Source organism: Ahaetulla prasina, chromosome 7, assembly GCF_028640845.1.
Source record: "Ahaetulla prasina isolate Xishuangbanna chromosome 7, ASM2864084v1, whole genome shotgun sequence".
Classification (NCBI taxonomy): Eukaryota; Metazoa; Chordata; class Lepidosauria; order Squamata; family Colubridae; genus Ahaetulla; species Ahaetulla prasina.
In genome coordinates, this window is record NC_080545.1 from 77,267,534 (window position 1) to 77,411,712 (window position 144,179).

Consider the following 144,179-nt stretch of genomic DNA (forward strand, 5'->3'; position numbering starts at 1 on the left):
GTAAAAAGTTTAAGTGCTTCACCAATTTATTTATATATATATCAGTATCTATATGAGATGGTGAACAAAGTGCAGCTTAGAAGCAGACAGAAGATATAAAAGGCAGACTCAAGAAAACTTGCAAGAGTTTGATGGCTATCTAGTTCAAAGGGATAGGTAGCTAATGGGAAGCTATCATGAGTAGACGGATAAGGAAAAGAGGATGAAATAGTCCACTTAGTTAGAAAGAGAGGGGAAAGTAATTTGCCAACTTTCAACGAATGCAAAACATTTTTTAGCACAGTATCTCTGATGAGGGCCTTCAACCTCTGCTTGAAAATCTCTCATGCATATCACACAGCACGTAAATATAATCACTTATTGTTCGGCTTCTCAGGAGGCTGAATGTGTACAAATATTGCAAATTAGCGTATCTACTTATCCTGAAGATGAAACCGAAATACTTTGGCCACCTAATGAGAAGGAAGGACTCATTGGAGAAGAGCCTAATGCTGGGAAAGATTGAGGGCAAAAGAAGAACGGGACATCAGAGAATGAGGTGGCTGGAAGGAGTCACTGAAGCAGTTGGCATGAACTTAAATGAACTCCAGAGGATGGTAGAGGACAGGAAGGCCTGGAGGAACGTTGTCTATGGGGTCGCGATGGGTTGGACACAACTTCACAACTAACAGCAACAACAACTATAAGGGCGAGGTCATAAATCTAACAGTTTTTTAAATTCCGTTTTTCTCTTTTTTGGTATTTTATTTCTTATTAAATGTGTGCCATTCTTCTATTGTTTCTTTTCATTAACACACAAACACAAAAGAGATTTTAATATTAAATAATTGCTGTAGTTTAAGAATAAAACCTTTTTAAGTCACAGCATTCTTTTTGTTGTTGCTGTTATTTTATGCTCAACTTTGAATGAAAAAGCCAAATGGATTTAATGCTTGTAATAGTGCTATCTTAAATTGTAATTAATATTGATAAAATATATATTTTTCTCTTATTTCTATTTTCAGTACTCTATGGTATCCAAGTAATAGAACTTCAATAATATTCACTGTATTGAAATAAGGCCAGGTATTAAAATAACAACATAATGTGAGATTTAAAACCCAAATTTGATACTCACAACTCCAAGACAAGTCTGATTAACAAAATCAAAGATTTATTGTAAAAAAATATGAAAATAAAATAAAATAAAAAAGCGGTTGCAAGCGCGGCCTCTTAGACTCTTCCCAATTGGATTGAGTTCAAAGAGCGCAAGAAGCAGTTTTCAAGCTACACATTTTATACTCCTACACAATGCACGCCACGCCTAAGAAATTCCCCCCTTACCCACTTTGTCCTTTTAGTTGTTTTACACCTTTAAGGGTCATCTTGGCAATTTCCGTCCATTCTCTGATATCTTTTCTTATTTACTTATAATTTTCACCTTGGGCCGATGTTCCTGTCTCCTGATAGGATTTTTGGCTCAGGCGTAAGTTTCTGTCTCTGGGGAGCTCTTATCAAGTCGTAATACATTGTTTCCACAATTGATTACATTACCAATTGTAGTCACTTTGCATAGTCAGAAAACAGCAAACAGATAGTCTCACACTTTGGTATTATATTTGTTACAATTTATAAAAGAATAACCTTTATTTATTTCCTTTAATAATTAAAAGAAAGAAAAAAAAACAAAACCCTATTTTGGGGCCTACATAGAAGTGTGGAAGGACAGGTCCACTGCTTTTCATCCATGGCTGTTTTTATTTTGTGATTTAATATTTCTTGATGAGGTCATTGAGAATTCTCTTGTTCTGGTTGTCTAGTTTCTGTATTGGGTTGGTGTTTACTGTTCTCTGTTCTCCAGTAACTCTTTAGATTTCTGTACGTCTTGTGCTTTATTCAAGGAGACATTTTCTGACAATGAGAACAATTAATCAATGGAACAGCTTGCCTCCTAGAGTTATGGGTACTCCATTGCTGGAGGTTTTCAAAAATACACTGGACAACCCCTGACTGGGATGATAAAGTCTCCTGCAGGAAGTTGGAATAGAAGACCTACAAGGTCCCTTCTAGCCCTATGATTCTATGACTCTAGAGTGAAATTATTGTTAGCCCTTTGAGACAGGCCAGCTCAGGAAAGGGACAGCACAAGGATTCCATGACTCCATGGGTCACTAAAGCCACCTGGAGGTTTATGTCTGTCATCAGAGTTACCTGAGTGATGCAAATGGGTGTGGAGCCAGAAAACTGCTGGTTTGAAACAGGGGTGAAAGACACTATCTATGTCAAAACTGAACAACCCTCTCACAACAGAAGGGGAGAGATATGACATCATCTATCTCTAGTGTACAACACAGTCCTTTCAACAGTTCCAAGAAGGCTCCACACCCATTCTCACCCCTCAGGCGATTGTGATGACACAGATAAACCTCCAAATGACCTTAACGATCCTGATGACACAGATAAACCTCCAAATGACCTAAACGACCTGCTAAAAGAATGCCAAAGACCAGCTGTCTGCAAGGAGCATAATCTTTCCATTCCCCTCCATCCAGGCAGAGCTGAAGAAGCTTCTTGGATGAGAAGTGAAATGTCCTCAAAGAAAAACCAGAAAGTTCAGTTGCCAGACATACAGTAAATAATCGACCAATCAGAATAGAGCTGGAAGTTAAAGTTAAAGTTAAGTTAAAAAAATTGATTTATTTGCTTGTTCTTACCCTACTTTTATTAAGGTAGGGTAAATAACTGAAGGTGACAGACATATCTTAATATTCTTTCCTCCTTCTCTTTTCCCCACAACAACCCTGTGAGGTGAGTTGAGCTGAGAGAGTGACTGGCCCAAAGTCACCTGGTCAACTTTCACGCCTGAGGTGGGACAAGAACTTACATTTTTCCAGTTTCTAACCCTAGCCCTTCCCTTCAATTACTTTATATTTTCTGATAAGATCTGAGTGCAAAGAAAGACATGGGAAGTAACAAGGGGAAGATGGAAGAAAAGGGGCACTCCTAATCTCTGATTCAGCAAAGGAGAAGGGAAAAGTTGGTCTGTAATTTGTATTGCTACATATAGCAATAACAATAGCACTTAGACTTATATACCACTTCATAATGCTTTTACAGTCCTCTTTAAGCCATTTACAGAGTCAGCATATTGTCCCCAAAAATCTGGGTCCTCATTTTACCTACCTTGGAAGGATGGAAGGCTGAGTCAGCCTTGAGCAGGTGAGATTTGAACTGCCGAACTGCAGCTAGCAGTCAGCTGAAGTAGCCTGCAGTACTGCACTCTAACCACTGTGCCACCTCAGCTCTATATGGTTATTTGCAAAGCTTATGATTTTGTGTCACCATCTGACCTACCTACATCTCAAAAGTAATACAGATTTGGTTGACTGCCACTGTTATCTGCTATTTTCATATTATTTATTTTTCAAAATTTTATCTTATGCTTACTTTTTAGTTTTAGTAATTATAGGTTTATCATATTGTATGTTTTTATGTATTTTTATTTTTTATTGTTTACGTATTTATGCATTTTTATTTTCTAGTTTAAAGGCTGAATGAAAGTTTTGATTTGATTGTAGATTTGTATATGTATGTGTGTGTACATACATACATACATACATACATACATACATACATACATACCTGGTAATTCTTTTTCTACTTAACAGATTTTGTTAAAAGTTGCTTTAGTGTCCTAAAATTTACCTGAAACTAGATTCCTCCTGATTTTTTCCACCAGGGATTAACATGGTATATTGTAGATCTTTATAAAATCTCAAGTTTATTTCTGCTTTGTTTTGTATTGCTTATTGTTTGCTTTCTTTTTGAGTTCAGTTTTGATGTTTTGTTTATTTTATAGAAAAATAATTAAACATTGCAATTCATTTTGTCCCTGTGAACTCTACCCAAATTTTTCAGACACCATATGGAGCTTCAGCCTGATTTATTTTCTTTTATATTCAGTGGTACTTTTGTACTTATAGTTAATTGGTTCCTGGAGGCAGGATGAGTACCAAAAACAATGAGTACCAAACAAATTTTTCCCATAAGGAATAATTTATTTATTTTATTTTATTTATTTTGTCAATCATATATAAGATAACAGGTAAAAGTATAAACATAATTTGGATACATGAAAAGAGTAAGTAAAAAGGAATATTAGGACAGGGACGGTAGGCACGCAGGTGCGCTTATGCATGCCCCTTACAGACCTCTTAGGAATGGGGTGAAGGTGGAACCCAAGAAAGACATGGTTATTCATTCTCAGCCCTAATGTTGCTCCTTCAGGTGCTGATCATCCCAGTCATTCACTTGCCAATCTTTTATGATATTTTATGGAACATCAATAAAGGGAAATATCACATGCATACAACATCCAGTTTAGCAGAGTGTTCTATGGCAGCTCTAAGCCACAGAGTGGAAACAACCTTCACAGAGCCTTCACATATGTACTAATAATAATAAAAAATTCAAACCTTTGAAGAGTCAACTACTAATCTAATCACTGTCAATATATAGACTGGGGGGCAGTGGTAGTTCCCCTCCTTTCTGCTCCTTGGAGGGAAACTGACTCCACTACCAATAGCATTTTAGTTGGGGATCTCTTGATTTGGCAATAGCCTCTGTTGACAAAGAACCTCAGTTGTCATTGCACAGAATAGAACAGAACAGAACAGAACAGAACAGAACAGAACAGAACAGAACAGAACAGAATAGAATAGAATAGAATAGAATTTTTTATTGGCCTAGTGTGATTGGACACACAAGGAATTTGTCTTGGTGCATACGATCTCAGTGTACATAAAAGAAAAGATACATTCGTCAAGAATCATAAGGTACAACATTTAATGATAGTCATAGGGAACAAATAAGGAATTAGGAAACAATATCAATGTAAATCGTAAGGATACCAGCAACAAGATTACAGTCATACAGTCATAAGTGGGAGGAGATGGGTGATAGGAACGATGAGAAGATAAATAGTAATGCAGACTTAATAACTAGTTTGACAGTGTTGAGGGAATTATTTGTTTAGCAGAGTGATGGCCTTCGGGAAAAACTTGTTCTTGTGTCTAGTTGTTCTGGTGTGCAGTGCTCTATAGCGTCGTTTTGAGGGTAGGAGTTGAAACAGTTTATATCCAGGATGCGAGGGGTCTGTAAATATTTTCACAGCCCTCTTTTTGACTCGTGCAGTATACAGGTCCTCATTGGAAGGCAGGTTGCTAGCGATTGTTTTTTCTGCAGTTCTAATTATCCTCTGAATTGAATGTCATTTGAGTGAATTGTACTTAGTATGAGAACATCAAGTACTTTGATAGGCAGCTGATAAGGTGACTGTATGGGCCATCATTAAGAGAAGCACTGATTTTTCCCTTGAGTCTGTCTGTTTTCTAGTGTGTGCTTAGGCACAAGAAAGCTTGCAATTATACTAGTACACATATATCAGGCTCTCTTAAGTTAGACTTGAGCCTAACTGATTTGGTTATATCAGACAGGGGGAGGCTGATAGAGTTCATTGTAGCACTGGATAACTAAAAAAAGGCTTCCTGAGGATAATCCTGAATTTCCCAAGCAATGCAAACAATTGAAGGTGAAGGTTCGGTCTCCGAGTTTTGGGTTGATTTCTGAATGTTTTATTACCAGCCGAGTTTAAACTCCTAGCCTGGTAACGAAACTGTAATGTATCTTTAAAAGTTTTGGCGGGAAAATAGCACGTTGCTGATTGGTTGAAGCCTCCGGCTAAACTGTATATAAAGAGAGGTTTTTCTCAGCACTGGCGGCTGGGTTCACCATATAGTAAAGAGCTGTTGTCACTATCCTGGTCTCCTGCCTCGTTATTGCCCGAATCTAACAGAAACCTTCACCCTCATCCTCCACCAGAGCTACAGATATTCACCACTATTGCAATGCAAACACTTGTATTATAAAACTGTTTGCAAAATAACTGATCTCGGCAATGGTTGTAAATTATTATGGTATGTGGCACAATACCCACAGATTTCAGAATACAATAGATTTAAGCTTAATGTTAACCGCTCCAATCTTGATTGCAGAAAATATGACTTCAGTAACAGAGTTGTTAATGCTTGGAATAAACTACCTGACTCTGTGGTCTCTTCCCAAAATCCCCAAAGCTTCAACCAAAAACTGTCTACTATTGACCTCACCCCATTCCTAAGAGGTCTGTAAGGAGAGTGCATAAGAGCACAAGCATGCCTAACGTTCCTGTCCTATTGTTTCCTTTCATTATATCCAATTAATATAGTTATTACATACTTATACTTACATATATGCTTATATATCGTATGTTATTTCACGCTTATGTTTATATATACTATGTGACAAAATAAATAAATAAATAATAAATAAATAAATAAAAAAGTACCGAAAACCTTGTTTCCATCGCCATGATTCAATTCACACCCAAAAAGTGCCTTTTGCAGCTAAATGACAGGAATACGATCCAGGTGATAGAACATGGGACTAATGCAAATGTCACAATGGTAAAATGACCTTCTGTTTACCGTTTTTCATATTCCTGAATTCTACGCAGTGCATCATTGGTAAGTTTGGGCTTCTCTGCAATCAATTTTCCATCCTAGTTTTAATTTTCAGTTTAATTCTGTATTGTTGTTGGTTTTTCTTTTGGTTGTTGTATCTTTCAAGTCATTTCATTCTCCAATAAATTAGATACATTAAGCTTGTTGGAGGCTTTACAAACTCTTAGGACATATTTGCTTGTTGAAAGAAGCATAAACAAATGTGACATTATAATTGAGCGGGTTGCCAATTTTGACAGCATAATCTTAGGGAAGGAGTCAGGGTGCAGAAGAAGAGCTGAAGGGCCACAGGCTAGCAATGTATATTATAACAAATGGATTGAGAGAAAAGACCCTGTTCTGACCCTTATTGGATGCTGAATCGTTTTCACCTAATGAATCATATTCACCACTATTGCAATGCAAACAATTGAAGGTGAAGGTTCGGTCTCCGAGTTTTGGGTTGGTTTCTGAATGTTTTGTTACCAGCCAAGTTTAAACTCCTAGCCTGGTAACGAAACTGTAATGTATCTTTAAAAGTTTTGGCGGGAAAATAGCACGTTGCTGATTGGGTTGAAGCCTCCGGCTAAACTGTATATAAAGAGAGGTTTTCTCAGCACTGGCGGCTGGGTTCACCATATAGTAAAGAGCTGTTGTCACTATCCTGGTCTCCTGCCTCGTTATTGCCCGAATCTAACAGAAACCTTCACCTCATCCTCCACCAGAGCTACAGATATTCACCACTATTGCAATGCAAACAATTGAAGGTGAAGGTTCGGTCTCCGAGTTTTGGGTTGGTTTCTGAATGTTTTGTTACCAGCCAAGTTTAAACTCCTAGCCTGGTAACGAAACTGTAATGTATCTTTAAAAGTTTTGGCGGGAAAATAGCACGTTGCTGATTGGGTTGAAGCCTCCGGCTAAACTGTATATAAAGAGAGGTTTTCTCAGCACTGGCGGCTGGGTTCACCATATAGTAAAGAGCTGTTGTCACTATCCTGGTCTCCTGCCTCGTTATTGCCCGAATCTAACAGAAACCTTCACCTCATCCTCCACCAGAGCTACAGATATTCACCACTATTGCAATGCAAACAATTGAAGGTGAAGGTTCGGTCTCCGAGTTTTGGGTTGGTTTCTGAATGTTTTGTTACCAGCCAAGTTTAAACTCCTAGCCTGGTAACGAAACTGTAATGTATCTTTAAAAGTTTTGGCGGGAAAATAGCACGTTGCTGATTGGGTTGAAGCCTCCGGCTAAACTGTATATAAAGAGAGGTTTTCTCAGCACTGGCGGCTGGGTTCACCATATAGTAAAGAGCTGTTGTCACTATCCTGGTCTCCTGCCTCGTTATTGCCCGAATCTAACAGAAACCTTCACCTCATCCTCCACCAGAGCTACAGATATTCACCACTATTGCAATGCAAACAATTGAAGGTGAAGGTTCGGTCTCCGAGTTTTGGGTTGGTTTCTGAATGTTTTGTTACCAGCCAAGTTTAAACTCCTAGCCTGGTAACGAAACTGTAATGTATCTTTAAAAGTTTTGGCGGGAAAATAGCACGTTGCTGATTGGGTTGAAGCCTCCGGCTAAACTGTATATAAAGAGAGGTTTTCTCAGCACTGGCGGCTGGGTTCACCATATAGTAAAGAGCTGTTGTCACTATCCTGGTCTCCTGCCTCGTTATTGCCCGAATCTAACAGAAACCTTCACCTCATCCTCCACCAGAGCTACAGATATTCACCACTATTGCAATGCAAACAATTGAAGGTGAAGGTTCGGTCTCCGAGTTTTGGGTTGGTTTCTGAATGTTTTGTTACCAGCCAAGTTTAAACTCCTAGCCTGGTAACGAAACTGTAATGTATCTTTAAAAGTTTTGGCGGGAAAATAGCACGTTGCTGATTGGGTTGAAGCCTCCGGCTAAACTGTATATAAAGAGAGGTTTTCTCAGCACTGGCGGCTGGGTTCACCATATAGTAAAGAGCTGTTGTCACTATCCTGGTCTCCTGCCTCGTTATTGCCCGAATCTAACAGAAACCTTCACCTCATCCTCCACCAGAGCTACAGATATTCACCACTATTGCAATGCAAACAATTGAAGGTGAAGGTTCGGTCTCCGAGTTTTGGGTTGGTTTCTGAATGTTTTGTTACCAGCCAAGTTTAAACTCCTAGCCTGGTAACGAAACTGTAATGTATCTTTAAAAGTTTTGGCGGGAAAATAGCACGTTGCTGATTGGGTTGAAGCCTCCGGCTAAACTGTATATAAAGAGAGGTTTTCTCAGCACTGGCGGCTGGGTTCACCATATAGTAAAGAGCTGTTGTCACTATCCTGGTCTCCTGCCTCGTTATTGCCCGAATCTAACAGAAACCTTCACCTCATCCTCCACCAGAGCTACAGATATTCACCACTATTGCAATGCAAACAATTGAAGGTGAAGGTTCGGTCTCCGAGTTTTGGGTTGGTTTCTGAATGTTTTGTTACCAGCCAAGTTTAAACTCCTAGCCTGGTAACGAAACTGTAATGTATCTTTAAAAGTTTTGGCGGGAAAATAGCACGTTGCTGATTGGGTTGAAGCCTCCGGCTAAACTGTATATAAAGAGAGGTTTTCTCAGCACTGGCGGCTGGGTTCACCATATAGTAGAGAGCTGTTGTCACTATCCTGGCCTCCTGCCTCGTTATTGCCCGAATCTAACAGAAACCTTCACCTCATCCTCCACCAGAGCTACAGATATTCACCACTATTGCAATGCAAACAATTGAAGGTGAAGGTTCGGTCTCCGAGTTTTGGGTTGGTTTCTGAATGTTTTGTTACCAGCCAAGTTTAAACTCCTAGCCTGGTAACGAAACTGTAATGTATCTTTAAAAGTTTTGGCGGGAAAATAGCACGTTGCTGATTGGGTTGAAGCCTCCGGCTAAACTGTATATAAAGAGAGGTTTTCTCAGCACTGGCGGCTGGGTTCACCATATAGTAAAGAGCTGTTGTCACTATCCTGGTCTCCTGCCTCGTTATTGCCCGAATCTAACAGAAACCTTCACCTCATCCTCCACCAGAGCTACAGATATTCACCACTATTGCAATGCAAACAATTGAAGGTGAAGGTTCGGTCTCCGAGTTTTGGGTTGGTTTCTGAATGTTTTGTTACCAGCCAAGTTTAAACTCCTAGCCTGGTAACGAAACTGTAATGTATCTTTAAAAGTTTTGGCGGGAAAATAGCACGTTGCTGATTGGGTTGAAGCCTCCGGCTAAACTGTATATAAAGAGAGGTTTTCTCAGCACTGGCGGCTGGGTTCACCATATAGTAAAGAGCTGTTGTCACTATCCTGGTCTCCTGCCTCGTTATTGCCCGAATCTAACAGAAACCTTCACCTCATCCTCCACCAGAGCTACAGATATTCACCACTATTGCAATGCAAACAATTGAAGGTGAAGGTTCGGTCTCCGAGTTTTGGGTTGGTTTCTGAATGTTTTGTTACCAGCCAAGTTTAAACTCCTAGCCTGGTAACGAAACTGTAATGTATCTTTAAAAGTTTTGGCGGGAAAATAGCACGTTGCTGATTGGGTTGAAGCCTCCGGCTAAACTGTATATAAAGAGAGGTTTTCTCAGCACTGGCGGCTGGGTTCACCATATAGTAAAGAGCTGTTGTCACTATCCTGGTCTCCTGCCTCGTTATTGCCCGAATCTAACAGAAACCTTCACCTCATCCTCCACCAGAGCTACAGATATTCACCACTATTGCAATGCAAACAATTGAAGGTGAAGGTTCGGTCTCCGAGTTTTGGGTTGGTTTCTGAATGTTTTGTTACCAGCCAAGTTTAAACTCCTAGCCTGGTAACGAAACTGTAATGTATCTTTAAAAGTTTTGGCGGGAAAATAGCACGTTGCTGATTGGGTTGAAGCCTCCGGCTAAACTGTATATAAAGAGAGGTTTTCTCAGCACTGGCGGCTGGGTTCACCATATAGTAAAGAGCTGTTGTCACTATCCTGGTCTCCTGCCTCGTTATTGCCCGAATCTAACAGAAACCTTCACCTCATCCTCCACCAGAGCTACAGATATTCACCACTATTGCAATGCAAACAATTGAAGGTGAAGGTTCGGTCTCCGAGTTTTGGGTTGGTTTCTGAATGTTTTGTTACCAGCCAAGTTTAAACTCCTAGCCTGGTAACGAAACTGTAATGTATCTTTAAAAGTTTTGGCGGGAAAATAGCACGTTGCTGATTGGGTTGAAGCCTCCGGCTAAACTGTATATAAAGAGAGGTTTTCTCAGCACTGGCGGCTGGGTTCACCATATAGTAAAGAGCTGTTGTCACTATCCTGGTCTCCTGCCTCGTTATTGCCCGAATCTAACAGAAACCTTCACCTCATCCTCCACCAGAGCTACAGATATTCACCACTATTGCAATGCAAACAATTGAAGGTGAAGGTTCGGTCTCCGAGTTTTGGGTTGGTTTCTGAATGTTTTGTTACCAGCCAAGTTTAAACTCCTAGCCTGGTAACGAAACTGTAATGTATCTTTAAAAGTTTTGGCGGGAAAATAGCACGTTGCTGATTGGGTTGAAGCCTCCGGCTAAACTGTATATAAAGAGAGGTTTTCTCAGCACTGGCGGCTGGGTTCACCATATAGTAAAGAGCTGTTGTCACTATCCTGGTCTCCTGCCTCGTTATTGCCCGAATCTAACAGAAACCTTCACCTCATCCTCCACCAGAGCTACAGATATTCACCACTATTGCAATGCAAACAATTGAAGGTGAAGGTTCGGTCTCCGAGTTTTGGGTTGGTTTCTGAATGTTTTGTTACCAGCCAAGTTTAAACTCCTAGCCTGGTAACGAAACTGTAATGTATCTTTAAAAGTTTTGGCGGGAAAATAGCACGTTGCTGATTGGGTTGAAGCCTCCGGCTAAACTGTATATAAAGAGAGGTTTTCTCAGCACTGGCGGCTGGGTTCACCATATAGTAAAGAGCTGTTGTCACTATCCTGGTCTCCTGCCTCGTTATTGCCCGAATCTAACAGAAACCTTCACCTCATCCTCCACCAGAGCTACAGATATTCACCACTATTGCAATGCAAACAATTGAAGGTGAAGGTTCGGTCTCCGAGTTTTGGGTTGGTTTCTGAATGTTTTGTTACCAGCCAAGTTTAAACTCCTAGCCTGGTAACGAAACTGTAATGTATCTTTAAAAGTTTTGGCGGGAAAATAGCACGTTGCTGATTGGGTTGAAGCCTCCGGCTAAACTGTATATAAAGAGAGGTTTTCTCAGCACTGGCGGCTGGGTCCACCATATAGTAAAGAGCTGTTGTCACTATCCTGGTCTCCTGCCTCGTTATTGCCCGAATCTAACAGAAACCTTCACCTCATCCTCCACCAGAGCTACAGATATTCACCACTATTGCAATGCAAACAATTGAAGGTGAAGGTTCGGTCTCCGAGTTTTGGGTTGGTTTCTGAATGTTTTGTTACCAGCCAAGTTTAAACTCCTAGCCTGGTAACGAAACTGTAATGTATCTTTAAAAGTTTTGGCGGGAAAATAGCACGTTGCTGATTGGGTTGAAGCCTCCGGCTAAACTGTATATAAAGAGAGGTTTTCTCAGCACTGGCGGCTGGGTTCACCATATAGTAAAGAGCTGTTGTCACTATCCTGGTCTCCTGCCTCGTTATTGCCCGAATCTAACAGAAACCTTCACCTCATCCTCCACCAGAGCTACAGATATTCACCACTATTGCAATGCAAACAATTGAAGGTGAAGGTTCGGTCTCCGAGTTTTGGGTTGGTTTCTGAATGTTTTGTTACCAGCCAAGTTTAAACTCCTAGCCTGGTAACGAAACTGTAATGTATCTTTAAAAGTTTTGGCGGGAAAATAGCACGTTGCTGATTGGGTTGAAGCCTCCGGCTAAACTGTATATAAAGAGAGGTTTTCTCAGCACTGGCGGCTGGGTTCACCATATAGTAAAGAGCTGTTGTCACTATCCTGGTCTCCTGCCTCGTTATTGCCCGAATCTAACAGAAACCTTCACCTCATCCTCCACCAGAGCTACAGATATTCACCACTATTGCAATGCAAACAATTGAAGGTGAAGGTTCGGTCTCCGAGTTTTGGGTTGGTTTCTGAATGTTTTGTTACCAGCCAAGTTTAAACTCCTAGCCTGGTAACGAAACTGTAATGTATCTTTAAAAGTTTTGGCGGGAAAATAGCACGTTGCTGATTGGGTTGAAGCCTCCGGCTAAACTGTATATAAAGAGAGGTTTTCTCAGCACTGGCGGCTGGGTTCACCATATAGTAAAGAGCTGTTGTCACTATCCTGGTCTCCTGCCTCGTTATTGCCCGAATCTAACAGAAACCTTCACCTCATCCTCCACCAGAGCTACAGATATTCACCACTATTGCAATGCAAACAATTGAAGGTGAAGGTTCGGTCTCCGAGTTTTGGGTTGGTTTCTGAATGTTTTGTTACCAGCCAAGTTTAAACTCCTAGCCTGGTAACGAAACTGTAATGTATCTTTAAAAGTTTTGGCGGGAAAATAGCACGTTGCTGATTGGGTTGAAGCCTCCGGCTAAACTGTATATAAAGAGAGGTTTTCTCAGCACTGGCGGCTGGGTTCACCATATAGTAAAGAGCTGTTGTCACTATCCTGGTCTCCTGCCTCGTTATTGCCCGAATCTAACAGAAACCTTCACCTCATCCTCCACCAGAGCTACAGATATTCACCACTATTGCAATGCAAACAATTGAAGGTGAAGGTTCGGTCTCCGAGTTTTGGGTTGGTTTCTGAATGTTTTGTTACCAGCCAAGTTTAAACTCCTAGCCTGGTAACGAAACTGTAATGTATCTTTAAAAGTTTTGGCGGGAAAATAGCACGTTGCTGATTGGGTTGAAGCCTCCGGCTAAACTGTATATAAAGAGAGGTTTTCTCAGCACTGGCGGCTGGGTTCACCATATAGTAAAGAGCTGTTGTCACTATCCTGGTCTCCTGCCTCGTTATTGCCCGAATCTAACAGAAACCTTCACCTCATCCTCCACCAGAGCTACAGATATTCACCACTATTGCAATGCAAACAATTGAAGGTGAAGGTTCGGTCTCCGAGTTTTGGGTTGGTTTCTGAATGTTTTGTTACCAGCCAAGTTTAAACTCCTAGCCTGGTAACGAAACTGTAATGTATCTTTAAAAGTTTTGGCGGGAAAATAGCACGTTGCTGATTGGGTTGAAGCCTCCGGCTAAACTGTATATAAAGAGAGGTTTTCTCAGCACTGGCGGCTGGGTTCACCATATAGTAAAGAGCTGTTGTCACTATCCTGGTCTCCTGCCTCGTTATTGCCCGAATCTAACAGAAACCTTCACCTCATCCTCCACCAGAGCTACAGATATTCACCACTATTGCAATGCAAACAATTGAAGGTGAAGGTTCGGTCTCCGAGTTTTGGGTTGGTTTCTGAATGTTTTGTTACCAGCCAAGTTTAAACTCCTAGCCTGGTAACGAAACTGTAATGTATCTTTAAAAGTTTTGGCGGGAAAATAGCACGTTGCTGATTGGGTTGAAGCCTCCGGCTAAACTGTATATAAAGAGAGGTTTTCTCAGCACTGGCGGCTGGGTTCACCATATAGTAAAGAGCTGTTGTCACTATCCTGGTCTCCTGCCTCGTTATTGCCCGAATCTAACAGAAACCTTCACCTCATCCTCCACCAGAGCTACAGATATTCACCACTATTGCAATGCAAACAATTGAAGGTGAAGGTTCGGTCTCCGAGTTTTGGGTTGGTTTCTGAATGTTTTGTTACCAGCCAAGTTTAAACTCCTAGCCTGGTAACGAAACTGTAATGTATCTTTAAAAGTTTTGGCGGGAAAATAGCACGTTGCTGATTGGGTTGAAGCCTCCGGCTAAACTGTATATAAAGAGAGGTTTTCTCAGCACTGGCGGCTGGGTTCACCATATAGTAAAGAGCTGTTGTCACTATCCTGGTCTCCTGCCTCGTTATTGCCCGAATCTAACAGAAACCTTCACCTCATCCTCCACCAGAGCTACAGATATTCACCACTATTGCAATGCAAACAATTGAAGGTGAAGGTTCGGTCTCCGAGTTTTGGGTTGGTTTCTGAATGTTTTGTTACCAGCCAAGTTTAAACTCCTAGCCTGGTAACGAAACTGTAATGTATCTTTAAAAGTTTTGGCGGGAAAATAGCACGTTGCTGATTGGGTTGAAGCCTCCGGCTAAACTGTATATAAAGAGAGGTTTTCTCAGCACTGGCGGCTGGGTTCACCATATAGTAAAGAGCTGTTGTCACTATCCTGGTCTCCTGCCTCGTTATTGCCCGAATCTAACAGAAACCTTCACCTCATCCTCCACCAGAGCTACAGATATTCACCACTATTGCAATGCAAACAATTGAAGGTGAAGGTTCGGTCTCCGAGTTTTGGGTTGGTTTCTGAATGTTTTGTTACCAGCCAAGTTTAAACTCCTAGCCTGGTAACGAAACTGTAATGTATCTTTAAAAGTTTTGGCGGGAAAATAGCACGTTGCTGATTGGGTTGAAGCCTCCGGCTAAACTGTATATAAAGAGAGGTTTTCTCAGCACTGGCGGCTGGGTTCACCATATAGTAAAGAGCTGTTGTCACTATCCTGGTCTCCTGCCTCGTTATTGCCCGAATCTAACAGAAACCTTCACCTCATCCTCCACCAGAGCTACAGATATTCACCACTATTGCAATGCAAACAATTGAAGGTGAAGGTTCGGTCTCCGAGTTTTGGGTTGGTTTCTGAATGTTTTGTTACCAGCCAAGTTTAAACTCCTAGCCTGGTAACGAAACTGTAATGTATCTTTAAAAGTTTTGGCGGGAAAATAGCACGTTGCTGATTGGGTTGAAGCCTCCGGCTAAACTGTATATAAAGAGAGGTTTTCTCAGCACTGGCGGCTGGGTTCACCATATAGTAAAGAGCTGTTGTCACTATCCTGGTCTCCTGCCTCGTTATTGCCCGAATCTAACAGAAACCTTCACCTCATCCTCCACCAGAGCTACAGATATTCACCACTATTGCAATGCAAACAATTGAAGGTGAAGGTTCGGTCTCCGAGTTTTGGGTTGGTTTCTGAATGTTTTGTTACCAGCCAAGTTTAAACTCCTAGCCTGGTAACGAAACTGTAATGTATCTTTAAAAGTTTTGGCGGGAAAATAGCACGTTGCTGATTGGGTTGAAGCCTCCGGCTAAACTGTATATAAAGAGAGGTTTTCTCAGCACTGGCGGCTGGGTTCACCATATAGTAAAGAGCTGTTGTCACTATCCTGGTCTCCTGCCTCGTTATTGCCCGAATCTAACAGAAACCTTCACCTCATCCTCCACCAGAGCTACAGATATTCACCACTATTGCAATGCAAACAATTGAAGGTGAAGGTTCGGTCTCCGAGTTTTGGGTTGGTTTCTGAATGTTTTGTTACCAGCCAAGTTTAAACTCCTAGCCTGGTAACGAAACTGTAATGTATCTTTAAAAGTTTTGGCGGGAAAATAGCACGTTGCTGATTGGGTTGAAGCCTCCGGCTAAACTGTATATAAAGAGAGGTTTTCTCAGCACTGGCGGCTGGGTTCACCATATAGTAAAGAGCTGTTGTCACTATCCTGGTCTCCTGCCTCGTTATTGCCCGAATCTAACAGAAACCTTCACCTCATCCTCCACCAGAGCTACAGATATTCACCACTATTGCAATGCAAACAATTGAAGGTGAAGGTTCGGTCTCCGAGTTTTGGGTTGGTTTCTGAATGTTTTGTTACCAGCCAAGTTTAAACTCCTAGCCTGGTAACGAAACTGTAATGTATCTTTAAAAGTTTTGGCGGGAAAATAGCACGTTGCTGATTGGGTTGAAGCCTCCGGCTAAACTGTATATAAAGAGAGGTTTTCTCAGCACGGGCGGCTGGGTTCACCATATAGTAAAGAGCTGTTGTCACTATCCTGGTCTCCTGCCTCGTTATTGCCCGAATCTAACAGAAACCTTCACCTCATCCTCCACCAGAGCTACAGATATTCACCACTATTGCAATGCAAACAATTGAAGGTGAAGGTTCGGTCTCCGAGTTTTGGGTTGGTTTCTGAATGTTTTGTTACCAGCCAAGTTTAAACTCCTAGCCTGGTAACGAAACTGTAATGTATCTTTAAAAGTTTTGGCGGGAAAATAGCACGTTGCTGATTGGGTTGAAGCCTCCGGCTAAACTGTATATAAAGAGAGGTTTTCTCAGCACTGGCGGCTGGGTTCACCATATAGTAAAGAGCTGTTGTCACTATCCTGGTCTCCTGCCTCGTTATTGCCCGAATCTAACAGAAACCTTCACCTCATCCTCCACCAGAGCTACAGATATTCACCACTATTGCAATGCAAACAATTGAAGGTGAAGGTTCGGTCTCCGAGTTTTGGGTTGGTTTCTGAATGTTTTATTACCAGCCGAGTTTAAACTCCTAGCCTGGTAACGAAACTGTAATGTATCTTTAAAAGTTTTGGCGGGAAAATAGCACGTTGCTGATTGGTTGAAGCCTCCGGCTAAACTGTATATAAAGAGAGGTTTTTCTCAGCACTGGCGGCTGGGTTCACCATATAGTAAAGAGCTGTTGTCACTATCCTGGTCTCCTGCCTCGTTATTGCCCGAATCTAACAGAAACCTTCACCCTCATCCTCCACCAGAGCTACAGATATTCACCACTATTGCAATGCAAACACTTGTATTATAAAACTGTTTGCAAAATAACTGATCTCGGCAATGGTTGTAAATTATTATGGTATGTGGCACAATACCCACAGATTTCAGAATACAATAGATTTAAGCTTAATGTTAACCGCTCCAATCTTGATTGCAGAAAATATGACTTCAGTAACAGAGTTGTTAATGCTTGGAATAAACTACCTGACTCTGTGGTCTCTTCCCAAAATCCCCAAAGCTTCAACCAAAAACTGTCTACTATTGACCTCACCCCATTCCTAAGAGGTCTGTAAGGAGAGTGCATAAGAGCACAAGCATGCCTAACGTTCCTGTCCTATTGTTTCCTTTCATTATATCCAATTAATATAGTTATTACATACTTATACTTACATATATGCTTATATATCGTATGTTATTTCACGCTTATGTTTATATATACTATGTGACAAAATAAATAAATAAGAAGGATTTGCATTTTCTGCACTTCTGGCATTGATCCTTCTTTCCTTTTCAGAATACAATAGATTTAAGCTTAATGTTAACCACTCAATCTTGATTGCAGAAAAATGACTTCAGTAACAGAGTTGTTAATGCTTGGAATAAACTACCTGACTCTGTGGTCTCTTCCCAAAATCCCCAAAGCTTCAACCAAAAACTGTCTACTATTGACCTCACCCCATTTCTAAGAGGTCTGTAAGGAGAGTGCATAAGAGCACAAGCATGCCTAACGTTCCTGTCCTATTGTTTCCTTTCATTATATCCAATTAATATAGTTATTACATACTTATACTTACATATATGCTTATATATCGTATGTTATTTCACGCTTATGTTTATATATACTATGTGACAAAATAAATAAATAAGAAGGATTTGCATTTTCTGCACTTCTGGCATTGATCCTTCTTTCCTTTTCAGAATACGTATCTTTCAAGTCATTTCATTCTCCAATAAATTAGATACATTAAGCTTGTTGGAGGCTTTACAAACTCTTAGGACATATTTGCTTGTTGAAAGAAGCATAAACAAATGTGACATTATAATTGAGCGGGTTGCCAATTTTGACAGCATAATCTTAGGGAAGGAGTCAGGGTGCAGAAGAAGAGCTGAAGGGCCACAGGCTAGCAATGTATATTATAACAAATGGATTGAGAGAAAAGACCCTGTTCTGACCCTTATTGGATGCTGAATCGTTTTCACCTAATGAATCATTTTCGCCCCTCTTGTTCAACATCTATATGAAGCCGCTGGGTGAGATCATCAGTGGTTTCGGTGTGAGGTACCAGCTGTACGCTATACACTGTACGCTGACGACACTCAGCTGTACTTTTCCACACCGGACCACCCCAACAAAGCTATCGAGGTGTTGTCCCGGTGTCTGGAAGCCGTACGGGTCTGGATGGGGAGAAACAGGCTCAAGCTCAATCCCTGCAAGACGGCATCCCGGTACAGTCAGCTGCAGCCGCGGCTGACTGTTGGGGGCGAGTCATTGGCCCCAATGGAGAGGGTGCACAACTTGGGCGTCCTCCTGGATGGACGGCTGTCTTTCAAAGATCATTTGACGGCTGTCTTTCAAAGATCATTTGACGGCTGTCTTTCAAAGATCTATGGCAGCTCTGGCACAGAGTGGAAACAACCTTCACAGATTCAATATGTACTAATAATAATAAAAATTCAAACCTTTGAAGAGTCAACTACTAATCTAATCATCAATAAAGAAATAAAGAACATCCAGTTTCAGATTCTATGGCAGCTCTGGCACAGAGTGGAAACAACCTTCACAGATTCAATATGTACTAATAATAATAAAAAATTCAAACCTTTGAAGAGTCAACTACTAATCTAATCACTGTCAATATATAGACTGGGGGGCAGTGGTAGTTCCCCTCCTTTCTGCTCCTTGGAGGGAAACTGACTCCACTACCAATAGCATTTTAGTTGGGGATCTCTTGATTTGGCAATAGCCTCTGTTGTCAAAGAACCTCAGATGTCATTGCACAGAATAGAATAGAATTTTTTATTGGCCTAGTGTGATTGGACACACAAGGAATTTGTCTTGGTGCATACGATCTCAGTGTACATAAAAGAAAAGATACATTCGTCAAGAATCATAAGGTACAACATTTAATGATAGTCATAGGGAACAAATAAGGAATTAGGAAACAATATCAATGTAAATCGTAAGGATACCAGCAACAAGATTACAGTCATACAGTCATAAGTGGGAGGAGATGGGTGATAGGAACGATGAGAAGATAAATAGTAATGCAGACTTAATAACTAGTTTGACAGTGTTGAGGGAATTATTTGTTTAGCAGAGTGATGGCCTTCGGGAAAAACTTGTTCTTGTGTCTAGTTGTTCTGGTGTGCAGTGCTCTATAGCGTCGTTTTGAGGGTAGGAGTTGAAACAGTTTATATCCAGGATGCGAGGGGTCTGTAAATATTTTCACAGCCCTCTTTTTGACTCGTGCAGTATACAGGTCCTCATTGGAAGGCAGGTTGCTAGCGATTGTTTTTTCTGCAGTTCTAATTATCCTCTGAATTGAATGTCATTTGAGTGAATTGTACTTAGTATGAGAACATCAAGTACTTTGATAGGCAGCTGATAAGGTGACTGTATGGGCCATCATTAAGAGAAGCACTGATTTTTCCCTTGAGTCTGTCTGTTTTCTAGTGTGTGCTTAGGCACAAGAAAGCTTGCAATTATACTAGTACACATATATCAGGCTCTCTTAAGTTAGACTTGAGCCTAACTGATTTGGTTATATCAGACAGGGGGAGGCTGATAGAGTTCATTGTAGCACTGGATAACTAAAAAAAGGCTTCCTGAGGATAATCCTGAATTTCCCAAGCAATGCAAACACTTGTATTATAAAACTGTTTGCAAAATAACTGATCTCGGCAATGGTTGTAAATTATTATGGTATGTGGCACAATACCCACAGATTTCAGAATACAATAGATTTAAGCTTAATGTTAACCGCTCCAATCTTGATTGCAGAAAATATGACTTCAGTAACAGAGTTGTTAATGCTTGGAATAAACTACCTGACTCTGTGGTCTCTTCCCAAAATCCCCAAAGCTTCAACCAAAAACTGTCTACTATTGACCTCACCCCATTCCTAAGAGGTCTGTAAGGAGAGTGCATAAGAGCACAAGCATGCCTAACGTTCCTGTCCTATTGTTTCCTTTCATTATATCCAATTAATATAGTTATTACATACTTATACTTACATATATGCTTATATATCGTATGTTATTTCACGCTTATGTTTATATATACTATGTGACAAAATAAATAAATAATAAATAAATAAATAATAAATAAATAAATAATAATTTAAATAATAAATAAATAAATAAATAAATAAATAAATAAATAAATAAATAAATAATAAATATATAAATAAATAAAAAAGTACCGAAAACCTTGTTTCCATCGCCATGATTCAATTCACACCCAAAAAGTGCCTTTTGCAGCTAAATGACAGGAATACGATCCAGGTGATAGAACATGGGACTAATGCAAATGTCACAATGGTAAAATGACCTTCTGTTTACCGTTTTTCATATTCCTGAATTCTACGCAGTGCATCATTGGTAAGTTTGGGCTTCTCTGCAATCAATTTTCCATCCTAGTTTTAATTTTCAGTTTAATTCTGTATTGTTGTTGGTTTTTCTTTTGGTTGTTGTATCTTTCAAGTCATTTGACGGCTGTCTTTCAAAGATCATTTGACGGCTGTCTCCAGGAGAGCATTTCACCAGGTTCGCCTGGTTCGCCAGTTGCGCCCCTTTCTAGACCGGGATGCCTTATGCACGGTCACTCATGCTCTTGTGACATCTCGTCTGGACTACTGCAATGCTTTCTACATGGGGCTCCTTGAGGAGCACCGGAGACTCAGGTAGTTCAGAATGCGGCTGCGGGTGATAGAGGGAGCCCTCGTGGCTCCCATGTAACACCTCTCCTGCGCAGACTGCACTGGCTGCCTGTGGTTTTCCGGTGCGCTTCAAGGTTTTGGTAATGACCTACAAGGCCCCCCATGGCATAGGGCCGGGTTACTTACGGGACCGTCTGCTGCCACCGAATGCCTCCCACCGACCCGTGCGCTCTCACAGGGAGGGACTCCTCAGGGTGCCGTCGGCCAGGCAGTGCCGACTGGCGATGCCCAGGGGAAGGGCCTTTTCTGTGGGGGCTCCCACCCTCTGGAACGAGCTTCCCCAGGACTTCGCCAACTTCCTGACCTTGAACCTTCCGCCGTGAGCTTAAGACACATCTATTTATCTGCAGGACTGGACTAGATTTTTTAAATTTTAAATGTTTAAATGTTTAAATTTGGTTTTAAATCGGGTTTTATTATTTATATCTCTATTTTAAATATTCGGCCTATATAATAAGTTTTTTAGATTAATGTTTTACTTTGTATATTTATGTGTTTTTTATATGGCTGTACACCGCCCTGAGTCCCTAGGGAGATAGGGCGGTATAAAAGTATGAATAATAAATAAATAAGAAGGATTTGCATTTTCTGCACTTCTGGCATTGATCCTTCTTTCCTTTTCAGAATACAATAGATTTAAACTTAATGTTAACCGCTTCAAACTTGATGGCAGAAAATATGACTTCAGTAACAGAGTTGTTAATGCTTGGAATAAACTACCTGACTCTGTGGTCTCTTCCCCAAATCCCCAAAGCTTCAACCAAAAACCGTCTACTATTGACCTCACCCCATTCCTAAGAGGTCTGTAAGGAGAGTGCATAAGAGCACAAGCATGCCTAACGTTCCTGTCCTATTGTTTCCTTTCATTATATCCAATTAATATAGTTATTACATACTTATACTTACATATATGCTTATATATCGTATGTTATTTCACGCTTATGTTTATATATACTATGTGACAAAATAAATAAATAAATAATAAATAAATAAATAAAAAGTACGAAAACCTTGTTTCCATCGCCATGATTCAATTCACACCCAAAAAGTGCCTTTTGCAGCTAAATGACAGGAATACGATCCAGGTGATAGAACATGGGACTAATGCAAATGTCACAATGGTAAAATGACCTTCTGTTTACCGTTTTTCATATTCCTGAATTCTACGCAGTGCATCATTGGTAAGTTTGGGCTTCTCTGCAATCAATTTTCCATCCTAGTTTTAATTTTCAGTTTAATTCTGTATTGTTGTTGGTTTTTCTTTTGGTTGTTGTATCTTTCAAGTCATTTCATTCTCCAATAAATTAGATACATTAAGCTTGTTGGAGGCTTTACAAACTCTTAGGACATATTTGCTTGTTGAAAGAAGCATAAACAAATGTGACATTATAATTGAGCGGGTTGCCAATTTTGACAGCATAATCTTAGGGAAGGAGTCAGGGTGCAGAAGAAGAGCTGAAGGGCCACAGGCTAGCAATGTATATTATAACAAATGGATTGAGAGAAAAGACCCTGTTCTGACCCTTATTGGATGCTGAATCGTTTTCACCTAATGAATCATTTTCGCCCCTCTTGTTCAACATCTATATGAAGCCGCTGGGTGAGATCATCAGTGGTTTCGGTGTGAGGTACCAGCTGTACGCTATACACTGTACGCTGACGACACTCAGCTGTACTTTTCCACACCGGACCACCCCAACAAAGCTATCGAGGTGTTGTCCCGGTGTCTGGAAGCCGTACGGGTCTGGATGGGGAGAAACAGGCTCAAGCTCAATCCCTGCAAGACGGCATCCCGGTACAGTCAGCTGCAGCCGCGGCTGACTGTTGGGGGCGAGTCATTGGCCCCAATGGAGAGGGTGCACAACTTGGGCGTCCTCCTGGATGGACGGCTGTCTTTCAAAGATCATTTGACGGCTGTCTCCAGGAGAGCATTTCACCAGGTTCGCCTGGTTCGCCAGTTGCGCCCCTTTCTAGACCGGGATGCCTTATGCACGGTCACTCATGCTCTTGTGACATCTCGTCTGGACTACTGCAATGCTTTCTACATGGGGCTCCCCTTGAGGAGCACCCGGAGACTCCAGGTAGTTCAGAATGCGGCTGCGCGGGTGATAGAGGGAGCCCCTCGTGGCTCCCATGTAACACCTCTCCTGCGCAGACTGCACTGGCTGCCTGTGGTTTTCCGGGTGCGCTTCAAGGTTTTGGTAATGATCTTCAAAGCGCTCCATGGCATAGGTCCGGGTTACTTACGGGACCGTCTGCTGCCACCGAATGCCTCCCACCGACCCGTGCGCTCTCACAGGGAGGGACTCCTCAGGGTGCCGTCGGCCAGGCAGTGCCGACTGGCGATGCCCAGGGGAAGGGCCTTTTCTGTGGGGGCTCCCACCCTCTGGAACGAGCTTCCCCCAGGACTTCGTCAACTTCCTGACCTTCGAACCTTCCGCCGTGAGCTTAAGACACATCTATTTATCTGCGCAGGACTGGACTAGATTTTTTAAATTTTAAATGTTTAAATGTTTAAATTTGGTTTTAAATCGGGTTTTATTATTTATATCTCTATTTTAAATATTCGGCCTATATAATAAGTTTTTTAGATTAATGTTTTACTTTGTATATTTATGTGTTTTTTATATGGCTGTACACCGCCCTGAGTCCCTAGGGAGATAGGGCGGTATAAAAGTATGAATAATAAATAAATAAGAAGGATTTGCATTTTCTGCACTTCTGGCATTGATCCTTCTTTCCTTTTCAGAATACGTATCTTTCAACAATCTGATTACTAGACCAGTGATGGTTAACCTTTTTGGTGCCGAGTGCCCGAAATGTGCACGTGTGCACAAATGCACATGCCTGAACCCCCCAAAGGCAATTTGAGCACCCCTGTGCCCAATTTTGGCTTCCAGGTTGGTGCAGGAGGCTTTCTAGGCCCAAAATGGGGCGGGGGGGGCTCACGAGGTGCCCCCGTGCCACATTTTCGCTTCCAGGTTGGTGCGGGCAGCAAAAATGGAGTGGAAAGGTAGGATACACTGGGGGGAACTTGCAGAGATCAGGAAAGGCCCCGCTCCTACATATGCGCGACAGAGACCCAAAGACCAGCTGGCCAGCAGGAGGCACATGCGCATGCATGGTGGAGCTGGGCTGGGGCAACGGCTGGCATGCCCACAGAGAGGGCTCTGCATGCCTCATGTGGCAAGTGTGTCATAGGTTCGCCATCACGATACTAGACTAATAACGTTTTAAGTATCTGACATCCAATAGTCCAGGGGTCTCCAACCTTGGTCCCTTTAAGACTTGTGGATTTCAACTCCCAGAGTCCCTCAGCCAGCAAAGCTGGCTGAGGAACTCTGGGAGTTGAAGTCCACAAGTCTTAAAGGGACCAAGGTTGGAGACCCCTGCAATCGTCAACACTACTTGAAATTATTCTACTGTAGAACTGTTGCTTATAAGGACAAATGTTACATCAGTGGCATTTACCACTAGCCAGATTGGCCAAGATGTTCTCAGACTAATCGCTGGGTGCCAGAGATGTGACTATAAGCAGGGAACATTCCACCACATGTGGTGGACCTGCCCCAAGATTAAAAATAAGCAAATGAATTAAACTTTTTAACTTCCTGTATGTTTATCTACAGTATGGCTTGCTTTACCTGTGCTGTGGTAGAAACTGAGTGACCCCACAATCTGTAATGGGCTATTTTGTTTACAAATGCAGAGGGGTGTGACGATAATAACCCTGAAGAAGGTGTGCAGGAACCAGCAAAGGAAAATAAAAGATAACTCAGCACTGGGAAAGGACAAGATATGAGAACAAGTCAACACAACCCACCTTGTTTCTGTTTGGTACAAAAGGGACAGAGGGAAATTCTGGAAAATCCTGATTGTGTTAATCAAGATCACGTGAAGTGCTAATACCACATAATAATGCCTTGGTAAGGCCACATCTGGAATACTGCATTCAGTTTTAGTCGCCACGATGTAAAAAAGATGTGGAGGCTCTAGAAAGAGTGCAGAGAAGAGCAACAAAGAGGATTAGGGGACTGGAGGCTAAAACATATGAAGAACGGTTGCAGGAACTGGGTATGTCTAGTTTAATGAAAAGAAGGACTAGGGGAGACATGATAGCAGTCTTCCAATATCTCAGGGGCTGCCACAAAAAGAGGGAGTCAAACTATTCTCCAAAGTACCTGAGGATAGAATAAGAAGCAATGGGTGGAAACCAATCAAGGAGAGAAGCAATGTAGAACTAAGGAGAAATTTCCTGACAGTTAGAACAATTAATCAGTGGAACAACTTGCCTCCAGAAGTTGTGAATACTCCAACGCTGGAAGCTTTTAAGAAGATGTTGGATAGACATTTGTCTTAAGTGGTGTAGGGTTTCCTGCCTATGCAGGGGGTTGGACCAGAAGACCTCCAAGGTCCCTTCCAACTCTTCTCTTCTCTTCTCTTCTCTTCTCGTTCTTATCCTGCCCTCAGGTGGTTTGGAGAATAGGTAACCCCCCTCTTCTCTCTGACAGCCCCTTAAGTAAGTGAAAACCATCTATCACGTCACTCCTCATCCTTTTCTTTGGTAGGCTAGATCAGCGGTGTCCAAACTTGGCAACTTTAAGACTTGTGGACTTCAACTCCCAGAATTCCTCAAAGCTGGCTGAGGTGTTCTGGGAGTTGAAGTCCACAAGTCTTAAAGTTGCCAAGGTTGGAGACCCCTGGTTTACAGAGTCAGCATATTTCCCCCAACAATCTGGTTCCTCATTTAACCGACCTTGGAAGGATGGAAGGCTGAGTCAGCCTTGAGCAGGTGAGATTTGAACTGCCGAACTGCAGCTAGCAGTCAGCTGAAGTAGCCTGCAGTACTGCACTCTAACCACTGTGCCACCTCAGCTCTATATGGTTATTTGCAAAGCTTATGATTTTGTGTCACCATCTGACCTACCTACATCTCAAAAGTAATACAGATTTGGTTGACTGCCACTGTTATCTGCTATTTTCATATTATTTATTTTTCAAAATTTTATCTTATGCTTACTTTTTAGTTTTAGTAATTATAGGTTTATCATATTGTATGTTTTTATGTATTTTTATTTTTTATTGTTTACATATTTATGCATTTTTATTTTCTGGTTTAAAGACTGTAATGAAAGTTTTGATTTGATTGTAGATTTGTATATGTATGTGTGTGTACATACATACATACATACATACATACATACATACATACATACATACATATATACCTGGTAACTCTTTTTCTATTTAACAGATTTTGTTAAAAGTTGCTTTGGTGTCCTAAAATTTACCTGAAACTAGATTCCTCCTGATTTTTTCCACCAGGGATTAACATGGTATATTGTAGATCTTTATAAAATCTCAAGTATATTTCTGCTTTGTTTTGTATTGCTTATTGTTTGCTTTCTTTTTGAGTTCAGTTTTGATGTTTTGTTTATTTTATAGAAAAATAATTAAACATTGCGATTCATTTTGTCCCTGTGAACTCTACCCAAACTTTTCAGACACCATATGGAGCTTCAGCCTGATTTATTTTCTTTCTAAATGCCCCTCCCCAAATATTTTAAACATTACAAGTTTCCACAGAATAGCAGACCTACTGTTAATAGATAATAATTTCAACCAGAGTTGACTATTGCATATAAAACATTATCAGCATATTTATGCCCATTAGAAAATAAGTTATAGGTAACTTCAAAAGGTTACCTATAACAATTTCCAAGAACATGTATACAGCAACAAATAGTATTATAGTAAATGTCCCAGTAAAATTGGTCACAAGAGTATTTAAAAATAACATTTCTTCTCAGAAATTGAAAACCTTAAATGGTTATGATTTTGACACACTTGGAAACACATTGATAATCCTTTTCATCTTATTCTTTATTGAAAAATATCATCATCAGTTCAATTTTAGTCATCCTAATAAATAATTTATTGAAAGAATTGACATATCCTGAAAAGTAATGAACTGGTCAATACAAAGAATGAAGGAAATGTGAATCCTCTTAAGTAAAGATGATTGAGCATCTAACAAAGGCCACAACAGAATACAATACAACAGAAATTCCAGGTAACTCAGAATTCTCAGCAATGGCAATCACATCTAGGTGACAGAAGCTTGGTCTATGAGTTTGGCTCATGAAATCTTCTGTGTCTGGATAACTATAGCAGCTGCCGCAGAGGCTAGGATGAATTTGTGACACAGCCTTCTAGAATTTGGCCTGCTGCCTGGATGATGGGGGTTTAATCCATCATATTTGAAGAACATGAGATAATATGAAATCAACCTTATCTATTCTCTGATACCTTGTAGGATCCATATTGATTCAAATAACTCAGTCTGAGTGGACTCAGTCTGCATCTACTATCTGGCACACATTTACACATGACTTGGCAAGTGGTTAGTGGTCATATTTTGAATCTATCCATCTGCAGCAAAGCAGATTGGGAGGTTATCACAACCTTCCCCACAGTGTGAGGTGCAGTTGGGTTTAAAGTTCTCATGGACTTGGTTGTGAAGTGCCATTTCTGTCCCTGTTTCACACATATTTTAGGTATGGCCAAAGAAGCACTGCATAGACAGTGCTTATTTTTGTGAGGATGTAAGTAGGATTTTGCCTTCATTATGGATATTAGAAAGAACAATAATCCTTCAGATAAATCATTTAATAGGTTAATTACTTATCTACAGCAATGGTTCTCATCCATTTTTCTTCACCATGGACCTCCTTTATATACTTTTTGTGGCCACAGACCATGGCCATGAACTCAAAAGACTTAACCCATTTGTTAAGTGAGTTTTGCCTCATTTTATGACCTTTCTTGTCACAGTTGTTAAGTGAATCAGTGCAGCTGATAAATTAATAACCTGGTGTTAAGTAAATCTGGCTTCCTCATTGACTTTGTCAGAAAATCGCAAAAGTTGATCACATGACCTTGGGACATAGCAACGGTCATAAGCATGAACTAGTTGCCAAGCTTCTGAATTTTTGATCACATGATCGAGGGGATGCTTCAAAGATTGTAACTATGAAAAATGGTCATAAATCTTTTTTTTCAGTGCTGTTGTAACTTTGAATGCTCACTAAGTGAACTGTTGTAAGTCAAGGACTACCTGTAGCTTCCTAGTAGCTTCTTCCTATAGAACTGGACCAAAATCATAATCCTGGTTTTTTTGCCCAAAACTGGACAAGAAGTCAGATTTCCCCAAGGTATAATATAATGCCTAATCTCAAGCTGGTTGCTTTCCTTGCATCTGGTAAAGGTAAAGGTTCCCATCACACATATGTGCTAGTCGTTCCTGACTCTAGAGGGCCATCCTCATCTCCGTTTCAAAGCCAAAGAGCCAATGCTGTCTGAAGACGTCATAGTCATGTGGCCTGCATGACTAAATGCCAAAGGTGCATGGAACGGTGTAGTGTCTTGTCCGCTCTCACCGCAGCCGGGGTCTGCTTATCTGCTCCCGAACACGGAGGAATGTATGCCTCCCGGCCCCAGTCCTGGCTCCATGCCCAGACAAGCTGCAGAGGAGGGAGCATCCCCCGGCCCCAGCCCTGGCTCCATGCCCAGGCAAACGGAGCAGCTAGACCCCTCCCCCTCCACCACAGCATGTGAGCCTGAGGAAAGTTTACTTCCAACAGCTGATTGGAGTGACCCTCGGATCAGAAGATTGGATAGGCAGAGGCAACAGAAGGAAGGGAGGGGCAGGCCTTAATGAGTGCTGAGTCATGGAGCCACACCCCATGGCCTATATAAAGGATCTGCTTTCTGGCAGTCTCTGAGTCAGGCAAAGTTGAACTTATCTTGCTGAAGTCACTTACTGGTCTCCTGCCTGCTCTGAGGACTTTGCTAGGACTTTGGGCAGAGCTGCAGAGGCAAGCCTGATTCGGATTTCCCTGACCCGGCCGTCAGCAGAGGAGTGGGACACGACAAACGGTTACCTTCCTACCAAAGGTGGTCCCTATTTTTCTACTTGCATTTTTTTTTAACGTGCTTTCAAACTGCTAGATTGGCAGAAGTTGGGACAAGTACCGGGAGCTCACCCTGTTACGCAGCACTAGGGATTCAAACCACTGAACTGCCGACCTTTTGATCGACAAGCTCAGAGTCTTAGCTACTGAGCCACTGTGTCCCTTTTTTGGTTCTGGTACCTGGATGTATATACCAAAGGGCGTGGCTTTATTATGATAACAAAACACACCTTTCATCATTTTTTCATTATCATATATGCCTTACATCTTAATGTCAAGGGGAATAGAGGCAGCAATGGACAAATTACTCTTCTGCATTCACTATAGGTGGTTGCACTCACTGAAGGAGCTGAAGCAGAGACAGCTGCCATTTCAGAAGGTCCACTTAGTCATATTCTTTGCTTTCTGAATTTTAGCCAGTTATTAAATTATAAAAGAACAGAATGTCCTAAGGTCACTGAATTTACTCAGACTCCTTTAATGAATTCATCAAATGTCTTTGAAAGCCCAAATCATAAATATCTAAATATATACGAAACCCACACTATATCTAACATCAAAAACCCGAGTTCATTTAAGTTTTCTAAGAACTCATAAGTAAATGTAATCAAAACTCAGTAATCTGCTATGGTTTAACACATAACATGTTCCAACATACCTTTTCTCTGTCTCTTTCTGCTCTTGGTATCTTTTTTAACATGCTCTTCATATGTTTCCCAATCTCCCAATGAGATTCAGTAGCTACAAGTCCAATGGTCGGTTTCTACCGGTTCGTCCTATGTGGACAAACCTGTAGCGGCAGCAGCAGGCGGCTCTGCCCACCTGCCCAGACGTCATCATGGACGTTCTACGCATGCGCAAAAGGTTATGCGTATACACAAAAGTGTCACGTTCACACAAAGCGAGCACGCACATGCGTGCTCGCAGTTCCAAACCGGTAGTGAAGGTGAGTGAAACCAACTACTGTACACGTCTTAGAAATCCTAAGCTAAATAGAGGGTGTTAAAATGGAGAAAGCAGGCTAATGTACACAACAATGGTTCATAATCTCCAGAGGAGCGGTTTCTTTTTTTAAAATCCCATTAACAACAAAAAAAAGGCCTTCATTGCTTTTATCAGACCTACTGTCCATAGACATTTTAAAAATTTATCATCATTGAATGCTGCAGAATGCTGTAATATTGTTGTGCCTGACATTGCATTCATATTTCATGCAATAGCCAAGGAACAAAGATCCAAGACAAATTAGCCCTGCGATAGAAGTAAGAGATAAAGTATATGTTCCAAGCATGTTGCAAATATTACATTTACTTATCTCTGAGATGAAGTATTCAAAGGTCAACTGGAATGTGCCATAAAATAGAGATGTTTAACATTTGATCTAATCAGCTATGACATTACAAAGTCTTCAGAAAATAATTAAAAAGGGTGGGATCCTTCCAAAGTGCTAAAATATTAGAGTGGCTTCATACAGGGATTTCTAAAACTCTCTAAACTGTAGTACACTAAAAAAAAAGAAAGAAAGAAAGAAAGAAAAAGACAAAACTTCAAGCTTTAGAACAATCTTTGAATCTTTCATCTGGCTAGTATCCTTGCAGCAAACCGCAAACAACCTGGTCAGCTTCAGCACGTTATTGCAGCCCCAGCAGGTGGCTCATCAGGGCTCTGCTCCGTTGTGCCCACCACTGGTCAACTGAGCTGAGCTGCCGCTGTCACTGGGGGACGTTAGAACCTTCGCTGCTAAGCAGCTGATTGGTGGTTGGATCGGTCTCCCGGAATACCGCTGTTCGCTGCCATTCACTGCCCTTTGCCGCCGCAATATTCGTTCTATAAGACACACAGACATTTCCACCTACTTTTTGGGGGGAGAAAAGTGCGTCTTACAGTGCAAAAAATACAGTATGTGCGTATGTATGTATGTATGTATTGTCATAAGAAAATTCCAATAGGAAACAAAGACAACAACACAAGCAATAATTCTTACTTTAAGATCAGAGGTTTATTGTTTCTAATAATTTGGAACATAAGAAATGAATAGATATAAAAGATTTAATTGCATTAATATACTTGTATTAACAAGCCATTGCAAGCTGAAAACTTTGGTTCCCATCTCTTTCTTCTGGAGCCTGCTATCATCCATTGGACTTTATGATTCTAATAGATCAATAAGCTATATTTTTTGATTCTCACAGTATATATGTACGTATGTATGTGTGTATGTATGTATAGGTGGCGGGTTTCAAATTTTTTTTACTACCGGTTCTGTGGGCATGGCTTGGTGGGTATGGCAGCGGAATGATATTGTAAAATCTCCATTCTCGCCCCACTCTAGGGGAAGGTTACTGCAAAATCCCTATTTCCTCTCGATCAGCTGGGACTCAGGAGGCAGAGAATAGAGGGCGGCGGGGCCAGTCAGAATTTTTACTACCGGTTCTCCGAACTACTCAAAATTTTTGCTACCGGTTCTCCAGAACTGGTCAGAACCTGCTGAAACCCACCTCTGGTATGTATGTATGTATGTATGTATGTATGTATGTATGTATGTATGTATGCATGTATGTAAAGGTTTCCCTGTCCAGTCTTGTCCAACACTAGGGTGCAATGCTCATCTGTTTCTTGGCCAAGAGAGCCAGCATTGTCCAAAGACATTTTCTGTGGTCATGTGGCCAAGAGCACTATTTGCGAAAGGCACACAGAATGCTGTTATCTTCCCACCTAAGTTTGTTTATACACACATACGCACACATACTAACCCTAACCCTTTTTTTTTAAAGAGAAGAGGTGCAAAGCAGTGTCCTTTAGCAGCAGTTTGATTTGCAAATATTAGGTAGTGATTATGTTTCTTTTTGAGCTCTACAATCTTCATTAGTTTAATTCAGCAGATCAGATTTACATTTTAATCTGTAATTGTTGCCATTGTTTTATCTGGAGTTTTATGCAGTCTTCTCATTTAGTTCAGAACATATTGGAGACTGATGGCTCTGTTAGAGCCAGAGTAATTTATGTTAAATCTATATTGATTTTTATTGTGACTTCTTCATCTTTAATGTACTGTATTGCTTTTATTACCATAAACTGCTGGGAATCTGATGGGTTTAAAAGTGATAAATAAATAAACAAGCTTCCATTAAAAGTTTACAAAAGAAAATGCCAGTTTTTTCCCACTTTCCTTATCTAGTAGCAATTTTTTATTTTCTTGTTTTCATTGACTTGTTAAAGGAACCAAATGTTGCCTCCATTCTATTGTTGTTTGTTTATTCTTTTCCTTTAAAGAATTTTTAAATATTCTTTACATTGAATTTTATTTACGTTTGCATTTATACTTCCTGGCAAAAAGTTTGCAGGTAGTTTGATAAGTAAATACAATGCTAATTCACTCACGTATAAAGAATTCTATACTTATAGGCACATTAATTTGCTTGTACAGAAATGTTAGAATGAGAGGTTTTCTCCATAGATTTATCATGCAGATAAGAAATTTTATTTGATTTATTGGTTTTGAAGACTGCCTAAGTCCAAAAAACTTCTGGGAGACTTACGACGTTCAAAATTCAGGTAGTCCTCGACTTATGGGCACAACTGAGCCCAAAATTTCTGTGAGACATTTGTTAAGACAGTTTTGCCCCCTTTTACAATCTTTTTTGCTATAGTTGTTAAGTGAACGACTGCATTTGTTAAGTTAGTAACACTGTGGTTAAGTGAATCTGGGTTCCCCATTGACTTTACTTGTCAGAAGGTCGTAAAAAGCGATCACCTGACCTCGGGATACTGCAACCATCATAAATATGAGTCAGTTGCCAAGCGTATGAATTTTGATCATATGATTATGGGGTTGTTGCAACGGTTGTAAGTGTGAAAAATGGTCATGTCACTTTTTCAGTGCTCTGTAACTTTGAGCAGTCACTAAATGAACTGTTGTAAGTCAAGGACTACCTATACGTTATTAAATAAATATGACTGCTTGGATAAAACCATATCAGTAAACTTGGCTAAAGTTTTTCTGCTCTTTCTTTCATTCACATTGACTGGATTCATCCAACTTGCTAGTCCAGGTCTGCTGGTTGATGATTACAAAAATACCTTAGATAGTAGTCAGAACCCATAACTGCAATTTCACAATATGCTTTTGTAATATTGATATTTTCTGCCTTGGGTAAAAGGGTTGACTGTCAATTATTCTCCTGATGAAATCACCATATCTTCACATCTTCATCAGTGGTGGGTTTCAAAAAATTTTGCTATCGGTTTGGTACGCTGAAGACGTATTTATTCTTCCGCGCAGGACTGGCATAAAATGGGTTTTAAATAGGATTTTTAATGGGGTTTTACGATGTTATGTATTTTATATTTAAATTATTGGCTAAATTGAATAAGTTTTTTAATTCTGGCTTTATTGTATTGTATTTGATTGTTATTTTATCTGGCTGTCAACCGCCCTGAGTCCTTCGGGAGAAGGGCGGTATAAAAATTAAAATATTATTATTATTATTATTATTATTATTATTATTATTATTATTATTATTATTATTATTATTATTATTATTAGGTGGAGGGCATTTGACTGAGTGGGCATGGCCAACTTGACATCACTCACACCCACGCCCACTCAGTCACATGACCCCCCCCCCCACCTAACTACACCCACAGGAAAAGGTAGGAAAATTTTTGGAATTTCCACCTACTTACCCCTGCCCTCCCTTTGCCAGTCACCTCCGTTTCCCTTCCTTTAGTGGCCACGGCCCTAGCCCCGCTTCCTACCCCCCCCCACCTCTTTGTTTGGGCTACTTACCTTCTGTGGCGGCTGGTCCAGAGTCCGGAATGCAAGCTGACCTGAGTTTTCAGGGGGGGGGCCAGCAAGCTGCTGCTGCTGAAAAGCGGCTCTCAAAGAGGCGGCGGCTGGCTGTAGGCTGCTGAAAAATACTGGAGGTTGCTGAAAAAGCTGCTGCCGTCGCCACCATGTTCTTCGTGCATGCACATCCCATTGGACTTGCAAGGCAATGGGATACGCGTGCGCGAAGAACATGGTGGTGATGAACAAGGCGGGCAGGGCGAGTGAGCAGCGACCGGGGGCGTGGCCAAGGCGTGGCCAGCTGGCCATCACTACCAGTTCAGCGACCTTGGTCAAATGTCCACCAACGGTTTGCACAAACTGGTGTGAACTGGCTGAATACCATCTCTGATCTCCATGAAGCTGCTCAGGTCAGGGATAACTCCATATCCCCCTTAGTTATTTATTTTTCTGCAGTGATGGAAAAGGAGAAGCTCCATGCAAAACTTTCATCCTGCATTTACCCTTCAGGAGGATCAGGGAGTCCTGGTGGCGCCATGGTTAGTATGCAGTATTGCAGGCTAACTCTGCCCACTTCCAGGAGTTTGATCCTGACTGGCTCAAGGTTACCTCAGCCTTCCATCCTTCCAAGGTCGGTTAAAAGAGGAACCAGATTGTTGGGGGAAATATGCTGACTCTGTAAACCAGGGGTCTCCAACCTTGGCAACTTTAAGACTTGTGGACTTCAACTCCCAGAACACCTCAGCCAGCAAAGCTGGCTGAGGAATTCTGGGAGTTGAAGTCCACAAGTCTTAAAGTTGTCAAGGTTGGAGACCCCTGCTGTAAACCACTTAGAGAGAGCTGTAAAGCACTATGAAGCAGTATATAAATCTAAATACTATTGTTAGTGCTATCAGCCACAATCACCCCCAGCTGTTCATACTAGGCATTCAGTGCAGATGATAAAATAAGGTTTACAAAGAGGCTTGGCTAAAGCTTTACCATAGCTGTCTTTCTTTCTATCATACTGACAATCTTTGCTCATCCAAGTTGCTTAGAACCTAAAGGCTGCATTTCAAACGTGCTGTACTTTTGAGGTTGGACACTCTTTGCCCCGTAGAAGGGAATCGCCTCCCAGTGATTTCAGCCAATGAAATGCCAAGGATGTCAACATTAGTATTTAACAGAGCAAATATTTGCTCAGTGTTCTACAACAGGTTCAGCAGCAGTTAGTTGCACAGGACTTTTCTGTCCTCTTGCACCCTCTGCTGAGAGAAAACAGTACCCAATCCACATATAGAAGACAATAGTTTCCTTAAGAAGTTTGGCTGCAAAAGCGCAGGAGAAAAATTACAGAAGCTCTATTTGCATCACCATGACTCAATTTACCTCCAAAAGCCACCGTTTGAGACTGAACGACGGGAATGCTATCCCGGTGATTGGACTTGGTACCAGCACAGGTATTGAGAAGGTAAGATAACCTTTTATTTACTGACTGTCATGTTCCTGAGCATAAGATCCATGCAATGCTTAATTGGTTAACTTGCTTTATCTGATATGGAAGCTGATTTGACTTGGTGTAATTTGTTTCCTCTACTTAGAAATAAAATGCTATTCAGTGGTACTTTGGTACTTATAGTTAATTCCTGGAGGCAGGATGAGTACCAAAAACAATGAGTACCAAACCAATTTTTCCCATAAGGAATAATTTATTTATTTTATTTTATTTATTTTGTCAATCATATATAAGATAACAGGTAAAAGTATAAACATAATTTGGATACATGAAAAGAGTAAGTAAAAATGAATATTAGGACAGGGACGGTAGGCACGCAGGTGCGCTTATGCATGCCCCTTACAGATCTCTTAGGAATGGGGTGAAGGTGGAACCCAAGAAAGACATGGTTATTCATTCTCAGCCCTAATGTTGCTCCTTCAGGTGCTGATCATCCCAGTCATTCACTTGCCAAACTTTTATAATACTTTAATGAACATCAATAAAGGGAAATATCAGATGCATACAAAATCCAGTTTAGCAGAGTGTTCTATGGCAGCTCTAAGCTACAGAGTGGAAACAACCTTCACAGAGCCTTCACATATGTACTAATAATAATAAAAAATTCAAACCTTTGAAGAGTCAACTACTAATCTAATCACTGTCAATATATAGACTGCGGGGCAGTGGTAGTTCCCCTCCTTTCTGCTCCTTGGAGGGAAACTGACTCCACTACCTATAGCATTTTAGTTGGGGATCTCTTGATCTGGCAATAGCCTCTGTTGACAAAGAACCTCAGTTGTCATTGCACAGAATAGAATAGAATAGAATAGAATAGAATAGAATAGAATAGAATAGAATAGAATAGAACAGAATTTTTTATTGGCCAAGTGTGATTGGACACACAAGGAATTTGTCTTGGTGCATACGATCTCAGTGTACATAAAAGAAAAGATACATTCGTCAAGAATCATAAGGTACAACATTTAATGATAGTCATAGGGAACAATTAAGGAATCAGGAAACAATATCAATGTAAATCGTAAGGATACCAGCAACAAGATTACAGTCATACAGTCATAAGTGGGAGGAGATGGGTGATAGGAACGATGAGAAGATAAATAGTAATGCAGACTTAATAACTAGTTTGACAGTGTTGAGGGAATTATTTGTTTAGCAGAGTGATGGCATTCGGGAAAAACCTGTTCTTGTGTCTAGTTATTCTGGTGTGCAGTGCTCTATAGCGTCGTTTTGAGGGTAGGAGTTGAAACAGTTTATGTCCAGGATGCGAGGGGTCTGTAAATATTTTCACAGCCCTCTTTTTGACTCGTGCAGTATACAGGTCCTCATTGGAAGGCAGGTTGATAGCGATTGTTTTTTCTGCAGTTCTAATTATCCTCTGAATTGAATGTCATTTGAGTGAATTGTACTTAGTATGAGAACATCAAGTACTTTGATAGGCAGCTGATAAGGTGACTGTATGGGCCATCATTAAGAGAAGCACTGATTTTTCCCTTGAGTCTGTCTGTTTTCTAGTGTGTGCTTAGGCACAAGAAAGCTTGCAATAATACTAGTACACATATATCAGGCTCTCTTAAGTTAGACTTTAGCCTAACTGATTTGGTTATATCAGACAGGGGGAGGCTGACAGAGTTCATTGTAGCACTGGAGAACTAAAAAAAGGCTTCCTGAGGATAATCCTGAATTTCCCAAGCAATGCAAACAATTGAAGGTGAAGGTTCGGTCTCCGAGTTTTGGGTTGGTTTCTGAATGTTTTGTTACCAGCCAAGTTTAAACTCCTAGCCTGGTAACGAAACCTTCACCCTCATCCTCCACCAGAGCTACAGATATTCACCACTATTGCAATGCAAACCCTTGTATTATAAAACTGTTTGCAAAATAACTGATCTCGGCAATGGTTGTAAATTATTATGGTATGTGGCACAATACCCACAGATTTCAGAATACCAATTATAAGATGTTCTTTTCTCCCTGTGAGAAAACCTTTAGGTTCTCCCCCTCAACTTGTTATAAATCAGGAGTGTCAAACTCAAGGCCTGTGGGCCGGATGTGGCCCATGGGGTGCTTAGATCTGGCCCATGGGGCCACTTTGGAAACAGCAAAGAACTGGCCCACGGTCCCTCTGCCAGCAAAAACAGAGCTCAGGAGGGCTACGTGTGGCCCTCCTGAGCCCCATTTTCACTGGCAGAGGGCTAGCAAAACAAACCAAAAACAAACCAAAAGGAGAAATGTTTCCCGTTTTGCATTTGAGCATGCAAGAAGGGACAGGAAAGGAGAAAGGAAAAGAGGGAAGGCAAAGAAAATAAGGGAAGATGAGAAGAGAACAAGGAAGGAAAAATAAGAAAAGAGGGGAAGGAAGAAGAAATGAGAATGAAGAGGAAAGGAAAAAAAAAGAAAAGGAAGGGAGGGAGGGAGGGAGGGAGGGAGTTTATAATGAGCGTGAGGAAGGGTCTGAGGGAAGTTCTGCCTTAGCACCATCATAAGTGCCCCTGATACGAGTGATATCTAACTGGCCATGCCCCCCGGCCACATCCCTCCCCCCGAGGTCAAACGCAACCCTGATGCGGCCCTCAATGAAATTGAGTGTGACATCCCTGTTATAAATAAATATAGTAAACTATCTCATCCTGCATCAGTCCAGAATCTGATGGATTTCTCTGAAGCAGTGTAACAATACTGTAAAATAAATTCTAAACCAATCAATGACTCCAAGCCCACCTAGACCAAACTTCCCACCAACTTCGTGCTCTCAACTTTGTTGACTATCGTGATCATGTTGACTGGAGATTATGTGGACAGTTAAAAGTTCAGCATAGAAACTCTTGCGGTAAATGATTGAACAGAAAACAAACCAGATCTCTCACAAGGGTCATTACATGTCAAGCAGTCTGATTTCAGAAAAGTGCCCTGCTCGACCATCACGGATTTCGATAAAATTTGGGGTGAACATGGACACACATCCTCATTGAACATTGGTGAAGTGTTATATGTGCCGATGCAATACTTGCGGATATATAGTCATTTGTGTGACCCCATACAGTATGACTCTGAGGTTTCAGCAACTTTGAGACATAATATCTCCGGCAATATTTTGCGGAGAGAAACAAAACCTGTACAACTTTTTGTGCTTGGTTAAACAAAATAATAAAAACATTATCATGAGCGATCTCCATCTAGATAATTTGGAGCAGAGTTGGTTGAAAATTACTGTGGCTTGAATAAAAAGGGTAAAGTTGGGCTTTTTATAGCTCTGGAAGGAAAGGTATGAGAAACATAAAACTTTGTGTGTAATAACTTAGCAACTAGAAAATTTCATTCTCCTACTGCTTTCCAACAGTTCACAAATTGAGTGTAAAGCAGGGGTAAAATGCACTTACCTTTGCTACTGGATCGGAAATGTGAGCATGTGTGCCTCTTCTGGGTCAAAAACGGGATGAGATGACATCCTGGCATGTGAACGGAGCCTCCCGCTGCCACCCCAGTGCCTCGCATGAGCTGTAAAGTTTTTGTAAAAATGCCAAAAACCGAGCTTCATTGTTTGGACAGGCTATTCCTTATTCTCTTGCATTCCCTGCTCATAGAGGAGCCCTTTCCCAGCTGTTTTTATAGAAATACTTCCCATGCAAAGTGAAAGGGAAAAAAAGTGGGGGAGGGGGGAAACACTACACTACTAACCAGAGCATATAAAACATTTGCTAGACCAATTCCTGAATACAGCTTGACTGTCTGGAACCCATACCACATTTCTGGCATCAATACAATTGAACACAAAATACCTTATGCCACCAGACTTGAAATCCTGGGTTTAGAAAATTTAGAACTACGCCGCCTTCGACATGACCTGAGTTTAACTCATAGAATCATCTATTACAATGTCCTTCCTGTCGAAGACTACTTCAACTTCAATTGCAACAATACACGAGCACACAATAAATTTAAGCTTAATGTTAACCGCTCCAATCTTGACTGCAGAAAATATGACTTTAGTAACAGAGTTGTTAATGCTTGGAATAAACTACCTGACTCTGTGGTCTCTTCCCAAAATCCCCAAAGCTTCAACCAAAAACTGTCTACTATTGACCTCACCCCATTCCTAAGAGGTCTGTAAGGAGAGTGCATAAGAGCACAAGCGTGCCTACCGTTCCTGTCCTATTGTTTCCTTTCATTATATCCAATTAATATAGTTATTACATACTTATACTTACATATATGCTTATATATCGTATGTTATTTCATGCTTATGTTTATATATACTGTGTGACAAAATAAATAAAAAAATAAATAAAAAATAAATAAAAAAGTACCGAAAACCTTGTTTCCATCGCCATGATTCAATTCACACCCAAAAAGTGCCTTTTGCAGCTAAATTACAGGAATACGATCCAGGTGATAGAACATGGGACTAATGCAAATGTCACAATGGTAAAATGACCTTCTATTTACCGTTTTTCATATTCCTGAATTCTACGCAGTGCATCATTGGTAAGTTTGGGCTTCTCTGCAATCAATTTTCCATCCTAGTTTTAATTTTCAGTTTAATCCTGTATTGTTGTTGGTTTTTCTTTTGGTTGTTGTATCTTTCAAGTCATTTCATTCTCCAATAAATTAGGTACATTAAGCTTGTTGGAGGCTTTGCAAACTCTTAGGACGTATTTGCTTGTTGAAAGAAGCATGTTTTATAGATGGCACTTAGATCCTAAGAAATTATCGTGTATGTACCCAGATATGCAAGCAAAATGTTGGAGATGTAATTGTGATGATGCTACATATTTTCATATTTGGTGGACTTGTAAGGATATAAAGACCTTTTGGATAAAAATTTGGTGGATTTTACAAAATGTTTTGAAAAAGAAGATAAAGTTCCTGCCGCAATTTTTTTTGTTGGGAATTATTACGGACTATACAGTAATTGAGACTAAATTGATTTTAAATCTAATAACAGCAGCAAGATTACTAATAGGACAATACTGGAAGAAAAAAGAAGTACCTACAATAGAAGAATGGATATTGAAAGTTGCCAATTTGGCTGAGATGGTGAAGATATCAGCCTTTTTGAAAGACAATATGCAAGAAAGATACTTAAAGGAATGGGAAAAATGGATTGACTATATTTGAAGTAGAGATCAGACTAAGAGTTATCAGACTGTTTTTGAATGATTACGATGTATTATTTTTGATTGTTTTCGGGGGAAGTTAGGAATTGATGATTGTAGGGGTATAATTAAGTTGGGACGAAATTTTTTTAGCATATGTTTGTTTTATTTTTAACTATACCTTGTGCTCGTTACGGGAAGTCGGGGGGGAGGGGGGTTGTGAAGGGAGGGGGGAGGGGAGGTGGGGGGAAAGGCGAGGAAATGTGACATTATAATTGAGCGGGTTGCCAATTTTGACAGCATAATCTTAGGGAAGGAGTCAGGGTGCATAAGAAGAGGCTGAAGGGCCACAGGCTAGCAATGTCTATTATAACAAATGGATTGAGAGAAAAGACCCTGTTCTGACCTTTATTGGATGCTGAATCATTTTCACCTAAGAAGGATTTGCATTTTCTGCATTTCTGGCATTGATCCTTCTTTCCTTTTCAGAATACGTATCTTTCAACAATCTGATTACTAGACCAGTGATGGTTAACCTTTTTGGTGCCGAGTGCCCGAAATGTGCACGTGTGCACAAATGCACGTGCCTGAACCCCCCAAAGGCAATGTGAGCACCCCTGTGCCCAATTTTGGCTTCCAGGTTGGTGCAGGAGGCTTTCTAGGCCCAAAATGGGGCGGGGGGGGGGCTCATGAGGTGCCCCCGTGCCACATTTTCGCTTCCAGGTTGGTGCGGGCAGCAAAAATGGAGTGGAAAGTTAGGGTACACTGGGGGGAACTTGCAGAGATCAGGGAAGGCCCCGCTCCTACATATGCGCGACAGAGACCCAAAGACCAGCTGGCCAGCAGGAGGCACATGCGCATGCATGGTGGAGCTGGGCTGGGGCAACGGCTGGCATGCCCACAGAGAGGGCTCTGCGTGCCTCGTGTGGCAAGTGTGTCATAGGTTCGCCATCACGATACTAGACTAATAACATTATAAGTATCTGACATCTAATAGTCCAGGGGTCTCCAACCTTGGTCCCTTTAAGATTTGTGGATTTCAACTCCCAGAGTCCCTCAGCCAGCAAAACTGGCTGAGGAACTCTGGGAGTTGAAGTCCACAAGTCTTAAAGGGACCAAGGTTGGAGACCCCTGCAATCGTCAACACTACTTGAAATTATTCTACTATAGAACTGTTGCTTATAAGGACAAAATGTTACATCAGTGGCATTTACCACTAGCCAGATTGGCCAAGATGTTCTCAAACTAATCGCTGGGTGCCAGAGATGTGACTATAAGCAGGGAACATTCCACCACATGTGGTGGACCTGCCCCAAGATTAAAAATAAGCAAATGAATTAAACTTTTTAACTTTCTGTATGTTTATCTACAGTATGCCTTGCTTTACCTGTGCTGTGGTAGAAACTGAGTGACCCCACAATCTGTAATGGGCTATTTTGTTTACAAATGCAGAGGGGTGTGACGATAATAACCCTGAAGAAGGTGTGCAGGAACCAGCAAAGGAAAATAAAAGATAACTCAGCACTAGGGAAGGACAAGATATGAGAACAAGTCAACACAACCCACCTTGTTTCTGTTTGGTACAAAAGGGACAGAGGGAAATTCTGGCAGACTTTCCTGATTATGTTAATCAAGATCACGTGAAGTGCTAATACCACATAATAATGCCTTGGTAAGGCCACACCTGGAATACTGCATTAATCAGTGGAACAACTTGCCTCCAGAAGTTGTGAATACTCCAACGCTGGAAGCTTTTAAGAAGATGTTGGATAGACATTTGTCTTAAGTGGTGTAGGGTTTCCTGCCTATGCAGGGGGTTGGACCAGAAGACCTCCAAGGTCCCTTCCAACTCTTCTCTTCTCTTCTCTTCCCTTCCCTTCCCTTCCCTTCTCTTCTCTTCTCTTCTCTTCTCCTTCTTATCCTGCCCTCAGGTGGTTTGGAGAATAGGTAACCCCCCTCTTCTCTCTGACAGCCCCTTAAGTAAGTGAAAACCATCTATCACGTCACTCCTCATCCTTTTCTTTGGTAGGCTAGATCAGCGGTGTCCAAACTTGGCAACTTTAAGACTTGTGGACTTGCGGACTTCAACTCCAGAATTCCTCAAAGCTGGCTGAGGAATTCTGGGAATTGAAGTCCACAAGTCTTAAAGTTGCCAAGTTTGGACACCCCTGGGCTAGACATATGTGCTTCCCTTAAACATTCATCATCCAGTATAGCCGTCAGGCCTGTAATTAGTTTTGTTGCTCTTCTCCGCTATTGCTCTTCATTTCTATTGGCAGATCTGTTGCCTTTAAAGCCAGGGAAGGTTTTTACAGGAGGCCAAACTGACATTGGATTTGGGATCAGGTACTGCAGTAAAAGCGGGGAAGGAAAATTCCACATTCACACATGTACTTTCTTAATCTTACCTACCTCTGTACAATTAAAGCAATCTACACCAAATATTTCCTTCTATGACTTTGATCACCCAATACAACGGATTTTAATCAATGGAACAATTTGTCTCCAGAAATTGTAGGTATGCTAACACTGGAGGTTCTTAAAAAGAGACTGGACAACAATTTGTTTGAAATGGCATAGAATTTTCTGCCTGATAAGGAAGTTAGGCTAGAAGATCCCCAAGGTCTCTTCCAACTCTGTTATTCTGTTCTGTTAACAGTTTCACATTATAAATCCAATTTGGGTATCCTAATTAATGAGGAGGAGGTTGGAGAAATGAATGTTGTTCATGAACATGTCCAATTCATTCAAATGAATGAATTATGATGAAGGATTTAAAAAAAATAACCACTGGATATGTCTGTTCAGAAAGGTGGATGATTAAAGTATGATAGTACAGCTGTATTCAAATAATTAAAGGGCTATCGGAAAAGTTATGGTGAAAATTTGCTTTTTATTGCAGTATAACAGGCTCAAAGGTTGACATCTTGATTTCTGCTTTCTTTCTAATTGCCAAGTACAGCAAATGGCATGATTCTGATGAGAGGCACCCCACAGGATATAATTCTTCACATCTGGAAAGCATTCACTTATTATCAGAGAAATCTGATAGGCTACCACGAGGATAAGAACCTCTAACCTATTTTCCTATCCATATGACATAGACAGTCTCACAGTCTCCTTGAAATCAATTCTATCAACTTCCTGGGCAGACAGAAAACAATTAGGGATACTTGACTGGATGGGTGGCCAGGTGCCATATTTTGAATCCTCCCATCTTCAGCAAAGCAAGTTGGGAGGCTGTCAGACCCAACTGTGGTGCAAATGGAGTTGAAGTGGTGGTTGACACAATTGTGGAGTTGGGAGTGGTGGTTGACACACATCTTCCCATTTTGCACACACTAGATCTGACCAGAGAAGGAATGTCCAGTTTATTTGGGGGAGAGGGGCCTTAATCCATAATCACCTTAATTATGGATATCAGGTTCCCTGTGGTAGGGCACACACCCAGGGAGCTCCAGATGCCCTAGGAAGCCCCAGATGTGGCCTTATGGATTTAAGTTCCAGCTTGGAATGCAATGCCTTGTCATGATGGTGACACGATCCTCACTTCTATCTGATGCCTACAATTAGATTGAATGGTATATCTGGCCCTGAATCTGTGATGCTATGGAGAAGGCTACGAAGATGGGCTCCAGCACGAGTCCGAAAGCTCAGAAGACAAAACCTCGGGTCCCAGTGACTGACCCAGGTTGGATCTTACAGAAGGCTATCATTGTCAGCTAGGCAGGAAGGGAGCAAAGTGCTGCCAATCACTGTCCCTGGTTCTCTTGATTTCCTATTCAGAAGTCACAAACCCTCTAATTCAGTGATGGTGAACCTCTTCAGCACTGAGTGCCCAAACCGGAACACGTGTGCATGTGCGTATGTGCACATGCCAAAGGACCAGAAACCCAAAGACTAGCTGGCTGGCTCACTCATGCCTGTTTTTGGGTGGTCTTTTGGCCATTTTCAGACTGTTTTTAGGCCATTTTCAGGCTGTTTTTCAGTCAAAAAAATTGCCTGAAAATGCCCCCCAAAACAGCCTGAAAACAGCCAGAAAAACAGCCTGTTTTTTGGCCATTTTTTTGGCCGTTTTCCAGCACTCCGGTGCCCATCAAGACCAGCTAGCTGGTGCACATGTGTGCGCCAGCAACCAGAAGAGCATCTGGAGATGGTGTGTATGCCCACAGAGAGGGCTCTGCGTGCCACCTCTGGCACACGGGCCATAGGTTCACTATCACAGCTCTAATTTGTTTTCTCTCAGCTTTTTCACAATCACTTTTCACTTTGCTTCTTGATCAAAAGAATCTTGGTCCAACAGATTGGAGAGAGTGCATACTAATTTATTTTTCAGTGGAGAACAAGACAAGATGAAAGTCACTTGTAAGTGGAACAAGGTGAGAAATCGATTTATTTTGCAGAAGAAAATAATTAAATTAATTTTTTAAAAAAAATTCTATTAACTCTATGGCAGAAAGATGTGTCAACAGATTTTTCAAAGTGGTGGGGTAATCGTTTCTTCCACCCCATCAATATTAATTGCATCAAGATAAATATATATGATTACTTTAAATAAATTAACCATCATTTATTCAGAATTATAAATATGCCCACTGAATTGCTTCCTTTTGCTTTAGGGAGTTTGCTGAATGATAGACAAAAAGGGGGCAATATACACCCTACTGCTTCCTTGTAATGATGAGATGCCAGTGCCAATAGTTTTGGTCCTCTAAAATCCCTCCTGTTGGGCTAAAATGTCAACCCACATCTCCTGACTTTGCTGACTGCAGACAAACAAATACATCTCCCATCATCTCCCCTAAGTGTTGATCTTTGGCCAAAAGCTTAATGAGTACCATTGCCAGCACTTCTGATGGGCAGCATTTCAGATCACTGAGATAGAGAAAACTTGTAATATTTCTTAGTCAACCAAATGGTTTGTACTCGTATCTGGTAGCCTGAATAACTCATTACAAAATGAACACACTAAAGCAGAGATCTCCAACCTTGGCAACTTTAAGACTTGTGGACTTCAAATTGAAGTCCACAAGTCTTAAAGTTGCTAAGGTTGGAGACCCCTACACTAAAGTTCAAGAAATCATAGCTTAGTTTGAAGGGAAAGTTTATTCTCTCCATCTTTAACTATGTCATGGGGGATAAAAAAAGGGACTCACCTTATCCTAGATAAGTCAAGAGTCTTGAGATTGAGCAACATGTAAACATTCTAAAATAAATACATTATAAATTACATATCAACTTTTCCCATCTTGCTGCCCTCCAAACTCCTTGGAGTTCCATGACCATGGAGGTAACAGATTATGGAAGTTGAAGTCCAGTCAACCAAAAGGGCATCTGATTGGGATAAAAATAATTTAATTCAAAAATAACATAATTTGCCTGGGTCCAAAAACACAGTAGTGGCTCAGTGTGCTGTGCAAGCTGAGTTTAGATGGCTGGGTATACCCCAAAGCTTTTTCTGCAACCCTGGTAAATCAGTTCATTCGCATCATGGGCACGAAAAGGCAGGTTGCCTAGAAAATGACCAGCACCTGTGTTGCTGGTGTCCTCTCCCCACAGCAACATGGGCTATAAAAGCTATGCTGAGAGATGGCTGAGGTGCTGGTGTTGGTGTGCAGGGCAGAGGGAAGGACTCTGTGGAACTAAGGCATCCTGAAACACCCAGAAAGAGATACTTTTATCCAGAAGTACAAGTACAGAAGGGATGCTTGTTGATCGAAAGATTGGCAGTTCAGTGGTTTGAATCCCTAGTGCCATGTAACGGGGTGAGCTCCTGTTACTTGTCCCAGCTTCTGCCAACCTAGCAGTTCGAAAGCATGTAAAAAACACGCAAGTAGAAAAATGGGGACCACCTTTGGTGGGAAACTAACAGTGTTTCGTGGCGTTTAGTCATTCCGGCCACATGACCACGGAGACATCTTCGGACAGTGCTGGCTCTTCGGCTTTGAAACAGAGATGAGCACCACCCCCTACAATCAGGAACAACTAGCACATATGTGCAAGGGGAACCTTTACCTTACAGGGCCTTCTCTGTTGGAGCTCCTACGCTCTGGAATGAACTTCCCCCCGGTTTACGTCAATTGCCTGATCTTCGGACCTTTCGGCGTGAGCTGAAAACGCACCTATTTATTCAAGCGGGACTGGATTGAAATTTTATTGGGGTATTTATGTTTTAAGATTTTAAATGGTTTTTAAATTTCGGCCACATTATAATATTTCTTTTTAACTTCTTTTTAATGTTTATATATTGAATTTTTACTTGGCTGTACACCGCCCTGAGTCCTCCGGGAGAAGGGCAGTATAAAAATTGAAATAAATAAATAAATAAATAAATAAATAAATAAATAAATAAATACCTTTACCTTTACCTTTTTTTTTTACAAGTACAGAAGTATTACTCCCAAGGAGTAATAGTTGGGTGAACAGTAATAGGAGGTGTAGCAGCACTGGGGAAAAGTGGAGTAGTGGTGAGCAGTGAGTATTAGTCTGTGCATCTGTTGCTTAGGGATCTGTGTTGTCGTGCTGGCTCTCTTGTGTTTTGGAGCCCACTGACTTAAGTATACATAAAACAACTCAGGACAAAGTGGTGGCAGAGATGGGATATCCATACAAAAAGGTGGGATATCCTTTTCTTACCTCTGGGTAATTGTGTTGTGTGAACACAACCTCTGATTGATTAATGACTCCAGAATCTGAAGGAGGGGATTCCTTCCATCATTCTGTTGTCCAGCTGAAGAGTTGAAGCTATCTAGCCTAACTCCATCTCCCATTCAGAAAAATATTTTGTTTGGTGTGTCGGTGGGTGCATGTGTGTGATTCTGGAAAAGTTACATTGTTGAACTTTCATCCTATAGTCTATCGTTGGTTTGGTACTGTAGGAAGTTGGCACCCACCCCCCCTCCTAGAAGAATGAAATATTTTAGAAAATATTAAAAAGGCAGAATATATTTCCCTGGATGAGAAATGGAGAAACATGTTTTAAGGACAAGGCGGCTCCCTGCAGCTTCCTGCCTTCCCCCACCTTTGTCAATGCGCCAGAGGCAGAAATTCATTCTCCCCACCTTTGTCAATGGACCATCGTCTGCAACACAATAGGGCCCATCTAGCAACAGAAACTCACCACATGGCACCTGGAATATTACATCAGCCAGCAAGGCTAGCTAAGACCCCCACTCCCTGGGAGTCTGACAACCAATCAGGATACTCTTCTTGTGCCCCAGGAAATTCAAAGCTCAGAGAAAGCATAAAGCGCGCACAGCTTCCCTCCCCTTTTCTGTTCAGGAACTCAAGCCATGTGATCCTGATCACCATTAAACCATCTTTCCAAGCAGTCTCCATGTTTCCAGTGTCTTTATCCCCACTTGGAACTGAACCCAGATGGATATTTCTTCCAACAATACAGAACCAAACTAAGGAGGACAGACTCCAACAGATAGTTAAGGCTGCAGAAAGAACAATTGCAACCAGCCTGCCATCCATAGAAGGTTCCAGGTTCAGTTAGAAGTTGACAACCTGTACATTGTGCGGGTCAAAAGGAGGGCTGAGAAGACGTCGGCAGACCCCTCACGTCCTGAATATCAACTCCTCCCTTTGGGACAGGCCTTCCATGCCAAAACATCTAGACACAGGAACAGTTTTTTTCCTGATGCCATTGCTCTGCTAAATATCCAATTTTCACAGTGCTGTCTAATGTCTATGTGTATTTACCCATGTAGTACGGCCATAGTATCCCCTTTTATTGGGATGATGATGATGATAGTAATTTTTTTTTGCACCTACTCTGAGTGCTTCTGTACCGGAAGACAAATTCCTTGTCTAATCCCACTCGGCCAATTAAAGTTCAATTCCAATTCCCATTCCCATTCTAATTCTAATTCCAATTCCAATTCCCATTCTAATTCCAATTCCAATTCCAATTCCAATTCCCATTCTAATTCCAATTCCAATTCCAATCCCCATTCCCATTCCATCTTTTTAATATTGTTAGTTAGGGTGGCCTCCCGCTGCTGAACCTTACCTTGCCGGAGGCAGCCGATAAAATAAGGTTTTTTTACGAAGGGGAGATCGATCAAGTTTTTGGGCCAAGCCTTTTCTCTGAGCCACCTCGGTTGGGTTTCCCCAACGCGCTTATCCAGGTCACTTAGCATCTGGTTAACAAAAGAAAAGAAAAGAAAACAAGAAAAAGCAAAAGCTGCGCTTTCGCCATCTCCCTTTGCAACGTCCTTTCCCTCCCCCACCCCCTCCCCCGCCTTTCAGGCGGACAGCCTTCTGTCCCGCGGGGACGGGGCTGCCCACCAATAACTTCTGCCGACGGAATCCCGGCGCTGTGGCGTCGCCAACTCCGCTATTTAACCAAGGCAGCGCGCGTGCTGGAGCTGCGGCGGCGGCGGCTTTCCCTGCTCTCTTGCTCCCTCTTCCGACGGAACGGCCGGCGACCCAGAGCACGTTGGCGAGCACAAAAGACGGCCGTTTTCTTGCGGGAGTTTCGCAGCGGGCAAGGGTGGAAGGCAAATACTGCTACTACTATTAACACGACTAAATAAAACAAAGCGCAGAAAGTTCTCTTGGCCGCTCATCATGATTCAGTTCACCGTCGAAAACCACCGTTTGATGCTCAGCGACGGCAACGCCATCCCGGTGATAGGACTCGGGACTTACGCGGATCTCCAGACGGTAAAGCGACCTTTATGATTGAATTGACTTGCATGCTCCGGCATCGAGGCTCTGCCCGTGGATGGGTGGGTTCCAATTTAGCCTCCCCGTCGCCCTTCAAACGTGGAGTCTGTCTCCATCCTCAAAGCTGCAGGGACTTCGCGTGCCGTTGAATTTCTCTCTCTTTGCTCAGCAAAAGCCGCCCGTCCAGCGTGCGCGAGTAAAATAAGGTCATCCACAACCGCTGCGCAAAAGCGGAGTCCCCCCACTACACCCCACCTCCTCGCTACAGCCTGGACGGCGGATCCCCTCGCGATTCCAGGCGCTGGCGAGGAAGCGCGTCCTTCGTGGGAAGCGCGCCTGGCGTGAACTCTCCTAACCTCTGCGCCTTTTTCATTTTCGTTTTTGTTTTGTTTTGTTTCTGAGTCGGCTCGCTTGGTGAAAAGGGGAAATTTTTGTTCGTGTGATCTCGGGGGGCAGTGGGAGGGTCACGGAGTGCGGGTGTGGTTTCCCGAAAAACCATCATCTCCTTTCTTGGCTGGGCTTTAGGTGACCTCTTGGAGGAAAGGTTTTTCGCTCTTTGGGGAAGGCACCTGAATGTCCTTCTTTCCTTCCTTCCTTCCCTCCTTCCCTCCCTCCCTCCTTCCTTCCTTCCCCCTCCCTCCCTCCCTCCCTCTTTCTTTCTTTCTTTCTTTCTTTCTTTCTTTCTTTCTTTCTTTCTTTCTTTCTTTCTTGAAAAGGGAGATGGGTCGTGGAAATTAGCCTGAACCCCGGAACAGAAGCCCCCTTTCTCAAGGGGGGTGGGGAGCAAGCGTTTCGGTATTTTGAAACCACCCCGTTTGGATTCCAGACTCAAAAAGTGACCAGGGTTACAATTAAAGTTGAAAGTTTTGCCTTCCCCAAAACTCCCATTGAGTTTGGTGGACTTTGAAAAAAAAATAAGAAAGAAAGGCACTTCCATTAGGATGCTAATGAAAAGAAAGGAGGGGGAAGGGATGCATGCTGAATATGCCCCCCCCCACCCCAGGGCCCTCAAATTTGGGGTGGAGGGTGGGGAAGAGCTGTGCGTTTGCTAGTTAGGGTTTCAGTCTTTCTTTTAACTACTCTTGATGAGAGCATGGCCTTAAAAGACCTGCTCTTCCTTCCAGGCATCCGTGGGGCTTGTAATGGCTGCATCTCGTTCTGCTATGGTCCAGGGAGAGATGGCTCCGAACAATAGTGAGCTTGGGAAGAAAGCTCCCCCCTCTGGTGTTCTCCAGTTGCGAGGGGCTTCAAGTGCCCTCCCTCATTTCCAGCCAGCTCTAGGGTGTAACACTTAGGGACGCAAGCTTTATTCTTTTGCTTTCATAGTGGCAGGAATAAAAAGAAGTCAGTGATGGAATTCGTGGTGGGGATTCCTTCTCTACCGATCCCAAACAGGGGCTACTCTTGCTTGCATTCCCTACTTTTTCGGACCCCGATGCCATTTCGGTCCGCCTTTGTGCTCCTGCATCTCCCTTCGTCTTCCCGCAAGGCTACATCATTCAGGTGATGCTTGGAAAGGCGTTCCTTGTAACAAAAGAAGGCTTGTACAACTGGAGCCAGGCTGAAATGTTAGTTGAGCTCTAGAACATTAAGGGGGAAAAAGACCTTTGTCTGATAGATTTATGTTGCTTTAAACAATTTCTCTGGCTGTCCATCTCACAACAATGACTCCGGCAGCTGGACAGAGCTTTTCGCAGCTCTGCGAAATAAATAAAAAAAATACAACTCAAATATAGTTTGTGGCTGTGGATTTCTTGTCCTCCCCTGTCTCAGCATCTTGTGACTCATTCTGCTGAACTGAATTACATTTTTAGGAGATGAGGAACAATCTTTATCCCTTATGTGGTATCTCCCAAGAGTCTAGCAGCCTTGATGAATAACTGTGTTAGCTGGGCACGAAAGAGTTCAACACATATGATAGTAGCAGATTAAGATTGGCTTGCCAGCCTTATTTTTGATCTCAGGTGGGTTAATTGATTTCTTGGATTTTTCCTGCCATCAGATTACGGAAGTTTGTAGAAACGTAGCTCCAGACTTGCTAAAATCAGAAGCCTCTGAGGACACTTGAATGAAAACGATGGGTGCTTTAATGCAGTATATCTTGAAACCCCTGCAAGATAGACTTGCCCAATAGATCTATATAATTTTATTAAAATTTTAATAAATCTTTTTTTACAAAAAGAAGATAAAGCTAATACAAACTAATATAAAAGTGAGGAAGGGAAGAAAGAAATAGAAGAGAAAGTTAAAAGCTTTTTTGTATCTTTTAAAATTTCTTTTCTATTTTTCTTTTATTCCCCACCATATTTCTTGCACTTTTTCAGAAAGCCCTGTTCAATGTATCTTGAGGCCTCCAGATATCTTGCCCTTGTGTTTAGCTTCTTGGCTTGGCTCTTCATCTTTGCTATCCAAGATGAAATTCAAAAGAGAGGAAGAGGTGCTTTTGTCCTCTGTCCATCCTGGGATCCAGAAAAGTCTAATCCTTAATCTGTTGTCTGAGTTCGTCTGTCCCGTGATAGATCAATGAGGAGGAAAGAGTCTTGCCCTGCAGTGGGTTTCACATTATGTTACTACCGGTTCGCCCTACGGGCACACGCTTACTTCATGTGTGCATGCTCCCAGTTCGCGCGTGCGCTTGCCTTCCGCACATGTTCTCGGCCTTCTGCGCATGTGCTTTGCTTGCGCATGTGCCTACCACACATGCGCCCCACCTCAAAAATGTGCCTAAAGAGGATGGCAAAGAGCCAGGGGTGGGTTCTAATTTTTTTACTAATGGTTCTGTGGGCGTGGCTTATTTTGTGGGCGTGGCTTTATGGTCATGTGACAGTGGGTGTGGCTTGATGACCGTATGACTGGGTAGGCGTGGCCAACTCAATGTCTCTCATGTCAAGGGGTACCTCGCCTGGCCCCTCTCCTCCCAGCCATTCCTTATCACACCCAGCCTCAACGTATCTATAGTTCTACAAAAATGTTGTTCATCTTTTTTCAACTTTATTATCTACATACTATAGATCAGGGGTCTTCAAACTTGGCCACTTTAAGACTTGTGGACCAACTCCCAGAATTCCTCAGCCAGCTTTGCTGTCTTAAAGACTTAAAGTGGCCAAGGTTAGAGACCTCTGCTATAGATGCACTTTCATGGACCACTGAAAGGAGGAAATGGCTCACATGCTTTGCCCAAGAGTGTGATAAGCAACAGGCTTTTAAGGGGCTGCTAGAAAGAAGGGGGGGGAAAGTATTTTCCAAAGCACCAGAAGGCAAAACAAGAAGCAATGGGTGGAAACTCAACAAAGAGAGAAGCAACCTAAAACTAAGGACAAACTTCCTAACAGTGTGAACTGTGATAGGTTTCAGTCATAATTTCACATATAAAATAGCCATTCATGTACTACAACCTGCATATTGTTCAAAACAATCAGTATTATGGCTGCTGTTTGAAAGCAAGCCTAAAATCCCCATTCCCTCCCCACTCCACGGGAAGGTTACTTCAAAATCCCCATTTCCTTCCCACCCCACTAATCTCTTCTGGGAAGGAATCAAACTCCCCCCTCTTCATTTCCCAAATAAAGTATTCCAGATAATTAAGGAATAATCAAGCTGCTAGCAAGGAACCTGTCTGGAATTCCACATTCCTGTCAGCTGCATAAAGGAAACTTTGTAAGCAGAAAACAGGCTACTGGTGCTTACAGATAATATAAAGTAGAAGCCGGAAGTTCGGCTCCATTTACAAGCAAGCAGAAAACTCATTCAAGACAGGATACTTCACAATGGAAATCACCCAAACCTTTTTAGAAACACAAAGCCCATGTTGCACAAACCCCAAAACTTCAAAAACATTGAACCATATAAGAATTCCTCCTCTTATCCAATTTGTTGTTCAGCTGACCCAGAAAGGAGCTTCTAGCTGCTCTGTCAATTTAAAGCAACAGCGTTTCGCCCCCACCTTCTTCTTTGCCAAGCGATCTCCTGGCTGAGAAGCGAGCCGATCAGTTGGGAGGCTTCTTGACTTCTCAATTTAAAGGGATGGTGTCTTGGTTTTTTTTTTTCTCTTCTTTGACATGTGAGTCTTGATTTTTTCCTTCTAGCCGATCAGCTGGGAGTTGGGAGGGAGCAATAGATTGGGGGCGGGGCCAGGCAGAATTTTTACTACCGGTTCTCCGAACTACTCAAAATGTTTACTACCAGTTCTTACGAACTGGGGAGAACCGGTAGCAACCCACTAATGCATAGAGCTGGGTGGGCCGCTTCCGGTTCAGGTGAACCGGTTTGAACTAGCTGAATGCCACCTCTGATCTTGCCTGAAGAAAAACAGCAGGAGTGAGAGAAAAATCTAGAACAGATTCTTTTTTCTTGACAGATAAACTTTCCTCTAACAATATTTATTTTATTTTTTATTTATTTGTCAACAAGTATAAGGAAACAAGTAATGGTATAGACGTGGACATGGACACATGACAAAAAAAAGGCACAAATAAAAGGATATAAATAGGCAAAACCTAGCCATAAACACATAGAATGATTACATATAATTGGGAACTGTAGGACTGGGACAGTAGGCACATTGGTGCGCTTATTCATGCCCCCTTAGGGACCTCTTAAGAATCATGAAAGGTCCACGGTAGAAAGTTTACAGTAAAAGGTATGGGGTTAGAGAGACTAACAGGATCAGGTAGATTGTTCCAGACATTTACTATTCTATTGCAGAAGTCATATTTCCTACAATCAAGATTAGAGCGATTTACTGTACATTGAGTTTGAATCTATTAATAGCCCTTGTGTTATTATGATTGAAATTAAAGTACTCATTTACAAGTAGAACGTTTTGGTAAATAATCTTATGAACTAAGCATTGGTCAGAACATAATATACAAGGAATATACAAGGAAGAGGCTTATTTATTAGAGAGGAGGAAAATGGCATATTTTAACTGCTGCAGAGATATGTTGGTTACCATCATATTACTTTTTAATGGAAAAAGAGCATTCAAAGAGAGGGGAAAAATGCCACTATGCATTAGGCTACCTGCCAGATCTGGGTGGCAAGATTCCTAACTGTCTGTAGGTGGCACACAAAACAAACTCTTTATTGCCTGCTAGTGGTTGTTAGCATGTTTGAGGTCTAGAATGAGGAGCCCTGATTTTAAGTGTATAAAATAAAGGTATTGTATCATCTGATGGCAGAGAATTCTTTCTGCTGAGTTTGAAGGGAGATAAATTTATCCTTTGTACCATTTTAAGAACAGTATGTACATTCTTCCACTCAGAAGGCTCATCCCTCACTGTCAAAAAAAAAGAAGAAACCATGCAGAAAAGATGATTCCCTTCCTCTTTCAAATTATAAGCATTGTGGGCACTTGATAAAACACTTGCAATGTGTCTCACTTGTATTGTGACTTTTATAATCAGTATCATCCCATTTCAAATCCTATATCAGTTTAACCATGGACCCAATGAACTGGCTCAAGAAAGCTTGTGCATTTTAAAATAAAATATATGGCAATAGTCTGCACATGTGTTATTAAATTCCTTTTGGTTTTAGTTCTTTCAAAGTAATTGCAACCTCTCAGTTGTCTACCAATACGTCTTGACTGTTCCTCTGTATTATATGATGGGCTGCTTAGTTGCTCAACTTCAACAGTGAGATGGGAGGTGTATAAGTTTGATTAATAAATAAATAACAGAACAGAACGTAAAATACTTAGTCACAAACTGGAGAGAATTCATGGGAATTGAATGGGTCTCTTGATTGGCCTGTGATTAGTTTTATCTTTAATTAGTTACACTGAATTTCGTATGCCTAAACATTCCATAGCTCTGCTTTGGATTTCACAATATTGGATATAGGAAGTCCTCAATTAATGACCACTTGCTCAACAATTCATTTAAAGTTAAAATGGCACCAACCTAATGGTACTTACCACCAGTTCTTGAAGTTCTGGCCATCCCAGCACCCCTTCTTCTTCTTCTTGTGCCATATCCATCATCGGATCATGTTGGAGATTCTATTTTTATCAACAGCCACATATAAAAGTGATGTTGAGTTTTGTCCAAACCAGTCCCTTAGATTTTGAAGCCATGATGTTCTTCTTCTGCCTGGATCTCGTTTGCCTTCAACCTTTCCCTGGAGGATTAAATGAAGCATGCCATATTTTCCCAGGTGGCACATCACATGTCTGAAATATTCTAACTTTTGCTTTTTAATGGCTTTGATGATTTCCCTTGGATTTCCCAGGCGGCTTATCACCTCCTCATTTCTGATTTTGTCAACCCAACTTATACGCAACAGCCGTCTGTAAATCCACATTTCAAATGCTTCTAGTCTCTTCAAATGACTTTCTGTCAGAGACCAACTCTCCATTCCATAAAGCAGGATAGAAAAGATGCAACATCTGACAAGCCTGATTTTCAATCTTAGGCTTATGTCATGAATGCAGAAGAGCTTTTTCATTTTGGAGAATGCTGTTTGAGCTTTCTCTATCCTTGTCTTTACTTCAGTAGTCATGTCCCAGCTTTTATGTAAATTAGAACTGAGGTACGTGATCCTTTCAACTTTTTCTAGTGGTGTTCCTTTCGGATTTATCGGTGGTAAATTAATGGGCTGTTTGCTGATGACCATGATCTTGATTTTTGAGGTGTTAAGCTTCAATCCAGCACCCCTGCAGTTACATAATTATGATCCGGGTACTTAGTGCCGGGGTTACACTTACAACAGTTACAACTACTTGCCTTCAACCAACTGCTTGGGCATAGGCTGATGAAGTTGGCGCTCTTGTTTTTCCTATCACAACCTTTAAGTAATGGCAGTCAATTCAACATGCTTTTGGCTGAGCATCTTAAAAGTTTGACTTAAGAAAATAGTCTTTAAAAAAAAATTGCTTATTTGAAATAACTTATAAGTTGCTTATAAAGAAATGATAACAACCACAATACTATTAGAGCAGGGGTGTCAAACTGGCTGCCCGCAGGCCGGATGCATCACACTCAGGCCACGCCCACCCCAGCTCCGCAAATGGGGAAAACATCACAAAAAGTCACATGACACCAATGTGACACTGCGAGTTTGACACCCGTGCATTAAAGAATCCTTTACTATTTCTCAATGTTACATTTCACGACAGGAAACAGGTCTGAATAACTGAAGGTTATTCCTGAAGGTTTACTCCTTGGCATTTCTGTTATTAAGAAAAAGAAACAAAGAAATAGAAATAGAGACCGAATGATTGAGAAAGAGCCTTTGCTGGAGACCTTTTAACAATTTGGGTTATCTCACTGAATGAATTTAAATGAATGAGAAATCCTTTTAAATTGTCCTAATTTTACTAGCAGCAGAGTAATGGGCGCTTCTCTGAGAAGAATGGCTGAAGTCAAAATAGTGGTCAGATTTGCCCATTGTGCGTAACCAATATTTGCTTAATCTTGATTTGTTAATAACCTTGCATGGATGACCTACTACTACATGCCAAATCTAAATGAAACAAACTCTCTGAATTTACTGCAGGGTATGAATGAGCCAATATCTGTTTTGTCTATTGCCAATAAACAACAACTATAGGAGCTGGCAATTCCTACCCTATCCTCTAGTTTAGGACTTGTGTCGTAACTTCAACATAAACTAGGAAGATAATCTGTGCAAAACCTGAAGGAGTCCTTTGGTATTTGCAGCCAGACTTTTCAGAAATTTGGACTCTGGCTGCCTTTTGTAAAGATTCTGTGCTGCTAAGTCAAAAGAAGTTCAGGCTCCAGAGGAAGAACATGACTTACTAACCTCCTAAGTTTTCCAAGTCTGCTCCCTGGCTGCCTATTGTATTGCTGCAGTGAGCAAATATAAAAGGCAAATAAATGTGTCAGAGCCTTTTGCTTTCAGAGGAGTATTTCTAAAACAAAAAGCAAGGCTCCCATTCACCTCACTCTTGGAGCTCCCTGAACTAAGGGCCAAAATCCCAAATAAGAGGTCATATATCTCTGCCCATGTCTCTTGATCATCATCATTTTAGCCGTTGTTTATCCACTGCAGGATGAAGGACAGGGTGTTATCATGTCTCTTGATAACATGTGCTAAATATTGGGCATTATCAGAGGTGGGTTTCAGCAGGTTCTAACCAGTTCTGGAGAACCAGTAGTGAAAATTTTGAGTAGTTTGGAGAACCAGTAGTAAAAATTCTGACTGGCCCTGCCCCCATCGATTCTCTCCCTCCCAAGTCCCAGCTGATTGGGAGGAAATGGGGATTTTGCGGTATCCTTCTCCTGGAGTGGGGAAGGAATGGACATTTTACAGTATCTTTCCCCTGCCATACCCACCAAGCCACACCCACCAAGCCATGCCATGCCCACCAAGCCATACCCACAGAACCGGTAGTAAAAAAATTTGAAACCCACCACTGGGCATTAGCCTCTTCTTTGGGCCATCAAAATGTTGATGAAAACTTTCTTGATGGTTACACTCTATGGCCTCATTCACACATCATGCAAAGCTTGCCTCCTTCTCGGGCTCATATACACAGAGCAACCATGAGAAGGAGACAAAACATAGCAAAGTTAAATGCTGTGGCAGAGAATCCAAACTTTTCTCCCTGCATTCACAGTGGAGCTGCTCAGAAGGCAGCCACCGCAAACTGTCCCTTTAAGGTACTTCAACCTCCGGGAGGGAAGGGGCTGGGGGGGGAACCATAAAGGGAGCAGCTCTGCTGTGAAGGGAGGAAAAAAAGTTTAGCTTCTCTCTGCCATAGCATTCAACTTGGCTGCCTCTTGCCTCCTTCTCATGTTTGCTCTGTGTGTATGAGTCCTTCTCACATTCATACACACAGAGAAAACATGAGAAGGAAGTGAGAAGCAGCCAGGTTGAACGCTAGAAGACTTGGCCAAACGTTTCTGTCGTTCTTGGTGGGCATGGCTTGGGCATGGCTTGCCATGAGTAACGTCAAGTTGGTCATGCCCACTCAGTCACATGACTCCCTCCACCAAGCCATGCCCAACAAGCCACACTGTTCTGTCCCCCCCCCACCTCACATAGGAAGACACACGAGCAAACGACGTCTACCAGTAATTTATTTTTACAAGCCTGAATCCCTTTAGCAGATAAAAGTTCTGGCAGCTACTTTCCAAATGCCTGCCAAATTTCTTATCACCTCTAGAAGCAGGAGTCAACATATCTGTAGTCCATTGCTGGGGCAACCAAGAGTTCAAAGAGTAGTCAGAAGTCATCCACAAAGTCCTAGCCTTAATTCCGAAAAATATCCCATCCGAAGCTCACGATATGCAGTTTTTGTCCGTCACAGAGCCTGCAGAGCAACCCCACCCATTTTTATCCCCTGTGGGGCATGGCTCAGTGACTCAGCAATCTTTGGCCCTTCCCCACCTCTTCCTTTGCTGCGCACACCTCTTCCTCCGATGCTGCCCAGGATCAATCCAAGATTGATCTTCATCACTCCTTATTAGTGGGTGCTCCGACATGCCTTCCTCCTGGCCTTCAGTTGGAACCTGAGGCATTGCCAGAAAGGAGGGTCCTGGAGAGGGAGGCCTTGTCAGCTCCTCCCCATCACTTTCAGAGTCATCTTCCTCCGTGAGGACAGGCTCGGGAGCCGGAGTCACAACACACACCCACAGAACTGGTAGGGGAAAAAATTGAATCCCACCACTGCTGCACATTCCAAATCAGTATGAGTGCACTGAACATACCTCCTAATTTGCTTCTGGGTCCTATTCAAGGTGTTAATAAGCACTTTTAAAGCTCTTCATGGCCTGGGACCAGGCTATCTGAGGGGGCCATCTCATCCCAATGAGATTGGCCTACCTCACTAGTGCTGGCAGAAGTGTCATGCTATGGACTCTGTTGGTCAAGGAAGTTTGACTGACAGGGTCCAGAAGAAGAGCCTATTCTGTCCTGGCTCCCACACTCTGAAACATCATGACCCCTGAGATGACAATCACGCAAACATTTTGGCCTTCTGAAAGTCTTTGAAGTCCTGTGCCAAATAGCCTGGAGCTCCAATGGGGGTGTGGTATTTTGGAGGTGGCTAATGGAATAGATTGGGGGTCTCCAACCTTGGCAAAGCTGGCTGGGGCATTCTGGGAGTTGAAGTCCTCCAGGCTTAAAGTTGCCAAGGTTGGAGACCCCTGGAATAGATAACACCCACGTCCTCCCTGTGGGCACTGACCTTGTCTGGGTCAGTTTTTTAAATGTAAGATTCCTATCTATAGTTTTAATGTTTTACAGTGTGTTTTAATTGTATGCCCTGACTAGGTGGCTCAGTGGCTAAGACACCGAGCCTGTCAATCAGAAAGGTGGGCAGTTTGGCGATTTGAATCCCTAGTACAGATCTCCTGCGTGAGCCGGGGGTTGGACTAGATGTCCTCCAAGGTCCCTTCCAACTCTGTTACTGTCCATAAACCACCTAGAGTCGCTTCTGGTGAGATGGGCGGCATCCAAGTTTAACAATAAAAAATAAATAAATGATAGGAAATAGGGGATAGTATTTTGGTTTGCAAGGATGTCTCTAATCTTGGAGAGAACGATATTAACATGCATGAAGTTTTGGGGCATAGTAGCAAGAATGTGCCCAAAGTTACCAGTACTCTCCTTGCCATCAGCAGTACATCTTCCTGTGGCATCAGTAACAAAGACTGCTAATATAACATTTTTCTTCTCTATTATACTCGATTGACCAAAGCTATGATAGGCAGCAGAAATCAAAGCTTATGAGCCCATATGGCAATGATTACAGCATATTAAATATTATATTACCTCTTGGAATGCAAACAAAGAAAATGGGAAAGAATGTGAATTAGTGAGGGGGTCCTTGGTGCTCTTTGAGCTTGGTTATTTTCTTCCAGATATTTCATTAGCCAACCTCATGTTTGGTTTAATGAAAAGTCTGCAACAAAGCAGCCAAAAGCAGAGAGCACCAAGGACCCCTTATTTCAACCCTGAGCTACAAATATTCCCCTTTACTGGTAAGTGTGAATTAGTGAATGAAACAAAAAAATAAAAAATAATAATAACTTGTGTCTGTAAAATTAAGTGAAAGATTATAAGAATAAATAATTTTAGGAAGCACAACGATAGGTTTAATGTGCAAAAGTGTTAAAAGATAGATTATTTTTTTAATAAAAAGAATGAAAAGTACTAATGTCTATGGGGATTCTCTTCAGCTGAAGAAACTTCTTGGATGAGAAACAAAACATCAAAGAAAAACCAGAAAGTCCAATTGCCTCTTGAAAAAGCACCTTTGAGGAAAGTACAAATGGAAATATATTAAAAGATGCTTTGTGGAACGGTAAAATGAAAGAGGGGTGCAATGGCTCAGTAGTTAAAAATGCTGAAACCAGCTGAAAAGCTGACAGCCCACGTTCGAGATCTGAGTGCTTCATGATGGGGTGAGCTCCTGTCCTTGCATCAGCTCCTGTCCACTTAGCTATTGAAAAGCAGGCAAATGCAAATAGGTAAATAGGTACCATTTTGGTGGGAAGGTATGCCTTGGTATATAGTCATGCTGGCCACATGACCACAGAAATGTTTTCAGACATTTCTCAGAGATGCACACCACCCTCTAGAGTTGAACTTGACTAAACAGGGAAGCCTTTACCTTTACTTTTAAAATGAAAGAGACTGTGGATGATAAAATGCATATAAGTAGTCCTTGGTTAATAATAATTGGGACAGGATTTCCATTACAAAGCAACATGATAAAGAGTAGCATCACATGACTGTATCACTTAATGAAGGACATCCCAGCAGTACCCACTGAGGTCGTTAACTGAATCTTTCCAGTTATTAATGAGCTCCCATGCCTAATGACTGATCCAAGTCATCCTTGGCTTGGTCCAGGGGTGAAATCTACCTACCTTCCTTACCGGTTCGGAAGTGCATGCGCCACACACATGTACTCGCTTCTCTCCTTTGCTTGCACGTGCGCATCACATTTTGCTCAGACCTTCTGCACGTGCACAAAACCTTCTGCGCAAAACACATTACTTCCTGGTTAAAACCAAGAAGTATTGACACTCAGGCGGGTGGGCGGAGCTTTGCTCCATCATCGCTACTGAATCGCCAAACAACCATCCACGATCACTACAGGATCGTGCAATCTGGTCCGATCCGGGAGCATTTCACCCCTGGCTTGGTTCCTTCCAGCCCTGAGCCTCAGTCAGCTAAGAATCTGCCTCCTCTTCAACACCCCACCTGCTTATCTCCTTCCGTCTCTGTCCCAAGACCCAATCATCACATTTTAACATATTTTTTTAACATAGACTTAAACTAGATGACAACTGTCACTTTGAAGAGGCATTCTTTTCTGAGTGGGAATAAAGGAGAACTGTCTTTTCACAGGAAGAAGACGGACAGAAATCCTTATAATTGACTAATTCAGTGTTTCAGTTGGCTGGGGAATTCTGGGAGTTGGAGTTGCCAAGGCTGAGAAACACGGATCAAAGCGTTAGAAAGAATTTCAGAAACTAAGTGTCTGAATGCTTTCCTGACTTGCTGTTAGCTTATAAAATCTGGCAGGCCATCTGTGAAGATGTATTCTACTTTTTGTAAAAATAAACAAGGAATGCCCCTTCAAAGGAGGCGTGCGGAGAAGCTGTAGTAGCCGCCACCTAGAAAGTAAAAAAGAAAGTTGCTATGTTGGTTCATATGAAAAAAAAGCACCAGTAAGGATAATAAATACACGCATAAGGACTAAGCCAAATCAGCAAAATTAAAAGCAGAATTAATGAGTAGTTTATGTTGTTGATTTGGGAGGGAGGCGATTGCTGTTCTTGCATATGCAGATTTATGCTTTTTTCAATTAATCACCAGATAATAGATTTAAATTTATTGGATTAATAGCAGAATTGAATGCTTGCTTGCTTCAAAGTAAGCCTGACTTAATTTTCAATGGAACAGATGATCCAGTAAAAAAAAAGTATAGAATTGCAATTCTATGCATATTTACTGAAAAGTAAACCTTACTTTATCAAGCCTCAGTTTTGGGTAAATCCATACAAGATTGCCGTGTGATTTCCTTTAATTGGACATTCTTATTCTCAATAGAATTTTAGAATCCTTTTCAATCTTTTCTTTGTTCTACTTTTCCTAGTTTTCTGGGTTTATTGTGGTGTGCTACTTTAAGGGTATATAGATCTAAACTAAGACAATAGATTTAAAAATAAAATAAAAGCCATTTGAAAATCCCAGTTGCAAGGAGAATGTGCCATTGTGTATGTTTGTTTCATCTTAGCTGAATTTCCAATAAGTAGCAAAATATTAAACATCTGGAAGATACTATAGCTTGTTGTGAACAGATCTCTTCAGCACAGGGAAACTGCATCGGCCAGATACAAATATATGGATATATTTATAGGCCTCTGTATTTAATAGATGTGTAAAAAAGCAGAATTTCAACATATGCAGATATCAACTCTTAAAAGGAGTCACTGTATGTCAAACTTGACTCAGAAGTGGCAAATGCCAAAAACAGCTTGTAAAAGAAGGTCAGGACCTGAGCAGCCACTTAAAATCAGAAATCTGGATTCTCAGAAAGCCTCACTACTCAAATGTGTTGAAAGGAAAGGAGGATTAAGTTACAGAATCCTGGGAATGGGGTATGTGCACTTTAGTTTCCATTGATCAATAAGAATCTTAAGGAGGGGCCTCCTTGTTGCCTTTGATTCTCTACTGTCTTTTGATGCAATGAACATGTTGCAACTCATTTGCTGTTATGGAGGGAAGAATGTGTATTTGTTGTGGCTCTGCCATTCCATTTCCATTCCTCCTCCTCCTCCTCCTCCTCCTCCTCCTCCTCCTCCTCCTCCTCCTCTTCCACTTCCACTTCCACTTCCACTTCCACTTCCACTCCAGGCTTCGAGGAAGATATAAAGTTTTGGTTCTTGCTCTTCTCATGGCCTCAACCATTTTTAATCGATGTCATTGTAGTGTGTCTACAGGTGGTGGACAAGGTTGGCAATTGTTGACACCTGCTTAATGATGTAACTCCACACATACAGCCTCTGATGTCATGACATTATTACATCATTTGCAGAAGACATCATGATGCATGTCATCATTTCAACATCTTTAAAGCTTATTAGACATTGAGATATCAACTGTATATAGTAGTTTTCTTGGCAACAATGCATATGTGATTGATCACTGCTTTGTTAACAAGAAGTGTGCTTTTTAAATTCCCAGTCTAGATGACAATCCTGATGTTAATTGTGATGCTCTTCCATCTAAGTTATAACCAGGACTGATCCAATTTAGTGTTTTGAAGATCATATAAAGGTGGCCAAGGACAACTCTACTCACTGGCCCCTTTTCTGAAGCAGAGTAATTGTGGTAGCCTCTTTTGATGGAGGTATACTTTCCTGTTGAATCAAGGACAGATGTATAGCATATAAATAGCTCTTGGTTGTAAATATTGTGATACAGAATAAGAACCATTCTAAAGTCACCACACGATTAACCTGAAATAATCTAATCTGCTTTATTTTATAACAGGTGAAAAGTCCAAGTTTTCTGCCTCAGCAGATAATCACCTGTTTTGTGACTTCAGTAGCAACCTTCATCCAACTTGTTCTCTTCATCCCTCCATTATTATATTATTGCAGCAAGGGATTAGCACAGAAAATGTATCTCCTTGTCACTTTTTCTCAGCTTTATTTGGGAGCAAATCCTGTTGTCCTAAATATAATTTCTGATAAAGTCAACCCTCATTTGCAAAACGTGTCATAATTAATTAGTCATAAATCAAGGCCTAGCTACAAATGTATACATGCACACTTATACTCAGTTTAAGCTATCTTAAATTATAAAGATTAAATAAGGAAAGACCTCATTGTAGTGGTGAAATATAAATATGGTGAATGGTGGGAATGATGATGGTGGGGTAGCAAATTTTTAAATGATAATGTAAGCAAGACTGGGGAGTGTAAGTGACCCAGGATTGGACTAGAAGACCTCCATGTTTCTTCCAACTCTGTTATTCTGAGTGGAGACCAACATCTAACCTTGATTTTTAGTTCTTTTTATCTGCCATATAGAAGTTAGTTAATAAGGACCAGCAAAGGAGGGGTGAAATTCCTTAGCTTCACGTTCTTCATAAAGTAGGCAGAACTACAGGGCTATGTAGACCAGGGGTGTCAAACTTGATTTCATTGAGGGCCGCATTAGGATTGTGTTTGACCCCGGGGGATGGGCATGGCCAGGGTGCCTGTGGCCAGCTTGACGTCACTCATTGAGGCTCCATTTTTGGCTGTGATGGGTTCCTGCAGTGCTCCGCCAGTGAAAATGGAGCCTGGGTGTGGCCTCCACAAACTCCGTTTTTGCTGGCAGAGGATTGCAGGAGGCTGTTGCAGCTGAAAGCGGAGCTCAGGAGGGCCACACACAGCTCTCCGAAGTTTCCATTTTCGCTGGTAGAGGCACCATGGGCTGGTCCTTTGCTGTTTAAAGGGTGGACCGGCTGACCATATCTAAGCACTCTGTGGGCCAAATCTAGCCTGCTGGCCTTGACTTTGACACCCCTGATGTAGACAATGACTAAGTCCTTCTATAACACTATGCTATAATTCTGGATGATTTGATTCTTTGTTTTTGGCTTAGCATGTGTTGTGGTCTGCCAGCAGCCTGTGGAGCTGACAACAAAGTCAGACAGCAATGAGGCTGAGGTGGGGCCAGGGCCATCGGGGAGTGAGGTGCAGACTCCAGAGACTGATAGTAGTGAGGCAGAGGAAAAGGAGGAGCCTGTTTCCAATGCATGCATGAGAAGAGCTGCCAGAAGGCAAGAGCAGCTCAAGCAAACAGGACAACTCGGGATTAGGGCCAAGAGATGATTGGCCCTTCCCATATGGCTTAAAACAGACCAGTAATGGCGTTTGGGCTTTGCCGGACAACAACGTTGGTAGCTTTGTCTTCTGCTTCGTCTACGTCTTGCATTTATTTTTGGGACTTCTGAACGTTTGCCAAGAAAGGCCTTTGGCAGTTTGCCAAATTGGACCAAAGTTTGCGCTAGGACTGAGGAATTTGTGTTGGGAGGAATTTTCTTTAATTAATTAATTAATTTTATTTATTTTATTTTGTCACAACAGTATTGTGATAAAACAAACATTGACATAAAAACAACCACACATCATATAAACATATATATATAGGCTAAAATATGTATAAAATATAAAATATAGGCTAAAATATGTATATATAAGCAAAAGGGCCTCTGTGGCTCAGACTGGTAAGACAGTCTGTTATTAACAGCAGCTGCTTGCAATTACTGCAGGTTCAAGCCCCACCAGGCCCAAGCTTGACTCAGCCTTCTATCCTTTATAAGGTAGGACCCAGATTGTTGGGGGCAATAAGTTGACTTTGTATATAATATACAAATGGATGAAGACTATTGCTTGACATAGTGTAAACCACCCTGAGTCTTCGGAGAAGAGCGGGATATAAATGCAAATTAAAAAAAAGTATTAATTTGATATAATGAAAGGGAACAACAGGACAGGAACGGTAGCCACTTTTGTGCTTTATGCACGCCCCTTATAGTCCTCTTAGGAATGGGGTGAAGTCAATGGTAGACAGTTTTTGGTTGAAGATTTTGGGATTTTGAGAAGAGACCACAGAGTCAGGTAATGAGTTCCAAGCATTAACAACTCTGTTACAGAAGTCATATTTTCTGCAATCAAGATTGAAGCGGTTAACATTAAGTTTGAATCTATTGTTTGTTCTTGTATTATTGCGATTGAAGCTGAAGTAGTCTTTAACAGGAAGGACATTGCAATAGATGATTTTGTGTGTTAAACACAGGTCTTGTCGGAGTCGGCGGAGTTCTACGTTTTCTAATCCCAGGATTCCAAGTCTGGTGGGATAAGGTATTTTGCTGTTTTCAGAGGAGTGGAGAACTCTTCTTGTAAAATATTTCTGAACGCGTTCAATTGTATTAATGTCTGAGATGTGGTATGGGTTCCAGACAGGTGAGCTGTATTCAAGAATAGGTCTAGCAAATGTTTTATATGCTCTGATTAGTAATGTAGAGTTTTTGGGAAAGAAGTTGCGTAAAATTAGGTTTACAATTCTTAGAGCTTTTTTTTGTTATGTAGTTGCAGTGGGCTTTGGCACTTAGGTCATTTGACATGAAAACTCCAAGGTCTTTAACAGGGTGGGGGTCATCTGTAAGGTAATGTCCATCAAGCTTTTACTTAGTGTTAGAGTTCTTTTTCCCAATATGTAAGATTGAGCATTTGCTGGCTGAGATTTGGAGTTGCCAAGTTTTAGACCAATCGGATACAAAGTCAAGGTCTTTTTGAAGTGTATTGTTGGTGGTGTTAAATAGTTTGACATCGTCAGCAAGGAGAACACAATAACTTAAGATAAGGTCACAGAGATCATTTATGTATAGTATGAAGAGAGTTGGTCCAAGAACACTGCCTTGAGGAACGCCACTTTTGACAGGAACAGGATTTGATAGAGCGTTGCCAATTTTGACCACTTGTTGTCTGATTGACAGGAAGGCATTTATCTAATTGTGAAGAGGTCCTGAAATGACATAAGATTTTAGTTTTAGGAGAAGTTTATCATGTACTACTGAGTCAAAAGCTTTGCAGGTCTATGTAGATTGCATCTATTGCTTTGCCTTGATCAAGGTTTGTAGTCCATAGGTTTTTGCAGTGGAGAAGTTGTAAGTTACATGATAATTTTTTTCTGAAACCAAATTGTTTATTAGAGAGTAGGTTGTTTGTTTCTAGGTGGAGAGTAATGGATTGGTTGATGATAGATTCCATTACTTTACAGGTGACGCAGCATAGAGAGATTGGTCTGTAATTTTCAACTAGGCTGGGATCTCCTTTTTTGAAGATAGGATGACTGTGGCTAGAGACCAAAGTTTGGGAAGAGAACTAGTGAAAGCTTTATCAAAGATTATGCTTAGAGGTTCTGCTATATTAATTGAAAGTTTTTTTAAGAAGTGTGCACATAGTCCATCAGGCCCAATAGATAAAGATGGTTTCAGGTTGCGAAGAGCTTTTTCAACATTATCTTCTGTGAAGTCTATATGTGTTAAGTCGTTGTACTCATTGTTAGTACGATTGGGGAATGTTGGATATGTGCCATCACTGTTAACAAAGACTGAGCCAAAGAATGTGTTAAAGTGTGCAGTCGGCATGATTACTTGGTAAAAGGTTGACGGTCCAAGATTAGGACTCTCCACTTTTTTTCCCCATTAACATTTTTATTGAGTTATAAAGTATTATAAAATACAAAGTAAATAGAAAACCGGTAAGGAGAGGGGAAAGGGGAAAGAGAAGTGAGGAAAGATAGAAAGAAAAAGAAAAAGAAGCATTGACTTCTAACCAGAAGTGGTATTCAGCCAGTTCGGACCGGTTCAGATGAACCGGTAGCAGAAATTGCGGATGGGACCACCCACCTGCTCTTGCTCTATGCCATCCTATTTAGGCACAATTTTGAGGCCGGGCACATGCGCGGAAGGCACGCAAGCAAAGCATATGCACAGAAGGCCAGATGCATGTGCGGAAGGCAGGTGCGTGCGGCGAACTGGTAGTAACAAAATGTGAAACCCATCGCTGCTTCCAACTCTCTGTTACAGTAAAAATAAGGCATTAACATAAAATCACAGCTTTTTGCTTTTTCATAATAATACAAACAAGCCATTTCTATAAAGATCTATCAGTCTAATCAGTAAAACCCAAAGTCAGAGTTTCATTCTTCTCCACATCTTTTTTTTAATAAAGTTTTTTATTTTAAACACATTAAAAACAGAAGACAAGACATACAACGTTTATATACATATCACTGTTTATCAGCTATTCAAGGCAGTTCTTCCCTATACATAAATACATATTTATCTATACTAAAATACATATTTTAATTCTATCTTATTCTACTTTTATTTATCTACCGTTCTTTATTTCATCTACATTTTACCTTGTTGTTCAATTTTCTTATCTTACCTATTTTCTAACCATTCGTACCATTTGCACCAGACCTTACAGTATTGTGTCCTCTTTCTCTTTAATTTCTTTTGTAAGTTTGTCCATCTCTGCACATTCTAGTATTTTTTAATTAATTCTTCCTCTGTTGGTGGATTTTCTTTCTTCCAGTTTTAGGTGTAGGCTATACGTACTGCTGTTAGTTTATGGAGTATTAAATATTGCTTATCGTTTTTATAATTTTCTGTTGGAATCCCTAATAAAAATTGTTCTGGCTCTCCCTTTATTGGTTCCTGTATTATTTTCCTTTATTTATTGGTTCCTGTATTATTTCCTGTATATTCTCCACATCAAGCAAGAAGTTCAGAAACGGTCTCCATATGGAAACAAAAGTACTTATATTCTTTTCTTTCATCAAAGTGGTCAGTTTTGCCATTTCAGCCAACTCCAGCAACTCCAGCAACCATTCATCCATGGTAGGAATCAAAGTGTCCTTCCATTACTTATGGCTCCCCACTTAATTGGCCAAATCAAAAACCAAACGACTAGATTTCAATATCACAATTTCAATCCACTAGGATAATTTTAATGAATGGAACTGGTGTGGTTTTACTCTTGCTTCAACTCTTAAAGCTCTTCCCTCAAAAAATAAAACAAAAGAGACGCCTCTTCTGATAATGTCACTGTGTCACCAGATGCTCTCTTGCAACTGCCAGGCCAGTGCATTGTGTGAACGTACAATCATCAAGGAACAGAATGCTTTAATAATAATAAAAAAAATTGGCAGCATCATATCTTGACAAAGCATTGGGACGCATTATTAGCGAATGAAATTTTACTTCAGTCACTGAAATGAAGTATAATGTCACAGGCCAAATTACTCCATATTAAGCAGGTTTTGAAAAATTCTGTCAGAAATAAAAGTATACATGACAGGGAATCTCTGTTGCCACTATACAAATATTCAAAGTTATTGAAGCTTCCATTTATATCACTGTCTTTTACTGTCATTGCCAGCTCACCCTGTTACTGGGAAAACTGAAGGGATAATTAAAAAAATATATATTTGCAGTTTACCAATAATAACGTATATCTTATACATTTTGGGTTGTAAACGTGGGACACTGGGATATTGTCAGCACTGTGAAGAGTCAGGTTTAACTTTGAATGGGTATTAGCATCCTCTGCAGGATTTTACTGCTTTTGTCGCATTGTGCTACAAGCTTCGCTCTGGGCCATGGCATGACATCATGACACAGAAAGAAAAGTGGTGAGGATTATGTTACACAACTGCTTTCATCAATCTGACCCCCTTGCCCCCTGTGAAAGCCATTGACGGGTAGATACTGTATAGAATTGCATTGTAAATGGACTTTTCCACATTTGTCTTTGTGCTTCTGAAAGAAACCATTGTAAAGTTGAATGGCTTTAACATTAAGCTATCAGAGATATGGCAGAATTAGGGCTAAACTTATGGGAAGCAGCTTGGATTGTTTTTGATAACAATTAAAGGAGCAACCCAAGTTGATTTGGAAATTAAACAATATAATAGTCTGAGAATATACCGTAGGCTTATTTGCGTGAAGTGATTATCTAGATTTCTTTGCTCTCAACTTCTCTAGCGGGCGGCTCTCTGTGAAAAGTTTCTTCTAATTTTCTCTAACTTGCAGATTTCTCTTAATCTACAGACTCCCAAAGGCATGTGTGCCGAGTCAGTGAAAACTGCCATTGATGTCGGCTATCGTCATATTGATGGGGCTTTTGTGTATCACAATGAAGATGAAGTTGGACAGGCCATACGGGAGAAAATTGCGGAGGGGAAGATCAAGCGTGAAGACATATTTTATTGTGGCAAAGTAAGACGTCTGAATCAATTCCTTTCCTCGGACTAAGGATGAAGCATGTTGTTGCTTTAACCAGTGTTTTGCCTCCTTTTCTGTTTTTCTCAGATCAGAAAGGAAACTCAAGGAGCAGATGCTGGCTCAGGAATTCTGGGAGTTGAAGTCTACAAGTCATAAAGGGGCCACCTCAGAGGTGGTACTCAGCAGGTTCTGACCAGTTCTGGAGAACTGGTAGTGGAAATTTTGAGTAGTTTGGAGAACCGGTAAATACCACCTCTGACTGGCCCCTTCCCCATCTATTCTCTACCTCCCAAGTCCCAGCTGATTGGAGGAAATTGGGAATTTTGCAGTAATCTGCCCCTGGAATGGGGAGGGAATGGAGATTTTACAGTATCTTTCCCCTGCCACACCCACCAAGCAATGCTCACCAAGCCAAGCCACGCCCAACAAGCCATGCCCACAGAACCAGTAGTAAAAAAAACTGAATCCCACCACTGGGCCACCTCTAAACTAGAACCTAGATTTACCATTCTTCATAGCAAAGATCCTGCAATTCTTACTCCTTTCTCTTATACCTGATGCAGCTAATTTTATATTGCTAATTATTTTAGAGGAATCTTTAGGCTGCCTTTTCATGGCAGGAACCCTCTCTCAGTGAGATTTCCAGCGTAAGTAATAATAAAAGGAACTGATAATTAGAGTAACCATATGTCCTCTAGGACTTTATTTCAGATTTATTTCATTACTTTATTGGTTTTCCTCTTGAATTTTCTTTGGTAAATCAAAGTTATAAGCATTAAAAAAAATCCTCATGAACCTGTTTTACATTTGTCCTCTTTTTAGGTTTCTTCTTTATTTTTTTGCAAGAAAATATGGCAATACTGATAATAAAAGAAACATCCTGTCCCGCTATACAAAAAGCAAAACAAAACATGAAGCTATTGCAGTCTGATAAAAACATAACTTCAGAACAGGCTACAGGGGAAAAAACCGAGTCATTACAACCTAAGACGTAATAGAATCAACAAAACTTTTAAAGTAGAACATGAATGAGTTTTCTTGGGACTGGGAACTGGACATTTAAAAAAAACCCATAGCTTTCAACTCTAAGGGGCTGAGATAGCTGTGGCAGAAGTGTGATAGCATCTGAGTGACTTGAAACAAAACTTGAGGCCTGTTTTGGGGGAGGGGGGAGTTTTTAAGAAGCTAATTGAGTGCCCAAAGTCTTGCAGAAACTTAAGATCTCCATTTTGCTTCCCCAAATCCCCTAGTGGCAGTTTTACATTTGCAGGATTTTTGCAGTTCTTTAAAAATTAAAATCAGAAACGCCAATGTTTGAGGGTGAACAGGAACGCCAACAATGTTGGGGCATAGCCTCCTTAAAATTACGAAGGCTTTTAATAGCAAAATGGAAAATATGAATGTGGTTTTAATTAACCTTGACCCTGCCACTTTAAACAACGGGCTTTCAGGCAAGAAAAAAAATATAAAATCCTTGCAAATAAAAGTCAGATTCTGTTAAGAGATCAGTCTCTGAAGCAGTTCATTGATCTATGCTGGAAAAGGCTACAGGAAATGGTTAATTTCTTGTGTCTGAAGCTTGATTTCTTGTGTCTAAAGCTTAGCTTTCTTGAAGAGGAAGAAGAAGCCAATAGAATCTCTATAAAAACCTTTAAATTTCAATCAATTTCCAAAGTTTTGGAAATAAGAAGAAATCAATTTTAAACCCTCGGTTAAAAGGCTGAACATTGGGTTGCTGTTTCCAGGCAATGTTCAAATTCCTGATTAAAAAGAGAGCTAATTTCTGATAACATACAACTATTGGCTTTAATGGCAACCTGTCTATCTAACTCAGGGGTAGTCAACCTTTTTATACCTACCGCAAACTTTTGTATCTCTGTTAGTAGTAAAATTTTCTAACCGCGCACCAGTTCCACAGTAATGCTCCCTGTATCGTCGTCTGTACATGCCTCTTGTGCATTGTGGATTGGGTTTGGGGGGGGTGCCGGCTACCAGCACTGCTTGTCTGTTACAGCTGGGTGGTGTGGGGGGAGATGCACAAGCTATTCTGGGACGAGGCTTTGTTGTTTGAAAGCGCTATTTAGTTTCACTTACATAACGTGAACTAAACTTATGCGCGGGTGATACAAATAGTATATTTTCAGAAATTTAAATTGTCACGGGGAATTTTATGAAAACCTAATGAAAATGTTTTTAAATAATGCTATGAATTTTTTTTTAAAAGTCAATTAAATTAAAAAAAGAAAAGTGCTTCAGTATCGGACAAAACCCCTATTGCCCACCATGAAAGCTGGAACGCCCACTAGTGGGCGGTAGGCACCAGGTTGACTACCACTGATCTAACTGAAGAAATTGAATGCAACGTGAAATGAGGCTGCAATTACAACACACATTGCTATTCTCCCATAGGCTTCTATCCTCTTTGTTGCAGCTCCCCCAAACCTAAATGGATAGCCATGTTGGGGGAGGAAACACACAAAAATTGTAAGTTCTGTAACTGGCATATATCATTAAAAAAATTATAAAGCACATACCCCTGGTGGAAAATCCTAGCCTTGTTGATATGCATGATGCTTCATCCTTTTTTATGTCATTGCCCTTGCGGTCTTCATGTCCCTCTCCACTATTAAATATAAGTCTCAACCATTAAAATGTTGCCTATTCTTGCTCTACAAAATTTGCCTGGTCTTCCTGCTATGCCTTATCAGTTAAGCTATCTGCATCTTAGAGCATTAGAAAAAACACTTAATCTCTCCCCTGGTATAGCCAACATAGCAAGGAGAGCCTTTGGCTTAGAGATTAACACATCCACTTAATATGCATATATGGGATGCGGTAGCTCAGTGGCTAAGATGCTGAGCTTGTCAATCGAAAGGTTGGCAGTTCAGTGGTTCGAACCCCTGGTGCTGTGAAATGGGGTGAGCTCCCGTTACTTTTTTATAACAAGTTTTTTATTTTTGGTGAGCTCCCGTTACTTGTCCCAGCTTCTGCCAACCTAGCAGTTTGAAAGAACGTAAAAATGCAAGTGGAAAAATAAGGACCACTTTTGGTGGGAAGGTAACAGCGTTCTGTGTGCCTTTGGCATTTAGACATGCCGGCCACATGACTACAGAGATGTCTTCGGACAGTGTTGGGTCTTCGGTTTTGAAACCGAGATGAGCACTGCCCCCTAGAGCAGGGGTGAAATCCAGCAGGTTCTGACAGGTTCTGGAAACTGGTAGCAGAAATTTTGAGCAGTTCAGAGAACTGGCAAATACCACCTCTGGCTGGCCCCAGAGTGGGATGGGAATGGAGATTTCACAGTATCTTTCCCCTGCCACACCCACCAAGTCATGCCCATCAAGCCACACCATGCCCACCAAGCCACGCCCACAGAACCGGTAGTAAAAAAAATTGGATTTCACCACTGCCCTAGAGTCAGGAATGACTAGCACATATGTTCAAGAGGAACCTTTACCTTTAATATGCATGTAGCCTGGGTTCAAATCCCAGAAGGGTATGGCTAGCTGATGAGAACTAAATAGCTTGAAATCGCCCTTTATTTCTTTGTCGGTAAAACATAAATACAACACAAAAATAGTTTGTCGTGAAAGCGACTGCCTGTGAAGGCTCCTGGATTGGGGTTGAAAGGCGAAAGCGGAAGCAGTATGCTCTGTTCCATAATTGGGTAGACCAGGTTGCCCTGATAGACTGTCTCACCAGAAGAAAACACTCTTAGAGCATTAGTTTCAACACCTTCCAGCCAGGAGCTGTGAATTGCTTCATTCAGCAGTTGAAACAGCATTCTGCCAGGCAATGAAGAAGATGCATGTGTCTTTTCCCTACCTAGGAACTATAAAACTCTTTCTTTTGACCACAGTTGCTCTCCATCAGGAGACATGAGGTCTCTGAACTGATGGACAGCTTCCCCTGGCATTTTAATTCATAGCTTGATCATGCCTTACAAAAGAACTAAATCATATCACTGACAAATAACTGCATTTGTTTTCTGGAACATGCATCTATAGTTTTTAGAAACCTGATTTACTGTTTGGATCATGGCCATCATTATGATCCCCATCCTTATTTTAATCTTTGTTGTTTTTAATTGTGGTGGAACACTATGTTTGTTTTCCTGAAGAAGAAGAAAAAACCTTTTCAGATAATTTGCCTTTAAAATTGGAGTATCATCTTAGATTTATTGAAATTCTGTTTGTTGAAATTCTGGTGAATGAGGCAGATGGGTTTCATCAATGAAATAGCTTCATCCCTGGTTAAAAAGTTCTGCTTGCAAGGTCATCCTATGAGACTGCTTCCTTCTGCTGATGGACTAGTGAAAAATTGCTCCTAAAATACTTTAGATTTCTTCTTTGTCAACAACAGTAACTGCAAGAGTAATTCTTGTGGAGAGTGTGCTGCAGCTTCCAAAAAAGCCAAAGCAGTCCTGGGCTACATTAACAGAGGAATAGAATCAAGATCATGTGTTAATATCACTTTATAATGCCTTGGAATATTGCACCCAGTTTTGGTCACTCCGTTATAAAAAAGATGTTGAGAAAGACTGCAGAAAAGATGTTTAGGAGGCTAAAACATATGAAGAACAGTTGCAGGAACTGGGTATGTCTAGTTTAATGAAAAGAAGGACTAGGGGAGACATGATAGCAGTCTTCCAATATCTCAGGGGTTGCCACAAAGAAGAGGGACTCAAACTATTCTTCAAAGCACCTAAGAGTAGAATAAGAAGCAATGGGTGGAAAATAATCAAGGAGAGAAGCAACCTAGAACTAAGGAGTAATTTTCTGACAGTGAGAACAATTAATCAGTGGAACAACTTGCCTCCAGAAGTTGTAAATGCTCCAACATTGGAAGTTTTTAAGAAGAGATTGGACAACCATTTTGTCTGAAATGGTATAGGGTTTCCTGCCTAAGCAGAAGGGTTGGACTAGAAGACCTCCAAGGTCCTTTTCAACTCTGTTATTCTTTTATTCTATAAGGGAAGGACACACCAGTTAATTTCAGCTCATTACTAAATTCTTCCCACATTTTCCATCGAGATTCATAGTTATTTCACTATAAGTAATGAAAACATTAAAGTTAAAATGAATGTACCGTGTTTTCCCAAAATTAAGTCCTCTCCTGATAATAAGCCCAATCGGGCTTTTGAGTGCATGCACTAAAATAAGCCCTCCCCCAAAAATAAGGCCTTTGAAGTGCCTGCGTAGCTAGTCCCTGCCATTTCCTCGGCGGGTGGGGGACATGTTCCATGCGCCCCACACGCACCTGCCATCCATGTGGTACGGCTTCATGGAGGCCGCTCCCGCAAACCCTAGCAAACCCAGCAGTGTGGCTGGGCTGATGGCATGGTGCAGAGTCCTGGGAAGCATGGCTGGAAGCGCGTGCATGGCCACAGTGGCGAACAGCTGATGAGCAGCCATGTTGTTCTGTCCCTGGAAGTCCCGTCCCTGTTCTTTGCACTGAACACACACCTCGTTGCCTGATGCTTGTGGCCAGACCCAGCCAGGAGAGCAGCCTACTGACGAGTGGCTGGCTGGCACTGTCCTGACGTGTCCCGCTGCCTCCGCCTTGTTGCAATCCTGGAATATGCTGAACGCTCGTAATGTGGCATTTTTGCGAATGGCTTGAAAATCAGGAGGGGGGATTTTCCTGCCTCTTATCCTGTTCTCAGTCTGTGTTGAGCTTCAGAACAGGGTGAGAGGCAGGAAAATCTCCCTTCCCCATTCTCAAGCCATTTGCAAAAATGCCCCATTCTGAGCCTTCAGCATATTCCAGGATTGCAACATTGAAGGGCAGGCAACGGCGACAGGACATCTGGTCGCAGCAGCGTGGCAGGGCCGGTGGCATGGTGCAGAGTCCTGGAAAGCATGGCTGGAAGTGTGTACATGGCTGTGGGGGCGAACAGCTGATGAGCGGCTGTGTTGCATTGCTGCCGGATCCCTGTCACTGCCATCACCTCCTTGTTCTTCGCACCAGCCACGCACCTCGTTGCCTGCCGATGCCGCTCACAGCCAGACCTGGCCAGGAGAGTGGCCTGCTGACGAGCAGCTGGCCAGCGCTGTCCTGCCGTGTCCTACCACTGCAGCCTTGCTTGTTGTTGGACAAGCACCAATGGTTGAAGCTCTGTACTCCCCCAACACCCCCCAGGTATGGCAAGCACGCTCCTCCTGCACCTCAAAAAAGAAAAGGAAAGGAAAAAAAAGGCCTCCCTGAAAATAATGCCAAGCACTTATTTCAGGGGTCAAAAGAAAATAAGACCCTGTCTTATTTTTGGGGAAACACAGTATAATGCAGAATTAAATCTTTTTTTTTTTTAGGGCAAATTTTTTTTTATTTTTTTCCATAATAATTCCCACAATTTGACCAGTGTACAATACAATCACTTATACAACAATCAATCCTATACTCAAATTATGCTCAATCCGGGCTACTCAACCGCCACTCCCTCCCTTAATCCTTTCTACCCTTCTCATCCTTCTTCGACTTTTCCTACCATCCTTTTCCTCGCTTTCCTACTTCCCCTCCTCTTTCCCACTTCTCACTACCATCCTTTCTAACCCTCTATCTTCTCCTCCTTCTTCTCCTCCTATCCTTTCTTCTCCCTCCCTTCTTTCCTACCTACCTACCTACCTACTTTCTTCCTTCTTTACTCCTCTTTCCTTACCCTTTCCCTTCGGGAGTGGTTACCAAGCAGCCCCGACTTTACACCATTCCAACTTATTTAATTCTACCCTTATTTCTGTACAATGGCAATCAATCAACTTATAATCTTCCCCTTCCCCCCCCCCATTTCCCCCCCTCCCCACCCCCAAGACTTCCCAGAACAGAATACAGGGTATTGTAACAACAAACATAATCTAAAATATAACATAAAACATATTCCATTTCACACCATCAAACCATCACATTATCAATTCCCTTCTTTCTTAAACTCTAATACATGTCAATTCCTAACTTCACTCAAAAACTAATTGATATTTTTTAATCTGATACCTATTTTCAATATAATCAATACACTTTCTCCATTCCAAAATATATTTTTCTTGTGTACAGTCTTTCAAATAGGCAGAAATTTTTGCCATTTCTGCTAAATTTGATACTTTACTAATCCATTCTCCAATTGTAGGTAAGTCTTCTTTCTTCCAATATTGTGCAATCAATAGTCTTGCTGCAGTTATTAAATTCAAAATCAGTTTTGTCTCTATAACAGTGCAATCTGGAATTATTCCTAATAAAAAGAACTGTGGAACAAACTTGATCTTCTTTTTCAAAATGTTCTGCATAATCCACCATATTTTAATCCAAAAGGCTTTAACTTTTTTGCAAGTCCACCATATATGATAATAGGTAGCATCCTCACAATCACATCTCCAACATTTTGCTTTCACATTTGGATACATACATCCCTAGATTTTAACTGTAATTCCCCTTTTTCCATAGTCAAAACCTCTTTGTAAGTGATAACCTCCATTTTTTGTAATATATTTATATTCTCTATCAGCATTAAATCTTGTCTCTGAAACTGACAAAGGTAAAGGATTAAAGATATAACACTTTTAGAGCAGCAATTTGTAACTGATCTTCCAACTCTCCTGTGCACAGAAGTTTATTTAATCAGCTGCCTTTTTTAAAACGCTGAATTTTTTTTGAAAGAATGCTCAGTACACACCTACTTTATTTGCATGGTGGATATAAGACAGATCGAAATCCACATACAATCTTGTATCCCAGCATACAAGATTTCCTGCCATTAGATCCATCATTCACTCAAGAAAAGGCAAGAAGAGATTGTACAATCATTTCTCTGAAGGGTTTCCTGCCTGAGCAGGAGTAGTTGGACAAGAAGACCTCCAAGTCCCATCCGACTCTGCTATTCTCATTTCCGCAAAGGAGATTCCTTGACACAGTATGGGTAATCCTCAACTTATATTGGAATCAGAATTGAAGTTGCCAAGAGAGGTAGTTAAATGAGTCACACCCAATTTTACAACTTTTTTTTTCTTTTTGCCAGATTTGTTAACCAATTCAGGGCAGTTGTTAAATGAATCTGGCTTCCCCAATGGATTTTGCTTCTCAGATGCCGGCTGGGAAGGTTGCAGATGGTGATCATATGGCCCTGTGATGCTGAAACTTTTGTAAATACAAGGCGGTTGCGAAGCTCCTGAATTTTGATTATGTGACTAAGAGGATGCTGCAATGGTTTTAAATGTGAGGGCCAGTTGTGTTTCCCTTTCTTCAGTGACATTGTAACTTTGAACAGTTGCTAAATGAAAAATGGTAAGTTGAGGACTACCGTATTTTTCAGAGTATAAGACGCACTGGATACACCTACCTTTTTTGGTGAGGAAAACAATAAAAAGAAATCTCCCAGCAATTTTGCCTCCTTGCAGCAAACAGCAAACAGCCTGCTTTACTTTAATTTTTGTTTTCAGCATAGTTTGATTAGCCTGAAACAGCTGAGAGTCGGGGACAATTAACTTGTGCTAATTAGGCTGTGCTGAAATGTTTCTTCTTGCTGCTTGCTGCAAGGAGGTAAATTGCTGGGAGGCATAGGCCAAAGGGTGGGGGCCAGTGGGTCGGCGTGGCTACATTCAGTGTATAAGACGCACCCAAATTTTCACCCCCTTTTAAGGGGGGAAAGATGCATCTTATACTCTGAAAAATATGGTAGCTTATATGCATTATAACATATGTGTATAAACTTAGTAAGACTGTTATGCTCAGATTAAGGGCGTTGTGTGCTCATTCTGTTGAATTCTGCAATTCTACTCCAAATTTTGCTACTGTTTTAATACCTTTCCTGTGTAATTATCAGCCCAAACATTCCAGCTTTAGGGAGTAGATGGCTTCCCTTACCAAAGAATAACAAAATAGTACAATTTGTCCCCTCCTCTGCTGTTTACTTTATTATTGTGAGATAAATAATTGTGGCATTTTAGCACAGACCGTGAAAAATATAAAGCCACAACAATCGGGTGGTTATGTTAAAAGAATACCCATTTCAGCAGGGCAGGTGCAATCAATTCTTTTGAGATAAATTGTCCCCAAATGTCCTTCTAATGTAATTGTAACACTCTAGTTGGAAGTAGGCTAGAGAACCAGATCTGGATTTTTATGTTTAGTTATTGATTGAAATTAATGATTAATTCAACCAGTCAGGTTGTCCTGATATGAAAAGAGGATTTATGTTCTTCATAGAAGATGGGCATTCATTTCTTTGTTGTTAAATTTGTATCCTGCCTTTGTTTGGTACAACCCAAGGGGGTATACATTATGCTCCTTCCTCCTATTTTCCTCACAGGGTTGTTGGTTAGCCCAGGAGAGAGAATGACTGACCTAAAGATGTCCAGCCATTAGCAATATGATGGGTCTTTATGGCATTTCCTGGGATACTTTGCGGTTGCCAGAATACCTCAGAAAGATTGTGAAACGAAGACTTGGTTAATATGGGATCAAGACAGTGGTGGAATTCAATTGGTTTGCACCGGTTCAGGCGAACCGGTTGTTAAATTATCCACCCCCCCACTATCAAAGTGGAACCTGGGCACAGTGCTGCAATGCTCCTCCTCCTTCCCTCGCGCCAGCTGCTCCATTGCCCATTTCTCCATTGCAGCGCAGCCGCCAGGATCCACTTTGATAGCAGATCATGGTGGTAATTTAACAACTGGTTCACCTAGGGTCAAGATGACCATCATGGGAAGCTCATCCCACATGTGTGGCGGAGCTGGAGGATGGGGATGGGCCATGCCTCCCATGACAGCCAACCTGATCCTGGGTGAACCAGTTGTTAAATTATTTGAATAACCCACCACTGGACCAGAACTACTTACATTGTGGAGTACTAGTCTTATGGTACCAGTCCAGATGGCTACTGCTATTCTCTGACAAACATCTGATGTTTCTGATTCTGAATCAGTTTGCCTTTCTGGATCTCACACAATAGAAACTTCTAGAAAGTCTCCAAATATGGCACCAGTGCAAAAGCAAGTTTTATGTAGCAGCTAACCAGGAGACTATGAGTTGTTGGCCTGTCTTAAGTGCAAAAGTTGTCTGGGCGATGTTGTCTCTCACAGGGTTATTTCTGTGGGGAAAAGAGGAGGCACGAGAATTAGATCTATTTTCTGCCTTGAGTTATCTACGAAAAGACAAGATAAAAATATAATAACAACATCCCTCTGTTTACATTTCCCAGCAGTTAGCAATGATAGGCATGATGCCTCCCATCCAGACAGTGATAAATGTAGCAGCCTTCATATTTCATATTTCAAAGATTTCTTTTTCAGAAATCTGACAAAAACAATCTTGAAACACTTGCAATTTGAAAACATTGAAAAAGGGTAACAGTCAGCAGATGTGATTAAGCAAATGAGTGTTGCAAACAGATGGAGAAAAGCTTACTTTTCATCTTGTGACTCAAATGTTGGTGTTTTGTCCCAACAGATAAACTGCAGGTGGCAAATGTCAGGGATGGAAAGGGTTATTAAAAGTCTTGCACTTATGTCACTATAACGCTAGAGCTGATTGGGACAGAGGGACTTTCTCTGTCAGTCATGTCTGATTCTACAGCACAGTGCTCATCTCTGTCGCTTAGCTGAGGAAGCCAGCAGTGTCTGAAGACAATTTTTGTGATCACGTGGCCAGCCAAGGACGCATAGAACACTGTTACCTTTCCATTGAAGTGGTACCTATTTAATTTAATTAGTCAAGATAGAGCTGGAAGGGACTTTGGATAGAGCTGGAAGGGACTCTAGTCCAACCTCTTGCTCAAACAGGAGACCCTATACCAGTGATGGCTAACCTTTTCCGGACCGAGTGCCCAAATCATGTGCATGTGCCCCCAAAATGTGCATGTGCACCCCCATACTTGTGTTTGGCCCTCCCCGCATACCCCCATCTCCGCATGTGTGTGCGCCCTCTGCATGCACCCCGCCCCCATGCATGCGCAGGAGAGATCCAAAGACCAGCTGGGCAGGGGGAGGTGCATGTGCGGTGGAGCCGAGTTGGGGCGAAGGCTCGCGTGCCCACAGCGAGGGCGCTGCATGCCACCTTTGGCGTGTGTGCCATAGGTTCGCCATCACTGCCCTATACCATTTCAGACAAGTGGCTTGTTTTTGACTCTTTAGGGCTTTCTGGTCCCTTTTATTTAACATAAAAATTGCCTTAGGCTCTTATCTATTCGCATTTGCTTGCTTTCGAATTGCTAGGTGGACAAGAGCTGGAGCGCGGAACATGATCTTACCCCATTGCATGGAGCTCAGATTTGACAAGCTCAGCTTCTTTAACCATTGAACCATCGCCTCCCCTAGATCAGTGATGGCTAACCTTTTCCGGACCGAGTGCTGAAAACCCAAACCCCCAAAATGCAATGCGTGCATGGCCCTTGCGCATGCATCCTGCCCCATGCATGCATGTGCTGGCCCCCCATATGTGCGCTTCCCCCACATGCCCCCTGCCCCTAGCACATGCGTGTGCAGACCCTGCATGTTCCCCACCCCCGTGCAAGTGCAGCAGAGACCTAAAGACCAGGTGGCTGGCGGGAGGCGCATGCACGCATGCACAGCAGAGCTTAGCTGGGGCGACGGTTCACCTGCTCACAAATGAGGGTTCTGCATGCCACCTCTGGCAAGTGTGCCATAGTTTCGCCATCACGGCCCTAGATCTTTGGAAGAAATTTCCTATAATTTTTCTTCCCAGGGATGCTGATAAGATGCACTGTGGAGTCCTCAACATTCAATTACACAATTTTAAAAAGTTCAGATGAGATGCCATTCTTCTGCTGGTTGGCTGGCTGGATCTCCCTCTGGGTTATACTTCAGAAAAAGGAGAATTGGGAGATGTAGAGTTCCTTGTGTGGAATCCCTGAGTTCAACTAGGTCAAATCTCTCCCAGTCCCGTTTTCCGTGAGTTGAAATTTACATGGGAGTTATTTAGCCTTTCCCAAAATGGTCATCTTCCAGCTATGTGGAATAACTTCAAAATCCTCCAGGCAAAATGGCTGTTGGTGAATTTAACATATCTGGAGGAGGTGGCTCTTAGTGTATTTTGATTCAGAGCCATTTTAAGGGCACTTGTGGTGCTAACCGACAGCTTGATTTATGTGTAAAATCATAGAGGTAACTTTATCTTTGTATTGAATCTCCCACCGTTTAGTTTGATGATCACATGGCCCTAAGTTATTGAATGATAGGAAACTTCTCATTAACCATACTTAGCAGAATGACTTATTTGATTCTAGATAATAGGAATTATGTTACAATACATCCAGAGAGCATCGGTCCTGACAATAGGTATTGTGTCCTTCCTTCCTTCCTTCCTTCCTTCCTTCCTTCCTTCCTTCCTTCCTTCCTTCCTTCCTTCCTTCCTTCCTTCCTCCCTCCCTCCCTCCCTCCCTTCCTTTCATTTCTATAACTGTCCATCTCAAACAAATGACTTTGAATGTCAAACAATCATAGAACACTTAAAAACAGTTACAACATACAGTAGCACAAAATTAAATATATATGGCAGTTGAGGAAACAAATTGTAACTCCTAATGTCAATATAGCCAGGAAATGGGGCCCCAGGTTTGGGCACAAAGACAGGTCTTCAAAGTCTTAAAATCTGCATTTGAACAGGGTGATTTTTAATCATTACCCTCATACACAGTTGTAGAGAGTAAAGATGACCTTGATGGAAATATGCAAGAACCATTACCTGGACAAAGGAGGCTGAAACATTTTTTGAGCCTTGAGAGGGAAGATAACGGCTCAGACAGATGCCTTCCTGATTCAATATAGAAGTATAAGTATAAGGCATAATAGAATAGAATAGAATAGAATAGAATTTTTATTGGCCAAGTGTGATTGGACAGACAAGGAATTTGTCTTGGTGCATATGCTCTCAGTGTACATAAAAGAAAGATACGTTCATCAAGGTACAACATTTACAACACAATTGATGGTCAATATATCAATATAAATCATAAGGATTGACAGCAACAAAGTTACAGTCATACAGTCATAAGTAGAAAGAGATTGGTGATGGGAACTATGAGAAGATTAATAGTAGTGCAGATTTAGTAAATAGTTTGACAGCGTTGAGGGAATTATTTGTTTAGCAGAGTGATGGCCTTCGGGAAAAACTGTTCTTGTGTCTAGTTGTTCTGTTGTGCAGTGCTCTATAGCGTCGTTTTGAGGGTAGGAGTTGAAACAGTTTATGTCCAGGATGTGAGGGATCTGTAAATATTTTCACGGCCCTCTTGTTGATTCGTGCAGTATACAGGTCCTCAATGGAAGGCAGGTTGGTAGCAATTATTTTTTCTGCAATTCTAATTATCCTCTGAAGTCTGTGTCTTTCTTGTTGGGTTGCAGAACCGAACCAGACAGTTATAGAAGTGCAAATGACAGACTCAATAATTCCTCTGTAGAACTGAATCAGCAGCTCCTTGGGCAGTTTGAGCTTACTGAGTTGGCGCAGAAAGAACATTTTTGTTGTCCTTTTTTGATGATGTTTTTGATGTTAGCTGTCCATTTTAGACCTTGCGATATGATAGAATCTAGAAATTTAAAGGTTTCTACTGTTGATACTGTGTTGTCTAGTACTGTGAGAGGTGGAAATATGGAAGGGTTTCTCCTAAAGTCTACCACCATTTCTACGTTTTTGAGTGTGTTCAGTTCCAGATTGTTTTGGTTGCACTACAAGGCTAGTCATTCGACCTCTCGTCTATATGCGGATTCGTCATTGTCTCGAATGAGACCGATCACTGTTGTGTCATCTGCGAACTTCAGTAGCTTAACAGATGGATTGTTGGAGATGCAGTCATTGGTATACAGAGAGAAGAGAAGTGGGGAGAGCACACAGCCTTGGGGTGGGGGGCTGTGCTAATTGTACAGGTATTTGATGTGATCTTGCTTAGCTTCACCTGCTGCTTCCTGTTTGTTAGGAAGCTTGTGATCCACTTAGAGGTCTGTTCTGGTACCTGTAGCTGGTTTAGCTTAGTTAGAAGAATGTCTGGAATGATGGTATTGAATGCTGAACTAAAGTCTACAAAAAGGACCCTTGCATAGGTCTTTGGAGACTCAAGATGTTGTAGGATATAGTGCAGAGCCATATTAACAGCATCATCTGTTGATCTATTTGCTCGGTATGCAAATTGCAAGGAGTCTAACAGCGGATCCGTGATGGTTTTCAAGTAGGAAAGCACTAGCCTTTCAAAGGTTTTCATGACTACAGATATTAAAGCAACTGGTCTGTAGTCATTCAGTTCCTTGATGGTGGGCTTCTTCGGCACTGGGATGATGGTAGAGCGTTTGAAGCAAGAAGGAACATAGCACATAAAACAGCACAATCAAGATTTGCAAGATTCAATTAGGGTAGCCAGTCTAACTGTAGTTATAATCTTCCTCTGGAATTATTTTCCTGGTCTGGTCTACCTACCTTGGTCTGACATCAACCTTGCAAGTCTCTTTCAAGAGAGGCTGATGGTCTTTCCTTTGTTGGTAGAGATGGCCTTTGGTCCTCAGGGTACTCCATTCTCACTGAGCACTTGGTTGCAGCATTGTTGCAACACCAACAACAGACAAGTTTATGAATAACTTTCAAAATGCCATGAGGCAGCTAATGCAAAAGTTGAGATAGAATTGGACTTGGCCAACAGTCTTTAGTGCAACTAGTATTTCTGTGCTCTCATGAGAATTCCAGAGGTGTTTGGAGGAGACCAAGACCAGTTCCTGACCTTCGTGATTCAGCATGGTCTATTTATGGCAGGCTGACCAACAGAATCTCCCACAGATTGCACCAAAGTGACCTCCATGCTGAGTTTCCTGAAAGAAAGGGCAGCCAGATGGGCTATATCATTAAGGGCAACAAACTAGTGGTGGACAATTATTAAAACTTCATACAAAGATTGAGAATTCCCTTTGATGATTTTGTGAGGCTCCTGACTGCAGCTGTGATACTCAGAAACTCAAGCAAGGTCAGCAGAAAGTGTGGATGTATTGTATGTATAAGTTTTTGTATGTATTGTATACAGTACATATTGTATTGTATATATAAATATTGTATGTATATTTGCCAGAGATGTGGGATGGGAAGACCAGCTCTGATTTACCAATTTAGTGAGGGAGTTGCTGACAAATTAAGATATGAGTTGGTAAGACAAGGCACCCTAAATAACTTGGAAGAGTTGTCAGAAAGATGGGTCATACAAGTCCTAATTATTTTGCTGGTGGAAAGCATCAACGTCCATATTTTGACATGCTGATCAAAGCCAACCTTTTGATTGACAAGATCAGCATCTTAGCCACTGAGCCACGGCATCCTTCCCCATAGATCATCCCATTCATGATGCTAAAATATTGTTCCTGACAAAGTGATAACTTTGGCAGAAGAGGGATCTGGCAGCTTTCTCTCGTTCTCATGGTTTGATATGAGGCAATTACCTTTACAAAATAGATCATAAAATGCACAATTGATAGGGTCAAAAAAGGAAAAAGAAAAAGAATTACTGAACAAGAATCTTATTTTAAATATCCAGGATACAAACAAAAGATACATTTAACACAGATCATAGTTTCACTCAGAAGGGGATTTATTTTGTAGAGGCTGCTCTTTGTGTAAACTTTGAAAATGATGCAGTGAAGCCAAGAGTTGGCTCACAATTAGGCAATGCAATCCTCAATCTATATTTGTGTCCAAAACGGTACGTTTGACTCCAGCTGGATGACTTTGGGCCAGTCACTCTCTCTCAACCCAATCCATCTCACAGGGTTGTTGTTGTGGGGAAAATAGGAGGAAGAAGGTATGTTAGATATGTTCGCGGTCTTGAGTTATTTATAAAAATAATAAAGGCGCAATGCAAATAAATAAAAGAAAAATAAATAAATTCGATCTGAATGAGGAAAGGACTGTAATCTTTGTCATTGAAAGTTGATCTGAAAATCTGGGCAATGAACACATTGCTTTTACAATTGTTTTGAAATTCCCACCTGCAGATATATATATATATATATATAATTTACTTATTGAATTTATTTGCTACCCATCTCGTTTCAAAGCAATTCTGGGTGCTTTACAGCATTAAAAGCATTAATAATATTAACACTATCATTTGTTCCTGTGGGGGAAACAACCTAAGAACCTTCCAGATATTTGGGTCTGCAACTTCCATTAGCCCTTATCAGCATGGTGAACAGAAAATGCAGCATGGCGAACAGATTATGGAAGTTACAATCTCAAACACTTCAAGGATACTTGATTCCTTCCTTTTGACAAACTCTATTCATGGCTGTTAAACACAGCTGGAATTAATGGATTCTCCACTCAGTATTTTGGGGTTAGATCTTAGATCAGCAGAGTTGGGTTCGCTTTTGTAAAGAACATAAGTGTTGTGGTCTAAAGGAACCCATTAGGGGTATCTATACAATGAAACTCCATTTGCTTTGAAATATCTGGATAATAATGCAACACCCCTTTTTTGATGGGGTTCAGTGACTGTTTTCATCACCTCAAATGTGCTACTTTCATCATATCAAAGGTCATCCTTTGAAAGACAGTGCCTGGCATCACAGCCCAAAAGAAGATGGAAGCATAGCAACAATTCAAGAAGTTTCAGGCTGAAGATTAAGCAATTAAAATAATGATATCTTATAAATATTTTACTCAGTTGACTGTTTAATTCTCTCCTCCCTGTAGAAAATCCTTTGCAGCATAATTTTATTCATTTCTCCTCAGAGTTACTGTAAGTTTTAGTCAGGGGTGGGATTTAGCTGGTTTGGACAAGTTCGGGTGTACCAGTAGCTCCGACAATCAGCTGGAAGTGAACCGGTTTGCTCCAACGATCAGGTGGGCTCACCCGCCAGCCCCTGTGCACTTTACTTACCTTTATCCACTCAGCTGATTCATGCAGCAGAGTGGTTTGCCGCGCCTCAGCTGTGTTAGTTCCCAGAACTAACGCGTAAGTTTAGTTTTGTCAAAACTGTGCACGCACACGCAGCATGACCACATGTGATCATTGAACTGGTTGTTAAACTGGCATGATCCCACCACTGGTTTTAGTCATTTGAATTGCAGTTATTCCCACGGGAGTAGGCATAGTATCTTAGCCTGTTTCCACTATTGTTTAAAGAACATTTGCCAAAGTAGTCATTCCCTTAGGGAAAAAAATGTTACATTTTGTGTTTGTTTTGGCAAATCTGTAGTTTATTATTCTAGAATTTAATATAACTAGCGCTGGTTTATTTTGATTAATATAATTCACTCAAAACGGTATATTTTTAAATTTTGTGTTTCTATATTCCATAGTTCCAAGGAGTAAAGTTCCCACTTTCTTTCTTTTCCTTCTTTTTGCCCTAGTTGTGGAATACATGCCATCCACCAGAAATGGTCCGTCCAACTCTGGAGAAGACATTACAAATTTTGCAGCTTGACTATGTTGATCTCTATCTCATTGAACTGCCAATGGCTTTTCAGGTAAAGTATTATGCTGGAGTGCCGCCTAGTGTATATGTTTGTGAACTGTAAATACTTAGCATCTTGGACAGGCCATTATTTTTGGGGGACAACATCCCACAATTGTGGATCACTATGTAGCGAAGAGCTCAGTTAGCAGAAGAACAAACCTGGAAGTGAGACCATAGATTTATATTGACTGTCTCTGTCAAAAGATCTATTATTCACAACTTAAATATCCCTGTTGCAAAGCTGTTGTATGATGACAGTATTCAAATATGTATGCATATTTCTTGATTTCAATTTGCACATATGCAAGGATTCTGGCAATAAAGAATCAACTCAGACATGGATTCAAGAGCTTTTTATGGAATTTGTGGCAAGATGAAATTATATGAAACTGGGGTACTCATTTTGTACACACATTAGGGCTGTGCGAAACTTTTCGAAGAGGTTCTTTGAAATCCACTTGCTTTACTGTTTTGATGAGAGGGTTTCTTTACATGTTCCAGTGTGTTGTGAATCACTTTCTGTTTTCATTCCTATTTTAGATATGCAAATTAATTGATGTGCTAACCAAGTAGCAGATCATTCATGTAAGAGCCTGGCCTTCATTGCTGCAATATATTATCTTCCCTTCTTGTAAAATAGTAATAAAGCTATCCCAAAGGTACTTTTTCAAAAGGCAACTGGACTTCCTTTGTTTTTCCTTAAAGACGTTTCACTCAGGGTTGGGTTCTACTTATCTTTTCTACTGGTTCGCAACAGAAGCACGCGCACATGCCATCCATTATGACGTCCAGACGGGTGGGCGGAGCCTTCCACCGCTTTTACTACCAGTTCACAAGAACCAGACAGAACCGGGTGCAACCCACCGCTGGTTTCACTTCGCATCCAAGAAGCTTCTTCAGTTCTGAAGCTTCTTGGATAAGAAGCAAAACATCTTCAAAGGAAAAACAAAGGAAGTCCAGTTGCCATTTGAAAAAGCATCTTTGGGACAACCATGACCTGGATGACTGAGAATCTCTACATGTAGTAGTAAAGCTGTGGCTCTGGGACAGGAATTCCTATTGAACATGCACAAGCTAGAATATAATGATTTATGTCCAATAGTTTCCTTCTTGCTGACCGTCTTAATTGCCCATAAATCAGTCAATACCAAATATAGAAATTGATATTCTTTTGTACAGGAAAAGCTTTGGGCAAACTGTTCCCTTAAAGAATAATTAATACATCATGCTACTTCAACGTGAGCCTCTGTATCTCATGTATACAGAGTGACTTGCCATGTCAGCACTAAATTGAAATGTGGTTTACATGTCATTGTGGATGAATTTGTACCTTATGTATGTCTAGTTTAATGAAAAGAAGGACCAGGGGGTGACATGATAGCAGTGTTCCAATATCTCAAGGTTGCCACAAAGAAGAGGAAGTCGGGCTGTTCTCCAAAGCAGCTGAGGGTAGAACAAGAAGCAATGGGTGGAAACTAATCAAGGAGAGAAGCAACTTAGAACTAAGGAGAATTTTCCTGTCAGAACAATTAATCAGTGGAACAACTTGCCTACAGAAGTTGCAAATGCTTCAACACTGGACGTTTTTAAGAAGAGATTGGACAACCATTTGTCTGAAATGGTGTAGGGTTTCCTGCCTAAGCAGGGGGTTGGACTAGAAGACCTCCAAGGTCCCTTCCAATTCAATTCTATTCTACTCCACTCCACTCCGCTCTGCTCTGCTCTACTCTACTCTATTCTGTAGTTTTTTTATTATGTAAATGCATTGTCCACAAAACTTCAATAGATTCATGTAATCACATAACTCATCTGACTTCCCAAATCACAACAAAGCAAAAGCTTGCAAAAGTTCCATTTGAGCCCTTTGACTTTCACCATTAATAGTGAGAGTTGGTGGGTGGGATAATGGCAGGTTCTTTCACTTATAAGCAGAGGTGGGTTTCAGCAGGCTCTGACCAGTTCTGGAGAACCGGTAGTGGAAATTCTGAGTAGTTCGGAGAACCAGTAGAAAAAATTCTGACTGGCCCCACCCCCATCTAGTCTCTGCCTCCCGAGTCCCAGCTGATTGGGAGGAAATGGAAATTTTGCAGTAACCTTTCCCTGGAGTGGGGTGGGAATGGAGATTTTACAGTATCCTTCCCTTGCCAAGCTCACCAAGACACACCCACAGAACCGGTAGTAAAAATTTTTGAAACCCACCACTGCTTATAAGCCATATCATAGCATATTGTGTAAAGCTGCTATATCATAACAATTGCAGTAAGGCTTAAGGTTCTGTGTAAGTCAGTTCATAGTATAGCCCTGAAAGACCATCTGGGCTAGAACTGAAAGTCTTTTTTTTTATTTTTTTATTTGCATTTATATCCCGCCCTTCTCCGAAGACTCAGGGCGGCTTACACTATGTCAAGCAATAGTCTTCATCCATTTGTATATTATCTACAAAGTCAACTTATTGCCCCCAACAATCTGGGTCCTCATTTTACCTACCTTATAAAGGATGGAAGGCTGAGTCAACCTTGGACCTGGTGGGACTTGAACCTGCAGTAATACAATCGTTTTCAATTAGGCACCATCAAATGAGTTGGGTTTTAACTGTGATAAATAATGCTGACTGTGGAATGCTAATACATATGCAAGCCATGAGGTTGGCAATAACAGCTTAAATATAATAAAATTTATTGGTACTTCCGATATCCAGGAATAGTCCTATGAATTTTCTTCCCACACTTTTCAACCTGCATGACTCCTTGCTACATCCATGTTTACGAACAAATTTATTTTTTGGTCACATGTTTACAGCATACCTAACACTATCAATTATAAAACTCTACCAAACTTGTAATTGGTATTATTGTAATCTGGAAGAGAGCTATAGCATTGATTACAATGTGACCCATAAAATGGACCACAGGGGTATCACGAGTTCTTTTAAGTACACCGATTTGGTTGGCTCAAGACACAAAAGAGCAACAGAACACGGGTCCCTAGACAACATGCACTCACAAGCATTCACAAGTTATTACTAACTACTCATGACTGCTCTCACTACTCATGACACTCTTTCTCATTACTACTACTATTCCAGCTACTACTTCTTGTGAGTGCAACTATTCCTACTTTTTGGGAGTACCGCTGGAGAAATTTATCTTGTTCTATCCCTTTGACTTCCATATAAAAACACACACCTCAGTCAGTCAGTCAGTCAGTCAGTCAGATGGACGGACGGACAGAAGAGACAGACACACGAAGACACACATATGCCAGCTGTTTCTCAGCATAGCTTTTCTACCAACCTTACCTTGCTGGCTGAGAAGGCTTAAAGAGACAGGACAATAGCAGTGCAGGTCCTGGCCAAGGGGTATGTATGACATAGATATGACATAGATTAATATATCTGTGCTCTGAGAGCTTAAGGGAAGATGAACCCCGTATGCCCTTCTAAAGACTGAAGTGAATGAATCAAATAAGGCACAATTTGCATTCTTTTCAATGCCATAAATCTCACTGTTTGCATAATTTCCTGCCACCATGCAAGTAATAGGATGTCCCCTCTATGAAGTACACAAATAGTATTTTTTCTACTATTCCTACAGTTGTTGTGAATCACATTTGGAATATAGGTGACTAACAAAGTGTTGGCAGCTGCTCCTTTCCCCCCACTCCCACCCACAAAACTCCTTTGAGATTTCATCAAAAAGAAGGATATGCGGATTTTTCTAGAATTCTTTTTTGGGCTCTTGTTTCTATTGGCTTCCTGCCTAAAGAGAGGGAGGGAGCCCAGCTGTACATTCCCAGCTTGCTAAATCATGGTTTAGCAAGCTAGAGATCAACGTTCAGCTAATATTATTCAATTTGCGGTAAAGTGAGAGTAGTTCAGAATATTTATTTTATTTATTTATTTATTTTATTCAATTTTTATACCGCCCTTCTCCCGAAGGACTCAGGGCGGTGTACAGCCAAGTAAAAAATCACAGTATCAATATTAAAAGAAATTAAAACAAACATATTATAAAGTGGCCAGATTTAAAACGAATTAAAATATTAAAATATAAATAACCCAATAAAATTTTAACCCAATAAAATTTTAGGCCAGTCCCGCTTGAATAAATAAGTGCGTTTTCAGCTCACGGCGAAAGGTCTGAAGATCAGGCACTTGACGTAAACCAGGGGGAAGCTCATTCCAGAGCATGGGAGCTCCCACAGAGAAGGCCCTGCCCCTGGGGGCCGCCAGCCAACATTGTTTGGCGGACGGCACCCTGAGAAGGCCCTCTCTGTGAGAGCGTACGGGTCGGTGGGAGGCAAACGGTAACAGCAGGCGGTCCCGTAAGTACCCGGGTCCTAAGCCATGGAGTGCTTTAAAGGTGGTGACCAAAATCTTAAAGCACACCCGGAAGACCACAGGAAGCCAGTGCAGACTGCGCAGGAGTGGTGTTACATGGGAGCAACGAGTTGCTCCCACTATTACCCACGCAGCTGCATTCTGGACTAACTGCAGCCTCCGGGTGCACTTCAAGGGCAGCCCCATGTAGAGAGCATTGCAATAATCCAGGCGGGAAGTTACGAGGGCATGAGTGACCGTGCATAAGGCATCCCGGTCAAGGAAGGGGCGCAACTGGCGCACCAAGCGTACTTGGTGGAAGGCCCTCTTGGAGACGGCCGCCAAATGATCGTCAAACGACAGCCGCCCATCCAAGAGGACACCCAAGTTGCGCACCCTCTCCGTTGGGGCCAATAACTCGCCCCCCACAGCCAGCTGTGGCTGCAGCTGGCTGAACCGGGATGCCGGCATCCACAGCCACTCTGTCTTGGAGGGATTGAGCTTGAGTCTGTTTCTCCCCATCCAGACCCGTACGGCTTCCAGACACCGGGACAGCACTTCGACAGCTTCGTTGGGGTGGTCCGGGGTGGAAAAGTACAGCTGCGTATCGTCAGCGTACAGATGATAACTCACCCCAAAACTGATGACCTCACCCAGCGGCTTCATGTAGATGTTGAACAGGAGGGGCGATAGAATCGACCCCTGAGGCACCCCACAAGTGAGGCGCCTCGTGGTCGACCTCTGCCCCCCTGTCAACACCGTCTGCGACCGGTCAGAGAGATAGGAGGATAGGAGGAGAACCACCGATAAACGGTGCCTCCCACTCCCAATCCCTCCAACCGGTGCAGCAGGATACCATGATCGATGGTATCGAAAGCTGCTGAGAGATCTAATAGGACCAGGGCAGAGGAACACCCCCTGTCCCTGGCTCTCAATAACCGTTAAACTCCTCAGCCCGTCCCTGTAGGGGGTCATCCCGCCCCTCCTGATGAAGGAGGGAGCGGGTCACCCGGAACAGGGCGGCTGGGCGGTTATCTGCCGATGCAATGAGGGAGGAAACGTAGGAACGTTTCGTCTCCCTCATTGCCACTAGATAGGTCTTAGTAAAAGACCTCACTAGTGTCCGATCAGCCTCGGAACAGCTAGACCTCCAGGTGCTCTCTAGGCGTCTTCTCCGGCGTTTCATCTCCCTCAGCTCCTCAGAGAACCAAGGAGCCAAGTGAGATCTACGCCGGGTCAGAGGCCGCAAAGGCGCGACACGGTCCAAAACCCCAGCCGTGGCCCGTTCCCAGGCCGCAACTAGTTCTTCAGTCGTGCCGTGGGCAAGATCCTCAGGAAATGGCCCAAGCTCCGTCTGGAACCTCTCCGGGTCCATCAGGCACCTGGGACAGAACCAACGCATTGGCTCCATCTCCCTGCAGTGGTAAGCGGCGGTCCGAAAGTCTAGGCGAAGGAGAAAATGATCTGACCATGACACCGGTTCCGTCACTAAATCTCCTAATTCCAGATCATTAATCCACTGTCCAGAGATAAAAATCAAGTCTAGTGTGCCTCCCCCCGTGTGTGTAGGGCCATCAGTTACTTGAATCAGGTCCATGGCCGTCATGGAAGCCAGGAACTCCTGCACTGCCATCGACGACAAGCCGGCCGATGGCAAGTTGAAATCTCCCATGACCAAGAGTCTGGGAATCTCAACTGCCACCTCGGCAAGCATCTAGAATATCCATTTGTAAAGCTACCCATTCCCTATTAATTATAATGGAGGGGAATTTCAGAGACAATGTCAGTCTTCATTCAGTTTCTTTAAGTCTAGAAAGTCAGCTAGGAGTTGGCTGGTATTGGGCTCTTGTTCCTTTCCCCTTAGTTTAGAAAACATTCTGCTCCAATGTCTAGTTGCCTTTTGGCAAAACCACCAAAAGAAAAACATCCGAATCTTTCGAGATTAATATAAAGGAATTAGGTCAACTGTACGCAATCTAGTATCCTTCAGATATTGAGGCTTCAACTCCAACAATGAGACATTGTGAGAGATATACTCAAAAACATCTGGAGCACATCAGGTTGCTTACATGTGACTTGACACATATTGGGTCTGTCATATCTGACATACCTACATCTGATGGTTAATGTTCAATAAATTGAAAATAGCTTTGAACCAGTGGTGGAATTCAATTTTTTTACTACTGGTTCTGTGGGCGAGGCTTGGTGGGTGTGGTGTGGCTTGGTGGGTGTGGCAGGGGAAGGATATTGCAAAATCTCCATTCCCTCCCCACTCCAGGGGAAGGATACTGCAAAATCCCCATTCCTTCCCCACTCCTGGGGGAAAGATATTGCAAAAGCTCCATTCCCACCCCACTCTTGGGCCAGCCAGAGGTGATATTTGCTGGTTCTCCGAACTACTCAAAATTTCCACTACCGGTTTTCCAGAACTGTCAGAACCTGCTGAATTTCACCCCTGCTTTGAGCTTTTCTCCCCAAATATCTATTTTCTCTTCAGACTACAGGGAAACTGCCTCCCTGTCTAAAATTAACAGATTATTGCAACACTGTGAGATTTCATCTCTTTCCTCCACCTTCTCATGTGACTTTTTTTGTTTCTTCAGCCTGGAGAAAACCTCTATCCTAAAGACGAAAATGGAAAATGGCTTTATCATGAAACAGATCTATGTGCCACATGGGAGGTGAGTATTTAGGAAGCATTAATCATATTGTAACTAACAATATCTAAAACCTTCTCACCATCCTTAGGACATCTCTCCCAATAAATTTAGATGGGAAAAGAAAGTTAGGTTCCATTGGACACTTCAACAGCAATGGATTCTGAGTTTTACGCTATACTGAAGCCGTAGTATTAGCCATAAACCTAGGTGTGCTCAAGATTGATCAATCTAGCTGTTGAGACTCTAGAAAGAGTGCAGAGAAGAGCAACCAAGATGATTAGGGGACTGGAGGCTAAAACATAAGAAGAACGGTTGCAGGAACTGGGTATGTCTAGTTTAATGAAAAGAAGGACTAAGGGAGATATGATAGCAGTGTTCCAATATCTCAGGGGTTGCCACAAAGAAGAGGGAGTCAAACTATTCTCCAAAGCACCTGAGGGTAGAACAAGAAGCAATGGGTAGAAACTAATCAAGGAGAGAAGCAACTTAGAAGTAAGGAGAAATTTCTTGACAGAACAATTAATTAGTGGAACAACTTGCCTGCAGAAGTTGTGAATGCTCCAACACTAGAAATTTTTAAGAAGATGTTGGATAACCATTTGTCTGAAGTGGTGTAGGATTTCCTGCCTGGGCAGGGGGTTGGACTAGAAGACCTCCAAGGTCCTTTCCAACTTTGTTGTTGTTGTTGTTGTTGTTGTTGTTATATTTATTTATTTATTTTATTTATTTTTCAATTTTTTATACCGCCCTTCTCCGAAGACTCATAGCTGCCTGTGATAAGGAGGGATATCATTTTGGCAAAATAAAAGAAAAATAAAATAACAACATAACACCGCACAATACAGGAATGATCTGTCTACTTAATTGACCAAAATTACAATGCCACAAGCAGCATTGGAGCAGGTATAATAAATTGGGGCATGCATTCTGTAATTTGTAAAACATTGTTATTTTTAAGATATTTTGGCACATTAAATATTAATATATTATTATTTTATTGAAGTTTTTATTAAACTCAGTACACATCCAAGAGAGCAGAGAAACCTTTGGTGGCCTTAATGGTATTGTTTGTGTAGGAAGTAGAATTCCTTCAAAGTTTAGAGACAGAGAAACCAAACTAGTAAGAATGTAAAAGAAACGAAAGGATTGTTCTTGTCAGCTCAGTGTTGCAGACCATATAGCAAGCAAAACAGTTGTGATGGCAAACAACGTGTGATGACTCCCACCTGGAGTTAATCATGGGCATGCGTATGGACTTGAACCCAAGCTCAGAAAAGGACAGAGAGAAAAATCTATTGAAGAAGGCTAATACCAAGACAGAGATGAAAATTGGGTAGGTTCTCGAAACATGGTGATGCTTGAGCCACAGGACTGGGCCAGAAACATTTGAACTGGTAATTCCAGAATCTGTCTATCCACATCGATCCCTCCCCCACTTCCAAGAGTTGTTGCCGTGTATCAGCTTATCAATTCAAGCAATGAGAGAAACCCCAGAGAAGTACCAGGTTGGAAACCCTTGATAGACTTTTTAGATGATGATGATGATGAAAATAATAATAATAATAATAATAATAATAATAATAATAATAATAATAATAATAATAATAATAGCAGCTAATAATAATAGCTTCCTGCAATAACACCAGAAGAACTGCAAAAAACTGCAGTACTTGGAACATCATACATCTTAAGAAAGTACTTGGTTAATACCTAGGACGCTGGCAGCAACCCGTATCGACCATCAGCACCAGTCAATGGTACTTGTGATGCCTTTTTGAATGTTCAGTTGACTGAGTTTCATGTTTAATGAATAAAGTAAATCTTCATCATCATCATCATCATCTTGTGATTTATGATTTTGATGAAGCTATATTATAGAAAGAATAGAGCCCTGATGTAACTTTAGAGAGAGAGAGGTTAATATATAATTTACTGCTGTGAAAAATATTGGAGCTACTTCTTTATATTTTTTGTATCTATCTTTGTAACGGTCTCCTTTTTCTTCCATTTTTTTTCTTATTACACTTTTAGCTTTATCCGTTTCTTTCTTTTTCATTTTCTCCAGTCCAATTTAGTTTACATTATTTACTCTTACTTTTTCTTACAGCTTTTAAGTGTTTGTGTTTGTGTTTGTGTGTGTGTGTGTGTGTGTGTGTGTGTGTGTGTGGAGAGAGTGAGTCACTAAATATTGAATATGAATTGAGGTGATTTGAGCACTTATACTATTTTTAATAAGGATCATTAGTATCTTCTCCCTTCTCCCTTTCTTGCAATTGCTGTTTGCTATTGCTTCTCCCTGTTTGCCTTCTCTCCCACCTTCCTTTTTCTAAATTCCGACCAAGAACAATCTTTTGGTGAGGGATGAGTCAACCTGTCCTTACATCTCCTTTGCCTTCCTCCACTGGCTGCTCTCAGCTATGTAAACCTGAACTGAACTTCCAAAGTTCCTTAACCAGCATGGGCATTGCTGAGAACGGACCTTCCATTTCTGGGAATTAGTCCACCTGAGGAGCACTTAGATTGGTGGAGTTCACCATGGATTGTTTCCTTGTAACAGCATCACAATTCTATCACCCTGATTTATTTTGTACCCCTAAGCAGTAAAAATATTATTTGCCGGTTTATTACACTGTTTTGCCTACTTCATTCTGACAGGCTTTGGAAGCATGCAAAGATGCAGGCTTGGTGAAATCTCTTGGTGTATCCAACTTCAATCGTAGGCAGCTGGAAATGATTCTGAACAAGCCAGGTTTGAAGTACAAACCTGTCAGCAACCAGGTAATGACATTGAATAGATGAGGCCATGTAAGCATGTTGACTTTCTCATGTAATGAGTGGCATAAGCCTTGACTAGTGTATCTAGCATCAGAATATCTTTATTTTTTATTTTATTTTGTCACAACAGTATACACAAACAATTGTCATAGATAAAACAACATGTATTGAAGAAAATATATAAGTAAAAATATGCATCAATAATATTAATTTGATATAATGAAGGGAAAAATAGAACAGGAACGGTAGGCACATTTGTGCTCTTATGCACGCCCCTTATAGTCCTCTCAGGAATGGGGTGAGGTCAATAGTAGACAGCTTTTGGTTGAAGATTTTGGGATTTTGAGTAGAGACTATGGAGTCAGGTAATGAGTTCCAAGCATTAACAACTCTGTTACAGAAGTCATATTTTCTGCAATCAAGTTTGAAGCGGTTGACATTTAGCTTGAATCTATTTTTTGCTCTTGTAATATTGCGATTGAAGCTGAAGTAGTCTTTTATAGGAAGGATATTGCTATAGATGATTTTGTGAGTTAAACACAGGTCATGTCGGAGTCGACGGAGTTGTAAGTTTTCTAATCCCAGGATTTCAAGTCTGTTGGTATAAGGTATTTTGTTGTTTTCGGAGGAGTGAAGAACTCTTCTAGTGAAATATTTCTGGACTCGTTCTATTGTATTTATGTCAGAGATGACGTATGGGTTCCAGATGGATGAGCTGTATTCAAGAATAGGTCTGGCAAATGTTTTGTATGCTCTGGTTAGTAGTGTAGAGTTTTTAGAAAAGAAGCTGCGTAGAATTAGGTTTACAACTCTTAGGGCCTTTTTTGCTATGTAGTTGCAGCGGGTTTTGGCATTAAGGTCATTTGATATGAGAACTCCAAGATCTTTGACAAGGTGGGGGTCGTCAGTTAGGTAATGTCCATTAAGTTTGTACTTGATGTTAGGGTTCTTTTTTCCAATATGTAAGACTGAGCATTTGCTGGTTGAAATTTGGAGTTGCCAAGTTTTAGACCAATCGGAAATTAAGTCGAGATCTTCTTGAAGGGTAGAAGTATTATTAGTGGTATTAAATAGTTTGACATCATCAGCAAAGAGAACACAATAACTTGAGATGAGGTCACAGAGATCATTTATGTATAGTATGAAGAGTGTTGGTCCAAGAACACTACCTTGGGGAACGCCACTTGTATGATGCGTCTTCATGATTTCCTGTCATAAAAAAAACCTGTCATTTTTTATATATTTCTCCTTCCAGCTTTGCTTTTGGTTTGCTCTAAAACATAAGATAAACAAACATGTTACTAAAAACAAACAAAATCTTATCCTATTCATTCAACCTTCCCTACAGGCCTTTCATTTTAAAAACGAACAAGGAGCCAATTCATAGTCAGGACAAGCATAAAATCATGTTAATTTTCTGCTCAAGGTTTAATCATGGGAAATTAAAGTAAGTGATTCCACTCTATTCCCAGAAGAGTCCTTCACCCTTGGGAGGAGGGAGGCATTTTGGGCAGTGACCATCTGAAATACTATCTAAATATGTAGTATTTTACAGAAAGTCAGATTAAGTCAGAATGGCCTTATTTACTCCGATTAACAGCTTTTTCAGTTTTTCTGATCTGGGTCATCTGTTCCATAATTCATTTCAATTTCATTTCAAATCTTTATTGTCAGTGCACAACATATGTGCAATGAGATTGGCTGAGCTCCCTCAGTGTGCACACACACACCCCGGCAACACAATACAACTCACAATGAAGACAGAAAATCCCTAACCCAATAAATCATATTAACAAAACACCCAGTCCTATTGCACCAGTGGGAACATGTTACACGTTGCGCCAGCCCTGCAGTCCATCATACTACATAGTCATGATGTTATTTCTCATTCAGGAGTCTGACAGCCCATGGCTGTTCTTCAGCCTGTTTGTGCGGCTGGCTATGCTTCTCTATCTCCTTCCCAATGGTAGGAGGGTAAAGAAGTGATGACCAGGGTGAGAATTGTGCCTAATTCTTTTAAGTTGATGAGTAGAAGACAAATGTTTATGAACACACCATGAATGCACCATACACTCTATGAAAAAAAGGTGGGAAATAATAAAGCGACCCAGCTGATCTTTATATCAAAGACAGGGAATCATAATGCTTGCATTGAACTGAAACATACTAAGAAGAGAATTTCTGAATTTTGTTGAATTGGTTGCTGCTAGTTGGAGGAGTGGGAGGAATCCTAGAAGAGAAGAGGTTTGGAAGTGATGTCCGGAATGAGGGTTCTTTTTCTTCCTAAAGGTCCATATCCCTTGCATCAAACTGATCATGAAAGATTAAGAGCAGATACTTGGCTTTCTTCCTTGGCAATTAATAACTGGAAATGAGAGCTACACAGCTCACAAGGCTATGCCATTGGAAAAATCTTGTGGCTTTTTTATTATTATTATTATTATTATTATTATTATTATTATTATTATTGTTGTTGTTGTTGTTGTTGTTGTTGTTGTTGTTATTATTGTTATTATTATTGTTGTTGTTATTATTATTATTATTATTATTATTATTATCTTGCACACAATGAGTTATCTTGCAGACAATGAGGTTCTCTAAGGCATATATGGTGTTTTTTTAAAAAAAAATATGCAAGCTTGCTAAAAGCAAACTGTCTTGGCAGTTGGAAAAGGTTATTGTGTTCCACCAGTTTGAGTTTATAGTTAAAACACGTGGATTAGCCTAACTGAAATCTTCCTCCACCCCTTTAGAGGGCCCCACTTTAGCAACAGGAGATGGATTAGAATTTGTGGTTCCCTTGGCTTACCGTTACCATAAAAGGATGGAAGACTGAGTCAACCTTAAACCTTTGAACTAAAATATTTGCAAAAAGCAGATACCTCACTAAAATAAGTTGTACAAATACATATAGCCCCTCCCCCTCCATTTTGGGGGAGGAAAAAAACAGAAAAGATTATAAATCAAGAGATTGTTAGTTCTAGTCCTGATTTAGGCATGAAAACTGGCTAAGTGACCTTGGGCTAGTCACTTTCTCTCTACCCTAGCAAGAAGAAGGCAACAGCAATCCGCTTTTGCAATCCTGGAAGTCTATAGGAGTCAACACTGACTCAAAGGTGTGCATACACACTTAGAGACACACACACAGACACACAAAGTGTCAGAGAGAAGACTTGATTGTGCCAAACCCTGCTGAATTGAGTGAGGTCTACTAAATCAGTGGTCTCCAACCTTGGCAACTTTAAGCCTGGCAGACTTCAACTCCCAGAATTCTGGGAGTTGAAGTCTGCCAGGTTTAAAGTTGCCAAGGTTGGAGGTCCCTGTCCTAAATTATTTTGCACATTTTTGCAAAATGCAGCTATAGAAGCTACATACCAGAGACAGAAATCTGTACAAGAAAGGAAGCTTATTATTACTTCCATAGTTGATGCTTTATCCTTTGGAAGTTTTTGCTTCCTGCAAAAGTAAATACAGCTAGCTTTGTTTTTGTTCCTTAACTCTGATTTTTTTTTAAAAAAAAATCTGTCTTTCCCACTCTGTAGATTGAATGTCATCCATACTTCACTCAACCCAAACTTTTAGAATTCTGCAAATTGCATGATATTGTTCCTGTTGGGTACAGTCCACTAGGCACATCAAGAGATGAAAGCTGGTAAGTTTTTGCATTGAACATGAAGAGGAGGAGGGGAAGAGGAGGAGGAGTGAAGCAAATGTTAAAGGATTTATGGTTTAACGCTGATGCAACTTTGTGACCAAAGCAAAGAAACAGAAACAAAGAATGTTTTCTCATGGATCAATTGTGATGTTCCATCACTGAGATTGACATGGCGATTCCATGTACAGTAGTGGCCATAATTATGGAAATCTTTTGGGAAAAGTTTATTTTCTAAAACTAGTTAATAACACCACTTTCTTTTGCAGTAGTACCATAAAATTATATATCAATGGAAAGATAATTTAATCAAGAATGTAATGCAATAACCTTTAAGAAGGATTTGCTATTAGAATAGCAGTTATAGTATAAAGAAGAAAAGTGAAACATGTAGAAAAAATCGGATGTACAAAATACAAAAGATATACAAAAATTATCACCATGTCAGTTAATAGTTGGGCATCGTTTAGTATGAATTACGGCCTTACAACATCTTCCCATGGAATGAACCAAACCTTTTAGTTCTGCAGCTGTTGTAATATGAAACCAAGATTGAATGATTGCTTCTATTAACTGGGTTTTATTGCTGGGTCACGGCTGACTAACACGTTTCTTTAATCAGCTGCATAGATTTTCAATTGGGTTAAGGTCTGGACTATTCCCAGGCCATTCCAACAGTGGGATGTGATTATCTTGAAACTCCAAAAAAAAAAGTGGTGTTATTAGCCATCAAACCTGAAAACTACATTTTTCCCTAAAGGTTTCCACAATTTTGGCCACTACTGTAGGTGAAGAGAGAAGTAAACATGAGGTAAATCATCAACGTAGAAGTCCTCCTGGACTACTCATGCCAGCAAAGCAGAAAGTTGAGTGGTGGGGATGATGATAGCTCTAACATATTCCTGATCCAATCTCACTGAATGCCCCTTTTTTCTTATGACCGCTGACAATGCACTGCTAATAGAGAAGCAGAGCGGGATCAGTTCTCTAATTATATGTCCTTAAATTTCTCTTTTCCCTATAAGTCCTATTTTATTTTAATGCTACAGCCATCAGAACTCTAACCCTAGCTCTTAGCTAAATGGGTTCATTTTTCTGATAATCACAAAGCTTCTTTTATTACCTAATGAAAATAAGAGTGTGAATAACGATTAAGAGTAGGCTGATTTCAAAATAGCATTTGAAATGCCAAGACATCTTGGCATTTTGAATGCCAAGACATTTTTGACTCCTAGCAACCACATAGATATATTTTCTTCTATCCCTAACATGTTCTTTCATATCTCCCAAGGGTGCACTCATTGCTTCTATGACTAAGCCCATCCAACCAATACATCCACTGCTGGTTTTCCTCTTCTTTTCTTTCCATCTCCCTTTCCCAGCATTGGAGCCTTTTCCAGAGAGCTGGGTTTTTGCATAATGTACCATAAATTAAATAATTTAAGTCTGATCATTTGTGCTTTAAGTAAGATTCGTTCAATGATCCATTGGTTGCTTTATTGGCTGTCCAGGATATCCTTAGGAATCTTCTCCTACACCAAAGTTATGCTCTTCATAATCCTGTTTCCTTAAAGGCCAACTTTTGCTGTCATAGGGAATACCATGGTTTGCACAATTCTAATATTTCTAGGTGTAGATCCATCACCACATTTGAGTATCGAAGCTATCCATCACTTTGATGCCTTCATTGTCAATTTTAAGGTTGGTTGTTCTACCTGCTATCATTAATTGGATCTTTCTTAAATTTAATTTTGGTCCCATTATTTCACTGTACTCTTTCACTTTCAGTATTAAGGATTGCAGATCCTGTGTATTTTCAGCTATTAGGATAGTGTCATCAGCATAGCACAGGCTATTGATGTTTCTTCCCCCAGTTTTTAAACCACTGCCCTCTTCTTTCAATCCAGTTCCCTTAATATATATTCTGCATATATAAATCTCCTTTTTTGGTGTTGGAATGTAGATTGACTTCTTATGCTTGGTTATTGTGTCATTCTTCTGATTTGTTGGCATAGTTTGGCTATTTATTATTTATTTATTTTATTTGATCATACAAGGCTAGAACCTTGTATGATTTTTATTCTGTTGCCTGCCATATTTCAGTGAGTATTTCTACAGTTTTCACAGTATAAGAGGCACCCGAGTATAAAACGCACCTTAGTTTTTGGGGAGGAAAATAAGAAAAAAGCTGATTGGCAGGTGGATCAGCCTCCTGGAATACCCCCAATCAGCTGTTCCAAGAGGTGAATTTTAGCAACAAGTTCCTTGGTTGTGAGCTCTGCGCCTTGCTTTTTTTTTGGCTTTTTTTTCTGCCTCTGAAACTTCTGAAATTCCATTTCAGAAAAAACTTTTTTCTGCCTCTGAAAGCCTCCGAAACAGCTTCAGAAAAAAAGCCTCTGAAGCTCTGTTTGCGGACTTCTTTTCTGAAGCTTCATTTCTGATGCTTTTTTCAGCCTCTGAAACCACCATTTGAAAAGCTGGGCGGGGCTACATTCGGAGTATAAGACGCACCCAGATTTTCACCCTCTTTTTGGGGGGGGAAAGGTGCGTCTTATACTCCAAAAAATACGGTATATCAGTTCCTATAGCTTTCCAACTTCATAATAACTGCTGATTGAACTTCATGCTAGAGGTACTTATAAACAAGGAATATCTGCTTAGGTATCTCAGATGTTGATATTTCTACTGTATAGTTTTTCAGTATGTACCTTCCATCTTTCTTTGATCTTCTTTCAAAGTATACCAATTTGAGGCTGGAACCTCATTCTGAATTCAGAGATCTTTTGAAAGACTTTCCTTGTTTTCCATGTTTGTGTCCATCTTCAATGTCTTTACAAATGTGATCGTAACACCATTTCTTGTCTCTTGTAATACCTCTCTGAAACTCTTAAGTTAATTTCTGAGAGTTTTGGCTTTGGATTCTCTTCTCTTCCATGGTTTGTTCTGCCATCCACTTTACTTTCTTCTCTTTCTTCATTTTTGGCAGTTCCTTTTTTCATTCATCCTTAGCCATTTCCTTAATTTCATTCCATGATTCTTCACTCAATGAAGTTTAAGACTTCGAAGAAATTTCTGATTTTCTCCTTAAAAAAATAGAAAAAGAAAATGGTGGGTATATATTCTAGATCTAGATCAGGGGTGTCAAACTGGATTTCTTTGAGGGCTGCATCAGCCAGCCCACGGAGGGGGAGGACGGGCCAGGTGCCTTCTGCAGCATGCTGCCGGCCAAAACAGGGCACATTTTGGCCAGCAGAGTGCTGTAGGAGCCCCCCCCCAGGCCGAAAATAGGGCACAGGGGGCTGCATGCGGCCACCCATGCCCCATTTTTGCTGTCAGAGACAATGTGGGTTTGTCCTTTGCTATTTCCAGGCATGGGTCAGATTTAAACACCTTGAGTTTGACACCCCTGTTCTAGATCATATCATGGAAACTGACTGGTTTTCTTCTTCTTTAGCTTAACATGGAGCCTGCATATGAGCTATCTGTTAACTGTTCCACAGTTAGCACCTGGCTGTCTCTTTGATGGTATAATCAAGCCCCTCCACCTCCTTTTAACAGTAATATACTGTATTTTTCGGACTATAAGGCTCACTTTTTTCCCTCCTAAAAGAGGCTAAAAATTTGGGTGCATCTTATACTCCAAATGTAACCCCCACCACTGGCCCCCACCCTTCGGCCTCTGCGTGTCCTCTTCCTGGCTGCAGAGGTTGCCACCGACAATGGCTTGTGTTTTTGGCCTCCATGCGTTGCATTTTCAGCCTCCAAATGCTCTGTTTGAGAGCCCTTCAAGGCTGCAGGGATTGCCAAAGCGCATTGCTGCCGATCGCCACCCAAAAACATGATGTGTTTGGAGGCTGAAAATGCGATGTACGAAACCCAAAATGGCTACCCGGAACAGCTGCTGCCTTCTCTTACCCCTTCTGCGCTTCACCTGCTTTAGTCACTGGAGCTCCCTCTGATGATCAGCTATGCTTTTGAAGCTGTTTTTCAACCCCAACGCGGTGCTTGCAAGCCAAGCAATCTTCCGCGCTTTGCCTGCTTTTCTAATTGCTGGTCCCTCTGACGATCAGCTGTGCTTTAGAAGCGGTTTTTTTAGCCCCAACCAGCCCCAACCTCAAAACCAGCCGGAGAACTAATGTGCTGATGCTGACCAAGCTAAGGATGCTAACCAGATGAATTCCTGGTAGGCAGAATTTTTTTTGTCCTTTTTTCCTCCTCAAAAACTAAGGTGCGTCTTATATTCCAGTGCATTTTATACTCCAAAAAGTTAATTTCTGGTGATGTCCATGTATAGAAACATCATTTTGGATGAAGATAATGATAGCTATGAAGAAATCATTGGAGTAGCAAATAATGATAAGTTCGTCTCATGTTCCTTTCACTTTCCTAAGCCATACAATCCAATAACATTTTTCTTCATCGTGTTTGCAGCTTCATCATTCCAGTCACCAATCACAAGCAGCATATCTTGCTTGCATGTTCTATTAAATCATAGAATCATAGGAAAAAAAACCATAGTTAATATTCTGACTCAATATGTTTACCTATGAAGAAAGCAACATTAGAAGTCGTGATCACCCTCATTCATGGCTGAGATTATGTAATTATTGAAGACATGAATTTTTATTTGAAAACAACAAAAGATGACTAAAAATGTAGAACAGACGAATAAAAAGTATGCTTCGAGAAACAAGTTATAGTTTCACGCACAGGAAAATATAAAACATGAAAAGCAGACTGTTTCAAAAACTCTGTGTGTGAAACTATTCAGGAGAAGAAATATGTCTTTTTGGCCATGATTTCCATTATTGATTTCAGCCAGCTCCAATTGGGAAAAGGCATTTCTTTCTATATTAAACAGTCTGAAAGAACAGATAGAAGACCTCTTCTAAGGTCATGTCTTCTGCAGATGTTTTAAATTCTTCCATTCTAGCCAATTTACTTTAAAAAAAAAACCTGAATACAAGATTGAAAGCTAGAATATTTTAAACCAATGAAAAGATTTTTAAATAAATATTAGAGCTACACATAAAAAAAGTTTTTCTCTACTATGGCAGCTTAAATCTTGCTTTCAGCCTGAGGACAACCTTTGAGTTTCAATTGTCCTTTTACCCACCTGTTCATATGCCACCATGCAGTGGTGGTATTCAGCCGGTTCTATCCGGTTTGGGAAACTGGTAGTGGTGGCTGCGCGGGGCTCCGCCCAACCACCCAGACATCATCGTGTCCTGTGTTTGATGCTCTGCGCATGCGCGAAAGGCCCTGCGCATGCGCACGCGTGCTTGCATTTGCGAACAAGTAGCAAAAGTGAATACTACCCCTGCCACATGGTTAGGTTTCCCCAGTGAACTAAATCTGGATCCATAAGTAACATGCCTCAGTTTAAACAAGGATCAATAGTGTATTTGATTTAGTAGTGGATGTATGGTACTTTTGATTATTTTCAAACTTGATCACAATAGTTGTCTTGTGCCAGCTCCTTTTCAACCCCATGTTGTAATCTATGTATTTTCCTCCTAAGGAAAATCTGATTCATTTTGTCTCTTTGTGTATAAGGGTGAACGTATCTTCCCCTCCACTCTTGGATGATCCCCTGCTAAATGCCATTGGAGAAAAATACAACAAGACAGCAGCTCAGGTAGCCCTGCGCTTCAGCATTCAGCGTGGTGTGGTGGTCATTCCAAAAAGCTTTAATCCAAAGCGTATTAGAGAAAACTTCCAGGTAAATGCAATGAATGAATGCAATGTAGACTCTTCCCAACTTAAACAAATTGAGGCAATCTTTTAGATTTAGAGTCTGTTACAAGTGCCATTACTATTACTCTATCTCCAGTTGTATCTGGGTGGAGATATTGCAGCTGTGATTTATCCACTGTAACCCAAGAATGAAAATCATTCTGTGCCAGCAGCCTTCTTCAACCTTGCACCTTCCAAATATATTGTCCCATCCTTTCCAGCCAGCATGGCTCTTGAGGAGTTTTTTAATCCAACCTTTTGGGAAGGAGTCTGGTTGGATTAGAAACCAGAAGGATAAAAGATCAGACATCTTTTTTTCCCATCTCCATTCTTTCAGATGTCTGTAACACATTTTTTATACATTTTGAAAGCTAGAAGTTGTCCCCTTTTAAAAAGCAAATAAATATAGTAGGTAGCACAAAACGAGGAACATGTATTTTTCAGATGTTACTGAACTACAGTTCCCAGCAGTCTCGGATAGAGTGGCTAATAGTGAAGGCAGCTGCATGTTAAATTTCAAATCTTCTGAAGGAACACAGATTCCATATCCCCAGAGAGAGTATAGATTGCTGAATTTGATTGCTGATTAAACTAGGGCCAGTCATGCTCTTACAGGGTGACATAGCATGTGATAAATGTGAATGCCCTCTTTTCCTCTCCTCTTTTTTTAAAAAAAAATTCTCCAAGGGATTGCTTCTTTCCTTCCATACAGTCAATTAAATTTGTCATTTTGAATCCTTATTTTAAAACTCCTTTTTGCAAAGAATTTTACTGTGTTTTTCTTCCATAAAATGCTGCTAGAATTAACATGTCTCTTTCTTTTTTTGTGTTAAGATCTTTGACTTTTCCCTCACTGACAAGGAAATGAAAGAGATAGAAGCTCTGAATAAAAATGTCCGCTATGTGGAGCTTTTAATGTAAGTCCCTGAATAATTCCAAAGATTGACAATTGGGGGAAATTTGTGGTTTTTATGGGATACTCTCTACTGCACTGTCACTTTTTAAGAAAATAAAATTGAGGGCTATAAATGATTTGTAAACAGATTGGGAAATGTTTGATTTGTATGTCTTCTGAACTTGCCCAACTGTTTTGTATAACACATGGCTAAAACTAGAGCTTAGAATAATGTGTGAAGAATTCAGGATTCTAAATAGCCATCACATCAAAGAATGGATCTCTTGAACTTCACACTTTTGCTTAGGCCTATCCTTAGGACATCCTAAGGCAGTTGCTAGTAGCCAAAACCCAAGAATTCATTTGGCTGGGAAGTTGGCACAAAGCCATTTTCTGTTTATTCACCACTCTCCTAAAATTCATGCTCCCATGAGTACAACAAAGATTAAGGCCATATAGGAATTATATATCAGTTTTCCTTTCAAAGATAGCTTCTGTTATGACCCAGACCCAAGTAGGTAGCAACAAACTCAGTCCGTGATAAAATAAACTTTATTTGTACAGCTGGGAATTACTTCATTCAACTCAAAGGAAAACAAAGGCCTCCCAAACACAAATTCTTCAGTTATCACAAACCTGAGTCCAATTAGGCAAACTGCCAAAGGCCGTTCCTGATAAATGTCCAGAAGTCACCAAAACACGAAGCAGAGGATGCAGCTACAACGTTGTTTTCCGACAAGCTGAAACACCCGTGCTGGTGTGTTATTAAGCCTTATGGGAGGGGCCAATCATCTCTTGGCCCTACTCCCGAGTTGTCATCTCTGCTTGAGCTGCTCTTGCTTTTGGCAGCTCTCCTCATGCGTACATTAGGAACAGGCTCCTCCTGTTCCTCTGCCTCACTACTATCAGTCTCTGGAGGCTCTAGAGTCCGTACCTCACTTCCCGATGGCCCTAGCCTCACCTCAGCCTTATCGCTGTCCAACTCCGTTGCCAGCATCGTAGGCTGCTGACGGACCACAACACCTTCACTTTTCCTCAAGCCCTTACCTCAGCACATAGAAATGTACAGTAATTAGTACCACAGAGTTCTATAAAAACAGGAACATCCCTCATGTTGTGTTTCCAGACAGAAATTTGAATATAAAAGCAATAGATGAATGCTAAGATCCATGACTCCTTCATAGGTATATTGGATTAAAATCTCGAGAATTTTTAGACAGCTAGATAGCTTTTGACTGTAGTGTCTTCCCTCAATGCAACAGTCTCCACCATGAAATTCTGTTCATCTTGAAGCTGGAAAATGGCTTTAAGTTTTCCAAAAAAAAAAAAAAGATTTAGGAGCACGAGGGGCTATTTGATGAGGCTACTGCTCACTTTCAGGATTGATATCATTGAAATTAGTGTCAAGAAATCTGCAGATGAATAAACTGAAGAAGAAATGACACCAAGAGAGGCTTTATTTTATACCCTCCTGTCTGCTGGAAGCTATCCAGACCATCCATGTCCTTAGATAACCAAATGAAGGATCCAGCTTTAGCCCCAGCAGCCTAATTAAAAGGGATAGCCAATCTCAAATTGGATTCCTGGCAGTCCAAAGAAACTAACAAAAAGTTAGCCAAACCAAAAAGGCCAGAAACCTTTGGCAGTTTGGAGAGCTGAAATAAAATTCAGTAACGGCTACGGTCCTCAGCATATTTAGCTAAGTCAGCAAGTGTTAAAGAAGTATGCTTTTCTTTTACTTCTCAATAGCAATACTTTGGATATGCCCTTTTGTAGGGCAGGGGTCTCCAAACTTGGCAACTTTAAGACTTGTGGACTTCCCTATGCTGATTGGGGAATTCTGGGAGTTGAAGTCCACAAGACTTAAAGTTACCACTCCTGACCAGGGGTGGGTTCTACTTACCTTTACTACCGGTTCGCAACGGGGCCATGCGTGCTTCTACACATGCACAGAAGCTTCCTGATGATGTCGTGGTCGGTGGGTGGAGCCTCCCACTGGTTTTACTACCGGTTCTTGTGAACCGGTCTGAACTGGGGGCAACCCACTACTGCTCCTGACCTAATGCTATGAGATGTAGATTGTAAAATTCCAGACAGCAAGCCAGTCCCACAAAACTCATTGAGTGATTTTAGGCCCCCACTGTCTCGACCTAATCTATTCATACAGGTAAAGGTGGAGATTAAGATTATGCTGTAAGCCACCCAAAGTCATTGGATATGAGATGGGCAGCAAATAAATTTCATAAAAACAAACAAATAAGATTAGGGGACTTCTGCTCTCAGAGAAAAGGAATTAATACTCTTAGTAATACCAAGTCTTCAAGATGAGTCCATAATTTCCATCAATCATATGAAAATTAACCTGTCTCATTATGAGATGTTTTTTCAACTTCCCAACCTATCCAGATACTTGCTGAAAATCTCTCGTCCAAGTAGTAACCCAGTCTGATCTACCTTAGCTTCTTGAGCTTAATCTTAAAGCCAGCTGGTGCTGCCAGTTTCTGACACTACACTCAAACTAATAGTAATGCTTATTTTTCCATTAAGAATTTTAGTACAATTCTCAACAAAGTTCCAATGACAACCAGCCTTTTTATTTCTTCAGAAGCCTTAAGAGAGGTGGTGAGCCAGGAAGGGTATCTAATATATTAATATACAACTGTTGTATGCTTTTCGGCATCATGGCCCGAAAAAATAGTACTGAGAGTTCTGGTTTAGCAATTTTGGGAGAGATGCAGTATTTTCATTCCTATACTAGTTTTGCTCATAGCAAATACTGCTTGTGAACCAGTTACGTGACTGTTGGGTTTTGTTTTTTTAATAGACTTTATTAATCCTAACTTTTAATTTCCTGCAGGTGGAAAGACCATCCTGAGTATCCTTTCCATGATGAGTACTGAAAATTTGGGGTATCCAAGAGCATACATTCATTCACCTGTAGTGATCTTGGCTAATATCTTATACTTTGTATCTGGTGGTAGTTCTTAAATCACTTAACCTAATCCAATCCTTAGCGCTACAATTTACGTAGTGGATATAGAAAATAAGGCACATTCAGAAAAAAAATGTTTTAAAACTTAGTGTGCAAATACTGCCAAATGTAAACTTTAGTAGGGGAAAGTGGGATTCGCTTTTTGTTTTTTTACATAGATATGAAAAATATATCTTTCTCTAGCTGTCTCAAAACTTGTCATGATTAACACACATGAAAGAACAGTTCTGGTTAAGCCTGCAGTGAACCAGAACTACTGGATGCAAAGGCAGGAAACTTTGATTGAGGGCAGCAATTATTCCAAGTAAATCTGGAAATAATTTTTGGGAATTGTTTGGGGTTGCTTTCTACTTATTTGTTTAATGGCCTTCCAGATTAGAACACTCTTTATTCTTATAGCTAACTTATATGTTTCGTTCCTATTACAATGTTTGTATGAATAATCACATTGTATATCCCCCTGAAATAGCCTCCCTGAAAATGCTTGCTGTCAGATGTGCTAGATTGCAACTTTCATATTTCCCAGAGGCCACTTGCTGAAACAGAGAATGGGAGATAACAAGGAGGACCTGCCTTCATTTCCAACAGTTTCTTGCTGTTCCCCTCTAGGCTGTAAATGGAAGGAGAGAAGAACTTAAAATCTGAGCCCCCCAAAAAAATTTAAAGCTGTTCCTAATCACCTTGCAGATCCGAGTGAACGTTTTGTAGATCTAAGTGAATATTTTGAACAATTCAAAGTAAAACGAGAGTTAGTCCTCAACTTATGACCTTTTAGCAGCCATTTCACATTATGAGGTCACTGAATGATTGGTGGTTATGACTGATTTTTGGAATTCTGGCTGTCCCAGCAGCCGCACAGCACGTGATCACAATTTGAGTACTTTGCAAACTGCACTTTGTAACTACTTGCCAAGCACACTGCAGTCACATGATCAACATTGCTACCTTCCATGCCAATTTCCCCAGAAAGTCAAAGGTGTAGCTAGCAGAGAAGATTGCAGATAGCTGGAATAAACTTCCCAACCTGCACCTCATCCCCCAGACCTTCTGGGCTTGCCCCATGCCAGCCACTTGTGCGCCCACACTCTCCCTCCCCAGTCTGAGTGGCTCCTCTTGTTTAGCCCACACACTCCAATCCACGCAGTATCGCTCATATCCCTGCTCTCCCTTCCCATGTTATGCTGCACCTCTCGTGCACCCTTCTAGATCATCCTCCACAGTCCCACTCAGTGGTAGGATTCAGCCAGTTTGCATCGGTTCAGGCGAACCGGTTAAATTACCTGGCCCCCACTATCAAAGTGGATCCTGGGCGCTGTGCTGTGCTGCAATGAAGAAATGGGCAACAGAGTGGCCGGCACGAGAGAAGGAGAAGGGCACTTTCCTTCTTTCTTCTCCCTGCTCTTTCTCCTTCCCTCATGCTGGCCACTCCATTGCCCATTTCTCCATTGTAGCGCGGTGCCCAGGATTCCCTTTGATGGGGGATTAATTTAACAACTGGTTCACCCAGGGTCAGGTTGGCTATCGCGGGAGGCTCGTCCCGCATGTGAGGTGGAGCTTGAGGATGGGGATGGGCCACGCCTCCCATGACAGCCAACCTGACCCTGCGTGAACTGGTTGTTAAATTATTTGAATCCCACCACCACTGCTCCCACTCACCTCTTCTCTCTCTCCCTCACCCAGCAGAAGCGATTTATCAGCCTGCAGGCCTGGGACTTACATTTTCCCTGCAGCTTCCACACTGACTTTGGTTGTGGGAATCTGGCAGGAAGTTCCCTTACCTAATGACTGTAGCATTCAATTAACAAAGGCAGCCGGCTCTTCAGAGATTGATATCACTAAGCAATGCAGTTGCCCCTTATGCCTGCATTGCTTACTGATGGAAATTCCTGGTCCAATTGCCGTTGTAAGTTGAGGACTATCTGTACCATCATTCTCATTCCGCGGTTATAGTTTGGATTTAAAAAATGCATGGCACTCATGCACAGAAGGGCAACTTTGGCTGCATCCTTACCTATCCTTGATTGGGATGTAAAATTTTAATCCTGCTCCAGTAAGATTAGTGGAACTTCGCCAGTAAATCCAGTAGGAGTAAAATGTAACACTCTGTGCTGTACAAAATGTGCTGCAGTTTAACTTCTGTATGCATTCATCAAACAGCTGGAGATGGAGAAGGCATTAAAAAAAATAATCAAGGCCACCATCCAAAGTTAGATGTGTCTATGTCCCATTTAGAACACTCAGTCTTTTAGCAGCCTGACATTCTGCTTTTATCTCAAACCACAACTAGAAAAACGGTAACTGTCTTGGCGTAAGTATGTACTTTGCCTGAGACTTTGTTCCAAACTTTGACCATTTGGCTTTCAAATGCATACTAGCTGACAAATCTGCGCTGAGATGCAAAAGGCCCAAAATGGGAACGATAGTAAAATTAGTCCTCTAGTGTGTCGAAAGAAACCTTTGTGAATCCAGTCCTGTTTATTTGTTGAAGATTTAAAGCAAAGCAAGCCAAAGAGATCCCATTTCCAAGAGGACAGTCAATTTCCAAACTTATAATGGGGTAACTTTTTTTTTTTTTTTTTTTACTATAGACATTTTGGAACTGGGGACCATCAGCATGTTGTGATACAGCTTCATCTTGAGTTAGCATAGGGCATTTGCAGCATGCTATTTTTCTCTTGGATAGATGAAAAAAAATGTATTGGCTAATGCTATCCTTTGTTCACCAAGCAAGCACCAAGGCTTTATAACCAGCATGTCAAACTCAAGGCCCAGAGGCCAGATCCAGCCTGCAGGGTACTTAGATCTGGTCTGCAGGGCCGCTCTGGAAACAGCGAAGGACTGGCCCGTGGTGCCCTCCCAAGTTCCATTTCCTTTGGCAGAGGGTTGCAGGAGGCTGTGGCAGCCAAAAACGGAGCTCACGAGCCCATTTTCATTGCAGAGCGCTCAGGCCACCACAGACGCCCTTGATATGAGTGACTTCAAGCTGGCCATGCCCACCCTGGCCCTCGTGGTCAAATACAACCCTGATGCAGCCCTCCAATGAAATGAAATTTGACACCCCTGCTTTATTAGGTCTGATGCAGGGGTGAAATGCTCCCTGTTCGGACTGGATCACCCGATCAGGTAGCGATGGTGGCACGTGGGTTGGAGAACCGGTAGCAAAAATCCATGCCCCCCACCCCATGCTCAGCTGAGCCGCGCGATCATTAGAGTTGTTTTATTTTTACTTTTAAAAACATTTTTTCTTCGGCCGAAAAAATGCTTTTAAAAGTGAAAAAAAAGCCTCTGATGATTGCGCAGCTCAGCTGGGATTGTTAGAGCCTTTTAAAAGCATTTTTTCTACAATCTCTTTGGCTGAACCACCCGCCACCATCGTTACCAGATTGGGCAATCCAGTCCTAACCAGGAGCATTTCACCCCTGCATCAGACCTTATAAAGCTGGGGTGTCGAACTTCATTTCATTGGAGGGCTGCATCAGGGTTGTGTTTGGCTGAAGAGGTTGTAGAAAAAATGCTTTTAAAAGTAAAAAAAAAAGTTGGCCACGCCAACCCAGTCAAATTACCTCCCCCTACCTAGCCACGCCCACAGAACCGGTAGTAACAAATTTTACATTTCACCACTGGTCTGATGCATTTTAATGAGCCACTGACTCACAAGTTGTGACAATTTTTAAGGATTTGGGATTTATCATTCCACTTTAATTTTTTGAGATCTTGGGCATTGGATATGATGTTGCCAAAACTGCCAATCTAAGCAACACAACACATAAGCTTGTTGGGTAGGGAATTCTGGGGTTGAAGTCCACACATCTTAAAGTTGCCAAAGTTGAAAAACACTGATCTAAATCACCTTTCCCAACTTTGCCCATTAAAGGTTGGGCCTTGAGAGTGGTGGTGTGAGGCAAAGAGTAACAACCGATAAAGACATTGGCTAACATCAGCTTTGTAAAACATGGATATACAGTGAGGGGATGGCAAAAAAGGAATGTAATATTACACATTACCAAAACAAACAAACAAACAAAAATGCACATGGCTATCCAAAGGAAAATCTGCATAAGATAAATTGCAAATTAACAATCAACAATAATAGGTGGGAACATTTGTTAGAATTCCCTACCATTATTGAATTATAGATCCAACACATCTGGAAGGCACTAGACTGTGAAAGACTAATGTAATCTCTTGAGTCATCCACTGGTTCCACAGGCATACAACAATAATCAAACAATACATCACAATTCAGCAGAAAACAAAATAAACCCAGTTGGGTACTGTAAGCAATCCAAAATACAAAGCGCTGTGTTCCAGTGGCTTAAATGAAAAATAATTGGTTTAGGATCAACACTGAAAAAGTGAGATGCCTATTTCAGAGTAATTCTTCAATTGGCTGCAATCAAGCAGAGAAGCCAGAATGAAGCGTGCTTAGAAGGATTCAAAAGTTGGGGGCCTTGTTTGAAGTTCATCATCCAAAGAGGATGATGACCAAGATTATTAGGGGACTGAAGGTTCAAACATATAAAGAACAGTTGCTGGAATTAGGTATGCCTAGTTTAATGAAAAGGACTAAGCGTGACATGATAACAGTGTTCCAATATCTCCAGGGCTGCCATAAAGAAGGGAGTCAAGCTATTCTCCAAAGCATCTGAAGGCAGAACAAGAAGCAATGAATCAAGGAGAGAAGCAACCTAGAACTAAGGAGAAATTTCCTGATAGTTAGAACAATTAATCAGTGGAACAACTTGCCTCCAGAAGTTGTAGGTGCTCCAACACTGGAGGTTTTTAAGAAGACAAGAACAAGCATTTGTCTGAAACAGTATAGGGCTTTCTGCCTGAGCAGGGGGTTGGACTAGAAGACCTCCAAGGTCCCTTCCAACTCTGTTATTCTGAGTAAGAGATGTGGTATAATCCAATGCGCAGCCTAAAGGATTTGAGGTTCAAACCAGTTCAATACTATAAAAAAATAAGTGGGAATATGAAACATGTAAATGTAATATTTAAATTTGATTACAGTTACAGCTCCCATACATTTACAGTATAAATCTAACACACACATCTAACACCTTAAATATTGCAATTTGGCAACCATTTAGAGAAGGGGTTGAAAGAGATAGAGTTTCAGGGAACGTAATTTTCTTTTATATCCTGGCCTTGTTTCAGAATTGCAACAAGCCCATTCAAATTCAAAGGCAGGCATGTTTTTCTGTCCCAGTACAAGGGCAAATGCAGATTATTAGGGCAGATCTAACAAAGCATATAGAAGATTGGTTAATAGATAAAGGAGCAGAGATTTTTTAAAAATGAAATTAAAGATGCGTTTGACATACTGCTGTTTGAAATTTTATTCTTCTGTCTAGTAGTATGGAACAAACCAGTTTTCTCATTTCCAAGTATTCCATTAAGTCATCTGTAAAATTTAAAATTCACATATCTAGACATGAAAACTTAGAACTAACTTGCTGAGTTTGCAGTTTAAAATAAAAGGTGGTATTTTAATAGCCTTGGCCAAAAAGTAGATCTTTTCATATATAGCAGTTCTACTGACAGAAGTTCATATATTATAAAACAAGTTATTTTTATTTGTATAATTCTATTGTTCAAAATTGAGCTTCCTGCAAATGTACTGGAAAGAAAACCAACCTAAATCACAGCCCATTTCCACAGCTTCTTTTGGACTGGGGGTTGCTCTGGGACTAATACACTGCAAAAATTTCCTTTTTAGCTCTTGGAATTATTAGAGGAGATCTCAGAAAAGATGCAACGGGGAGCATTGCAGCTGTTTGGCTTGGCTCTTAAAAGGGAGGGGATGGCACTGTTTACCGAAGCAGCTTTGAGCCATTGTCAGATTAAAGGAGTCCAAAAATCTGCATAGCCCTGTTGTGTAAGACAGTTGCTACATATGCAGGGAAGTCTATGTATTACCCTCAGTTTTCATTTTGTCAAAAGGTATAAACAACATGGCCATAAATGGGCTTTAGCCAGTGGTGGGATTCAAGTAATTTAACAACCGGTTCTCTGCCCTAATGATTTCTTCCAACAACCAGTTTGCCAAACTGCTCAGAAAGTTAACAACTGGTTCTCCCGAAGTGGTGCGAACTGGCTGAATCCCACCACTGGCTTTAGCCAACCAGAATGCCCTCTACAAATGTGGAACAATTCTCAGAAATCTCACCAATACCTCCTGTAGACAAACCTTCTGTAAGTTGATGTCCAGGCATCTGGAGAACATAAAAGTTTGGGGAAGGCTGCTGAAACATCTTTTTTGGTGTAGGATTCTCTGCCTGTTTCTTTTCTAGACTCTTTTAATGAAAAGAAAACCAAATTGGGAAGCGGCAATGCTTCAAAGGGTCAGTTAGTGGAATCATCTTTATTTGCTCTATTGACATCCTTAGAAGATGCAACTTGTAAGTGGTTGCAGCTCTGGACTTTATTTGGAATGGGTGGTAAGCAGCCTATTGATGACCGGAAGGAATGGAAATATTTTTGCTGATAAAATGGATGTAAAAGACTTTTAATGACTATGCAAGCCTTTTAAGCGAGCATTTTAGGAAGGTGCCTCTAACTTGCTCTCAGAGTTTCAAATGTACCCATTCCTGATTTCCATCTTGCCTTTCAAGCAAGGGGCTTGAAGAAGGTAGACCTGTTCTCATTCATAAAAAACTAATCTTTCCCCAGATTTGCTTAGCTTTAGCAACATGGCTTGAGAGTCATATCAGCTCTCTGGTGAATTGTCAGAAATATCCTTCCCTTCCTTTACTTAATGGTTATATGCTACACTACAGCTAAGAAGGTGAGAATGAAAATATAAATGGCATGGGGCAATTTTCCAATTTATCACCTGGAAGCTGGTAATATTTGGCAGAACTATATGCATTGCAATGGATTGATAACTTAAAAAAAAAAGTAGAAAAAGTGGAAGGAGTATTCCAGTCTCTGAATTCTACATTGAGCTTCCAAAATTCCAAAAACTATGATTTTCACTCAGTCCCCAGTGGCGGCCCAACTGTCAGTCATTCTCATGATGAACTGTGATCAATGGACAAGAAACCAAGATTGGGGGAAGGGAAATATGTCTCTGTGTGTGTGTCAGTGGTGGGTTTCCAAAAATTTTACTACCAGTTCTGTGGGCGTGGTTTGGTGGGCGTGGCACAGCATGGCTTGATGGGCGTAGCAGGGGAAGGATACTGCAAAATTTCCATTCCCATCCCACTCCAGGGGAAGGATACTGCAAAATCCCCATTTCCTCCCAATCAGCTGGGACTTGGGAGGCAGAGAATAGATGGTGGCGGGGCCTGTCAGAATTTTTACTACCCGTTCTCCAAACTACTCAAAATTTCTTCTACCGGTTCTCCAGAAGTGGTCAGAACCAGCTGAAACCCACCTCTGGTGTGTGTGAGTGTGTGTTTAAAAATCAAATGTGAATTACTGGTATGCCATTCATGGCAAGAAAGATATCCCTCACCTCTCAGAAAATAATCTGATAAAGAATGAGTTTTCTCTGCACTTATGGAACATTAAGAGACAACTTTGCAAAAGAAAGTAGGAAGAGAGGAAATTCCATTTAGACACCTGCAGGAAGGTAGATACATGACTAGAAACACAACAATTAAAACAGTATTTCTCAATTTTGAAAAATTTAAGCTGTGTGGATTTCCAGAATTCCCCAGGCAACATGCTAGCTGGGGAATTCTGAAAATCCACAAAGCTTAAAGTTGGCTAAAGTTGAGAAATACCAAGACTGATATATGCAATATTTTATGGTTTCTAACTTGTGTATCAAACCCTTTAATCATGCCAACGTGTTTAATTATGGTGTTTAATGAAAAGAAGGACTAGGGTTGACATGATAGCAGTATTCCAATATCTCAGGGGCTGCCACAAAGAAGAGGGAGTCAAGCTATTCTCCAAAGCACCTGAGGGTAGGACAAGAAGCAATGGGTGGAAACTAATCAAGGAGAGAAGCAACTTGGAACTAAGGAGACATTTCCTGACAGTGAGAACAATTAACCAATGGAACAATTTGCCTCCAGAAGTTGTAAATGCTTCAACACTGGAAGTTTTTAAGAATAAATCGGATAACTATTTGTCTGAAATGATATAGGATTTCCTGCCTAAGCAGGGGGTTGGACTAGAAAACCTCCAAGATCCCTTCCAACCATTATTCTATTCTGTCCTGTTCTATTCTATGTTAGGGAGACACAGGCCTTGACTCCTAATATCAGTCCATTAGGTTTTCTTCTAAAGAGAAGCTTTAACTTCTCCATCTCCCCTTGTAAACTGACTAATACAGTCAAAAAGATGCAACCCAACTTTCCTTGCATTATTATAGGAGGTGCAATAACTCATTGACACTAATCCTAGTTATATATCTGAATTCTGCCCTCCAAAATAGAAACAGAACACCCAACATTCAAATATAAACTCCCCCACTCTGCTCATTTCTACAATGAACTTACAACAGCAAAGAATTGTCCTAAAACTTGGTCCTCTGATTCAGTATACGAGCCAATGCCTTCCATCCAATATATTACGTTCCTGAAAATTCCTGGAAGAAAAGCCCATGACTTCTGGTTCTCCAGATGTTGCTGGATTATGAGTCATTCACAGCCTTCAACCCGGTTCCCAAAGCTGAGGAATGTTGAGAATTATGCTTCAGCGTTGCTTAGAAGCCTGTAATCATGATCATGCTACAGCTATTAAGTAACTTTCAAGTTGGTTTAAACTCAACCATTTCATGCATGACATTTTAATGGGCCAATGATTAAAGAAAATGAGCTGCCTGTGGAATACAACAGTGTTTCTGAACCTCAGCCACTTGAAGATGTGTGGAGTTCACACTCCCAGAACTCCCCAGCCAGCATTCTGAGAATTGAAGTTTTCAAGATGAAGTTCTCATCTTCAAGTTCTCCAAGGTTGAGAAACACTGGAATACAACATCTCTTAACAAAGAAGTGGGTGGAAGATTTATAGATTTATTTAAAGATTTATAGGTGGCTTTTCATGCAAGATGCAATATAAGCCAAGCTATGTTTCAAACTTCTTTTATGGGTCTCCAAAGCTGCTCTTTCTTCTCAACTGAATCTTTTTCCCAGCTGCAAAAATTGGGACTATCACTAGATGATAGGAGAGCGCTAAGGTCTGTTGATTTTGCAAGCCAGATCTGCTGCCCTAGTATCTTCTAAACTTTATTAATCCAGACTAGTATTATGCATTTGCAATCATATCATTTTTATTAATCCACAATCATATATAAAAATTACCAAGCTTCCTGAGACTTCACGGAAGATTTGTTGAATCTCTTACTTATCCTCCTGCTGCCCTCTACCGTTAGCCAAGTGAAGCAGCTCTCCATTTCTTAACAAGTAGCCACAGCATAGCAGACTTTTCCAAAAAAACCTCCACAACAGACATCTTGGTTGCACCGATTGGCTGGATTATGGAGGCGATCCGACTGCTATTCAGAAAGCATTCGTTTTGCTACGCACCATAAAGAGGTGTAGCTGTGCTATTATTTCATGATTAAAGGACATCTTAAATGAAAGGGCCTTGTAAATGTTTGTGTGCACATTTGTTTGTGCAAACTGCCCCATCAGTATATACACACTTTGCATGTTTATGAAAGATTTATTTATTTAAAACAAGAAGCCCCAGTTTCATAATAAATTGTTGCCGAGGATGATGAAATTACGGAGCGAAGTATTCAAAAGACAAAAGTATTGTCTTCTTTCTTTGACCTCCAAGAGAGGGAAATAAAGAATCGCAGACATCTTTTAAATAAGAAATATTTTAAATTTATATATACATATAAAAAGAAATGAAAAGTCATGGGGGAAAAAAAAGCAAAGAATTGATGCCTTTACATGATCACACAATGGGATATCTCCTCATACTCAACAACATAGGCTGGGTAAATCTGATGCTTCTCAAAGATGACAAAAATGGAAGGATTCAGAGCATCGTCCACACAGCTGTCATAGAAGCCGTTTGATTGGTTAGGTCTAGGAGGAGGGCGGACATAAGAGGCTTTTCCTTGGACGTAGTCTCCAACCAGAACTCTAGCAACAAACATGACCTTTGCTTGTCTCTTCGATTTGCAGTATGCGTGGGAGTAGCAGGCATCTCTGGCAAAATAGCTTCCTACAAGAAAACACATTTTTTTTTAAAAAAAAACCCTTTGTAAAGAAAAATACATTTACTATATATTGTTCAAGGTTTCAAATCAGGGGTGGGCTTCAAAAAGTTTTAGCAAGGGGTTCTCTGGTTGCTGGCTGGGCATGGCCATGGTGGGTGTCGCCTAGTCCAGGGGTCTCCAATCTTGACAACTTTAAGACTTGTGGACTTCAACTCCCAGAGTCAAGTTAAGGAGTTGGACAGCAGAAGTTCACGCTTCCACTGTAATAAGGGGTTTATTTCAGTGATTTAGTTCCAGCTACTACCTTTCAGCTGAACAGGGTTATCGTGGGAATAAAATTAGGGGAGGCTTCCCACATATGCAGTTTTGTGCTCTCAAATAAAAGTCAGGACATAAATGCAGACATTTAGATAGAAAAACAATACTTGAAGATGCCAAAACTCAGATATCTTCAAATCTTGCAAATTATGTGAATTCTAATTCAAGGTAGAGAATACTTAGCTCTTCCAGAATTCACTACTTCTTCCCAGCTCTCCCAGTACCTTTTCCATATAGTGTTCCATGCGTGCCACAAATTCTCCAGTCAAAGTTTTGCTCACAGATGTCATACAGGTGTGATGTGCTAGTGCCGTGAAACAAGAGCCGTTCATCAATTTCCTTTCCTCTGTTCAACTTCTTCATCTGCTCTTTTTGCCTAGAAACAAACTACTTCAAGTTATACTTGAGGTCAAAAAGAATTTAAATCACTTCTCACTTCCAACTTGAAAGATATACCGCAAGGGGATCTAAGAACACTTAGTGAACTTATTTATTAAGCTAAATTTACTAATCTAAATTTATTACCCCAATTTAATGTAGCTTTCCCAAAGTACTAAATTAATTTTCCCCAGATCTATTAGGCTAGGCTGTCATTCAGTGGCAATGGATATGCATGAATGATATAATTCAATCTCTAGCATAATTGGAGCTGTGCTGGAATTCTGCAGAACTGTGGCAAGGCAACAATGATCTAAATCTAAATGGAACTAGATCAAACAGATCAGATTAGAAAAGTCTGGCTTAAATGATGTCCAAGGTCTCTTCCTAATTTTTGCTTATAGGCCACAGCCTATTCACAACCAGCTAGATATGGTATACGATCACAAAAAATAAATTCACAACAGAACTAATACTCAGTAGAGAACACATAAGATAAGTTCCAGATACAGTACTGGATCCAATTATTATACCATGATTTTGAGTCCCCAGGAGGAAAATTAAAATCCAATACAAACCACTGAAAGACTTGCCAGAGAGAAGGGTTCTGAACTCTTTGAAGTCTATGTATAATGCAATCTTCCATTGTCTTCTCAAAAAGCATCTTGATTTCATGATACTCTTCTGAAGTATGAGAGACCTCTACCAGCTAGGAACAAGATCAGAGCTATTGTCAATGAATCTTTTAGTTTCTTTTGATCTATAAATATTTTTCATTCTTTCTATATTTGTCCCTTTCAGGTCAAAATGGGGACTTATAACATAACCCATGTAGATCAAATAAATTAAGAGCAGAATAAGTTTCTTAAAAAATAATTATAGCTGGGTTTAGACATTGGATTAAGTAGCTGTAACCTATTTTTCACAATGTGTGAACCTAACCACTGTACTTTATAAACCATGGCCTCACCATATACATAAACATATGTCTTAATCACAGCGTATCATTGTTCTATTTACTGTGTCTCTAATCCCTCTAAATAAATTATCCAACCTTGATTTACAGTTAAGCATTACACATGAGGGCAGGACAAGAAGCAATGGGTAGAAACTAATCAAGGAGAGAAGCAACCTAGAACTAAGGAGAAATTTCCTGACAGAAAAAATAATCAGCGGAACAACTTGCCTCCAGAGGTTGTGAATGCTCCAACATTGGAAGTTTTAAAGAAGAAATTGGATAACTATTTGTCTGAAATGGTATAGGGGCGTGATGGTGAACCTATGGCACATGTGCCAGACGTGGCACGCAGTGCCCTCTCTGATGGTATGCGAACCGTCGCCCCAGTTCAGCTCCGCTGAGCATATGCGTGTCCCTCCTGCTGATCAGCTGGTCTTTGGGTCTCTGCCGTGCATGCGGGGGGTGGGGTGCATGCAGAGGGCACACACATGCACGGAGATTTGCATGCATGCGCCCTCTGCATGCACCCCCACATGCACCCCCCGCATGTGCGTCAGAAACCCAAAGGGGGGCATGTGCGTATGCTTGGGGGCATGGCACATGTGGGGGGCACGCACTCATGCATGGGGGGGCACATGCAAAATATTGCCAACAGACATGATGGTGTAACCCCAGTCAAACTGTTCACTTATCATTATTTGCCAGAGGGCTATTTCACATTTAATTCTGTCTGATGTTCACAAAAAAACAGACATATCTTTCAAGCCACCTAAAAGCTAATTTCAAAAGAAATGTTATTAACAGCAGCTGCCTGCAATTACTGCAGGTTCAAGCCCCACCAGGCCCAAGGTTGACTCAGCCTTCCATCCTTTATAAGGTAGGTAAAATGAGGACCCAGATTTATTTATTTATTTATTTATTTATTTATTTATTTATTTATTTATTTATTTATTTATTTCGATTTTTATACCGCCCTTCTCCCGAAGGACTCAGGGCGGTGTACAGCCAAGTAAAATTCAATATATAAACATTAAGAGAAAGTTAAAAAACATATTATAATGGGGCCCAAATTTTAAATTAGATTGTTGGGGGCAATAAGTTGACTTTGTATATAAACATACAAATGGATGAAGACTATTGCTTGACATAGTGTAAGCCGCCCTGAGTCTTCGGAGAAAAAAAATTTAAATTTTAAAATTTTTTTAAAAAATGGTGGACTGTTTCAAACTATGTTGCTTTTATATGACATTGGCCAGAGGTAAGGAGGTTTGGGTGTCATCTCTAGGCACTTACAGGGGCATAGGGAATAGCAGAAGCATTTAGACTTATATACCACCCATAGCACTTAACAGCATTCTCTGAGCAATGAAGCAGCATTATTTGCATATTGCCCCTAACCATTGGAGTCCTCATTTTACCAACCTCAGAAGGATGGAAGAATGGATCAACCTTGAGCCCCAACAGGATTGAACTCCAAGCTATGGGCAGAGTTTGTCTGAAATACTGCACTTTAGCCACTGTGCCACCGGGGCTCTTAGAGAATTTTATGACCCAACCACACCACCAAACACTATTTTTTATTGTTAGCCAATATCTTCCCCCTAGAAGTGTTGTAAAGAATGACTTCTGTCAATATTACAGCAACGATCAAATGGCCAGGAGCAAAAGGAAATGCTGATCCCCAACAAACTGCATTTGAGCCCCTATGAACTTGGGAGAAAGTTTTAGGAGGTAGGATGGCATAAACCTGGAAGAACGTACCAAGTTGTATTCAGGGTGGGGGTGGAAAAACAGAGAAAGAAAAAGGGAAGGAAGTTACCCAACTGCACATGCAGTGGTGGTTTCTACCAATTTGCTCCGGTTCAGCTGAACCGATAGTAGCGACAGAGGGAGGCTCCGCCCACCCATCTGGATGTCATCACGGACGCTCTGCGCCGCGCACGAGCAAAGCAAATGAGCACACGCATGTACTCACAGTTTCGAACCAGTAGTGAAGGTAAATGAAACTCACTACTGTGCACATGGAAGATGTTTTTAATGAGAGCAGAAACAGAGGTTGTTGCTATGGTCCGATAAAACAGAATACCTTATAGCCTGTGTCAGGAAGGGCTGACTGATCCCAGGTTGAAGGAAAATCGTGGAAGGGAAAAGAAGATTCAAAACGGCAGCTGCAAATGGGAAATAAACAAAGAGCATTACTGTGGAAATAAAGAAACAAAGAGCATTATTGTCTCATTTAATTTCCAATTTTCTCTTTCTATTTTGGAGCAGACCCCCCCCCCCCAATTCAGTAATCTCTGTAGGTTTTGGGCTAAAATATTCATTGTGCCTGGAAATGATGAAAACAGTAATCTAACTCAGTGGCCCCAGCCATGGACCGGGGTTTGGGGACCCCTGATCTAACTCTCTGAAGGGTACCAGGTCAAGAAAAACTGTGTTAGTTCCTCAAACTAATTTTTCCAACCATATTTACTCTTTCCCAGAGTGGTGCAGTGGTCTAGAGGTGGAGCTCTTGCCTCACAATCAGGAGGCTGTGAGTTAGATCCTAGGTAGCAGGAGATATTTCTCTCTCTGGGCACAATGAGTAAATATCAGCTGTGAACTCTGCATTGGCGACAGGAAGGACATCTGGCCAGTAAACACTCAGCTCCATTCAGTTGCTCTGACTCCACCCTGATGCAAGGGATTATGGGGTCATTAAAAGACAAAAAAATGCCCTTTCCCAAGTTATTGAAAGCTGTTAGAACTAGCAAACTATTCCTAATCGCATCTCTTTTATTTCACCAAATCCAGGATTAGTAAAGGGGTAAAATGATGGAGAGGAGACATTTGTGTATAAGTGTCCCAAGACTGGGAATTGAACCTAAGCCATGAACAATGAAGCAGGTTTTATAACTGTAATAGAAAGATGTATTTCAGGAAATATATGATAAGGATAGGCCTAGCACCTCTTTGACCATAGTTTACCCGGAAGAGAGCCAGAGAGAAGGCTTAATTCCCTGAAGTACCTACATCTCAGAGCTCCTTATGGTCAAATTGTTTGAAAGCCTCTTTGAGGGGCCTCTGGTGGCTCAACAGACTAATGCAGTGTGTTATTAACACAGCTGCTTGCAATTACTGCAAGTTCAAGGCCCAAGGTTGACTCAACCTTCCATCCTTTATAAGGTAGGTAAAATGAGGACTCAGATTGTTGAGGGCAATAAAAGTTGACTTTGTATATAATATACAAATGGATGAGACTATTGCTTAACACAATGTAAGCTGCCCTGAGTCTTCGGAGAAGGGCGGGATATAAATTCAAATTTAACAAAAAAGCCACACTTCCAACAAAATCATTGGGAAGCATACCTTGGAAGTGGAAACTGAATATAAACACGATTCAGTTGTCAGCAAACTGCAGGAATCTATTATATTTAGGCACCTACTTGAAAACAACCCAGAAATTGTAATCAAGTACAGCTCAGGACAAAGGTACGAGTCAGTGGTGAAATTCAATTTTTTTTATTACTGGTTCTGTGGACGTGGCTTGGTGGGCGTGGTGTGGCTTGGTGGATGTGGCAGAGGAAGGATATTGCAAAATCTCCATTCCCATCCCACACCTGGGGAAGGATACTGCAAAATTCCCATTCCCTCCCCACTCTGGGGCCAGCCAGAGGTGATATTTGCTGGTTCTCGAAACTATTCAAAATTTCTACTACCAGTTCTCCAGAACCAGTCAGAACCTGCTGGATTTCACCCCTGATCTGTGGCCATGGTCAGGGGCCACAAAAGGTATTTAAAGGGGATCCATGGTGAAGTATAGGTTGGGAACCACTGGTTTAAGTAATACATTGATTAGTACAATGTTCAAACCCAGTTGTTTATTTATTTGGAAATGTTTCAATGGATTAATGTAATGGTGATTTCTTTTCCTTTTGCTTGAAACGGCTGAAATGTCTTTCTTCATTTTCCTGCTAAGATAATTGCAATTTTTTCCTCACACAATATTATGAGGTTTTGGACAGAGGTCTGGAGTATGAGGATACCACCTGACCAAGGACCACATGGACCAGGGGTCTCCAACCTTGGTCCCTTTAAGACTTGTGGACTTCAACTCCCAGAGTTCCTCAGCCAGCTTTGCAAGGTTGGAGATCCCTGACATGGTTAGTGTCACTGTGAGATTACTGAACTGGCAGAGCTGAAACTGGGAGAAGGGGGAAGGGATCAAAATATGGATGCTTGGCAACTGGTTCATATTTATGATGTTTACATATCCCGGGTGATGTTCACCTTTTGTGACCTTCAAGTCAGTTGAGAAGTCAGATTCACCTTACAATCATGTTACTAACTTAACAACTGCAGTGAGTGAGTCACTTAACAACTGTGGCAAGAAAGGTAGCAAAATAGGGCAAAACTCTTTTTTTTTTAAATTTGCATTTATATCCCGCCCTTCTCCGAAGACTCAGGGCGGCTTACACTGTGTTAAGCAATAGTCTTCATCCATTTGTATATTATATACAAAGTCAACTTATTTAACAACCGCCTCACTTAGCAACAGAAGTTTTGGACTCAATAGTGGTTGTAAGTCGAGAACAGCCTGTAATTGATTTTGGAAAAAATATTAATTACCTCTTCTCGCTTTTGCGTTTACCTCCAAAAAATACAAGTCGGGGCCATCTGCAGACTCTCCTCTGTGTTCGGTAGTACACATTTGTCTGAACCATCTCTTGAAGGAAACAGCAAAACACACTGTCAAATAACTCACCTATGCTAAGAATTAATTCAATTATCAATTTAACTTAAATACAAGGCATTTTAGGCTGCTACTCTTGGGCTGCTGTTGTTGAGAAAGCTTTATGGACTATGCAGAAAAGAGTATTTTAGCTACACAGGAGGACTATATTTGATGCACTTGGCCAGATTATCAATATAATAGAGGGAAGCCCTTATATTTGGAAATCAAAAACATCCAAAGAACAACCAAGAGGAACACCCATTTTCACTTCCTAAAAAACACTGTGCTATTTCACAACTGGCAGTGTCGGTTTAGTAATATTTAAAAATAAGATAAGATACCAGAATCTCAGTCCAATCAGTCTCATGGAAATTTAATCTTACTAAAATATTATCAAGAAGAGACAAACTATACCCCAAGGACTCTAGATGAACAAAATATTTAATGATTACATTTGTTGAATTAATGATCTGTCAAGAAAATGCCTATTACTGGCAATGGTAGATATTTGTTCAGAATGTTGTTGTTTTTTAACCCACAGTACTACTCGATAATCTTAAATGGCAATTGTTTTGCCTGCTTCCATATATTTTTTTCATTTGACAGTTTGAATAAATTAGGCTAATAACGTTCATGTTAGCAACAGGGATGGCTGCAGGGGGAGTTTAAAAAAAATCAAGATGGTGCCAGAGGTGGTATTCAGCAGGTTCTGATCAGTTCTGGAGAACCGGTAGCGAAAATTTTGAGTAGTTCGGAGAACCAGTAAATACCACCTCTGACTGGCCCCGCCCCCATCTATTCTCTGCCTCCCAAGTCCCAGCTGATTGGGAGGAAATGGGGATTTTGCAGTAACCTTCCCCTGGAGTGGGAGGGAATGGAGATTTTACAATATCCTTCTCCTGCCATGCCCACCAAGCCATGCCCACCAAGCCACACCCACAGAACTGGTAGTAAAATAATTTGAATCCCACCACTGTGGTAGCCTCAAAAGTGTGATGAAAGCTCCACCCCCCCAAAAAAAAGCCCTCATCATGTAAGTTGTAGCCGCCATCTTGACTTCCTTGATAAACATTCACGGGGGGAACCAGTTAACAGTCATTGGCACATACCAAACGACTATTGCTAAAAATTACCTTGAAAATTCAATGTATACAGCTGAGTCCCAGCCTGGAAGAATACAACTCCTCTGTAGTCAGTTAGGAAAATAGCCTCCAACACAGAGGATGAAATTGAGGCAGCACAGTGCTTAGAGTTCTGCAAAATAGAAAGAAAAAACTATAATAAGAAAACAGAGGCCAAAGGGAAAGAGGGAGAAATGAGTAAATTAACTTGGGTCAGTGTGTTCAAACACACTGGAGAATAAAACACAAAATAGGATGTTACATTACAGTAGTCCTTGTTTATCAACTCTTGGTTATGATGGTGGTAAAAAAGTAATTTTATGACCAATACTCCCACATACAACTTTTTGAGGTCTATCAAGCAAAGAAAAGCTGAAGTGAGATCATAAGTACAGTTGTGGTTTCCCTTAGAGAGCAATTCACTTAACTGAATTTCTGGTCCCAATTGTAATTGCTAAACAAGAACTATCTATCCGTACAGCTTGTCCTTGACTTATGACCACAATTGAGCCCAAAATTTCTGTTGCTGAGTGAGACAGTTGTTAAGTGAATTTTGCCCCTTTTACCACCTTTCTTGCCACAGTTATTAAGTGAATCACTGAAGCTGTTAAGTTACTAGCATGGTTGCTAAGTGAATCTGACTCCCCTATTGACTTTGTTTGTCACAAGGTTGCAAAAGTTAATCAGGACAATACAACTGTCATAAATATGAGTCAGTTGTCTGAATTTTGATTGTGTGACCATCAGGATACTGCAATGGTCATGAATGTGAAAAATGATCACAAATCACTTTTTTTTAATGCAGTTGTAACTTTGAATGGTCACTAAATGAACTGTTGTAAGTCAAGGACAATCTGTATTTAGCTCTACCATCCATTCTCTAAAGCAGAGACAAGCAATATTCAAGGCATGGGCCCAGGTGCTACGTCTAGAGCAGCAGAAAATAATCACACTCAATTATCATATTCAGCAATAGTTTGCTTTATCATGATTTAATAAACTGAGCTTATAAATATTAATAGCTGAACGCAGAGTGTCTCAAGTCACAAAGGCCACACTGTGCAGCACACTAAGCCAAAGGCAAACAAATTGCTTTACATTATAATTTACTGCAGTGTGTGAACGCAGCTAATAAATCTGTGAAGCAAAATTCCAGCTGTTTGAAGCAGCAACAACAACATCCCAGGTCTGATTCAGTAGCAGAGAAAAGTTTACCTGTTGGCCATACTCAATCCACTTGCCATTTTCATCCAGCCAATACCAGATGAACTCTACTCTGACAATGGAATCAAACAGCATGACCATTGGCCTTCGGTGAGAGAGTCAGATATGAATTCTGGCACCAGGCATCTTCTGAAAAAAACAAATTAAGCACATAAAAACAAAGGAGGGAAATCAATTAAGTCACATTTTACTCTGAGATAAAGAGGTAGACATTCAATGTCCTCCACAGGTTCTTCTCTATAGGAACCTATGTCTGCAGTACATCTACTAGCAGCGGCTCTTTTTGTAGTGTAGTGTAGGCATAACATTTCAATGAATCAACTCAAAACTGGAACCCACAAACTGGATGTATGTGACTTGGGAGATACCACTACTCTTAAAACAGAATAACAAAGTTGGAAAGGACCTTGGAGGCCTTTGTTAGAGTTTGCAGCAATCCAACCAGCACACTAAATAATTCGGCAGGATTCATGCATAAAATAAACTTTATACAGTACTATAAAGCATGATGCATGTATACAATACCCATGCAACAGAAGCCAGAACCAGAACTCTGAATCCAGAAGCACAGAGTCAATATAATCACAGAAGTTATAGAATCACAGAAGTACTCATATATATATAGATCCTAAGCCACGGCCAGGCTATGAGCTGTCTGGGTCACCAAACAGTCCCCATTGGCTGACCTATTACCATGTCTATTCCAATTCATGAACCCTTATATACAAAGTCCAACCCTTTGGTCAAGCAGGGAATTCTAAACCATTTCAGTCCAATCTCTTCTTAAAAACCTCCAGTGTTGGCGTACCCACAACTTCTGGAAGCAACTCTCTTGATGTTTTAAAAATCAATTGCTTAAAATAGATTGCATTTTAAATTTTGCTTAAAGCTGGCTAATATCTTTTTTCAATCCCTGTCCTAATCCATAAAGGAAATCCAGGAAAATAGGTCTGTCTTATCTAACCAGGTTAAACTTTATCTTTGATGTAAGAGTTTTCAGACTTTCTTAAATAGCTTTGAATTTCCATCCAGTCTGCTTACACAGAACCATCTCGTACAGTAAATGAACAGAACATTCAACATTAATAGCAATAGCACTTATACTTATATACCGCTTCACAGTGCTTTACAACCCTCTCTAACAGTTTACAAATGTCAGCATATTTCCCCCAACAATCTGGGACTTCATTTTACCAACCTCGGAAGGGTGGAAGGCTGAGTCAATCTTGAGCTGGTCAGAATCGAACTCCTGGAGTGAGCAGTGAGTTAGACCTGCAGTACTGCATTCTAACCACTGTGCCATCATGGCTCTTTAATATAACTGTAGTGTTCATTCCATCGTTGTTGTTTTTTTATGACAGGGCTGCAAATTGATATGTGCCATTAACTTGTGGTCTTAGCTCCCTCCAGGATGAGTTGCAAAATATTGAGGTCTATGTGGGCTGAAATAGACCAACCATGTAAAAAGAGAAAGTAATTGCAGATATGGACTCCACCTTTAACAACTACATTGCAGCTTAGTATGATATTCAAAGCAAAGCCATGCCATCAGATTACAATTCAGTGTGTTATGCAAACCCAGAAAATGAAGGTTATCTTGAATAACCTATGATTTAGGTAATCATGGGTTAGCACATCCTATAATCAATATCCTCACGCAAAAAAAAAATCCCTACTCAAAAAGAAAAAAAGAAATCTAGGTAGTGAGTGCAGTATATTTTTGCCGAATCACAATTTTAGAGCAAAGGTAGTTTTCTATCTTAAAATTCGTTGTATACTCTGTTGACAGGCAATGAATGTTTCAGTAGGATATGGTAGGTCGTGTCAAATTTTTCAACTTTCAATTTCCAAACATTAGGGGTGCTCACAAGTTGTGACATGCCTTGGGGATTGTAAAGATATTTTGATTACTTTAACAGAATTTAGATGTGCTTGGTAACTAACTACATAAATATAATCACTTGCTAACATTTTGTTTGTTTCATTTTATACAGGGAATGAAGGTGAATTTAAATAAGTCAAAGAAAGTAGCATTCCATACCCTTTTAAAGCCTCTGATTTCAAGTTCAAGAAATAGTTATTAAGTTCAGGCTACAACCTATGAAATGGCATACGTACGACAAAGTTACTCAACCAAAGCCGTGGTGGTAGAGTGGTTAGAATGCAGTACTGCAGGCTACTTCTGCTGACTGCCAGCTGCCTGCAGTTTGGCAGTTCGAATCTCACCAGGCTCAAGGTTGACTCAGCTTCCAAGGTTAGTAAAATGAGGATCCAGATTGTTGGGGGCAATTATGTTGACTCTGTAAATCACTTAAAGAGGGCTGTAAAGCACTGTGAAGCAGTATATAAGTCTAAGTGCTATTGCTATTACCAGAGGAATTGTCTTTACATTGTCCCATCCTACCCAGTCAGGTAGGGAGGATATGTTTTGGATACAATTAGTCAAAGAATTCAAACTGATAGAATCCAGGTGAAAACCTTCTCTGTCATTGTCCCTGCCCTGCCCATCTCTTACCCCCAGAGATGAGACAGGGCCCCACACTTCTGGCCTCCAGAAAGAGTGCTAAGACTGGGTTTTGTCAATTAGGATGTGGATCAAAAATAATATGGAAGCTTGGGAATGGTTAGTGTCATGGTGAGGTTCTCTCAACCTTTTTAACGTTTCAATCCTTTAACTTTTAATATCTTAACACTGACTCTTTAAAATTAACTTGTTCTTATTTATGCTTTTATATTACATGTTTCTACTGTCAGTGTCACTTAGGTCAGGGGTATCACTCAATTTCATTGAGGGCTGCATCAGGGTTGTGTTTGACCTCATGGGGCTGGGATGGGTGTGGCTAGGATGGGTGTGGCCAAATCGACATGATTCATGTCGGGCTTGTGGCAGCCTGAGAACTCTGGCAGTGAAAACAGGCTCCCTAGCTCCGTTTTCGGTTGCGACACCTTCCTGCAACCCTCTGCCAGTGAAAGCGGAGGTCGGGAGGCTGGCTCTCCTGAGCTCTGCTTTCGCTGGCAGAGGCACCACGAGCCAGTCCTTTGCTGTTTCTAGGGCAGCCCCATGGGCCAGATCCAAATAGCCCGCAGGCCAGATCCTGTCCCTGGGCCTTGAGTTTGACACCCCTGACTTAGGTGAAATGAGCTTTGTAGAAATGTGATGAATAAATAATGGTAACCGTTTCCCTACCAGTTGTCTTGCTAACTTTATGACTTGCAATGTTACCTGAGAAAGAACAGAGAAGCAATGCCTGTGTTTGTGTCGTGTCCCACTCCTCCGCTGACAGCTGGGTCAGGGAAATCCGAATCAGGCTTGCCTCTGCAGCTCTGCCCAAAGTCCTAGCAAAGTCCTCAGAGCAGGCAGGAGACCAGTAAGTGACTTCAGCAAGATAAGTTTGACTTTTTGCCTGACTCAGAGACTGCCAGAAAGTAGCTCCTTTATATAGGCCATGGGGTGTGGCTCCATGACTCAGCACTCATTAAGGCCTGCCCTCCTTCCTCTGTTGCCTCCGCCTCCAATCTTCTGATGCGAGGGTCACCCAATCAGCTGTTCTTGGGAGTAAACCTCCTCAGGCTCACCTGCTGTGGAGGAGGGGAGGGGTCTAGCTGCTCCGTTTGCCTGGGCATGGAGTCAGGGCTGGGGCAGGAGATGCTCCTTCTGCAGTTTGTGGGGCATGGAGCCAGGACTTGGGCCGGAAGGCATACATTCCTCAGTGTTGGGGAGCAGGTAAGAAGGCCCGGCTGCTCTGAGGGCGGCAAGACACAACACTATCCTCACCGCAGGGCCCTTCCCCGGGCTGACGATCGGGATGCGGTCGGGCCGGGTTCTGCTCGTGGAAGGCCCGCACCAGGTCCGGGCGTGACGCCGGAGGCGTTGACCCAGGTGAACTCGGTCCCGCACTTGCCACGCAACCAGGTATTGGAAGCGCCTTCAGCCAGCGGGAGTCGCGTATGCTGTGCACCTCGTACTCCTCCGCCCGCCCCGCCGACAGCGACGGGTGGCGCCGGGCGCCGGAGGGGAGACGGCGGGCCTCAGGGACCAGCAAGGACCGATGGAAGACGGGATGGATCCGCATGGAACGCGGCAGGGTCAATCGGTAGGCCACGGATTGATGACCGCCGACGGGAACGGACCGATGAACCGGTGGTCCAGTTTCTTCGCCGCCGGTCGGACGGGAGATGCTTTGTGGAGAGCCACACGCGGTCTCCGACCACCAGTGGGGTGTTGCCCGTCGGGAACGATCGGCGACCGCTTGTAGTCCTCCTTCGCCCGATTCAGCTGCCGACGCACCATCTGCTGGACCGCTGCAACTCGGAGAGAAAGGACTGTGTCTCGGGAACCGGGAGTCCGGGGCGCCAGAGGAAGAGCCGGATGGTACCCCAAGTTGGCCAGGAACGGGTGGTCTGGGTGGAGGTGTGTTGGGAGTTGTTGAATGCGAACTCCGCCAGGGACAGGTAATCGCCCAGTTGTCCTGCTGTTGGTTCACGGCACCGGAGGTACTGTTCCAGGACGCCGATGACCTTTCCGTCCGCCGTCGGTCTCCGGATGGTGCGCCGACGACAGGCACACCTGCACCTCCAATGCGCCATCAGGCTCTTCCAAAAGCGGCCGTGAACTGCACCCCACGGTCCGACACCACCCTGTCCGCAGGCCGTGGAGGCGGAAGACGTGCTGCAAGAAGAGACGGGCTGTCTTGGTGGCGGTGGGCAGCCCGCTGCACGGGATGAAGTGTGCCATCTTGGTGAGCATGTCCACCACCACCAGCACCGTGGTGAACCCCGAGGACGGCGGCAGGTCCGTCAGGAAGTCCATGGAAATCGCCCCCCAGGGTCTGTCAGGAGTCAGCAAGGGCTGGAGGAGACCAAGAGGGGCCCCCTTGGCGGCCTTGGCTTGCCGGCACGGCATGCAGGACATCACATAGGCATGGACATCATGCCGCACCCGGGGCCACCAGAAGGTCCGCGTCACTAGGTTGAGAGTCTTGAAAAACCCGAAATGGCCCGCTGCAGGGTTGTCATGGCACTGGGTCAGGACGAGGGACCGGAGCGGCCCCGTGGGCACATACAACCGCCCCCGGAACTTGAGTACGTCGTCTTCCAATGTCCACGGAGACGTGGGGCCCGCCTCCGCTCGCCGCTGCTGAGACCAGGCGTCTTGGCGCTGCGCCTCTCGCACCCGGGCCCGTAAGTCCACCGGTTCCCGGGTGGCGGCCAAGGCTTCCGCCGGCAGTACGGTCCGTGGAGGAAGAGGGTCTTGGGCGCTCAGGTACTCCGGCTTACGGGACAGGGCGTCCGCCCTCCGGTTGTGGCCACTGGGGATATAGGTGACGCGGAAGTTGAACCGGGCAAAGAACAGCGACCACCGGATCTGCCGCTGGTTCAACTTCCGAGCCGTGGTGAGATGTTCGAGGTTCCGATGGTCCGTTCGGACCTCCACCTGATGCCGGGCCCCCTCCAGGTGGTGCCGCCACGCCTCGAACGCGGCCTTGATAGCCAGCAACTCCTTTTCCCAGATGGTATAGTTGCGCTCGGAAGGGTTGAGCTTCCGCGAGTAGTACGCGCAGGGAAAAAGAGTGCCGCCATCCGCCGGGGCCTGTAGCAGCACCGCTCCGAGGGCGACGTTGGAGGCGTCCGTCTCCACCACGAAAGGCCGGTGCGGGTCGGGATGTCGCAGGATGGGCTCCGTGACGAAAGCCTTCCTGAGAGCCGTGAAGGCTTCCTCCTGCGGGGGACCCCACCGGAACGGGACCTTCTTCTGAAGGAGCTGGGTGAGCGGAGCCGTCAGCGTGGCGAAGCCCGGGATGAAGGTCCGATAGTAATTGGCGAAGCCCAGCAGCCGCTGGACATCCTTCACCCGACGCGGGGCTTCCCAGCTGCTCAGGGCCTCCACCTTGCGCGGGTCCATGGCGATCCCCTCGGGTGAGAGGATGTGCCCGAGGAACTCAATGGACGACCGGAGGAAAAAACACTTCTCCAGCTTGGCGTAGAGCTGGTGCTCCCGCAGGCGCTGCAGGACCAGGCGGAGGTGCTGGAGGTGACTTTTTCTGGACCGAGTAGACCAGGATGTTGCCAGGTAGATCACCACGAACCGATCCAACATGTCCCGGAACACATCGTTCATAAAATGTTGGAAGACGGCGGGGGCGTTGGTCAGCCCGAACGGCATGACCGTGTACTCGTAGTGTCCGTACCGGGTGCCGAACGCCGTCTTCCACTCGTCCCCTTCACGCATCCGCACCAGGTTGTAGGCCCCCCGCGGGGCGAGCTTGGTAAAGATGGAGGCCTCCCCCCACCGGTCCATCAGCTCCGGGATGAGCGGCAGGGGTAGCGATTCCGCACCGTGATGGCGTTCAGCGGCGGTAGTCGCAACACAGGCGCAAATCCCCGTCTTCTTTTTTACGAAGAGGACCGGGGCCGACAGAGGGGACTTGGAAGGCCGGATGAACCCTCGGGCCAGATTTTTGTCCAGAAAGTCCCTGAGGGCGGCCAACTCGGGCTCGGACATGGAATACAGGCGTCCCGTGGGCAGCGGGGCGCCGGGTTGCAGGTCCACGGGGCAGTCGTAGGGCCGGTGCGGGGGTAAGCGGTCCGCCTCCTTTTCGCTGAAGACGTCAGCGAAGTCCTGCAGCTCCGGGGGCACGGCGACGGCCGGGGTGAAGACGTCCTGGCCGGCGCAGGTGTGGCGGATGTGGTCGACACACTGCAGGCTGGGAAACGAGATGGCGTTCCGCGACCAGGCCACCTGAGGGTCGTGCGTCCGCAGCCAGGCCAGTCCGAGGATCACTGGGAAGTGGAGGTCCGCTGTCACGTAGAAGCGAATCGCCTCCTCGTGGTCCCCGATGGCGAGGCGCAAGGGCTGCGTGGCGAAGTTAATGGGTCCGGCCACCAGCTCCCTCCCGTCGATGGTCTCGACGCTCATCGGAGGGTCTACCGGAACCAAGGGGACACCAAAATGGTCCACGAAGGCCCGGTCCATAAAGTTCGTGGTGGCCCCCGAATCCACCAGCGCGTCACGGCCGGTCACCCACCCACACCCGGGTGTCCAAAATCAGGTGCCGAGGGGGCCCAGGGTCCACGTCGGCCATGTCTGGCGGGGGCTTGGTCCGTGCCCGGCCTAGGGTTTCCCCTGGGGCGGGCCTGCCCCGTTTCCCGACTGGCCAGGCCGGGATTCGGGGACGGGCGTACGTGTTCCGCCGCGCTTCCTGGGGCATGCGGCGGCGAAATGGCCGGGCTCCCCACAGTACAAGCACAGCCCCCCTTGGCGCCTCCGGCTCCGCTCCTGGGCCGTCAGGCGGGGGCTGGCCGCTCCTAACTCCCTGGGCTCCTCCGCGGCGGCCACGGCGGGGTGGCCCGGGACGGGGTCGGGACGGGGGGAGGGAGGGCGACGGTCTTTGACAGTTGCGGGCGGCGACAGGACGGGCGTTGCTGGAGACGGGTGTCGAGGCGCAGGCAGAGGGGCACCAGGTCAACGAGGGTCCGCGGCGCCTCCACCCGAGCCAGCTCGTCCTGGAGCTCTTCCGAAAGGCCCCTCTTGAACGCGTCCGCTAGTGCCGTGTCGTTCCAGTCCGAATCATGGCACAGCAACCGAATTCGCGATGTACTCCCGGGCGGGGCCCTTGTTGGATCTCGCCGAGGCGCCAGGCAGCCGTCTGGGCCCGCACAGGGTCATCATACATCAGGCGCAGTGGCCCCCAGAACCCCTGGTAGTCCGCCAGCAAGGGGCTGTCCCTGAGCACCAAGGGCGTGGCCCACTGCGCAGCCTGGCCAGACAACAGGTTCATCACGAAGGCCACCCTGGCCCGGTCATCTGGAAAGTCCCCCGGCCGCATTGCCATGTAGGTCTGGCACTGGGCCATGAAGGCCGGGAACATCTCCATCCGTCCTGAGAACTTCTCCGGCACCGGTACCGGGCTGTGGCGCTGAGGAGGAGGAGGAGGAGGAGGTTGGACTGCTGGGGCATTCCCAGCAGCCAGTTGAGCAGTCAGCTGGGCGACTTGCTGTTGCAGTTGCTGGTTATCTGTTTGTAGCTGCTGCACAATCAGCGCCAGCTGTTGCTGATCCATCTTGTAGATGTGTGAGGAGTCAGGCAAGATGTCGTGTCCCACTCCTCCGCTGACAGCTGGGTCAGGGAAATCCGAATCAGGCTTGCCTCTGCAGCTCTGCCCAAAGTCCTAGCAAAGTCCTCAGAGCAGGCAGGAGACCAGTAAGTGACTTCAGCAAGATAAGTTTGACTTTTGCCTGACTCAGAGACTGCCAGAAAGTAGCTCCTTTATATAGGCCATGGGGTGTGGCTCCATGACTCAGCACTCATTAAGGCCTGCCCCTCCCTTCCCTCTGTTGCCTCCGCCTCTCCAATCTTCTGATGCGAGGGTCACTCCAATCAGCTGTTCTTGGGAGTAAACCCTCCTCAGGCTCACCTGCTGTGGAGGAGGGGGAGGGGTCTAGCTGCTCCGTTTGCCTGGGCATGGAGTCAGGGCTGGGGCAGGGAGATGCTCCTTCTTCTGCAGTTTGTGGGGGCATGGAGCCAGGACTTGGGCCGGAAGGCATACATTCCTCAGTGTTGGGGAGCAGGTAAGAAGGCCCTGGCTGCTCTGAGGGCGGGCAAGACACAACAGTTTGGCTGTCAACCTCCTTTGTCTAGGAATGGCCTCCCATCCTGACTCAGAAGAAAAATAGCAACATTGGGTTACCCAACAGAACCATCCATTGGTGACTTCATCAGTCATTGTGTAATATAATCCCAAATCTCATGGCAAACGTACCAACTAACACTGCCAGTGCTCTGTTTGTTCCTGGCTGAGCACATTTTTATTTCATTATTCATTGGATTTCCATCCTGCCTTCCCTCAGGAGCTTGAATTCTAGTCTTCCTCCAGAACTTCTCCTCTGTAAGGTAGGTTGGGCTCAGACAGTACGATTGGTCCAAAGTCCCCGAGTCAGTTTCAACAGCTGAAAGTGCATTTGAACCTCCATCTTCCTGGTGGCCAGTCCAAGTTTAACTGCAACATGGATTGGAATCTAGCTAGTCTTATGTTAAAAATTAAGTATCCATCCCTTATGCAGGGCCGATCTCTTCCATCTTCTCCAGATCTCCTGAAAACAATCCTACTCAGGCTCAGGTGGGTCAGATGATCCTATCAGGGTAACAAAAGATTTGACCAATGCAATCAGGGAAATTATCTATACCTGAGGTGGATCTGAGGAGAACAGAAAAATTGTAAAGCAAAGCACTTGCTTTCAAAAGGGCCCCATTTTATTAGTATTTCGGGTAGCATTGAAAATACTACTAAACTGCCTGAAATTTCACAGTATTCAAATCAAACCTGCTTGGATAAGATTCAGCTAGAGTAGGGGTCTCCAACCTTGGCAGCCTTAAGACTTGTGGACTTCAATTCCCAGAGTTCCTCAGCCAGCTTTGCTAGCTTTGCTAGCTGAGGAACTCTGGGAGTTGAAGTCCACAAGTCTTAAAGTTGTGCTAGAGTGAGCCATGGTTTATAGTACTAGACACTTTCCTAAATTCATATACAGAAGCGAATTAAGGATTTGATCATGGATTACTTCCTTTTGAATATAAGAACCAAAACCAATGACCACATATCTATCTCTACCTCTCTATTGCAACACTCAATGGGCATCTCCCTATTATAAACATTGTAACATGCTTGACTTGGTTATTGAGTCTGCTGAATATCATAAACTATAAGCTGAATAAATGCCCTGGATCCACACAATATGTTAAACTATCTCACACTAGCCAGCATGTTGCATACATTCCGCCACTAGGTTTGTAACTGACCTAACTTAAACGTGTTTGTGTTCCTTCCTCTTGTTCTCTAGCTTGCTCAAGATGCATTACCAATTAAATGGATATGTTATTCAGTTATTATCCCCAATTCCTTGGAAATACATATTTCAAATAAATACTTTTGAAGGATTTCAACAAGCAGCACATTAAACTTTGCCCTGAGGCTTTCTTGCGAACATACAATGTAATGTTCCCAGACTGATAGGTTTACAACTTCATCTTCTCCATACAGCTGTCTTCGCTAGGCCTGAGGACAGTTGCTGGTTTGTTTGGGGTTTTTTTTTGGTTTTTTTAAAAAAAACTCTCAAGAGAATCAATTTATTCACTTACCTTTTCTTGGAGTTCCTTCTCTTGTCTTTGATTATTCTCTAGATAAATCCAACAATATTCATGTAGAAACAACAAGAGAAGGAAAGTATATATCCATTTTTTTTCATGTGAAAGAATTTTGCAGCAATCAAACAATATTTGTAAGTTCACAACCAGCCCAGCAAAATACAAGGCTTGATCAAATTCATGTCAGAGGGGAAGGTTTAAAGCGATCAGAAAAGACTACAAAATGAAAAGAAGAAAACAAAGCAAAATCTCACTCCAAAGTTTCTAATTCCCAAACTTTCATGTCAGACGTCAATTCCACCTAATTTTGAAATAAAGCTTTCATATAGCAGGTAATCAAATCCCAATGTCACTTTTTTTCCTTTTTCCTAAAGACTAAATTTTATCAAAATACACACACACAAAAAATCTGCCAAGCCATGACTTCTGTCCAGACTTTTCCTGTGCTCCTGCTCCCTAACTCAACAGGGAGGACAAAGAACAGGCCTCTGAAATAATCTCTTGGGCGGGATAATTAACTGAAAAGTCAGCTGCTCCAAGGTAAAAGTCCACCTATTAACCCCTTCCCAGGTCTTTTTTAGACTAGCGCCTACCTATGGAAAACTATGATTCATGCAGATATTACAGTCAACTAGGATAGGCTTTTAAAAAAAAAAAACATTTAAGGTCTTTATGTTACAAACTTCCATTATTATTTTATTTCTTCCTGAGCCGGGAAATTAATCCAGAATGGGAGGGGACAATTTTGTGGATACTGGCAGAAAACTCTCCATAGTCACAAAATTATAATTATTTCCAGAATAAGTGGAGCAGGCTGTCGTGTTCTTTAACTCATTTAATATTTGCCTGCCTTTTTTCTGTACACACTGTACTTCAGAATTACAGAGAACTTGAATTTGAACAATCTGCTAGACTAAAAGGTGGTTTGTGGTACAGTGTAGCTAACAACCACAATCCTAAAACTGGTGAATGCAAACCACTGCAGTTTCAATCAAAGCGATCCACCTCTAACCATCTATTGATCTAGTGATAGCAAATGCATTCTCAAATTGTGGGGCATTCTCATGACATAATTGTATCAGCTAGGATGTGTGTGTGTGTGCTTATGTGTGAGTATGTATACTGAATGTGAGGAGGAGGTAGAATGTTTTAAACTTTTTTTAAAAAAAATAGCTGTAACTGAATCTAAGAACAATGAGGTAGCCACAATAGTTGAGAAGGAAGGAAGGAAGGAAGGAAGGAAGGAAGGAAGGAAGGAAGGAAGGAAGGAAGGAAGGAAGGAAGGAAGGAAGGAAATAAACCTGAAGGAGTTATGAATTAGCAGATAAGTTGGAACATACACAGACACGCTGAAACAATCAACTCTGCACAATTTTGATTGAGTTCCCACAATACCAATCTAGTGAATTATAGATCTTTAAATAAACAATTGTTTGCATTTGTATGTTATATTGAACCATAAACTGGCTGAGTGTGTAAAACACTTAAGCCACAAGCTAACCAATGACATTATAGCTTAGCTCACTATGTGAACCCAGACAAGTGATTTGGTGCATATTACTCAAAATAGGGATGGAAGACCTAAGCTTTTCTGCAAAATTGAACTACAACTACAACTCCCAGCACTCTGAGCCAATATTCTTAGTCCTGAAGAAAGCTGAACATGAAGCTGGGAATGAACATGAAGTTGGTATGATTCCCTCATGCCAACTTCATGTATACGTATGTAGTATACATATATAGATATGATACATAGCTTTTATGGCTTCAGTTCCTGTTTCCTGTCTATTATTATTTAAAATAAGGAGTTGAACAGAAATAAAATTCTGCACAACTCTTTTCGTTTTTGTTTTTATAATGTGAGACCAGCACAGAACCAAAATTTACAGTGACTTTAATTAAACATTTAAATACATTTATTTTTTCCCGTGTTCCTCCTCCATCAAGTTCAGTTTACAGCAAGTTTTGGACACTGAATCTGGAGGCTGAACCCAAGCTTCAGAGGGTCACATATTCAAGAAGAAGGTTGTTCATTTAGAAGAAAGAACAATAGTTATAATTTTGTATTTTAGCATGATTAACGTCAGCATTTCCTGATACATTTCTTTTTCACAACTGCTGATTTGAAAACCATTCTGGTGATGCCAATAGTTTTAACAATGGACTGAGAAGGACTGGATTTGTATCTATGATCAGGTGTAATTCTCTGTATTAAAATCTCTTACCTTTAAACCAGTTATATAAGCATTCATAAATTATAGCAAACAATTAAAATACAAGATGATCAAAGTCCATATTACATAGTCTGGGCCAGTTGCTTTTCTTTTCAGGAAATAGAACCTTGAGTTAAAATAAAAGAGTGTCAATTTATACTCACTTTTTAAAATAAGATTTATTGAAATTGCTAGAAAAGAAATCAATTTTTGTCCTGAAAGAAAAATATTTTTCACTTATATTCTATAGAAAGACATGTGGAAGTTATCTTACTTTGTTGTCTGCAACAAAGCAACTATTGTGTGGTAATCTTAGCCATGACATGTCTCTGAAGTTTGTGCTGAAAACAAGTTTTTTAATATACAGTAGACTTTAGTATCTGGAGAATCAAGATTAATAATTTTGCCTGATGTGAAGATTAACAATACCTATTTTTCAGAAATTGTTTTCTCAGAAATTATTCAAAACAGAGCTATTTTGGAACTGAGAATGTCACCATCTATTTATTGGTTGTGTCAGTATTTTTGGTCATGTTTTTGTCATTTTTAAGTTATTGTGTTCATGCCAGTTTATCTGTCATTCATTTTGATTTGATTTGTTTTGCACTGTGAATGTTTTGGTGTTTTATTTTTTAAGATTGTAACCTGCTAAGAGTCTCTTGTCTGCCTGGAAGAAACCAAACTAAGCCAAATTAATCAATTAATGGATATTTTTTAATTTAGAGAATGCTGGCGGGTTGGATTGTGAGTTGGATGAAGATAGTAATTCAATATTTGGCAATTTTGAAAGAGAGAGAACTTTGATTGGGTGGTATTCCCTGTATTCAGCTATTGGTCGGCATTGAATGATCAATGATTGATTAAATGTGCCTTTTGTTAGTTCTAGAATTACAAGCATATGGATAGCACCATGCTGAACATATTTTTGATCTGCAGATGGTGTGGACAAGTGTGGGGGAAATGCAGGTTTACTTTTAAATGTGTTGGGAATAATTTGAAGGGGAATGGTGTTGAAGAACAATTGTTTTAACTCTAGGCACTGTGAAGAAATGAGTTCAATAGGCATGCCCACTATAATTCTCAGAACCCCTCAAATATAAAACATAATTATAATTCCACATTTGCACTGTGCATAATTTGGCAATGCACTTTTCAATAAGAAGTATGTATGACAATGTGTATATTGGAACATATATCATAATAATGAAATATGCATTCTATTAAAATAGCTTTCTAAGTTATATCCATTAGATAAAATAATATATAAAAATATTACATTTTAAAAAGTGTGATGCCATGTTGGTGAACATTCGATATATTATTTTATTGAAAATTAAACTCCTACAAACTTTAGTTTCATAGTATAAAGTTGATTGCTAACCACACTACAACACTACATTTACATGCTGTAGATCTGGCAATAAATTAAAATCACATCCTGTTTCTTCCTCTAGTTTAGACATTGGAACATGGGAATTCCTAGCATTGATTAATAGCATTGTAAGAGAGGTACAAAAATGTATGCTCTTTTTTTTCTTGCATTAAGGAAAGCAAAAAGGAATATCTTGGCACTGGTGAATTATGTTTAATTTTCTACAGGATAATGCTTCCTCATAGGATAACATACAGGTAGTCCTCAATTTACGACCACAATTGAGCTCAAAATTTATGTTCCTAAGTGAAACATTTGTTAAGTGAGTTTTGCCCCATTTTATGACTTTTCTTGGCACAATGGTTAAGTTGTTAGTTGTTAAGTGAATCATTGCAGCTGGAAAATTAGTCACACGGTTGTTAAGTGAAACTGGTTTCCCCATTGACTTTGCTTGTGAGAAGGCTGCAAAAGGGGATCACATAACCCTGGGACACCGCAACCATCATAAATAAGTTTTTTTGTTTTTTTTTAGTAAAAAAGTTTTATTTCCATTTTCCAACAACCTATTCAATATACAGTCTCTTATTCAACATTAGTCATTAACTTTCATTTGTTACTTATTCGGACCTGCCCAGCTACCACTTCCTTCCTTAACAAACCTTTCCTCCTCCCTTCTCTACTTTCTTCTACTTTCTTCATCCTTCCTCTCCCTCGCTTTTCTACATCCTTTCCTCCTTCCCTACTCTTCTCTTCTACCCTTTCTAACCCTCTCTCTTTCCCCTTTCTTCTTCCTCTCCTTTCCCCCTTTTCTACCTCTCTCTTTCCTACCTACTTTCTTCCTTCACTCTCCTCTCCTTTCCATTCCTTCTGAAATGGCAGCTGAGCAGCCCGATTTCATTTCAAATTATTTCTATTTCTTAATTACATATCTTCAATCATTCCTTTACATTGATCCTTCATCTCCCCCTCCCCCTTCCCTCCCCTCCCTCCCACCCCGAGACTTCCCAGAACAAAGTACAGGGTATAAGATTAACAATCATAAATTAAAATACAACATAAGTCATAATCCATAGTCACTCCTCTCTCTAAGACCTTAACTCCCCTTCCAGAAACAAAAAGTACATTCTTCTTCCAGTCCATTATATATAAGTCCATTCCACTCCTAAAATCTTCAGAATCTTCCAATTAAATTAGTATTTCCAGTTCATCAATAAAATACATAGT

At 41.7% G+C, this 144,179-nt stretch overlaps 1 protein-coding gene across 2 annotated transcripts; it reads left to right on the top strand.

The window, feature by feature from the left end:
* Positions 1 to 35,092: 35,092 nt before the first annotated feature.
* On the top strand, positions 35,093 to 111,285 carry AKR1D1 (aldo-keto reductase family 1 member D1). 2 transcript variants are annotated; one of them, XM_058190404.1, is made up of 9 exons: positions 35,093 to 35,340; positions 69,754 to 69,921; positions 87,253 to 87,369; positions 94,281 to 94,358; positions 96,993 to 97,115; positions 100,655 to 100,764; positions 106,321 to 106,486; positions 107,335 to 107,417; positions 110,253 to 111,285. In XM_058190404.1, exons 1-9 carry the CDS (start codon positions 35,245 to 35,247, stop codon positions 110,293 to 110,295), a joined length of 984 nt encoding a protein of 327 aa, XP_058046387.1. In that variant the 5' UTR covers positions 35,093 to 35,244; the 3' UTR covers positions 110,296 to 111,285. The 2 variants fall into 2 exon arrangements, with proteins under 2 accessions (XP_058046387.1, XP_058046389.1); XM_058190406.1 differs by lacking the exon at positions 35,093 to 35,340 and adding an exon at positions 48,974 to 49,151.
* Positions 111,286 to 144,179: the final 32,894 nt, after the last annotated feature.

Excerpts from the sequence above, each read along its gene's own strand:
- AKR1D1 (XM_058190404.1), top strand. The coding sequence starts at position 35,245 with ATGACTCAATTTACCTCCAAAAGCCACCGTTTGAGACTGAACGACGGG. Across the intron at positions 35,341-69,753 it reads CCAGCACAGGTATTGAGAAG|ACTCCCAAAGGCATGTGTGC; the intron begins GTAAGATAACCT and ends CTTAATCTACAG. Across the intron at positions 94,359-96,992 it reads ATCTATGTGCCACATGGGAG|GCTTTGGAAGCATGCAAAGA; the intron begins GTGAGTATTTAG and ends TCATTCTGACAG.